Raw genomic sequence first — 144,179 nt, 5'->3', positions numbered from 1 at the left:
TTTTGGCACCTTCTTGACACCCTGGAAGTTAGGGGCGAATGTTGACGGGCAGAGGTCAGTCCCTTCCCACATTTATTCTTCCAGTACTGCCACTGGGATCGTAAGCACCCAGCTCCCCATACTACATCTGCTTTTGCTCGAAGCACTTGAGAGTGGTTTGCTTTCCTGACCGGACGCTGTCTGAATGAGAAGTCATGGTAAACAAGACAGTGTGACAATGATTAACCCAGAAACAACCAGACCAATACAACAGAAAGCCAAGTTAGACCTGCATATGTATGGAAACTTGCTGTTTACAGAAGTGAAACTGCAGAGCAGTGGGGAAAACATGAACCATTCAATAATATTGCTGGGACCCACTGCATAAGAAATACCCACTTCAAAAGAAAAAATAGGGCCACCTGGCTGGCTCAGTTGGTAGAGCGTGTGACTCTTGACCTTGGGGTTGCGATTTTGAGCCCTTTGTGGCATGTGGTGATTACTTAAAATCTTTTTTTTTAATTTTATTTATTTGAGAGAGAGCGAACAAGCTGGGGAGGAGCAGAGAAAGAGAGGGAGAAGGAGAGGGAGAGAACCCCAAGCAAGGCCCAGCGCTGTCAGCACAGAGCCCAAGGCAAGGCTCGAACTCACAAACCATGAGATTGTGACTAAGCCACCCAAATGCCCTGAGATTACTTTTCTTCTCTTAAAAAAAAAAAAGAAAAAAACCCACTGGATCCCTAGTTCTTACCACACATAAAAAAAAAAAAAAATGCCAGGTGAATTAAAGTCGTAAATGTGAAAAATAACTTCTGTAAGCTTTATAGGCTATTCTTGGGATTTCAAGGTAAGAAGAGATTTCACAAAAGACACACACGATAAAACATAAACCATAAAGGAAACTAACTTCTGTGCTTCAAAAAGTCATCTTAAGCGTGCTCTCTCTCCTCTCTTCCCTCCCCAAACATTCAGAACAAAAGACTGAGGTGGTTCTGAGGAAGGTAGGCATCCCCACGGGAGGGATAAGAGTCTGAGCAGGGTGAGGAGGGCATCATGAGGGGTGGGAAGGTGGTACAGGGTGTCAGAGAACAGGCTGGGTGAGAAGGATGTCCACATGGAGGGTGGTGAGGATGGCCCTCCGTGGGGGACTGGGGCCTGAGTGGGTGAGGGAGCATCCATCCAAGGAAGAATAGAGGCAGCAGCGGCAGTGAGACATGTGATATATGGCAGGACTGATCGAATACACAAATACATTCAGGATAAGAGGAGTCTGGTTTCTTACTGTCAGAGGAGTTCCAAACACAGAAAACTAGAATGAACGCTTTACGGTGTTGGGTTGAAATTGGAGCCATTGATGTAAACTCAGGGTTTACATCTCTGACCAATGTACCCATCAATGGATGAATCAATCAATTGAAAGACATATAGATACAGGCCCTGGTTCTGACCCAGAGGCCCTGGCAGCAGCCACAACCTCATAGGAATGAAAACACCTAACATTCAGGTCATGGCTTCTAAATACTGTCCTCTAACAAAAGAAATTAGAGCTCCTCAGAAAACGGATGATTTCAGGCTGATTTTCAGAATGTGTGGGACATGTCAAAAGTGTGCAGATAACTTCTAGAGCATCCACTGGCCAAATCAAGTACAATTTGAGTATCAAAATAAATAATGATAGTAACAAATCATAATCCATAAATGGGAAACTGAGTCCATAGAAAAAGTACAAGAAATGAACACATTGAAAGTTAATGAGGAATAAGATAGTCTCTATCAGTAGAAATATTTGGGGTTTTTTGTCTGCTTTTCTGTGTTTCCTTACTTTTTTAAGATCTTCCATGTGACTCTTTACCACACTCATTCTATCCTCAACCTTCTGGATGGAACACAAAGTATACTTAGAATTGCTCTTTCAATGTCCTTGTTTCTTCATTCTATTATCTGTGCCATTTCTTGTAAGTTTTAAAGGAGTTTTCTCCTCATTAAGGGTCATGTTTTTCTACTTTGCATCCCTGATGATTACTGGTTAAATGCCGGACAGTGTAATTTTTACATTGTAGGGACCTGAGGTTTGGGGAGAAGGGTTGTTCTGTAAATACTTTTGCGCTTTGCTCTGGAAGATCGTTAAGGTACTTGGAAGCAGTTTGATCTTTTGGGGGCTTGCTTTCCATCTTTGTTAGGTTAGGACCAGAACAGCCTATAGTCCAAGGCTAATTCAGCTCCACCACTGAGGTGATCATCTGAGAACTCTATCCAATGCCATGTATCATGAGGTTTCTCCACTCTGGCTGTTGGAAACATAAACTATTCCTATTCCTGTCCTCATGAGTTCTACAAATTGTTCTGTCTGTTCACTATGGTGGTTCTCTTCCCAGCCGTGGGTAGTGTGCTCACAAACTTGCTGCGGGCTTTTTGCCTTCTCCAGAACTCTGTTTTGCTCTCCCTTCTTTACGACTCTGTTCTATGAATTCTAGCCACATTGACTTCCCCAAATCTTTAACCTCAACTCACAGACACCACTGAGCTTGTTTGAATGCCCTTCCCTGTGATGAGGTCTGGAAACTCACTCTAGGCAGTGAGTTGGGGTATTCATGGGGCTCGCTTTATTTGAAGATTCAGTGCCTAACACTGCCTGGCACCCAATGTCTCAAAACTACTGTTTCCATATTCTGCTAGATTTCTGTTACTGCTTCAGACTGCAGGGTAAGTCTGGATCCTGTTATTCTATCACGGCTGGCAAGTGGATGTGAAGAATGGGATATTTACATTGTTTCAAAATATCTCACCACAAAATTTACCAATTACAAAGAGAAAAAGAGTAACTCTACACAGAAAAACCTGGCAGACATCATTTTAATAAAGGGACCAAAACAAACATCATCAGAAATGGGACAAATTGGAATCATGTGCCATTTTATAACAATGGTCCTTAACTGGATGCACTGAGAAGATCAGAGCTTTACTTTTGTGATATTCTTGCCAAACCTGAATCTAATCACCAGGGAACATCAGACAAACTTAAATTGAAAGACATTCTACAGTACTACTGACCTGTGAACTGTGTAAACATTTTGGAAAGTAATTTGATATCGAGTATGAAAGATGTTTATAGCCTATGACTCAGCAGTTTAACTCCCAAGTACATGTTCTATAGAAACTGACATGTACGCAAGAAGAGACCTACTGGAATGTGCATTTGTTATATTATTATAACAAAATGTTAAAATCAACTTAAATAGCCACCAAGAAGAGAATGATGAAATGCATAGCAATGGAAAAGAATGAACGAGAGCTGCACATACAACATGGGTAAAGCCCGTCAACAGTGATGAGTAAAAATAATCTGTGACAGTCATGCATGGGAATTATAACAGCAGATTTACAGGGAGGGTATGGAGGAGAAAATACACTGGAATATGCCAACAGTTTCAATTCTACTTATGATGTTTATTTCCTAGGATAGAGGGTGCATACACACATGGCTTTTCATGATGTTACTCTCTTTACCTTTAAGAGCGAAACTTTTTTTATCGAAAATTGTTGCTAATCTAAGTGGAAACATTTCTGTCCAAAGAGGTTAAAATCAGAGCCTTGCTCCATTTATCATGTCTTTCTGAAAAATGTACTCCCCAGGAAGTTTGATGCAGGCATATCCGATAACTTTCATTCTATTGACAAATAAACTCCAAAGCATCTGGCTAGTTTTTTTTTGTTTTGTTTTGTTTTTTTCTAGGAGAGAGAGAGAGGCAGCATGAGCAGGGGAGGGTCAGAGAGAGAGGGAGTCACAGACTGAAACAGCCTCCAGGCTCTGAGCTGGCAGTCAGCACAGAGCCCGACACGGGGCTCGAACCCACGAACCACGAGATCATGACCTAAGCAAAAGTCGGACGCTTAACCAACTAAGCCACTCAGGCGCCCCTCTGGCTAGTTTTGACAGTGTGGCAAGGTTATCAGTTTAATTTGGAACCCATCCAAGTAACTGTCTAGATTTGAATAACTGATAAAACTTTACTATATTGAAAGACTGGGTGGGATGGCCATTATCAAACAGCATTTACGAGGAAGAGGATAGGTTATTTGGCATGTGACTATAGACAGTTATACATATTCAACTTCATCAATAAACACGACTCACCAACCAAAATTTGCATTTTAAATCAGGTGCTGTAGATACACACCAGATGAGTGTACAGTACAGGAGAACATTCTGGTCTAAAGTGTCCTGTCAGAGGTAATAGGGTTGCTTCTTTCCTAGTCTTTGGGCAAAAACAACTGAGTGAAAAGTGAAAGATTCCTTTGGGCTGATTCCTTTGGGCTTTGGGAAAGATTCCTATGTAGGCTTAAGAATGGTTACTTTCATTGTAATCTTAAAACAAGACAGTAAAAGCGGGTATAGGTATAGGTTCTAAAAATGACAGTGATTTCACAACTGAGTTGATACCAGATTGCTTTCAGGGATCATCCCAATCTCCAACCCACTATCCCCCATTCCTGCCCAGATCCGAACACACAGAGGACTTCTCTGGGACTGTTCAAACTTTCAGAATTCACAGAAGGATTTTGCCATATTGCTGCAGAAGGACATGTTTTGGATACATCTTCCTGGCCACAAAACAGCATCTGGCATTTAGCATATTCTTTTTGGAAAAATAAGTCATAAACAATGGCTTTTTTTTCTTTGAAAATCTGTAATCAAAGGATTCTTTTGAAAGAAAACCCATATGCAGTAAGATTTACATAATGCTTGCCATAAATCATGAAGAACCTGTTTTTATAAGCATATCAATTCAGATATTTTTGTTAAATAGCACATGCAGAGACACATATACATATACATTCTTCAGCTTCCAAAAGGCTTTGAGAAGCTGTAGGTGAAAATACAGAATAAAATCCATTGACACAAAAGTTAAGCATTAAGTAATGGCAGGGCACCTGGGTGGCTCAGTTGGTTGAGTGTCCAACTTCAGCCCAGGTCATGGTCTCACAGTTTGTGGGTTTGAGCCCTGTGTCAGGCTCTGTACTGATAGCTGAGCCTAGAGCTTGCTTTGGATTCTGTCTCCCTCTCTTTCTCCCCTCCCCTACTCATGCTCTCTGTCTCTCAAAAATAAGCATTAAAAAAAACTCAAGTAGGGGCGCTTGGGTGGCTTAGCCGGTTAAGCGTCCAACTTTCGCTTAGGTCATGATCTCGCAGTTCGTGGGTTCGAGCCCCGCATCAGGCTCTGTGCTGACTGCCAGCTCAGAGCCTGGAGCCTGTTTCAGTCTGTGACTCCCTCTCTCTCTGACCCTCCCCTGCTCACGCTGTCTCTCTCTCTCTCTCCTAGAAATAAATAAAACATTAAAAAATTTTTTTAAAATTCAAATAATGGGGAGGTCAAAAGAAGAAAATGAGGTACAAAGAGGCCTTTTATTAGATCATGGTCTGTGATCATTCACATAAAGTTTCCACCAGAGGGTTTCTCTAAGTAGGGATGGTTTAGAGCAACAGGGACAGCAAGGTGCTCTTCACACTGAGAAACTCGGAGTTGACAGTCTCCATGCTCAGAGACTTGGCTGTGGCTCATACCCTGTTCCTTCTGGAGGCTTCCACCAGCAGCCCCAACAACAAGGAGTGACCAAGTGACTCCTCAAAGGCCAAAGCCCTTAACATTGTTCTTACCTTTACTTCATTTTTTTTTTTTAATGACCAAGGTAGCTTTGGGATGACTTCTAGAAAACGTATTGGGGAGTCCCTGAACCCTTCAGACCACAGACAAATTACCAAGTCACTGGAAGTGTCACCCCAGCCAAGAAGCACTGGACATTTGTCATGAGCTTGAGGATCAAAAGGTTACTGAACACTTCCCGCTTATTACTTCCTGGAGTCTCTGTTCTGGCTTTTTCCTCTCTCCCTTGCTGTGCTCTGAACTCCAGGCAGAGGATTTTATGTTTATTGTAGAATGAACCGATAAAGGGAAATGGTGGAGAGGACTTTCTGTTAACAGGACTCATAAACTTTAATGGTTTATTACCCTGAAAGACATCCAATTACCGCAGCTCTAATATCTTGCTAATCTTGTATTAAGTTTTTTTAAAGGACAAAATGCCAATGAATAGTATCTCTACTTTCCACTTTCTGAAAATTAAGCTGAGCCTTAAAATGATATTATGAAAGTAAAGTTTTTAACTCAGATTAGATTAGAATATGGTTAACACACAAAACATTTCCCTACTATTATTTTCCAGATGAGTTTAGAATTCCTCTTTCAACACACCATATCATAGAATAATTTGCCAAAAAGAACATTCAGCGTAACTTAAGGAAACATCAGGACATTCTAAATTTCTTTTTTCTTTTTCTGTTTTTCTGTTTATTTATTTTTTGAAACAGAGTGAGAGAGAGCAAGCTGAGGAGGGGGAGAGAGAAAAGGAGAGAGAATTCCCAAGCAGGCTCCATGATGTCAGCACAGAGCCTGACGTGGGGCTCAAACCCACAAATGGTGAGATCATGACCTGAGCTGAAACCAAGAGTCAATCACTTACCCAGCTGAGCCACCCACGCACCCCCATTTTAAATTTCTTAATTTGAGAAGCACACTGGATTCACTGGCCCTCAGTTGATATAAAACAGAAGTGTTACTATACTTAAATTGAGAATTTTTTCTTCAGTTGATCATGAAAAAGAAATAACACTGTCCTTCGAAAAAATGATCTATTCCTTTTTGTTAATTACATGATGTTTACAAATGTACATGTAGAAAGATAAACTATAACCAAATCAACATGTTACGGTAAGTCTGATTCTAATTCTGTAAAAATGCCTAAAAATTGACAACGGTGGAGCATTTTTCCGTAAACCTGCTCTAGCACAAAGTAGAGGTTCCAGAGGTCGGATTGATCATAACTAAATGAACTCATTCGGCATTTCCCCCAATATTCCCTAAGGGTAAAGAATGAGAATCTAAATTTGCAATTATTTCTAGGTTATGTTTTTAAAACTACCAGAAGCCCACAGAATAACACCTAACAGAAAACTCTCCTTCTAATGAAGGTATGATCTTCCAACACTACAACTTCTGAATTACAAACGTCCAGACCCCTTAAAGAAGAAAAACAAGAATAAACATTTTAGGGTGGGATAAGTTTCACTAAGCTTCTTGTGTCATCAAACTGGATGTCACAAAACTGGGTTTCATTTTCCACTAAAGATGAACTTTGAGTGGAGGGAAATCTATTTTTATATATGCTCTTCCTAAGATTAACTGTAAAAAGATACATTTTCTATTTGAAAATAACACATAAAATTACAGAAAAGAAAGGGAAAATCACCCACATCCCACTACTATTTAGATAAAACTACTTTTAACATTTGCTGAATGTCCTTCCAAGCATTTTTTTAATGTTTATTCATTATTTGAGAGAGAAAGAGAGACAGAGCGCGAGTGGGGGAGGTGCAGAGAGAGAGGAGACACAGAATCTGAAACAGGCTCCAGACTCTGAGCTGTCAGCACAGAGCCCAACGCAGGGCTCGAACTCACGGACTATGAGATCACAACCTGAACCGAAGTTGGAGTCTTAACCGACTAAGCCACCCAGGTGCCCCATCCTTCCAAGCATTTTTAATTGTGATAAAATGTACATAGCATAAAACTTATCATCTTAATCATTTTAAGTTTACGACTCTGAGGCATTAAGACCAGGCACAGTGTTATACAACTGTAACCACTACATATTTCCAGAATTTTTTCTTCATCCTAAAGAGAAGCTCTGTGCAAAATAAGTCAGGCAGAGAAGGACAAATACCATATGTTTGCGCATATAGGAGGATTAGGAGGAACTTAACAGAGGACCGTGGGGGAGAAGAAGGGGGAAAATAATGGGGGAGGGGGAGGGAGGCAAACCATGTGAGACTCTTGAATGCTGAGAACAAACTGAGGACTGATGGGGGGTGGTGATGGGCATGGAGGGGGGCACTTGTGGGGTGAGCACTGGGTGTTATATGGAAACCAACTTGACAATAAATTATTTGTAAAAAAAATTAAATAAATTAATTAATTAAAATTAAATAAATAAATAAAGAGAAGCTCTGTATCCATTTGGTGTGGGTTATGTTCCTCAGAAAGAGATGTTGAGGTGCTAACCGCAGTCTCCCAGAACGTGACCCTATTTGGAAGCCGGGTCTTTACAGAGGCACTAAGATGAGGTCATCAGAGTGAGCCTCGTCCAGTATGACTGGGGTCCTTAAAAGGGGAATCTGGAAAAACACAGAAGTGCTCAGAGGAACAATGACATGAAAAGACACAGAGAAAATGCCATGTGAAATGGAGGATGGGGTGATGCATCTACAAGTCAGGAAACACCAAAGAATGCCAACAAATTATCAGAAGCCAGAAAGAGGCAAGCAGGACTCACCTGCCAGTTTTAGAGTGGGCATGGATTTGCTGACACCTTGATCTGGGACTTCTAACCTCCAAAATGGCAACAATAAATGTCTGGGTTCTTTTTTTTTTTAATTGTGTTTTTTTAACATTTATTTATTTTTGAGACAGAGAGAGACAGAATGTGAATGGGGGAGGGGCAGAGAGAGAGGAAGACACAGAATCTGAAACAGGCTCCAGGCTCTGACTATCAGTACAGAGCCCGACATGGGGCTCAAACCCACAAAACTGTGAGATCATGACCTGAGCCGAAGTAGGATGCTTAATCGACTGAGCCTCTCAGGCGCCCCATAAATGTCTGTTTTTTCAAACCAGTGCCAGTTTGTGGTAGTGTCTTACGGCAGCTCTTGGAAATAAATACATCATTAAGCAAGAACTCTCTTTCTCTACTCCCCCAAGCCCTAATAACCTTTATTCTTTCTGTCACTATGATTTGCCACTAGGTACTTCATGTAAGTGGAATTTGTCCTTTTGTGCCTGGCTCTTTCACTCAGTATAACATTTTCAACGTTCACCTATGTTGTAGAAGGCATCAGCATTTCATTCCTTCTTATGGATGAATAACATTCCACCGCACGTGTGGACTGCATTTTGTTTATCTGTTCACCTGCTGACAGACACTTGGGCTATTTCTACCTTTTAGCTACTGTGAATAGTGCTGCTGTGAGCACCAGTGTGCAGCTCTCTGTGTGAGCCCCTTCTTTCAGTTCTTTTGGGTTTATGCCCAGGAATGAATTGTGCTCTGGAAATCACTGCCTCACTAAAAGTCAGAAAGACTTTCTCCTACATTTTCTCCTAGAAGCTTTATAATTTTAGCTCTCACGTTTAGGCCTATGAATGACTCATTTAGGATTAATTGTGGTGAACGGTGCTAAGTAAGGGACTAAGGCCTCCCCCTTCCCCTGCCCCTCCTTCTTGCAGCTGAACAGCCAACCGCTCCACCACCGTATGTTGCAAAGACTAGCTTTTCCCCAGTGAACCGCCCTGTCAACTTTGTTTAATAAGCCACATGCTCCTGGCCAACATGGAGTAACAGGGGCCACATTGACCACCCAGCCTGAAACCAGGGAACAGGCAAAATATGTGAAACCATAATTTTCCAGACACTACACGTTAGGCAACAGAGATCCGTGACCCTGAGAGACGGGAAACAAATGAAAAGAGCTCTCCAGCTGTCCTAGCTTACTGCCTTGGTAGTTTCCAGAACATGATACCAGTAGTGGAAACCTAGTGGAATTTGGTGGACTCCTCGCAGGTGCAGAACAGAATACCAGAGAGAAGAGAGCTGTACAGACAGACCTCTGGGGATCTGGGGGCACCTGACCTCGAGTACTCAGCTGAGTAATGGTGAGGACACGCTTGTGAAGAAGGTGCCCGAGGCCTGGGAGAGCACCGTCTGACAGGATTAGATGTAACAGTGTCCACACAGGATTAAGAAATGTGCCTGCTCCCTCCAGCCAGCCAGATTCATGATTCAGGAAGCACTGAGGGTCTTGCCTCGGTAGTGGGCAGTAATTAGCCCAAAGCTGACCACTGCTCTGGTCGTGTGTGACAAGCCTCTAAAGCAATACCCAAAAGGTGGAGCACCTGGGTGGCTCAGTCAGTTAAGGATCCAACTTTGGCTCAGGTTATGATCTCACGGTTCGTGAGTTCAAGCCCCACATCAGGCTCTGCGCTATCAGCTCGAAGCCTGAAGCTTGCTTCAGATTCTGTATCTCCCTCTTTCTCTGTTCCTTGTCCACTCATACTCTGTCTCTCAAAAATAAACATTGGGGGGGGGGAAGGATCAAATGGTTTCCAAGTACTTTAACTACTTTAAGTGTGTCCCACAACAAAGCTCAAAATACGTCACCAATACAAAAATATTCAGTGCCCAAAAAGGTAAAATTCATTATGTCTGGCATTCAAAGAAAAATGACCAGGCATGAGAAGAAACATGAAATTATGACTAATAATGAAATGAAAATCATCCTGTCTTTTTTCCATTCCACCTTTCATAAAGTATGATATTATCTGTGAGTTTTTAAGATGTCTTTATAATATTGAAGAAATTCCCTCCCACTTCTAATTTTTTGAGTTTTTAATCAAACATGAGTGTTAGATTTTGTTAAATGATTTTTCTGTATCGAAGATGATCCTTTTTTCCCTACTTCTATTAACATGGTGAGACTTTTTTAACAGCCTTGAGATATAATTCATATACCATGCAATTCATCCACATAAAGTATACATTCAATAGTTGTTAGTATGTTTACAGAGTTGTGCAATCATTACCACAATTTTAGGACATTTTTATTACCTCCAGGAAAGCTCCAGGAGTATTCCCTCCCCATTTTCCACAAGCCACCAATATATTTTATGTTTCTATGGGTTTGCCTGTTCTGGACCTTTCATATAAATGGAAACATAACAATATGCAGTCTTTTGTGACTGGATTCTTTCATTTAGCATAATTTTTTCAAGGCTCATCCATGTTATTTCCATGTATCAGTACTTCATTTCTTTTTATTGCTGAGTAATATTCCACTGTGTAGTTATACCACATTTTATTTAACCATTCATTGGTTGGCAGACATTTGAGTTATTTCTACTATTTGACTATTATGAATCATGATGGCATGAGCACTTATGAAGTGTTTTTATGTGACCATATGTTTTCATTTCTTTTGGAAATTATACCTGGGAGTGAAACTGCTGGATCACATAGTGTCATATGGGTACCGTTTCAAAGTAATGTCAGGATGGGGCACCTGGGTGACTTAGTCGGTTAAGCTTCCGACTTTTGCTTAGGTCATGATCTCACGGTTCGTGGGTTCGAGCCCCGTGTCAGGCTCTGTGCTGACTGCCAGCTCAGAGCCTGGAGGCTGTTTCAGTCTGTGACTCCCTCTCTCTCTGACCCTCCCCTGCTCACGCTGTCTCTCTCTCTCTCCTAGAAATAAATAAAACATTAAAAAAAAAAGTAATGTCAGGCTGTTTCTGAGAGCAGATATACCATGTTACATTCCCACTGACAGTGTATGAGGTTTCCGATTCCTCCCAATACTCACCACCACTTGTTAATTATCTGTCATTTTCGTTGGAGCCATCCTAGTGGGAGTGAAGGCACTGTGCTTTTTAATTTTTTATATTAATGTTTATTTATTTTTGAGAGAGAGAAAGAGACATAGCATGAGATAGGGAGGGACAGACGGAGAGGGAGACACAGAACCCAAAGCAGGCTCCAGGCTCTAAGCTCTCAGCACAGAGCCCAATGAGGGGCTCAAAGTGAAGAACCACGAGATCATGACCTGAGCTGAAGTCAGACACTCAACTGACTGAGCTACCCAGGTGCCCCCTGAATTAAGTTCTTAATTTAATTTTTGGTTTGTTCATTGAAAGTGAATAGCAATACAGCTGATTTTTGTATACTGATCTTGAATCATGACATCTTGTTGAACTTGGTTATTTTTTCAGTGTATTCCTCAGGATTTTTAATGTACACCATGATATCTGCTGAGATCTTACTTCTTCCTAATAAAGATGGCTTTTATTTTTATTGTTTAATTGTCCTGGCTAGAACTTCTAACACAACGTTGAACAGACGTGGGGAGAGTAGATGTTCTTGCCTTGTTCACGGTCTTAGGGAGAAATCATTCAGTCTCTCACATTAAGTAAGTATGATGCTAGCTGTGGGTTTTTCTTAGATGCCCTTTACCACCTTGAGGAAGTTCCCTTCTATTCCTAGTATGCTGAGTGATTTTTATCAAGGACTGTAGAACTTTTCAAATGTCTTTTCTGCATCTACTGAAGTGATGTTATTTAGCCTTTATTCTATTAATATGGGATAGAACATTAATTGATTTTGCGATATTAAACCAACCTTGCATTCCTGCAATAAATCTCACTTGGTATTGGTGTACAATACTTTTATACATCATTGGATTTGGTCTGCTAGCGTGTTGTTGAGGATTTTTGCATCTATATTTGAGATACTGGTCTGTAGTTTTCTTTCCCTGTGATGTCTGTGTTATCAGAGTAATAATGGCTGTACAGAATAAGTTGTGAAGTGTTCCCTTCTATTTTTTTATAAGTTTGTGAAGAATTGATATTCTTTTTTTAAGTGGTAGAATACATCAGCAAAACAATCTGGGCTGAGGCTCTTCTTTGTTGGATGATATTTAAATACTAATTCAATTTCTTAACTTGATACATGTATATTCAGAACACCTATTTCTCTTTTCGTCATTTTTTGTCATTTGTGTCTAAGACCTTGTCTATTTCATTTTAATTGTCTACTTTCTGACTTCTAAGTTGCTCAACGGCCATTATGAACTTTAAGAAGTTCTTCTTACAGTTCTCTGTAGGGTTTATAGTCATGTCACCTCATTCAGTCCTCATTTTGGTAATTTGTGTCTTCTTTTTCCTTTGTTAGTGAAGCAAAAGACAATATTTAAAAATATTTTCAGAGAACTAATTTTTGGTTTCATTGACTTCCTTTTGTTTTTATGTTTCCTTTTGTCAACTTCTGTTCTGAATTTTAGTATTTCCTTCCTTCTGGTTACTGGAGATTGATTTGGTCTTCTGCTTCTAACTGCAGGCAGAAGTTTAGACTACTAATTTTGGATCTTCCTAATGTGTTTGAAGCTATAACCCTCTAAGTGCCGCCTCTGCTGCATCTCATAAGTGTTCACATTGTGTACTCCTCTTAATTTGGTTCAACATATTTTATATTCATTGAGATTTTCTGACTCATAGATTTAAGTGTATCTTTAATATCCAAGTATTCAAGGATTTCCCAAATTTCTTTCTATTGTTAATTTCTAGTTTAATTATGTGTGGTTGAAGAATATAAATTGATTCCTAACTTAATTCTCTTGCACTGCAGTACATGACTTAAGTAACTTCAATCCTTTAAGCTTGTAAACAATGCTCCATATGCACTTGGAAAGCATATATATTCTGACACTGCTGGGTGGAGAGTTCTGTGTGCTTCCATTAGAGAAAATTGGGATAATACTATTCAAGTTTTCCCTATCCCTACTGACTTCTGTCTAGGTTTTACATTAATTACTAAGAGTATTGAAATCTGCAACTATAACTGTTGAATTTGTCTCTTCTTCCTTTGAATTTTGTGTTTTTGCTTCATATATTTCAGTACTCTGTTACTCAGATGCATTAATGATTTTTCAAATACGAATTTTTGGCCCTTCCATCAATATGAAACATCACTCTCCTTTGTTTCTAGGAATATTTTTAATTCTTTGTTGCTTAATGTTAATATAGCTCCTCCAGCTCTTTTGTAGGTACTGCCCACATGGTGCACATCTCTCTATCCTTGTATATTCAACCCAATTGTGTCTTTGAATTTAAAGTCTTTTGTATATAGCACATATTTTGGATCTTGCACTTTGGTACACTTTGTCTTTGGTTGGAATACTTAATTTGTTCATATTTAATATAATTATTGATATGGCTAGCTTTACACGTGACAATTTGTTATTTGTTTTCAATGACTCAACATTATTATTAATAGATGCACAGACTCAACAGTATAAATAACCATAATTTACCAATTCCCTATTTTAATTTGGGTTTTCAATTTTTCATTTAAAAATTTTTTTTAGTATTTATTTTTGAGAGAGAGATAGAGCACAAGTGGGGTAGGAACAGAGAGACTGGGAGACAGAATCTAAAGCAGGCTCCGGGCTCTGAGCTGTCAGCACCAAGCCCAATATGGGACTTGAACTCGCAAACCAAGACAGCATGACCTGAGCCAAAGTTGGACACTTAACCAACTGAGCCATCCAGGAGTCCCCAAAGTTTCACTTTTATAAATGATACTAAAATATTAAAGAACCTAGATGTATTTTCCCTTGAAACAAATTTAAATGGAATTACTAGGTCAAAGGTTTTGCACAATTTACATAGGGACATATATTAGCAAACTGCTTTCCAGAGAAGCTGAATTCATTAATACTCTTATAAACAACCATCAAGGGTGCTTGGTTCCTCAACTTTTTGACCAAGTTTTCTCTGTTTTAAATTGTAATCTTTGGGACAATCTGACAGTATTTTATTAACTTCTTTACTAATGTACCTGATGTTTCCCTTTAAAATTTCAGTTTTATGATAGGCTTATAAAGGTCTACCCTATTCCAAAATTGTAAACATAAAAGCCCCATTAAAAAAAAAAGAATTCCAGTTAATAATACACATGCTCTAATGTTTAAAAAGAGGAAGAAGGGGCACCTGGGTGGCTCAGTCAGTTAAGCGTCTGACTTCGGCTCAGGTCATGATCTCACGGTTTGTGAGTTCAAGCTCCGTATCAGCCTCTGTGCTGACAGCTAGCCCACAGCCTGAAGCCTGTTTCAGATTCTGTGTCTCCCTCTCTCTCTGACCCTCCCCTGCTCATGCTGTCTAAATAAATAAATAAATAAATAAATAAATAAATAAAGGAAGAACATGGATACCTGGTTTACTTTGAAATGAATTGAAAAGTTTAGATTGAAGGAGGACTACATGAATAGATACGTGACACAGCAAAAACACTAAAATGTTAATGGTAGAATCTAGGTGCCAAGCGTGTGAATGTTTGCTGTAAAATTCCTCCAACTTTTCTGCACGTTTGAAGATTTTCACAATAAAACAGTCGGAAAGAGCCTACACATGCTCCAGGTATGTTAGTGGTTTCTTCTTCTTTTTTTTAAGTTCAATGTTTTTCCCAAATACCTACACTGTTTACATACTGTAGCTTTATAGTAGATTCTAATACCTTACAGGGAAGTCTTTTGCAGATCTCTTCAAAGTTTTCCAAGCTCTTCTCTTGATAAACTTTAAAATAAACCTATTAAACTAAAGATATCTTGTTTTGTTCTTAAAATAAACTCTTAAACTTCCAAATGATACTGCTATGATATTTGTTGGAATTGTATTACATACAAATATTTTAGGAAAGTTTTAGGATACTGTTTTCTAACCTGTTTATTCAAACATTTCTCATTGCTTTTATTAAAATTTTGTGATTTTCTTCAAGCAGATATTTGTATATTTTTGTGTTAAATTTATTTTTCATAGGTAATTATAGTTCTGTTGCTATTGTAAATGGGGTCCTTTTTTTGTATGATACTGTCCAAACTATTAGTTCTGGTATATAGAATAACTGGTAAGTTTTTAAAAATGTTCCTCTATCTGGCTATGTTCCTGCTTTTTGAGTTGATTCTTATGGGTGTTCAAAATACTCATAAAATATTTGTGTTTTAATGATGCAACTTGATCTAAACAAGTGGTAAGATAAGGGATTAAGGGACACAACAGGAGGTGAAAAGTTTTATCATAATATCAAGCTAATACTTAAGAGCATTTATGACAAGAAAACTTACTTCACTAGGACACATGGGAAACTAGTCAGAGAAGTAAATAGTTACACACAAAAAGGGACACACTGCTAAAAGCATCTTAGTGAATGTAATTGTGATGCTTTTATAGACACTGTGAGATGCTATTACATTAGTGATAACTGTATTGTAGCTATTGTTATTGTACTATTTAATGCTATCGTGAGTATTTTAATCACCCAAATGTAATGCCAAAAATTCTAGTATTTGAAGTCTGAACTACGCTATGTGCTTGCTTAGGGAGAAAATGTTAGGTTCTCTTGTTACTAATTTATACATTTAAGATAATTTTAATTTAAAAATAAGTTTCTGATAGCACTGAACACTATTTTTGGAGGATTTTGTCATTTAACTAGATAGGATAACTCAAAAGTTCATTTGGAAATAAAAAAGATAGAAATATCTCAGGAAAACTCTGATGAAGGAGGAGGAAAGAAGAAGGAAGAGAAGAATGAAATGAAAGAATGAAGGAACGGGGCACTAGCCTTACCAAACGGTAAAAGCCTCAACTTAAGAAGTGTGGTTCTGGCATGTAATAGGCAAACAAATGAAACAAAACTGAAAGAATGGAATTGGAATCTAATACATGTAAAGCTAACATGTGGAGGTAGTATTGCAAGTCACTAGGGGGAAATAGGCTATTCAATTAACGGTGTTAGGATAACTAAAAAACTAACAATAGAATTGAATCTATATCTCACACTATATACCAAGACACCATATGAAATCAAAAAGTTAAATGTAAAAACTGGAAAATCACTTTGATAAGGACACTAGACAAAATATGGCAAAGTTCTGTAATAACTTTAGACTGGGAAAGGCCTTCTTTTTTTTTTTATTTTATTTTTATTTCTAGGAGGGAGAGAGAGAGAGACAGACAGCGTGAGCAGAGGAGGGTCAGAGAGAGAGGGAGTCACAGACTGAAATAGGCTCCAGGCTCTGAGCTGGCAGTCGGCACAGAGCCCGACGCGGGGCTCGAACCCACGAACCGCGAGATCATGACCTAAGCGAAAGTCGGACGTTTAACCGACTAAGCCACCCAGGCGCCCCAAGGCCTTCTTAACTAGACTCAAAATTCATAGACTATGAAAGAAAAGATATTTAACTTCACAAAAATAAAATTATTTACAGGAAAAAGGATCTCCAAAGGCAAACTCAAAACAAAGTAGACAGTGGGAAAAATATTTATAACTCACAGTGCAAAGGGCTAATCTCTAATATATGAGACCAGCAACTTAATAGAAAACTAACCAAAGGATAAAACTAAAGTAAGATGATTTTGGTAAAAATCCAGAAACTTGATAACACATTTTGTTGGCAAGGCTGTGGGGAAATAGTTTCACAATAGTGGTAAGAGTGTAAATTGGTACCATATACACTAGTGGCAATTTGCTAATAACTACTCTTCAAAATTAAACATGCACCTTTCATTTTGCCTAGCAATTCTATTTCCCAGAATTCTCCCTACTGATATACTGCATATGTGTGAGATGGTTTTGCCTTGCAGCATTATTTGTAATAGCAAAAGAAAGTTAAAAATCTTAATGTCCACCAGAAGGGGATCAGTTACATAATAAATTATATACTCAATGGATATACTCTGAGGCTGTTACTAGAACTTCTAGGTCAATGGATAAAATATGTAATTTCCAAATTCCTCTATGAAAGGGTCGTGCCCTTATGTGCTACTACCAGTTAATTGTGAGAGTGCCTGCTTCTCCACAGCATCTCCAACAGTCTTAGAAAATGTTTAGATTTTTGCTAAGCTAGTAAGAAAAAGAAATGATATCATAATGTGGTTTTGATTGTTTTAGAATTCAGGGCTTTTTGAGGTATAATTTACATACAGGAACATTCGCCTTTTTTGGTGAGCAATTGAATGGGTTTTGATAATCATGTTCATGTAACCACCACCACAACCAAACTATAGAACATTTTCGTCACCCCAAACATTTCCCTGTGTCCCATCCCACCACCTCTGGTCCCTGACAATCACGGGTCTGATGTCTGTCCCTAAAGGTTTGCCTTTTCTAGGACATCATATAAATGGAATCACAGTACATAGCCTTCATGTGGGTATCTCTCACTCAGCATAATATTGACATCTATAGTTTGCTCCTCTTTATTGCTGAGTAGTTTTCTATTGTATCACAGACTGGTTTTAATTTGAACTTTAGTTATGAGTGGGGTTGAGCATCTTTAAATATGTTCAAATGCCACTTGACTCTCTTCCCTGTGAAGTGAATGTTCCAAGTTTCTGCCCAGTCTTCTATTGGATCTCTGACCTCATTTTTTTGAGAGCTCCCTGTAGATAAGTAAGATTAGCTCCTGTAACATAGGTTGCAAATCCCATTTCCCAATTTGCTATTGACTTTACTTACAGCATTTTTGGTATGCAAATGCTCTTTAATTTTTATAGAGTCACAATGATCAATCTTTTCTTTGATAGAATGAGCCAGAGTTAGAAAGGCTTTGGGCACTACCAGGTTATAAAGGAAATTCATCCATTTTTTCTTCCAGCTCTTGTATGGTTTCATTTTTTACATTATATATCTGATTGATTTGAACTTCTTTGGGTATACAGTGTGAGGTTTAGATCCAATATTTTCCCCCCATTGCTATCCAATGATCTTTTCTCCAATGATTTGAGGTGGCAATATCAACATACCAAAATCTCCATGTTTATGGGTCTATTTTTGGACTTTCTTTTCTGTCCCATTGATATATAATGTTACCGCATCTCTCTTTTCAAATTGTAAAGGCTTTATGGCATGCTTCAGTATTTGGTAGGGCTGTCCACACTCCACTCATTCATTACCTTTCTTTTTCAAGGATTTCCTATCTTTCCTTATTTATTTTTCCATAAGACTTTTATATATAATCTGTTTCCTTGAAAAAAAAAAACTTGTTGGTATTTTTACTAGGATTGTACTTATTTTTAAAAATTTTTTAATGTTTATTCATTTTGAGAGAGAGAGAATGCACGTGGGAGGGGCAGAGAGAGAGGGAGGCACAGAGTCCAAAGCAGGCTCTAGGCTCTGAGCGGTCAGTGCAGAGCCTGATACGGGGCTCAAACTCATGAACTGTGAGACCATGACTCGAGCTGAAGACAGATGCTAACAAACTGAGCCATCTAGGCACCCCAGTGCTTATTTTTTTAATATGGAGAGAAACTGACATCTTTGTGATACTAAAACATCCTTTTTAAGAACACAGAATATCTTCTTATTTGTTCAAGTCTATATTTGCATATTTCAGGAAATGTTATAAAGTTATCTTCATATAACTTTGAAACATTTCACTAACTTCAATCCTAACTACTTTATTGTTTTTGAAAATGAGAATTACTCTTCCACTGGTCTAGATAGTCATTGTTTGTATATGAGAAATTATAGATTTTTATGTGTTTATTTGAAGAAAACACACTCTGAAGTATATAACTTATAGTAATTTGATTTTGAACTAGATTAAAAATTGTTGAATTCAAAAGCATCTGACCCTTGAATTCAGCAAATTTAGAGTTTTGACCTCATTCTTTGTAGAAGAGCATTCACATCACAAAAATCATACATAATAACTGCACATTCTTTTAATAATCCTAAGCAGCAGCTATGGACAAAAAAAAAAAACCTAAAAGAAAACTAGATATCTTTTAAGATAGTCTTTTGAGATTAAAATTAATGCAAATAGAGAAGAATGCTTACATTATCTATGTGCAGAAAGGGCTTTAGAAATAAACATGTTAATATGGTCACTTTTCTTTTCTTAAATAGTTTATTGTCAAGTTGGTTTCCATATAACACCTAGTGATCATCCCAGCAAGTGCCCTCCCCCATGCCCATCACCCCCCTTCCCTCTCCCCCAGCCCGATCAGCCCTCAGTTTGTTCTCAGCATTCAAGAGTCTCTCATGGTTTGCCTCCCTCCCTCTCCCCAACTATTTTTCCCCTTCTCCTCCCCCAAGGTCCTCTGTTAAGTTCCTCCTAATCCACCTATATGTGCAATTATATGGTATCTGTCCATCTTTGCCTGACTTATTTCGCTTGGCATAACACCCTCAAGTTCCATCCATGTTGCTACACATGGCCAGTTTCGTTCTTTCTCATTGCCATGTAGTATTCCATTGTATAGATAAACCACATCTTCTTGATCCATTCATCAGTTGACGGACACTTAGGCTCCTTCCATGTTTTGGCTATTGTTGACAGTGCTGCTATGAACATTGGGGGTACATGTGCCCCTATGCATCAGCACTCCTGTATCCCTTGGGTAAATTCCTAGCAGTGCTATTGCTGGGTCATAGGGGAGTTCTATTGTTAATTTTTTGAGGAACTTCCACACTGTTTTGAGTGGGGCTGCGCCAGTTTATATTCCCACCAACAGTATAGGAGGGTGCCCATTTCTCCACATCCTGCCCAGCATCTATAGTCTCCTGATTTGTTCATTTTAGCCACTCTGACCAGTGGGAGGTGGTATCTCAGTGTGGCTTTGATTTGTATTTCCCTAATGATGAGTGATGCTGAGCATCATGTGTTTGTTGGCCATCTGGATGTCCTCTTTGTCCATTTGAACATGTCTGATATGTCTTCTGCCCATATCTTCGCTGGATTGTTTGTTTTTCAGGTGTGGACTTCAGGTGTAGATTTTGGATACTAGCCCTTTATCTGATATGTCATTTGCAGCAATCTTTTCCCATTCTGTTAATTGCCTATTAGTTTTATTGATTGTTTCCTTTGCCATGCAGAAGCCTTTTATCTTGATGAGGTGCCAATAGTTCATTTTTGCTCTTGATTCTCTTGCCTTTGGGGATGAGTCAAGTAAGAACTTGCTGCCGTTGAGGTCAAGGAGGTTGTTTCCTGCCTTCATCTCTAGGGTCTTGATGGTTTCCTGTCTCACATTCAGGTCCTTTATCCATTTTGAGTTTATTTTTGTGTATGGTGTGAGAAAATGATCTAGTTTCATTCTCTACATGTTGCTGCCCAGTTCTCCTAGCACCATCTGTTAAAGAGGCTGTCTGTTTTCCACTGGATACTCTTTCCTGCTTTGTCAAAGATTAATTGGCCATACATTTGTGGGTCCAATTCTGGGTTCTCAATTCTATTCCATTGGTCTATGTGTCTGTTTTTGTGCCAATACCATACTGTCTTGATGGTTACAGCTTTGTAGTCGAGGCTAAAGTCTGGGATGGTGATGCCTCCCGTTTTGGTTTTCTTCTTCAATATTACTTTGGCTGTTCAGGGACTTTTGTGGTTCCATACAAATTTTAGGATAGTTTGTTGTAGTTTTGAGAAGAATGCTGGTGCAATTTTGATTGGGATTGCATTGAATGTGTAGATTGCTTTGGGTAGTAATGACATTTTAACAATATTTATTCTTCTGATCCATGAGCATGCAATGTTTTTCCATTTCCTGGTGTCTTCTTCAATTTCCTTCATAAGTTTTTTATAGTTTTCAGCATACAGATCTCTTACATCTTTGATTAGGTTTATTCCTAGGTATTTTATGTTTTTTTCTGCAATTGTGAATGGGATCACTTTCTTAATTTCTCTTTCTGTTGCTTCATTATTGTTGTATAAAAATGAAATCGATTTCTGTATGCTGATTTTGTACCCTGCAACTTTGCTGAATTCATGGATCAGTTCTAGTAGGCTTCTGTTGGAGGCTGTCGGGTTTTCTGTGTAGAATATCATGTCGTCTGCAAAAAGTGAAAGTTTGACTTCTTTGTCAATTCTGATGCCTTTTATTTTCTTTCGTTGTGATTGCTGATGCTAGAACTTCTAGCACTATGTTAAAAAACAGTGGTGACAGCGGACATCCCTGTAGTGTTCCTGAATTCAGGGGGAAAGCTCTCAGTTTTTCCCCATTGAGGATGATGTTAGCTGAGGGCTTCTCATAAATGGCTTTTATGATGTGTAAGTAAGTTCCTTCTATCCTGACTTTCTTGAGGGTCTTTATTAAGAAGAGATGCTGTATTTTGTCAAAAGCTTTTTCTACATCAACAGGATTATATGGTTTTGAACTTTTCTTTTGTTAATGTGATATATCACATTGATTGATTTGCGAATATTGAACCAGTCTTGTAACCCAGGAATGAATCCTACTTGATCAATGTGGATAATTCTTTTTATGTGCTGTTGCATTCGATTTGCCAGTATCTTGTTGAAGATTTTTGTATCTGTATTCATCAAGGATATTGGCCTGTAGTTCTCTTTTTTTGCTGGGTCTCTGTCTGGCTTGGGAATCAACGTGATACTGGTTTCGTAGAATGAGTCCGGAAATTTTCCTTCCATTTCTATTTTTTGGAACAGCTTGAGAAGAATGGGTATTAACTCTGATTTAAATGTCTGGGAGAATTCCCCAGGGAAGCCATCTGGCCAAGGGCTCTTATTTGTTGGGAGATTTTTGATAACTGATTCAATTTCACTAGTTATGGGTGTTCAGATTTTCTATCTCTTCCTGTGTGAATTTTGGTAGTGACTGTGTGTTTAGGAATTTGTCCATTTCTAAGTTGTCCAGTTTGTTGGCATATAATTTTTCATAGTATTCCCTGATAATTGCTTGTATTTCTGAGGGATTGGTTGTAATAAGTGTATTTTCATGATTTTGTCTATTTTGGTGCTCTCTCTTTTCTTTTGAGAGGCCCAGCTAGAGGTTTGTCAATTTTGTTTATTTTTCAAAAAGCCAACTTTTGGTTTCATTGATCTGTTCAACTGTTTTTTTTTATTCTATATTGTTTATTTCCGCCCTGGTTTTTATTATTTCTCTTTTCCTACTGGGTTTGGGGCGCTCTTGTTGCTCTCCTTCTAGTTCCTTTATATGCGCTATTACATTTTGTACTTGCACATTTTCTCATTTCTTGAAATAGGCCTGGAGTGCAATGTACTTTCCTCTTAGGACTGCCTTTGCCACATCCCATAGTGTTTGAATTGTATTTTTATTAGTTTCCATATATTTTTAAATTTCTTCTCTAACTGCCTGATTGGCCCATTCATTATTTAGTAGGATATTCTTTAACCTCCATGTTTTTGGAGGTTTTCCAGACTTTTTCCTGTGGTTAATTTCAAGTTACATAGCATTGTGATCTGAAAGTGTGCATGGTATAATCTCAATTCTTTTATATTTATTGAGGGCTGCTTTATGTCCTAGTATGTGATCTATCTTGGAGAATGTGCCATGCGCACTTGAGAAGAAAGTGAATTCCATAGCCTCAGGATGTAGAGTTCTAAATGTTACTGTCAAATCCACCTGGTCCAATGTGTCATTCAAGCCCACTGTTTCTTTAGTGATTTTCTGTCTAGTTGATCTATCCATTGCTGTAAGTGGAGTATTAAAGTCTCCTGCTATTAGCACATTCTTGTCCATAAGATTTTTTCTGTTTGTGATTGTTTTATGTATTTGGGTGTTTCTGTATTTGGTGCGTAGACATTTATAATTGTTAGCTCTTCCTGATGGATAGACCCTGTAATTATTATACAATGCCCTTCTTAATCCCTTATTACTGCCTTTACTGTAAAGTTCAGTTTGTCTGATATAAAATATAGCTACTCCAGCTTTCTTTTGACTTCCAGTAGCATGATTATTTATTTCTCCATCCCCTTACTTTCAACCTGAAATTGTCCTCAGGTCTAAAATGAGTTTCTTATAGACAGCAAATAGATAGATTTTGGTTTTTTTAAATCCATTCTGCTACCTTATATCTTTTGATTGGGGCATTTAGTCCATTTACATTCAGAGTTATTATTGAAAAATATGGGTTTAGAGTCATTGTGTTCTTTGTAGGATTCATGCTTGTGGAGGTGTCTCTGGTACCTTGTGTTCCTTGCAACATTTCCCTCATAGAGTCCCCCTCAGGATTTCTTGTAGGGCTGAATTAGTGGTGACGAATTCTTTCAATTTTTATTTATTTGGGAAGACTTTTATCTCTCCTTCTATTCTGAATGACAGGCTAGCTGAATAGAGGATTCTTGGCTGCATATTTTTTCTATTCATTACATTGAAGATTTCCTGCCATTCCTTTCTGACCTGCCAAGTTTCAGTAGATAGGTCTGTCACCACTCTGATAGGTTTCCCTTGTATGTTAGGGCCCTTTCATCCCTAGCTGCTTTCAGAATTCTCTCTTTGTCCTTATATTTTGCCAGTTTCACTATGATATGTCGTGCAAAAGATTGTTTCAAGTTATGTCTGAGGGGAGTTCTCTGTGCCTCTTGGATTTCAATGTCCGTTTCCTTCCCCAGATTGGGGAAGTTCTCAGCTATAACTTGTTCAAGGACTCCTTCAGCGCCTTTCCCTCTCTCTTCCTCTTCTGGAATTTCTATGATATGGATATTGTTCCGTTTGATTGTTATCACTCAGTTCTAGAACTCTCCTTTCGTGTTCCTGGATCAGTTTATCTCTCTTTTTCTCGGCTTCCTCTTTTTCTAGAATTGTGTCTTCTAATTCACCTATTCTCTCTGCCTCTTCAATCCGTGCACTGGACGCCTCCATTTTATTATGTACCTCATTTATCGCATTTTCAAAATTCATCACAACTATTTTTAAGCTCCATAGTCTTTTTAGCAATAGTTTCTCTGATGTATCCCATGCCTTTTTCAAGCCCAGCGATTAATTTTATGACTATTGTTCTAAATTCTTGGTCAGTTATGTTGCTTATATCTGTTTTGAGCAGTTCTTAAGCTGTCATTTCTTCCTGGAATTTCTTTAGAGGAGAGTTCTTCCGTTTCATCATTTTGGCTCACTTTCTGTCCCTTGTTAGTTTTAAAAGCTTGTTATGCGCTCTACACCTGCAGGCACTACTATATTAAAGAAGGCTCTTTGACTGTCCAGGACCTGTCCATTCATTAAGGGTTCTTTGGATGGTGTCTCTTGGTCTTTCTTGTTGAGACTTTGGTTATTTTACTTCCCTACTCATAGTGGTATTTGGGACTCTCCACCATGTATACTTTGGCTTGTTTTTTGAGGTAGCCCTGGAAACGAAAACAGAGAAACACACAGGGCACAAAGGCACACAAACACACAGACAAATCCAACAAACACACAAACCAAAAGGGAAAAAGAAAAAGAAAAAAAAAGAAGGAAAAAAATAGGAGGAGAAATAATAAAAATAAAATATAAAAAATAAAAAAGAAGAAAAGGAAAAAACCCAAAAGACAAAGGACAATCTAAAAGCATAAAACCAGAATTCCCAGCTACAAATAAAAAGCAGGGTGTATGCAGTGCTGATGGAAGAGCATATACAAAGAGAGAAATGATAGGGCGGGGAGGAAGAAAATAGGACAATGACCAGGCAGAGAGACTAAGAGCTTAATTCGGGGAGAGAAAGAGGAGAATATGGTAAGAGGCAAGGAGAAAGAAACGAAGATAATGTTACTCAGAGAAACTATATAGTCTGATTACTCTAGAAAGAGAGAGATAAAAAGGTAGTGGTGGAGGTGTAGAGTGTCCATTTAGAGAATGGATTAAATGTGACTCTTTAAGCAAACCAATGACCAGAGTGCCCGGTCCAGCAGAGGGGAGGGATACGAATGAGACAAGGGAAGATATATCTGAATAGAAAGAATTGATCTAGAATTAATCACATCAGTGCATCCATGTTGGTCTTGCCCTGGGCTCCAGTAAAAGAAAAGCAGCTCTTTAGCGGGGATGGGCGTGGTTTGGTGTAGGCAGTTCTTAGCCTTCACTGCGTCCCAAGGGCCACTCCCTGAGGTTCTGCCCTGTTGGTTGTGGGGAGAAAAATGGCAGCGCCCCAGTCCCTTCTCAAACCAAGTGTTGCAAATCACTCTTTTGGGTTCCATTTCCCTGTGCTGTGGGTGTAGCCAGGTGGGCCGTGTTCTATGTCCCAAGCCACGCCTTGTTTCAAGATCTTAGTCCACATGCTTTATTGATACCACCAGAAATATAAACCCTCAGGCCAACTCCTTCCAAACAGTTTTATGCCAGCCGCTTCCCCTTTGGATGGAGCTGGAGGGCAGAGGAGCAGTTTCTCCTGGGGACGCTGGGATGGGGGCATCAGCTCAAAGTCATCACCACAGCTGGAAACCAGATCACTCTCTGTCCTGAGCGAGGTTTTTCTCTTCTCCAGGGACAGGGACAGTTTCATGAGCAGTTTCAGCTGCTCTTTTTTTTTTTTTTTTTCTCTCTTCTGGCCCATTTTTATCTTCCCCAGTTTGCAGTCACGCACCGATAAGGTTGTTTTCTCAGCCCACTCTGTCTTCTTTTCCTCCCAAACTCCTGTGATTCTGTAAGGGTTCCTATGGCTACAGGCTTTCTCCGTTTGAGAGATGGGGGCGAGTGAAAAAGTATGGAACTCCCTACTTCTCTGCCATCTTGCCTTCCTCTATGGTCACTTTTTAAACACATGAAATGGACTTCAATTAGTGGAGAGAAAAAAGCACTTTGTGTTTCTCTTATATGACAGAGATACTAATAAAAGCATTTGAATTAAGATCTATTGTAAGCTGATATAAGGTGTTTAAAGGTTCTACTAACATTTAATCTAAAAACATTTTCATCAAGAACACTAGATTTACCATCAACCAGCCACAGAAATGAAGACTTACTTCCAATGGAAAAATTACAACATGTGAAGTAGTAAAGACATGTCGTAAGAAGTTCACTATTGATGCACATCACAACAATAATTTTACTATGTATCTGTTTTTATAAAGTAGAACATGTTTTCATTGGCTATGATTTTTATATTATTCTGAACAGTAAAAAATTGTATGTTTTTTCCTTTCTTTTTCTCCTGCCATGTTTTGTTTTTCACTTTATTTTTTATTTTTAAAAAATTTTTTAAATGTTTTATTTATTTCTGAGAGAGAGACAGCATGAGCAGGGGAGGGTCAGAGAGAGAGTGAGACACAGAATCTGAAGCAGGCTCTACGCTCTGAGCTGGCCGTCAGCACAGAGCCCGATGGCAGGGCTTGAACCCACGAACCGTGAGATCATGACCTGAGCCGAAGTCCGATGCTTAACGCACTGCGCCACCCAGGCGCCCCAAATTTTTATTTTTTTAATGTTTATTTTTGAGAGAGGAGGGAGAGAGAGAGAGAGAGAGAACAAGTGGGGAAGGGAAAGAGTGTGTGAGGAAGACACAAAATCCAAAGCAGGTTCCAGGCTCTGAGCTGTCAGCACAAAGCCCAACGTGGGGCTTAAACTCGTGAGCCACAAGATCATGACCTGATATGAAGTCAGACACTCAACTGACTGAGCCACCCAGGCCCTCCTTATTTTTCACTATATAGGTATGCTATCGAGGTGCTCTAGTATTGCAATGCAGGCTCAATGATTATTTACTTATTGCTTCCCAACCAGTTTAATAACAACTTTTTTAAAAATTGGACACTTGCTAATTTTAATTTTTGAAATTTGACACTTAAAATACTATGTATTCTGGACTCTCTCTCCTGCTACCACTTAACCTTATGAGGAGTGAATCATAAGAAAAATTAAAGAAACCACAAAACTTTATTATAAATGGCAGGGAAAGGAGAACTCAGAAGTCACTGTACTCTTCCAGTTTAGCAGAATATTCCCTCCAGCACTCAGTCTTATCTCTAATAGATAATATGTGAGAAAATTCTACACAAGTGAAAACAAAATGCAATTACATTTTATTGCAAGAAATTTGGAAAACGTATTTTTAACAAAGTTAGCTATTCAAAAGTGTTACCTTAGGCTGTCCCTTAATAGCTCCTTTTCACAAGTGTGAAATTTAATGAAGGCAACTGTACTTACAAGCAAGACCAAAATGGTATCTTAATTACTAGCTGCATTTTCTTAGGCAACGAGAGATTAAATGGAAAGAGAAATTAGTTTTACAAATGGCATCATACATCTTTATGTTTTACCCCCCTCCATCAAGTCACAGATGGTTATGTATCTGAAACTTCCTCATATTGTGGGCAATTTTCTTTTCCTTGAGCACACTCAAATCCTTCACTGCTCTAAATTATACAGTATTTTGAACCATGTACAAGACTAAAGCAGTCTCTCATAATGATTTAACATTTACTGACCACATGGAATGCACTTTTCCCTTACTCGACTCTACATGAATATGAAACTTAAGACTTGTTGAAACTGCTGGCTCTAGAAGGCTTCAGTGTACTCATGACCTGTGGGTCAGAGAAATAACTTGATCTAACGTTAATAAAGGGTTCCTGGTCCAGTTACTACTGCCAAATCTAGCAGCCAAAGCTCAGGATAAAGTCATGGCTATCACAGAATTGTCTTAAAATAGGGCCCAAAAGGCCTATGTGAATCTGCTCTCCTCAAATGTCTATAAAACTAAGGCATTAAAAAGAGTCCAAGGATTTTTGCTTCTAATCATGGCCAAGTAACACCTACAGAAATAATGATTCCACATATAACAATTATAAACTCTGAACAAATATATTTTTAAAAATTACTTAAAAGCACTGGAAAGCAATCAAAAGAAGAAAGATTCTTCAGTGGAGCATTGAGCAATGGGGTGAATTTTCCATTTTCTACTTTGGGCAGGCCCAATCCATGCCATGTGGAGAGGCAAAAATTCAGATTTAAAAACCTCCATAGACTTCCTTGTCTAATGGGAAAAAGTTCAGGGAAAATACTGCAACTAGTGAGAAAGAAAATGCTTCAAGAGAACAAGAGAGGAATATCCTCAAATTGTGTCATAAACACTGCCCAAATATCTGGCTAACCACCAAAGCACCCACATGACGGGCAGACTCCAAGTAGCTCAAATAATGGTAGAAAAGCCAAACAAAATTTTCAGCTGCTACCCACTGTAGAGGAGATTACAGTTCAGCCAACCTAATGGACTGATTTTAAATAAAGGGGGAAAAAAAGATAGTCTTAGGAGGAATATAACAGAATCCAAAGTCTTTATAACATATCATTCACAATGTCTAGGATAAAATCCAAATATACTTCACATAACTAGAAAGGAAAATAGAAACCATACTTAGAGGCATTCAATGAAGGCTGACCCTGAGAGGAGCCCCACATGCTGAAATTTTCAAAAAGGAATTTAAAGTAGCTATATTACAATTATGTTCAAGGACACAAGGAGAATGTACTTGCAAGGAATAAATGAAAAAGTCACTGGAGAAATGGAAACTATGTAGAAGGACTATTGAAATGACAATATCTAACAGAGAAAAAATTCCCTGGATGGGTTAACATCTGTTTGAAGATAATAGAAGGATATATGGACTTGAAGAGACATCAATAGAAATTAGGCAATATTTATAGAGAAAAAAATTATTGTTAATGTTTATTTTTGAGAGACAGAGAGTGAGCAGGGAAGGGGGTAAAGAGAAACAGAGACATAAATCTGAAGCAGGCTCCAGGCTCTGAACTGTCAGCAAAGAGCCTGACACGGGGCTCAAATTCATGAGCTGTAAGATAATGACTTGAACCAAAGTCAGATGCTTAATGGACTGAGCCACCCAGGTGCCCTGAGAAAAAATATATTAAAAAAAATTTAACAGAATCTCAGAGACTTGGGACAAAATGGAAAGGTAAAATTGGACTCCTAGAAAAGAGAAAAAAAAATTTAAACAAATGAATAATGGCCAAAAACTCACTCAACAGGATAAAAGATATTAACTTATGAGAAATTCAGAAACCTCCAAGAAAGATAAATACTCTAGGCACAAATGAAAACCAAAACTGAATAGAAGAATCTTGAAAGCAGCCAGAGGAAAACACATTATACATAAGGGAATAATGAATGATTCAAAGTGCTGATTTCTTATCAGAAACAATAAAGGTGGGGAGAGGATCAAGATGGAAAGTTAGGAGAATCCTGAGCTCACCTCCTTCCACAGACACAGCAAGACTACAACTATACAGAGAGCAACTCTCTCTGAGGTCAGCCTAAAGACTGGCAGAACAGCTCTCTCACAGCTAGAGATATAAAGTAAGTGACACATTGAAAGAGGTAGGAAGGGCAGAGACCTGGTTTGCTCAGAACCAGCAACCCACAGCGGGAGGGATATCCCAGGTACAGAAGTCTTCCCTGAAGAGTGCCTTCACACTGCAAGCACTGGGCACCCCTGTCCTCAGGACCTGTACTCAGGAGACAAGCCCCCATAAACTTCTGGCTTTGAAAACCAGTGGGTCTTAACTGTGGGAGAGCTGGAGGGCTCTGGAAAACTGAGACTCTGCTCTGAAAGTGTCTCTCACAAATTCACTAGCTCCTAGACCTAGCACAGAGGCAGCAGTTTGAAAAGCACCTGAGCCATATGTGAAGATCTAGCAAGTGTAGGGCATGTGCAGGTGGGACAGGGATCTGTAGCAACCTTCTCTGGGAACAGAAGTGCTGGTGATAACCATTTATATTACCCTCCTTCTACCTAGCTGGTCTAGCAAGGGTAGGTGCTATTTCTAACACTTTCCATCTACCTTGCTAGAATTGCTCTCCTGCCCTGGTGTTCCCCTGTGGACCCATCCACCCAACCCACGCACCCTAGCAAGTGCCCCTACAATGCAGTTCCCACCCTGCTGCACACAGTAAGGAGCCTTGGCTGAGACTGCTTCACCCCAAAGTGGCTCTCGCCCCACAGCACACCTGCAATAACTGGTGGGCCTTGCAGTCAGCCACACCAGGGGCTAGCCCTGCACACCAGTACACCCACAGTAGCCACCCCCCACTGTGTGCTTGCAGTAGCTGCTGCTGGACATTGCAGCCAGCAGGAGGGTGCACACAGTCCACACAAGGGCCACTACTGGAGCGCCTGGTTCTGGTGACCAAAGGGAATTGTCCTTTTGGGCTCCACAGGAAACCTTCTATATAGGGCCACTCTTTCAAGACCTGGAGATGTAACTGATCTACCTAACAGATATAATAACAGTAATGGATCAGCCACTTATAGGGCTAGCATGGAAATTAAAAACTGTAGTAAAAACAACAATAATAATTAATGTATATGCAAATAAGAAAGATATAAAATATGATATCAAAAACATAAATGGGAGATTAAAATGTAGCACTTTTAGAATGTGTTTGAACTTAAGTGACCATCAAGAAAAAGACTGCTAATACAGGAGGGTATTATAGATGAACCTTATGGTAACCACAAACCAAAACCCAATAATAACTGCACCTGTGTGCATGCGCGCGCGCGCGCGCACACACACACACACACACACACACACAGGAATCCAAACATTACACTAAATAAAGTCACCAAATCATAAGGAAAGAGCAAGGGAAGAAAGGAACAGAGAAGAGCTACTAAAACAACCAGAAAACAAAATATCAATAAGTACTTACCTATCAAAAATTACTTAAAAAAAATTTTTTTAAAGAGAGAGAAAGCACGTGAGCAGGGAAGGGGAAGAGATAGAGGGGAGAAGAGAGGATCTGAAACCGGCTCTGTGCTGACAGCAGAGAGCCTGATGTGGGGCTGGAACTCATGAATGATGAGATCACGACCTGGCCTGAAGTCCGACACTTAACTCACTGAGCCACCCAGGAACCCCCCAAAATTACTTTAAATGTAAATGGACTAAATGCTCCAATCAAAAGATACACGGTAAGCAAATAGATAAGAAACCAAGACTCATCCATATGCTGCCTAAAGGAGACTCACTTCAGACTTAAAGACATACATACAATGAAAGCGAAGAGATGGAAAAAGATATTCCATGAAAATGGAAATAAAAAAAGAAAGCTGCAGTAGCAACATTTATATCAGACTAAATAGACTTTAATACAAAGACCGCAAAAAAAGAAAAAGGGCATTACATAACAATGAAAAGATAAATCCTACAAGAAGATATAATAACCATATCTATGCACCCAAAGTAGGAACACCTAAATATATAAAACAAGTATAAACACTTAAAAAAGAAACTGACAATAATGCAATAATAGTGTGGGACTTCAATAACCCATTTACATCAATGGATGGATCATCCAAACAGAAAATCAAGACAGAAACAATGGCCTTAAACAACATAATAGACCAGATAGACTTTAATGATATACACATAATACTCCACTCCCAAACAACAGAATGCATATTCTGTTCAAGTGCACGTGGAACATTCTCCAGGATAGATCACATGTTAGACTACAAAAAAGTCTCAACAAATTTAAGAAGACTGACTTTATATCAATCATCTTTTCTAACCACAAGAGTGTGAAACCAGAAATTGCAAGAAAAAAATAAAAAACACAAATATCTGGAGGCTAAACAACATGCTACTAAACAACCAATGGGTCAATAAAGAAATCCAAGAGGAAATCCAAAAATACCTGGAGACAAATAAAAATGGAAACACTTTCCAAAACTAGAAGATGTAGCAAAAGCAGTTCTAAGAGGGAATTTTAAAGCTATACAGGTCTAACTCAAGAAACGAGAAAAATATCAAACAATCCAACTTCACCAAAAGGGACCAAAAAAAAAAAAAGAAGAAGAAACAAAGCCCAAAGTTAACAGGAGGAAGGAAACAATAAAGATCAGAGTGGAAATACATGAAATGGAGATTGAAAAAAAAAAACCCAGAAAATCAATCAAACTAAGAATTGGTTCTTTGAAAAGATAAACTAATTTGATAAATCTCTGGCCACAGACACACACACACACACACACATACACATCCCAAAAAGAGAGAACCCAAATAAAATAAAAAATGAAAGAAAACTTACATGTGACACCACAAAAATACAAAGGATTATAAGAGATTACTATGAATAATTATATGCCACAAACTGGATAGCTTGGAAATAAAGGATAAATTCCTAGAAACAGGTAATCTTCTAAGACTGAATCAAGAAGAAATAGAAAACCCTAACAGACCGATTATTAGCAATGAAATTGAATCCATATTTTAAAAATTCCCAACAAAGAGAAGTTCAGGATAAGACAGCTTCAGGTAAATTCTACCAAGCATTTAAAGAAGAGTGGGGGTGCTCAGGTGGCTGGCTCATCTGGTTAAGTGTCCACTTCAGCTCAGGTCATGACCCCACAGTTTGTGAGTTTAAGCCCCACCTAAGGCTCTGTGTTGACAGCTCAGAGCCTGGATCCTGCTTTGGATTTGTGATTTGTGTCTCCCTCTCTCTCTCTCTCTCTCTCCCCTGCTCATACTCTGTCTCTCGCTCTCTCTCAAAAATAAATAAATAACAACAAAATATTCTAAAATATAATAATAAAATAGAGTTAATACCTAGTGTTCTCAAAATATTCCAAAAAGTTGAAGAGGAAGGAACATTTCCAAATTCATTCTACAACACCAGTATTACCCTAATAGTAAAACTGGGCAAAGAAAATACAAAAAAAAAATTACAGTACAATATCCTGTACAAATATATATAACTGGACAGCCAAAGTACAAAAGAATGAAACTGGACCACTGTCATATATCAAATACAAAAATTAACTCAAAATGGATCGGAGATTTAAACACAACATTTGAAACCATAAAATTCCTAGGAAAATACATGGCAAGCTCCTTGACTTTGGTTCTGGCAATGATTTTTTTGTATTTGACACCAAAAGCAAAGGCAACAAAAGCAAAAATCAAGTGGGACTAAATCAAGTTAAAAACCTTCTGCAGAGCAAAGGAAACCAACAGTGAAATAAAAAGGCAACCTACCGAATAGGAGAATTTGTAAATCATATATCTGATAAAGGGTTAATACCAAAAATAAAGAATTCATGGGCATCTGGGTGGCTCAGTCGGTTAAGCATCTGACTCTGGATTTTGACTCAGGTCATGATCTCATGGTTTGTGAGTTCTAGCTGAACATTTGGCTCTGCACTGACAACACAGAGCTGGTGTGGGATTCTCTCTCTCTCCCTCCCCAGCTTATGTTCTCCCTCTCTCAAAATAAATAAACATAAAAAAAAGAAAATAATCTATCTCCATTAACCTTTAAGAAAACAAAAACAAAATAAAGGACTCATGCAACTCATGCAAAAAACCAAACAACTTTACTTAAAAATGGGCAGAGGATCTGAATAGACATTTTTCTAAAAACAACATAGAGATGGTTACACAGTATATGAAAACATACTCAACATCACTCATCACCAAGGAAATGCAAATCAAAACCACAATGAGATAATCTCACACATTAGAATGGCTATTACTAAAAAGACAAGAAATAACAAGTATTAGCAAAGATGTGGAGAAAAGGGAACACTTGTACAGTTAGTAGCAAAGTAACTTGGTTCAGTCACTATGGATGACAGTAAGGCAGTTCCTCAAAAAATTAAAAATAGAACTATCACATGATCCAGTAACTCCACTTCCGGGTATTTACCATAGAAAATGAAAACACTGACTCATTACCATACATACGTACCCCCATGTTTACTGCCAGCATTGTTTTACAACAGTCAAGATTACAATGGAAGTAACCTAAGTATCTATCGATAGACAAAAAAAAAAAAAAAATATATATATATATATATATATATATATATATATATATATATAGTTGCCATTTGCAACAACATGAGTGGACCCTCAGGGCACTATGTTGAGTGAAGGAAGAGAAAGACAAACACCATTAAGATCTCCTTATATGTGGAATCTTAAAATAACAACAACAACAGACAAACAAAAAACCTAGTTCATAGATACAAAGAACAGACTGGTGGTGGCCAGAGGCAGGGGAAAGAAGAGGGGGAGTGAAACTGGCAAAGGGGATCAAAAAGTACAAACTTCCAGAGGCACCAGTGTGGCTCAGATGGTTAAGCGTCCAACTCTTGATTTCAGTTCATGGGATCAAGCCTTGCATTGGGCTCTACACGGACAGTGAGAGGCTGCTTGGGATTCTGTCTCCCTCCCTCTCTCTCTACCCCTCCCCTGCTAACATATGCTCTTTCTCTCAGAATTAAAAAAAAAAAAGTACAAACTTCCAGTTATAAAATAAATAAGTCGTGGAGATATACAGCATGGTGACTGCAGCTAATAATACTGTATGGCATATTTGAAAGGTGCTAAGACCGTAGATCTTAAAAGTTCTCAACACAAGAAAAAAAAAGTCCTATAACTATATATATGGTGACGGATGTTAACTAGAATTACTGTGGTGATCATTTTGCAATCTATACAAATGTCAATTATTATGTTGTATACCTCAAATTACTATGTTATATGTTGCTATATCTCAATAAAAAAATGGGTAAGAGATTTGAAAAGATGCTTCACAAATGAAGATATATGAATGGCCAACAAGAGCATTAGTCATCAGAGAAATTCAAATTAAAGCCACAGGGAGATAACATTATCCATCCACCAGAGTAACTAAGATTAAAAGGATTGAGAACACCGATGCTGATGAGTTTATGAAAAAACCAGAACTTTCATATATTTCTGGTAGGAGCATAAAATGACACAACCACTTTTGAGATAATTTGACAGTTTCTTACTAGAAGCAATTTTCCATCTACGTATATATACAATAGAATCAGTACAAACGTCACTAAAGAATAGTGTCACTATGTGTAATAGCCAAAAATTAGAAACAGCTCAAATGACTATTAACAGTTAAATGGCTACATGGTATATATTCCTATAATGGAATACTTTACAGAAATGAGAATGACCAGTTGTAGAAGAATCTCACACAGTGCTAAGCCAGACAGACACAAAAGAAAGCTGCTTTTATTATTCCACCTATGTAAAAGTTCAAAATAAGGAAAACCTAATCTATCCTGAAATATAAGAGAGTGATTACCTCTGGATGGTAAATCCTGGGAAGGACAAGAGGGACTTCTGGGGCTCTGGTTTTATCTGGCTGTGTTTATGTGAATGGTTGTTAATTATTAAAAATTCATCAAGAAATATATTTATGATTTTTGGTATTTCTTTGGATGCAGGTTATATTTTAATAAAACTTCCCTTAAAAAACTAGAGGGGAAAGGGGCACCTGGGTGGCTCAGTTGGTTGAGCATTGGACTTCAGCTCAGGTCAGGATCTCATGGCTTTGAGTTTGAGCCCCACATCAGGCTCCATGCTGACAGCATGTAGCCTGCTTCAGATCCTCTGTCCTCTCTCTCAGCCACTTCCCCGCTTGGGCTCTCTTGCAAATGAACATTTAAAATTAAAAAAAAAAATACCAGAGAGGAAAGATGAACCACCTACAAAGGATCAGGAATTAGATGACTAACCTCTTTTACCTCAATAACAAGAGCTAGAAGGCCACAGTATCTTAAACAAGCAAAATAAACAAACAAACAAAAAACAAAAACAAAAAAAACCCCAACCCCCCCCGAAATCTCAACCTAGAATTCTATATCAAAGTATTATTTAAGAATGAAGATAAACTATTTCCATATTTTAAATACTATCATTTTCAAATCAAAAGTATATAATTTATCACCAAGAGATCCTTTTTAAGGTAAATTTTAGAAGATGACTTTCAGGAAAAGTCAAATTATCCAAAATTGGGGCATCTGGGTGGTTCAGTCAACAGTCAAGTGTCTGACTTCAGCTCAAGCCATGATCTTGTGATTTGTGGGTTCGAGACCTACATTGGGCTCTGTGCTAACAGCTTGGAGCCTGGAGCCTGCTTCAGATTCTGTGTCTTCCTCTCTCTCTGCCCCTTGCCCACTCATCCCGTTTCTGTCTCTCAAAAATAAATAAAGTTAGGAGCACCTGAGTGGCTCAATCAGTTGAGCAACTGACTTCAGCTCGGGTCATGATCTCACAGTTTGTGAGTTCGAGCCCTGTGTCAGGCTCTCAGCTGACAGCTCAGAGCCTGGAGCCTGCTTCAGATTCTCTCTCCCTCTCCCTCTCTCTGCCCCTCCCTGACTCATGCTATCTCTCAATAATAAATACATGTTAAATTTTTTTTTTAAATAATAAATGTTAAAATTTTTTTTAAATTATCCAAGATGGAAGGGCTGGATGCAAAAGGAAATGATGAGCACATATACTGATAAATATGTAGGCAAATCCAAATAAATGTTGACTGTATAAAATGGGTACAAAAATGTTTGATTTGTATGAGAAAAATAGGATGGGACCAATATAAAGTCCAGTATAATTGTTCAAACTCCAAGCTATTCTAAGGTCCTTGTATTATTCATGAGAAGAGTAAAAATACTGCTTAACTTTAAACATTCATGTTATAAAAGCTAGGATAAAAATTGAAATAGACAAAAACATATAAATTCCAAAAAAGTTGATTGAACAAAACTGAATACAAAAAGGGGGAGAAAAACTCCTTCAATCCAAAAGATGACAAGGAGGAATACAAAGAGATAAACCTAAAGTTATAGAAATAAATAAAGAGTGAAATGGAAAAATCTACCATTTGAAAGAGTATTAGAATGTATTAAAAAATCACAGAATGAAGGCTAGCCCCATAATTTGGCTATAATCTGTCAACAAGAGCTACACAGAAGGTAAGGGTGAAAAGTCAGGAAATGGAAAACAATAACACTTGTAGAAAAAAATATATGATATCTTGGATTTGCTTTAAAATATCACCACAAAGAAGTGAACTGGGGAGGGAAGGTAGATAAAACAAGCATGCCAAATTGATAATTGTTGAAGGCAGGTGATGGACACATGAGAATTCATTACGCTCTTCCAACTTGGATATTCTAAATTGCTTTTGTAGTAATAAACAAGTGTAAAATGACACAGAAAAAGATATTCCAGAAGAATACTAACCCAAAGTAACTTGGGATAGCTATATATATATCAGATGAAAGGTAAAAGCATCGCTAGAAGATAATAAGAATATCAATTCACCTAAAAGATGTAAAAGTTCTATTTTTTATGCACCTAATTATATAGCCTCAGAAATATATGGAAAAAAATTGAAAGAACTACAAGAAAAGAAAAATACATCAATCACTATATTGGGGAAATTTTAACACATCTGTTTCAGCAATTGTAACACACACACACACACACACACACACACACCATGAGTTAGAAAATTTGAACAACACAATGAATAAATTTAGCCTAATAGTCCAAAAACTGGAGAAGGCTGATTTTTCAAGAATAGTCACACATTTGCTGTGCCTGGGTGGCTCAGTCAGTTAAGCGTCCAACTTTGGCTCAGGTCATGATCTCACAGTTCGTGGGTTCGAGCCTCGTGTCGGTTTCTCTACTGGCAGCTAGCTCAGAGCTTGGAGCCTGCTTCGGATTCTGTGTCTCCCTCTCTCTCTGACCCTCCCCTGCTCACGCTATCTCTCTCTCTCTCAGAAATAAATTTTAAAAAAACATTAAAAAATTAAAACAAAGTCACACATTTTACAAAAATGTCACACATAAAAAGATCTTGGGAAAAGTTTGATATACATCAGAGTTAGCATATATATCAGAGGAAAGCTGTAAATTATGGTAAAATTGTTATCCATGTGGGGAAAGAAAATATTGGATCCTTATACCTCATACCATACACAAAGTAGGTAGGGTCACCTGGGTGGCTGAGATGGTTAAGTGTCTATTCTTGGTTTTGGCTCAGGTCATGATCTCTTGGTTTGTGGGTTTGAGCCCCACATGGGGCTCTGTGCTGCCAGTGCAAAGCCCGCTTGGGGTTCTCTCTCCCTCTCTCTACACCTGTCCTGCTCGCTTGCTCATTCTCTCTCTCTCAAAATAAATAAACATTAAAAAATAAGTCCAGGTTGATTAATGACCCAAATATAAAATGTGAAACTTTAAAACTTTTAGAATATCTTTATCATCTCTGGATAGAAGAGTGTAGTATTTTTGAATCTACAATAATTCAGGATGGTGACTCTTTGGGTAGAAGGCAAAAAATAAGAGAGGGAGATACAATCATACAGGTATACATGAAGGCTTCAACTTTACTGGCAATGATGGATTCAGTAGCTGGTAGGCACACAGATACTCATTATATTAGTCTTTTATCTTCTTCACATCAGAAGCATTTTACAAAGAATTATTTTTTAAAAAATTTTAATGTTTATTTATTTTTGAGAGAGAGAGACGGAGACAGAGCATGAGTGGGGGAGGGGCAGAGAGAGGAGACACAGGATCTGACGCAGGGTTCAAGCGAGATCATGACCTGAGCTGAAGTCGGATGCTTAACTGACTGAGCCACCCAGGTGGCCCTACAATGAATTCTTAAATGTAAAACAAACACCTGTGTACACCAAGGAATACATACTAAACAGTTCAACCATGAAATTAGGGTGAAATGGATTAGATAGAATCCATGTAAATAGAAAAGAAAATAATGTGAAAAACTTAACAAAGGAAATCCTAGTTAGAAGGTAGAGGAAGTGGGAGTAATTAAGAACATCTCTTCAGATATGGAGACCAAGAGAATAAGTGGAAATCCAGTCTTTGAATAGTCTCCACTTTTATATAATTTAAAAAAATCTTTCACTTTATCTTATTCAACATTTCAAATTATGTATTATTACTATATTACAGATAGGAGTCAGATATTATAAATAATGCAGCCAGAGTTTTCTTGGCTCCAAAGCCAGTATTCCCTTCCATTATAACACACTGGCCTCAACAGAAATGGACCAGAGGGGAAGCTAGCACACATGCACATATATGCATGCTCATCAAGTAGTCTTTAAAAGATGTTTGCATAGAACAAAAATTGTATGGTCTTTGAATACAGTAGTGTTAGTTGCCTCACTGGGATCTACTTATAGAACAAGCCTCAACCGAACATTCACAGGATTTTGGAGGTTATTCAACCTAGCATAGTTCTACAGAAAAAAATAAAACTTCTCAAGCTACACTTTTAGGTATCATGTGCCCCTCTTTCTAAAGTACTACCTGAATCTCATAATACTACTAGTTATCTTAAGCCACATTCTGCCATAAAATATGAAATAGGGAAAATTTGACATCCATTTCAATAGTTATGAATATTTCCTTCAATAGAATATTGAGTGACCTGAATCCTTTTTCATGGATATCTGTTTATGTCAATAAGTACCATCAGCTACATGAGGGCCTTAATAAATGTTTTCTGGATGAAAGAATAAAACAGAGCCTGGGTGGTTCAGTCAGTTGAGTATCTGACTCCTGATTTTGGCTCAGTCATGATTCCAAGGTTGTGGGACGGAACCCCATGTTGGGCTACATGCTGAGTGTGGAGACTGCTGGATTCTCTGTCTCTCTTTCTCTCTCCCTCTGCCCCTCTCCCCTGCGTGCATGTTTGTTTTCTCTCTCTAAAATAAAAAATAAATTAAAAAAAAACAGAAAATGAATGAATGCACATAAAACATCGTAACTTGGCTTCCCACCTCATTCTAGCTCACCAAGTTTCCCAGATAATTCTCAGTGGTACCACTCTTCTACACTGGGAAATCCTAAAGCAGGTATGCCCCAAAGGCCTGCTAAAGCTTTTAAAATTCTATGGTTTCTTTTTAAGTCAGTATATCTCAAAATACATACTTAAATAATTTAGTGACAAAAATTCTGAATCCTTTAAATCATAAAAGTAATAAAACTGAAAACTAATAGAATTTGGTAGAAGAGAACTGTAAGCAGGATGGGAATGGAGAAATAGATGATAGTAAGTTCTTTAGTAGGAACCAGGATTTTCAGTGTTGAAGAGATAAAGATATAAAAGAGATTAAGTAAAAACTCTATAGTCCTGGATTTGAATTAGTATGAATTAGTATAAAATCATAAGGTGCTTTATCTTCAAAAAGATATTTTCATATTTATATAATTTATAATTTGTATAATTTACATATAATTTATATAATACCTATTCCTAACAAAATATGTTAAATCATACTTAAGATGATGTATAAATCTTGTTTATGTAATCACATTAACAAAAGTTCATGTTCTATTTATTTGATTTATACATTTATATGTTATCTATGTATTTAAATGTACAAAATCTTTTAGCTCTACCTGGCAAAAAGTCCAAAAAACAATTACCAGCCCATTAGCCATGACTTACCTAGCACAAGATTATGCTCTGGAAATACTATTTGCCATTGAAAGAAACCAAAGTTTCTTGAAAAAATGGGAGATTCCCGTCTGGGGCAGCCAAAAATGTACGAGATAGGTCTTTCATGCCAGATCCTTCCATACCAGATACAGAGGAAATTATCAAACACTACCAGGAACACTCAAAAGGATTCAGAGACAACTTGAAGAGGCTCAACTGGCTAAATACAGGACAGTGTGGGCAACAATAAAAATAGTATAGAAAGCAGTACTTCAAATTTGTTTAAATTTACACTAAAAAATAGTAATTGGTCACTTTTAGAGGATAGAAAACAAATTCTCACTTTGAAAACTGGTTTAAAAAAATGGACAAAAATAAAAGTTTTTTTTTCCTGCCTTTCCTACATAAATTGTACCACTAGATGGCCAGTTTCTTTTTATAGAAGCATTCCAGCCAACACATCAAGAAATGATTGAATAAAAAAAAAAAATCACCATTTTACAATCTGCAATAAATCTATGTATTTAGCAATAATGGTAATGGCTGCTACCATGGTCAAAAGAGAAAATGTACATGTTCTTCTGATGGAAGAACACATGACCACCTAGGAGGTAAGTTTGTCAAAAATATTGCAACTGAACCTGGTCATCTCTCAGTTTGTTGAGAGCAGCAAAATCCAGAGTGTGGAAAATTCTACAGATCAAACAACACCATTTCCTGAACAAACTGCATGGGGGGAAACAGGATAGGATTACATGCAGATTAAAAGAAGCAATTATTAAAGAACAGAATTTGAGGAATGCATATTAAGGTAAGCAAAACTATAAACAAAGGCAACGAAGGGATTCCTATAAAAGTCAAGAAGGGAAAAAGGAGTTGTAGCTGGAACAGGTACATGGAGAAATTATGAAGAGACTGGCAAAGTTCTATTTCTTGGTCTAGTAGAAATAACAAGTGTTGCTCTCCTTACAATTAATTTGTAATTAATCTGTTTTATGTAAAATTTTTGTATCTGTACTATATTTTACAATTAAAAGTGTTTTTTTAAATGTTTAAAAATATATTGGAATAATTTGGGGGAAATGGGTACTCTCATACATTCCTGGAAGGAGCATAAATTGGTACTTAATGAAGATGTTTTGGCAAAGTCTGTAAAAATTACAAATGTACATACCTTTGACTTAATTCCACTTTTAGGTATTTCCCTTATAGTTACTATTATACACATGTATGATATTAAATGCTCTTTATTGCAGGACTCTTGTAAAGGGAAACTACTGGTTACAACCTAGTGGCTACCAATGAGACCAGGTAAGAAATTATAGTGCACTATACAATGGAATTATCACATACTCATAAAAAATGAAGCAACCAAGGTCATCTACACACCCAATGCAATCTCTATAAAAATGCCAATGCAGAAATGGAAAAACCTATCCTAAATTTCATACAGAGGGATCCCAAATAGTCAAAACTTACTACAGTCCAGAAATTGCATATATGGTCAAACGATTTTTTACAAGGGTAAATGACCATTCAAATGGAAAAAGGACAGTCTTTACAACAAATGTTGCTGGGAAAGCTGGATGTCCACATGGAAAAGAATGAAGCCGGACCTTACCTAACATCATATACAGTAATTAACTCAAAATGGATCAAATATCTAAATAGAAGAGCTAAAACTTAAAACCTCTTAGAAGAAAACACAGGGCAAAAGCCTCATTGCCTTGTATTTAGCAATGATCTGCTAAATCTTAGATCTGATATCAAAGACACAGGCAATTAAAAAATACAGATAAACTGGACATCATGAAAATTAAAAAAATTTGTGCATGCACAGACAACATCAACAAAGTAAAAACACAGCCCACAGATTGGGAGAAAATATCTGTAAGTTTTCTATCTGATACGGAATTAATATCCAGAGTATATACAGTACTCCTAAAACCTAACAGTAACGACAAAAGACCCAATTTGAAATAAAGGACTCAACTAGACACTTCTCAAGAGACTCAAATGGCCAATAAGTACATAGAAAGATATTCAATATTACTGATCACTAGAGTAGTGTGAACCAAAATTACAATGAGACAGCACCTCATACCCATTATGATGGCTACTGTCAAAAAACCTGAGGGGCGCCTGGGTGGCTTGTCGGTTGAGCCTCCGACTTAGGCTCAGGTCATGATCTCACGGTTCGTGGGTTCGAGCCCTGCGTCGGGCTCTGTGCTGACTGCCAGCTCAGAGCCTGGAGCCTGTTTCGGATTCTGTCTCCCTCTCTCTGTGGCCTTCCCCGGCTCTCTCTCTCTCTCTCTCTCTCAGAAATAAATAAAGCATTTAAAAAAAAAAAAGAAAGAAAAAAAACCCCTGAAAATAACAAGAGCTGGAGAGGATGTGAAGAAATGGGAATCTTAATGCCCTATTGTTGGAAACACAGACTAGCACAGCAGCTATGAAAACCCAGACAGTGATTCCTCAAAAAATTAAAAACAGAATTACCATATGATCCAGCAATTTCACTTCTGGGTATATACCCCCAAAGAATTGAAAACAGGGTCTCTAAGAGATATTTGTAAACACCTGTTCATACTAGCATTATTCACAATAGCCCAGAAGGCGAAAGCAACTCAAGTGTCCAACAATACAAGGATGAATAACCAAAATATGGCCTATACATACATACATGGAATGTTACTCAGCCTTAGAAAGGAAATTCTGAAACATGCTACAATATGAACCCTGAAGACATCACACTAAGTGAAATAGTCCAGTCACAAAAGGACAAACACTGAATGATTCCATTTATATATTTACAGTAGTCAAAATCAGACAGACAGAAAGTAGAATGATGGTTGCCAGGGGCTAGGAAGAGGGGAGAATGGAGTTATTGTTTAATGGGAATAGAATTTCAGTTTTACAGGGTGAAAAAAGCTATGGAGTTGGTTGCATAACATTATGAATGTCTTTAATATTACTGAACTGTACCCTTAAAAGTGGCTAATTTGGTAAATTTTGTTATGTGTATTTTACAATACAAAACTGAATAAGGAAAAACTTGAAACGGATCACAGACCTACATGTAAAAGGTAAGACTTTAAAACTTCTAGAACATGGTAACACAAAATCTTTGGGACTTTGGAATAGGATAAACAAAGATTTCTTCAGCAGGACACAGAAAGCATGAATAATGAAATTAAAAACTTGATTGGGGTACCTGGGTGACTCAGTTGTTAAGTGCCTGATTAAGGCTCAGGTCACGATCTCATGGTTTCTGAGTTCAAGCCCTGTGTCAGACTTTCTGCTGTCAGTGCCGAGTCTGCTTTGGAACCTCTGTCCCCACTCTCTCCGCCCCTCTCTCCCCCAAAATAAACACTTAAAAAAAATGCTTTAAAGGAAAAACAAAAACAACAAAACCCTGATAACCTAGACTTCCTCACGATTTTAAATTTTTTTTAAATACAGTTTATTGTTAAGTTGGTTTCCATATAACACCCAGCGCTCATCCCAACAAGTACCCTCCTCCATGCCCATCACCCTCTTCCCCTCTCCTCCACCCTCCCATCAGTCCTCAGTTTGTTCTCAGTATTTAAGAGTCTCTGATGGTTTGCCTCCCTTCCTCTCATTTTTTCCCGTTCTCCTCCCATGTAGTCCTCTGTTAAGTTTCTCTTGTTCCACATATGAGTGAAAACATATGGTATCTGTCTTTCTTTGACTGACTTATTTCACTTAGCATAATACTCTCGAGTTCCATCCACAATGCGACAGATGGTCAGATTTCATTTTTTCTCATTGCCATGTAGTACTCCATTGTACATATAAACCACATCTTCTTGATCCATTTGTCAGTTGATGGACATTTAGGCTCTTAACATGATTTGATTATTGTTGAAAGTGCTGCTATGAACATTGGGGTACATGTGCCCCTATGCATCAGCACTTCTGTATCCCTTGGGTAAATTCCTACTAGTGCTATTGCTGGGTCATGGGGGAGTTCTACTAATTTTCTGAGGAACCTCCACACTGTTTTGAGTGGGGCTGCACCAGTTTACATCCCCACCAAGAGTGTGAGAGGGTGCCTGTTTCTCCACATCCTCCCCAGCATGTATAATCTCTTGATTTGTTCATTTTAGCCACTCTAACTGGTGTGAGGTGGTATCTCAGTGTGGTTTTGATCTGTATTTCCCTGATGATGAGTGACACCGAGCATCATTTCATGTGTCTGTTGGCCATCTGGATGTCCTCTTTGGAGAAGTGTCTGTTCATGTCTTCTGATTCCCTTGCCTTTGGAGATGTGTCGAGTAACAAATTGCTGCAGCTGAGGTCAAGGAGGTTGCTTCCTGCTTTTTCCTCTAGGGTTTTGATACTTTCCAGACTCACGTTCAGGTCCTTTATCCATTTTGAGTTTATTTTTGTGTATGGTGTAAGCAAGTGGCCTAGTTTCATTCTTCTGCATGTTGCTGTCCAGTTCTCCCAGCACCATCTGTTAAAGAGGCTGTTTTCCATTGGATACTCTTTCCTGCTTTGTCAAAGATTAATTGGCCATACATTTGTGGGTCTAATTCTGGGTTCTCTATTCTATTCCATTGGTCTATGTGTCTGTTTTTGTGCCAATACCATGCTGTCTTGATGATAACAGCTTTATAGTAGAGGCTAAAGTCTGGGATGGTGATGCCTCCCGTTTTGGTTTTCTTCTTCAATATTACTTTGGCTATTTGGGGTCTTTGGTGGTTCCATACAAATTTTAGGATAGTTTGTTCTAGATTTGAGAAGAATGCCGGTGTAATTTTGATTGAGATTGCATTGAACACATAGATTACTTTGGGTAGTAATGACATTTTAACAAAATTCATTCTTCCAATCCATGAGCACGGAATGTTTTTCCATTTCTTTATGTCTTCTTCAATTTCCTTCATAAGTTTTCTATAGTTTTCAGCATACAGATCTTTTACATCTTTGGTTAGGTTTATTCCTAGGTATTTTATGGGTTTTGGTACAATTGTGAATGAGATCAGTTTCTTGATTTCTTTTTCTGTTGCTTCATTATTGGTGCATAAAAATGCAACCGATTTCTGTACGCTGACTTTGTACTCTGCGACTTTGCTGAATTCAGGAATCAGTTCTAGCTGACTCCTGGTGGAGTCTGTCAGGTTTTCCACGTAGAGTATCATGTCATCTGCAAAAAGGGAAAGTTCGATTTCATCTTTGTCAATTCTGATGCCTTTTACAAACTTTTGTTGTCTGATTGCTGATGCTAGGACTTCCAACACTATGTTAAACAACAGTGGTGAGTGGACATCCCTGTCGTGTTCCTGATTTCAGGAGGAAAGCTCAGTTTTTCCTCATTGAGGATGATATTAGCTGTGGGCTTTTCATAAATGGCTTTTATGATGTTTAAGTAGGTTCCTTCTGCTGTTTGAAATATACCAACAAGAAAATGAAAAAGCAAGCTGCTGACTGGGAGAAAATATTTGTAACATCTACATCTGAGAAAGGACTTCTATCTAGAATATATTAAGAACTATTATGATTCAATAATAAAAAGAAAAACCGACGTAAAAATTGGCAGGGGTACCTGGGTGGCTCAGCCGGTTGAGTGTCCGACTCTTGGTTTTGGCTTAGGTCATGATCTAGTGGTTTTGTGAGTTCAAGCCCTGCCTCAGGCTCTGAGCTGACTACTTGGAGCCTGCTTGGGATTCTCAAGCTCCCTGTCTCTGCCCCTCCCCCACTCGTGCTATATCTCTCAAATAAACTTTAAAAAAGAGGGCGAAAGATCTGAATAGATATTTCACAACAGAAGCTACACAAATGACCAATAAGCATAGAAAAGAGTGCTCAATGTCATTAGTCTTCAGGAGGATGCAAATTAAACTACAATGATACCACAATGTATCCCTAGAATGGCTAAAATGTGTTGGTGGGGATGTGGAGGAACTAGACTCATACATTGCTTATGGGAATGTAAAATAGTGCAACCACTTTGCAAATCAATTTGGCAGTTTCTCCTAGAATTAACATATATTTCCCTTATGATCCAAGAAAAAATTTCCCAAGAGAAATGAAAGCATGTCTACAGAAAGACTTTCGCACAAATATTCATAGACTTTCACACAAATATTCATAGCAACTTTATTTATGATGGCCAGACACTGGGAAGAACTCAAAAGTCCAACAAGTAAATGGATAAACAAAATCGGATATATCTATACGGAGTATCACTCAGCTATGCAAAGGAGTGAACTACACACAGTGACGAATCTTAAAAACACTATGCTAAGTGAAATAAGCCAGATTCAAAAAAGTACCCACTACGTGATTCAATGATAGAATAGGTTTTAAAAAATTCTTATAGCCACTGAAAACAGTTCCATGCGTGCCTGGGGCTGCGATTGTGGGATGACAGGAGAGGCAAGAGGAAACCTTTCATAGAGATGCAAATATCTTGTGCCTTGATTGCCTTAAGGATTATTAAAGTATCTATTTGACTTAACTCTTAAAACTGTGTACTTAAACTGGATGCATATTATTGTATGTAAATTATAGCTTAGTACAGTTGGTTAACATTTTCTGCACACTAGAAGACATAAACAAGGTTTCTCCTTTATAAGATAGGGATGATAATAGTACCTATTTTATATATGTGCTATGATGAGTAAAATGGGTTAGGGTTAGGCCAGAGCTTGGTATATAATAAAAACTCAAAAAAAATGTTGGTGAGACAAAATTTTATTTAAGATAAATAAGTGCACAACAGAGTCACTATAAGCCAGTAGTTTTCAAGTCAGGCAATTTTACCCCCTCATCCCTCCGCCTCAGGATACTGGGCAATGTCTGGAGAAATATTTGATTGCCATGACTGGAGAGGTGCTACCTCTAGTGGTAGCATCTAGTGGATAGAGGCCAGGGACACTGCTAAACATCCTACAAGGCACAAAACAGTCTCCACAGCAAAATATAATCTGACCCAAAATGTCAATGCTGCAGAGGCTGAGAAACCCTGCTGTAAACAAAGTGATAGAACAAACCCCAGGTAGAAAAAAATATAAAGTGCACCTAATCAACACAGATTCAAATGCACATATATATATAAATATATATATACACACATCCTCTATAAATCAAAAAGAAAATGTATACATACATATGTATATATACACACATATATATACATAATCCTCTATAAACAAAAAAAAAAAAAGGAAAACAAGCAAATATGAACATGGGCAGTAAACACAGAGATCCTCACCCTGCAGGGAAATGTCAAGTGAACAGGTGAGAGAGCATTCTAAAACCAGTAAAGTGGCAAAAATGAAAAATTCTGACAATACCAAATGTCAATAATGATATAGATATCTGTAGTATACACTGCAGGTGAAAGGGTTATACCCATATAGGAATGTGGAGTGAGTTATAGCCATATATGAATAGGTATAAGAACATATAAATATATATGCATTCTTATTCATGCATTAGGATGAATAGTGATTAAGGATAATAGCTACCTCTAGGGATGAAGTGAGATGGATGGGAGGAACTCACAAGCTATTCTTCACAACAAATCTATGTTGTAGATATTCCTTCTACATGTCTCCAACAATTAAATAATATGCTCAAAGGTACAAAGCCAGCAAGTGGCAGAGCCTGGATTCAGGCCAAGGGTTTTCTACTGCAAAACGCAATCCTGTCCCCAACAGTGGCAAAATATTATGACCGATGCCCTAAGCTGTGACAAAATTAAAGCATTCTTGGAAATATTTCTAGTTTTCATAGAAATAGTCTCAATCAAAATAAGTCTAGAATGGGAAGAAGGGAAAATGGGGTAGACCCAATGCAGAGTAGGCAAGGCAAATGTAAGCTATAGACTTCTCCCCCAGAAAAAATGGACATGAAATTATCTGTATATTTAATATCAGTGGTTCACAAAATCCCTGAGCACTCACTAAAAAGCCTTTGGTTAAGAACATCTGCTTTGCACTGGGTGTTATGTGGAAACTAATTTGACAATAAACTATTTGTAAAAAAAAAAAAAATGTAAAACAATCAAAAAAAAAAAGAACATCTGCTTTAGGAAGAAGAAAAAGAAGGGGGAAATTCAATTATAATATTTGAACGACCATTCAAATTTGTTTGACCAGAGTTGTATTTTATTACCTACTGCAGAAGTATTCCAAACATTGCTCATGGTCAGAAATCTTTTGATTTGCCTCAATAAAATCTAACATTATTCTTACTATAATGAGCTCTTTGCTCCAGCACAATACAAACAATGAGACTGGTGATTACAGGAGGCTTGTACAAATGAATTTAACTAATTCTATCTTGTGTGTAAAGGTTACCTTTGTGGAGGGCTGAAATTAGAACAAAGAACAAGAGATATTAGGCTTAAATAAGAAGTTGGATTTTTTTCCCTATGTCCCATTACTTATAAACTATAGCCTATGTTACGTCCATATTTGCAAAATGCACAAGGTCTAACATCTTTAGTTTTAAAATAAGAATATGCCACACAATCTATTAGTTTGTATTTGTAATGTCCTTTTTATTTGTAATTTATTTTCTTTGTATGTCCTCCTTTTCCACTTTGGGGTAATAGTTCATGTCTTTGCTGCTCTCCAGTCCTCTTCAATATTCCCTCATTCTGCCACGTTTATCTCTTAAGCAGATGTAAAGCACAATATCTTGATTTCATGTATTCTGCTAACCTAGCTACTTTTGAATTAATGTATTTCTTTCCCTCAATAAATACACCTAAACTGGTTACTTTCTTAATTTATCTTTGTGGTAACTGAATGTTTTAATATGAATCTGAAATATCCATAGGATATACTGGTTCAAAATTATACTCCATCCAGCAGTCTTGTTATTTTACAAACACGTGAGTGCTAACTATGAGCAGCAAATGTGCCAAGCAGACAATGGAATTAGCAGACTCTTGCTGGAAGACTTCAAAAGTTAAGCAACATCCTAATAATTTTCCTTAATGATTGATAAAGCAGGTCAACCACAAACTCATCCACAATTTTTTTTCAAATGTTTTGTTGATTTTTGAGAGATAGTACACGCACAAGTGGAGCAGAGAGGGAGGGACAGAGGGAGAAGGACAGAGAATCCCAGGCAGACCCCACACCCACAGCAGTGAGCGGAGGCGGGGCTGGAACCCACCAGTTGCGAGATCAAGACTTGAGCTGAAACTAAGAGCTGGATGCTTAACTGACTGAGCCACCCAGGTGCTCCTTATCCTCAAATATTTGAAAGCTGTGTTTCAGCTTGCGTAACGTTTGGGGAGAAATTACTACATAAAGTGACTACTCGTAAGTTTGGCAATTAATGTTATCTCCTTGGACATTAAAGAATATTTTCTAACTCTAATATATATTTCTTTTTGTGGTTTTTTTTTTTGCTTAACTCTAATACATACATGTGTATATGTATGTACACAAATATACTATTCAAATTTGTACTTTATTATCAGCTCTAAGTGTCTTCTACACTTTGACCGTAACTTTCTTCTTTCCATAATTGAGAAAAATTATTTGTTATAGAGATTGTCCGCATGCCCCAACCTCTTATTCATTTTTTTCAGTGCACTGGAAAGACCAGACTAGAAGTTTTTTTTTTTTTTAATTTTTTTTTTTTAAATTTATTTCTAGGAGAGAGAGAGAGAGACAGCGTGAGCAGGGGAGGGTCAGAGAGAGAGGGAGACAGACTCAGAAACAGGCTCCAGGCTCTGAGCTGGCAGTCAGCACAGAGCCCGACGCGGGGCTCGAACCCACAAACCACGAGATAATGACCTAAGCGAAAGTCGGACGCTTAACCGACTAAGCCACCCAGGCGCCCCCAGACTAGAAGTTTTTAAACCCTGGATTTGAAACCTAGTTCTGTAACAAGCTGGCCACATGATTTTTGCACAACTGACTTAACTTGGCTCTCTGTACATTTTCTTTCCTTTCTAAACAAAGCATGCTAACTGCTGACCTCAAAACGTTGCCCTAAGGATGAAAGGAGATAAAGCATTTCCACTATGGGGCATGCTACTTGGCATAGAAACTGGGCCCAATCTATGGACGATGGACGCTACTCCCCACTTCTAAACTCCCTGGAAAGGACAGGTTTCCCTGAATCTCCGCCATCACAGTAACTAGCAAAGTGCTTCACACATCACAGAAAGGATCCCCACATACTGCTTTAGGAGGAAATCTCTAGCTTTTTGCTAAGTATTTCACTTCTATTACTTTTGAGGCAGCCCTAACTCCAGATTCAGGTACTATACTACCTGACATCCACCATACAGATAATAATATTAAGTTCATGTTATGCTTTTGATAACCTTTCAACAGCTTCCCAGCTTCTTAGAATACAATTAAAACTCTTCACTACGGTGTGTCCGACTTCGGCTCAGGTCATGATCTCACAGTTCGTGGGTTCAATCCTCGCATTGGGCAGCTGTGCTGACAGCTCAGAGCCTGGAGCCTGCTTCAGATTCTGTGTCTCCCTCTCTCTCTCTCTGCCCCTCCCCTGCTCGCTCTGTCTCTCAAAATAAAGACATATTTTTTTTTTTTTTTAAAATATTAAAAGGGGCGCCTGGGTGGCTCAGACGGTTAAGTGTCCGACTTCAGCTCAGGTCATGATCTCACAGTCCGTGGGTTCGATCCCCATGTCGGGCTCTGTGCTGACAGTTCAGAGTCTGGAGCCTGCTTCGGGTTCTGTGTCTCCCTCTCTCTCTGCCGCTCCCCTGCTCGCTCTCTCAAAATAAAATAAAGACATAATTTCTTTAAATATTAAAGAAAAAAAACCCAAAACTCTTTACTAGGTCTAGCGACTTACGTAGTCCCAACCTATTTCCCCCCCTCATGTAACATGTTCTGGTCGTCGCTACCCTCCACCAACCCCTCAAATACTCCAACCTTGTTCCAGCCCGGGGACTGGCTCCTCCACCATTTTCACAGGCTAGGCTACTTATAACATTAGGCTCAACCACAGCCTCCCCAGAGCCCTTCCCTTGATGACTCTGCCTCCTCCATGACCCTATTTTAAATAGTTTAAAGCCAAATCCGCTCTCACGAGTTTCCAGGGGAGATCAGGGGCCGTGTCGACTTTGAGTCCCTATGTATTCCCAGTGCCTAGAACTGTGCCTGGCACAGAGTAAGCGAGTGAGCCCCGGAGCCACCACCCCTCCTAGGCTTTCGGGGAGGGGTCGCGTGGGCGTTCGCTGGGGCAGCACGACCGTCCTCCCAAGCCCAGGTCCCTTTCCTAGGTCTTAAGGGCGAGCACCTCTTTCCCCCCCCGGGGGCCCTCGTTACGACTCGTGGGCGTTCCTCTCGTCGGGTCCCTGGATTCTGGGGAGTTTCGGGCACTGGGGCGCTGTTGCGGCCACAGCGGCTGGCCCTGGCTGCACTCACGAGGCTGCTGGAACATGCACGTGAGGAGTGAGCCTGGTGAGCCAGGGTGTCCCGCGGAATCCGACGGGGCCAGCAACGGGAACAGAACGCCGCGGCGTCAGCCTCGCCCCCCCGTCAGCAAGACTTTCATGGAGACCTCGGAACGCGATGCCGGTCAAGGACAGGGCATTCTTTCAAAAGCCGTGGGAGAAAGCTTGGCGCTGGTCACCAGAAAAGGACTTCCAGGGAACTGACTGGAAAACTCACCGTACATCGTAGGTTGCACATACGCCCCGAGGGAACTACACTGGAGGGAGGAGCGACACCTGAGGGACGAGCGAGCGCGCGCCCAGTTTGCGCAGCCGCGGTAGAAGCCGCACGCCCTCCAGCCAGCTGCGCAGCCGCAGTGGAGGCTCTGTGAGCCTAAGGTGGGGCGCGGGACTGGGGCGGAGCTAGCTCCTCGCGCGCGCTGACGCGACGAGTCGCGGCGGAAGGGTGTGGTCGCGCAGGCGCCGCAGTGGGTCGGGTGGGGGCAAGGAGGCGGGGCCGCGCAGGCGCCGTGAGGGGCGGTAGCGGCGGCGGCGGCGGCGGCGGTGGTAGCGGCGGCAGCTGTGAGGGGGTTCCGGGAAGATGGTGCTGATTAAGGAATTGTGAGTGGGTCTGTGGGTGCGTGCGGGGCTACGCGAAGGCGATGGTGGGAGGCCCATTGATTGAGGAGTGGGGGAAGCGGAGCATTCCTAGAAAAAAGAGAGCCTCGGGGCTGGCTGGCCGCTCCCTGCGCGCGCCCCCTCTCCCCGGCCCGCGCCCCCGGCCCACTGAAGGCCTCTCCGCTGCGCGCCCCCAGACCAGCTCCTCTGACGTTGCCGTGATGACACCGCCGCCCTCTCCCGTGGGGCGGAGGCGCCTGGGTCCCCGGCCGGAGCGCGTGGCTCGGGAAGGCGAGGCCGGGAGTTTCCGCTGGGACCCGCCTTCTTCATAGCCCCACCAACCCCAGTCTCAGCCTGGGCCCACCCGCAGATCCGCCAGTGGGCCCGAGCCAGACCCCGAGGGTGGGGAGGTGCGGTGGGTCTGATAGTGACTTGTCGTCTGGGGTGGAGCCTACCTGTAACCCGCGGAAGACAGGTATGCCAGGTGAAGACAGCCCTGGTGTCGGGTCTTGAGGTGGGAAGTAGGCGCCCTGAAGTTCAAGCAGGAGCCAGGAGTTCGGGGAAAAAGCGCGCTCCCAGGGCAGCTCCGTAGACTTACCAGGAGAGCCGTCTTTCTGCCCTAAGTCTCAGTTTTCATGCCTTTAAGATGGAGTGACACTCTGGGTTCCACTTACCTCAAGGGGTTGAGACGAGGAGTTCTTAACACGTGGTCTGTCAAATGCAATGGTTTTCGGTGCATCAGGACCGGCGAAGTGGTTTTACTGAAAAATTATGTCCTTTCCCACCGGCTCGGACTGTGACTATCACAGGAAATCTGGTTAGCCTTGATTGTTGAGTTGTCACAGCTGGTTCGTATCGTCAGCATCCTGTGGGCAACTCGGGATTTCGAGTGCGGCCTGTACCTTGTTTCAAGTGCTCTTCTCATTTTAAATTCTTAATCATAAGTTTTGGCTTAATTTAGCCGTCTCCAGACACTTTATTTTTAATGTTCTCAAACTTCTTTTAAAAAGTCACTCATTTCTCATTAGCACCCCCCCCCACCCCATCTGACTGTGTATAAAAACCAAAGCCCTTACAGTAGCCCACGTTAAGTCTTAATGCTGCTTCTGCTCTGATCACACTACCTTACCCTGCCCGTCCTGAGCTCACAATCTTCCTTACTGGTCTTTCACTGGTTCAGGGAAAACGCTCAGTTCGGGGCCTTTCTGCTTGCTGTTCTCTCTGCCTGAACCTTCCCTTATCTCATTAACCATCCTGCCTCCTTCAGGTCTTTGCTTAAGTATCACCTTCTTAGGAATCCCTCTCTGAAAACCTAATTGCACCCCAACCATTGGTATTTGCCTTTCTCGTGTAATTGTTGCCAGTAGCAATTATCACTGCCTAACGTGCAACGTTTTTAAAATGTTTTACTACATGTGTTCCTTTACTATATGTAAGCTCCATGAATTTGTTCATTTTGCTCACCATATCCCCAGCTCTTAGTCCTTGCAACATAGTGAGGGCTCAATAAGTACTTGTTAAATTAATGAAAAGTTACAACTCTAGGTGGTGACAGGGATCCTGAGAAAAGAAACATTTTCAGTTAAAGTTTATAGTATTGGATTTTGAATTTATATAAAGCTTTTCTTCCAAGTCATTTATACAGTGTATCATGAAAATTTTCTTTATTACTCTGACATCTTTGTAATGTAGGTAGGTGTAGATCCTAAGACAAATGGAGGGAACAAGACAGAAGGAAATTGACTTGGCCCAAGTCACATAGTAAGCGACTTGCCGAACTGATCTTAGATCACCGATCTCGTCATTTTTATTAGAGTTATTTCCTCCCTCCTAAAATATGAATTAAGTGTTCGCTAGATCCGTGTGACAGTTATGTGAGGAGTAGCAAGCTAATTCGTGGAAAGCAGTTCCCATTGGGAATCTGCAGAACACAATTTTTGTGAATCATTACCGTCATTGTAAATGTTTAAATGCACCGAGGTAATGAATGCTGTAATGTGCCCAACTGTAATTTTTTTTTCCCGAGGAGTTATAAGTGACATTTCTTGATGTTCACTCATGTATGACCCCCTAGATTTTTTTTTTCCTCTTAGACTTTTTGAAAGCAGAGACTGTTTTAAGTATCCCTCGTATGCAGCTTAGCATCTAGACCAGCATACTGTAAGTGCTCAGTGCTGTCAGATGAAAAAAAAAAAATGATTCTTCCTGCTTGTAAGTCAGCTTTCTAAAATTGTTTTTGGTCAGGAGCAATGAATAGGTCATTCCTATGTGAAGGTGTTGGTAAACTGTAAAATCCTTTGGCAAATGTTTGTTGTCTTAAAAAATGTCATCTATTTTTGACATGGATTAAAAGTTTAAAAATGACTGCTCAGGGTGGGGAGTTCCCTTCAAATTGTTACTCCAGCAATGGGTGAACTTGCCTTTTGCATAGGCCTAGTTTTAAAGATCTAGTTGCTAGTTTTATTTGGAATATTATTTTCCTGACAGTTTTCAGAGAATTTTGAAAATTTTCAAATTGCTCTAAAGTTTGAATACTACTTTGAGAAGAAGAGAAAATCAGAGCCTATTTCTTTTACTTTTCATTAAGCAAATCTTAAAGAATTTGACTCATCATTCATCCAGAATATCTTGATTAGTCATCTTCTGTTTTGTGAAATAAGTCCCTTAAAGTGTTGTATAAAAGTAGGGATCTTCCCTACCAGTGAGTAGTTGTGAAAATTACTCAGCAGTGATTCTTAGGTTTTGTGAAAGTTCAGGGAAGTCTTAACTCTTTCCTCTCTGTTCATTTCCTCTGCAGCCCATCTTCTTGGTTCAGGCCTTTGTACACCCTTGCCTAGCTTCCCCAAAGTTGCCTTTCCACCCCCACATCCTGCTTCTTAATGGTTTTTAATTGCCTACAGGTGGCTTCTTCAGATTAACTGTAGTCCTGTCACCACTTCTTATGAACAACCTTCTTGGATTCCTTGTTGCCTAATAAGTGTTAATAGATTTCTTACCGTTGTATTCCAGGCCCTGAAAATATGCTCCCAGCGTGTATCTTCATATTTTTCTTTAGCTTCTGAAATACACTCCCTGTCGGTATCTTATTCCCCCTCCGACCCCCACACCTGCTTGGCCGCAGTTTATTTTGCGTGATTGAGATAGCAAGTTAGTGTGTACTCTAAGGAGACAGTTAACAGGATTAGGTATGGAAGGATTTTTTTGTATGACAAGTTTATTCTTGATGAGAATAGGAATTAGTAGTCTTGGTGACTTGTCTTTAGATGACCATTATCAGAAAGACAAAGAATGCTGAGTGATCCCCGACAGTGAAGGAGAGTAGCAGGAGGCATGTTTTATATTACTGGAGGTCAAGATGATGTGAGCACTCCAGCGTAGCTGTTTCAGGAGGCTGGGGAGGGGGGTGGGTGGACAGGGCAGCTGAAGGAAGAACAGTTGTGAATTTTCTGTAAAATGAAAATCTAGGTGACCGTTGTGAATTTTTTTCTCTCCTTATCATAGAGAATTAAAACGAATTTTTAAATGGCATGACTGTGTCATTTAACGGTTAGTAGGGGAAAGTCTGAAAAGGACCAGGCCCCCCAAAAAAGTCACTATTTTGGACACCGGCTATTATCACGGGACAGTTGATACTTAGGGATTTTCAGAGTTTATGCTGGAAGTAGGTGAAGGTACTTCCCTGTAAAAATCTGATGATAAAATGCAATATTCTGGTACAAAATAATTCACCACGATATTCTTTTTTGGAATATATTTTCAGGAGCATTATGCCTCCATTTAGGTCCTTTTGTATGTCCAGTAACAGACTTTTGGACAGGATCAAACATCTGTTCAACCCTGGAAGGGTTATAATTATAAAGTTCAAAGTATTTTCCTTGGTACAATTTTTTTTCCTTAAGTCTAAAGGACTTTTTAAACTTGTTTTTGTCTTAATAAAACAGGAGTAATTGGGTAGTGGGGATCGATTATTGGAGGCGTTCGTTCAAGAGATTCAGGACCTATATCCTATGAGAACTATCGTGAAAACAAAGTTTGTAGTGTGGAGATGGAGAATGAAACTGTACCAAAAATTTCCTGAGGGCAACCTGACCAGACAGTCCAAAAGTAATCTATTTGGCACCCTGCAATTTTCAGCGATGAGCTTTCTCTTGTTCATTTTCTCCTCACTGGAATCTCTGCAGCTGCATTTGGGGTCCTGCTACAGTGAGGACACGAAACAGAATCATCACTGACACCCAGAAATAGTAGTTTATTTCCCCAGTTTAAAAATTCTTATTTACAACTGTAAGCATTGCGAAGACCCTCTTAAGTGACATTCTTGTATCATGCTGTCATTGGATTCAAAATTCTTCTAAACCTAGAGATCTGTGTTGTAAAGCTCAGTGTATTCCATACGTGATAAATTTTTTTTTTTCTTTTGTCCTTTTAGCCGTGTGGTTTTGCCATGTTCTGTTCAGGAGGTAAGTCTCACTTAATTTCTGTTTGTTTTCTTGATACAGTGTGTTTTGATACGTTAATCTAAAATCATAGTTTTATCGTGTTCGCTTACCTTTACATTCATACAAATGAATTATGGTATGCACAGATGATTAATTGTAAGTGCATTCTGCTACACTGCCTTGTTTCAGAAGTGTTTAAAGAATGTTGTTTAATCTCCTGTCCAGTTGAGGAATTCTGGCTACAGTATCCCAGAGAAAGGAGGTTCCCACCTCAGTGTGAGCATTGTAAGGCTAAGAAACTTGCTGCTCATAGGAACAGTATGTTTTACTGGTGGTTATTTCAGACATTTGCCTTTATGCCCAAATCTGCTTTCCTATAAGGTTTGTTGCTTACAGTCCCTTCCACTTGTGCGGTGGGAACTAAGCCTATTCTGACTGGCATATGGTAGCCCATTGGGTTTTCTGTTGGCCGTTCTGGCTCCTCCCCTCAAGTTCTTTTGTTCCTTCTCCTCTACGTGAGGTCATGGGGTTAACCATTCCCAGCGTGCTCATTTGGCCTGGTCTAATGTGACCTGTAGACTTCCTCGCCAGCTGCTCTCACTACATGCGGCGTAGTTGTTGCTCTCCACTGAAGCCACTGTTCCAAACACAGCCTGACCGGCACGTAGCTGTGAGAGCTTATCATCTCCCTTGATCTGCACGTGGTACAGAAACACACCTCCTCTCCAGAACTGCACATCCTGCAGCTGTAACTCTCTGTGGCATAGCTGGCAATGAGGATGAAAGCAAAGAAACAGATCTGTGTAGCAAACCCCACAAAGCCCGCCGGGTCCTTCTAGAACTTGTATACGGTTTGCACTTGCTCAGTTTTCTGGTTTTGCTAGAACTGACAGTAGATTAGAAGCAGTGACTTGGAAGTGGGACAAAACAAACCGATAACCTAAGAAGTGACAGCTGACAGAAGACAGAAAGGAACAAAATGCAGGAACTAAAATTGAGTAGCTGCCGGCATAGTTCAAAGCAGCCTTGAACACTGCTGTATACATCTCAGGGGTGCCTGAGCTCTCCCTGTATAAAACACTCAAGCCAGGCACCTCTGTGCTTTACTTGTGCAATTGATTGTTTGAACTTGAATGTGGAAATTGACATTTGTTTTGGTTAAAATTTTTCTTTTGGTTTCAGTTGGTCAGATCAACTTGTTGAAATCTTTCTGAGTCTTCGTGTCGTCACCCAAAATAATCTCAGCTTTTCCCTCTATTCAGATTTACTAAACAGGTCTTTTGCCTGTCTTTAAGTTATTCTTAAAAATGAGAATGAAAATCTAGTAGCATGCCACAAAATATCAGCTCATTAATAACATTTTTTTGGATACTGTTTAGTTGTTTCTGTGTGAAGTTTTGTTACTCTGTTTCTGCCTGAGATTAAATTTATCTTTTGATTAGAGACATTTTAATCCTTCTTTAAAAATACCAGTGTTGAAAAGTATGTTTTGAAGGACTTAATTAAGGGTTGTAGCTTACTGGACCAATCCTGGTGTGGTTATCACAAAAACCAGAGAAGAAATGCCTCCTCCACAGTCTAAAACCCCTACAGATATTATTTTGGTTGCTCTTAAGAAACGTGTTTGGTTCTAGCTTCCTAAACCCAAATTGAGTGATTGAGTTAGTGTGTATTTAAATCAACCCTCAAGACAGTGTCATATACCTGTGGGTTTTTAGATATAGGTGTTTACTGAGCTTACCAGTACCCCTATTTTTTGTCTCAAATAAAATGTTTATTTTGAATGATTTTATTTTTAGAAATAGCTTTTCTTTGAAAATATGCTTTAAAAAAGAAAAGAAAAGCATTTCTTTAGGCCTTCCTCGCCGGGAGGAAGAAATCTAGCCAAATTTGAAGAGATTGGAGATAGGGCCATGGTTGAGTCACTAGAACAAATTAGAACATGAGAACTTTGCTTTTTATTATTTGTTGGAACTTTTAGCAGCTCCAAATTGGCACAGAACTCTACTGCCCACTCACAGGTATCGGTTCAGGTCATTGAGAATTCTGGTTCACTTTCAAATGAAATAGGGGTGCCTGGGTGGCTTAGTTGGTTAAGTGTCCGACTTCAGCTCAGGTCATGATCTCACAGGTCATGATCTCACAACTCATGAGGTCAAGCCTCGCGTTGGGCTCTGTGGTGATGGCTCAGAGCCTGGAGCTGATTGGGATTCTGTTTCCCTCCCTCTCGGTTCCTCCTCTACTCGCACTGTTTCTCTCTCTCACAAATAAACATTAAAATTTTTTTTTAATGTAATAGAAACTACTGTCAGCAGTTTCTTTTTATAGTAATTCTTGTATATTTATAACACTTTAAAAAGTGTTTCTGTTTATTGGAGAACTTTACAGTAAACAATTTTGATCCTGAGTACCCACCATCACTTCTGTTTCAGTGGACAGGGGCCAAATTGGTCATGTCAGGTGAAGTCGTGGGAAAAAAGACCCAGAGGTCTACTAGAATTTGGACTGTAACGGTTCTTCGCGTTTTCAGCCTTTATTATTATACTTTATATATTTCCTCTTCATTATTAAGAATGGTATTTTGGTTGCTTAGCTTTCTTCATTGGCAGAGTAACAATTAGATTTTTGTCATGTCTTTTTCAGAATTTTGTGAAATTAAATGAGATGAAATGGATGTGAAAGTACTTTGGAAAATACAAATGTATATTTTACAAAAAGATGGGCCAAGCCTCAAGATGTTTTCTTAATAAGTGATCAGTACATATTAAAGCACCCCAGAATATTTGTAACTAGCAGTTTTCTCAAATACTGGGAGTCTTGTAAAATATTACAGTTTCTTAAAGCTGTGTGCTCATCTAGTGTTTGTCTTCCTACTCATGCTAATTTCTAATTTGAGTACTGTTGTCACATGGAGCAAATGTGCTGACTGCTTTGGATATGCTTTTCGGTGTCATATATGGTAAGATTTTAGGATAGGAAGTTTCCGCAGTTACTACTAGCTTACTGAAATTCTGTGCTCTGAAATTCCAGTATCAGGTTGGACAGCTTTACTCTGTTGCAGAAGCTAGTAAGAATGAAACTGGTGGTGGAGAAGGAATTGAAGTCTTAAAAAATGAACCTTATGAGAAGGATGGAGAAAAGGGACAGTATACACACAAAATCTATCACCTAAAGAGGTAAGCTGACTGTTCACATTTGATGCGTAGTCATTCTATTGAAAATGATGCCTTATGAGAAAGAGTGAAATCTGGCCATTTGTAGCAACATGGATGGAACTTGAGTCAGACAGAGAAGGACAGATACCATATAGGTGGTATCTGCACATATAGGTATCAATTTGCACATATAGGTGGATTAGGAGGAACTTAACGGAGGACCATGGGGGTAGAAGAAGGGAAAAAATAGTTGGGGAGAGGGAGGGAGGCAAACCATGAGAGACTCTTGAATACTGAGAATAAACTGAGGACTGATGGGGGAGGGGGTGATGGGCATGGAGGAGGGCACTTGTGGGGGGTGAGCACTGGGTGTTAGATGGAAACCAACTTGACAATAAACTATTTATAAATAAGTAAATAAATCTATGTTCTGTGATTAAAAAAAAAAAGGAAAAGAAAATGATGCCTTAACTCCAGTTCATTATTGAACATGTAACCCCTTAACTTCCTGGCAGGTATGCTGAGGTACTTTTTAAAATTTCACTGTGATAGTACCTTGCATTTTAGTTTTTTGAGAGAACCTCTATCTTTTATTGGTTATTTTCAAATTATAAAAATAATAACTGCTTATTAAAAAATTCAGGCAACATGGGCACCTGGGTGGCTCAGTCGGTTAAGCGTCCGACTTCAGCCCAGGTCATGATCCCGTGGTTCGTAGGTTCGAGCCCCACATTGGGCTCTGGGCTGACAGCCTGTTTCTGATTCTGTATCTCCCTCTCTTCTGACCCTCCCCTGTTCATGCTGTTTCTCTCTCTCAGAAATAAATAAAACATTTAAAAAAAAATCCAGCAACAGAGAAGGTTATAAAATAAAAACTTAGTCCCCACCTCTTGCCATCACATGTCCATAACCTCAGGGAGAAATACTAGAAACAGTTTCTCCTTCCAAATCATTTTCTACACATATGCAAATAAGCTTTTAAAAAAGAAATGTACTGAGAGCTCGATCAGTTGTTAATTTTTGTTTTCTGTGATCGATGGGATTGTACTGTAAGTATGGCTCCGCAGTTGCCTTTATCTTTCGTGCAGTGACATATTGTGAACATCCTTAATGTCCATGGCATTCTTTTTAAGGCTGAGTGAGATTTCCTAACGTGAACCAAGCATAATTGACTTAACCCATTCTCTAAATAAGTTGATATAGGTGCTTTAGGCAGTTTCCTTTCTGCATGTTACATGCTGGATTTCAGTGCATGTGGTTGTGCATGCCTTCATGCCTTTGGTTACTGTTTCTCCGGGAGAGCTGTATAAAAGTGGGATTGCCGCAGGGACGGGCTCATTTACAAGTTTGGTATTACTGCCAGATTGCCTACCAAGAATTTGATAATGTTCATTTTCCGTATTTTTCTCTGTTTAGTTTTTTGCCAGTTACATACACAAGAATAGTCTCTTGTTTAAATTTGCATTTCTTTATTAGCGAAGTTGAATGTTTATATTAGTGGACCATTTGAATTTCTTATGTGACTTGACTGTTCAAATCTTTTGTTCATAGTTTTTATATCTTTGGTTGATAGAAGTTCTTTTCTGCAGTTCTCCTCAGTTTGGCCATCTGATCTCTATCTTTGGCATAAATATTTTAAAACCAAAAATACACACCAATATTTGTCCAAGGGAGGACAAAAGATCAGTAATGGATTTTTTAAGAGTCCCATTTTTTCAGTAGGCCCCCCCAATTTATTAAAGGTAGGAGAGGGGCGCCTGGGTGGCTTAGTCGGTTAAGCGTCCGACCTTCGCTTAGTTCATGATCTCGCGGTTCGCGGGTTCGAGCCCCGCGTCAGGCTCTGTGCTGACTGCCAGCTCAGAGCCTGGAGCCTATTTCAGAGTCTGTATCTCCCTCTCTCTCTGACCCTCCCCTGCTCACGCTGTCTCTCTCTCTCTCTTCTAGAAATAAATAAAAATAAAAAATAAAGGTAGGAGAGAGCTTTGATCTTTTCTTGCCTTTATTCTTTTCATACTGGAATGAATAACAGCCATGTTTTTGTAGAGCTCCTCAAAGTTGTAGGTGAGCTATACGATTGGTATTTTTCCTACCATTTCAGTTTAAGACTACTGCTTGATTTATCTTGACACATGAATATAAATAAGGTTATGACTTTATAGGATCTTAAATGTTATTTATTTATTTTCTCCTAGGACACAACATTTCTGATGCAGCTTTGAATGAAGGCAATAATTTTGATCAATCACTTGTCCATAGAGACATGGTTCCTGTTCATTTGTTAGCACCCTAAGTATACCTAAAACAGTGTGTCAGTTGAGGGAAAAAAAGTGGCATTCTAGATGTTATGATCTACATAATATTTATTAAATTTGCGTATATAGACTTAGTCTTATTTTTCTAGTATTTTACACTTCTTCATTAATTGAATTTTACCAACATTTAAAACTTTTTTTATTGTAAACATTTAACTCTCTGGGGATTCTAAAATTAACCGGAGTGTTTGATACATAAAATTTTCTGTTGCTGTATGATGTCCATGTATGAATAATCTTGAAACAGATTCAAAATCTCCTTCATTTGAAAACTGAGAGTGGGAATTTGGGGGAATGTTTGATATATCATTACATGGAAAAGATTAGTTGCTAAATTTAGATGTAAATATAAATATGGAATACAGATATTTTTAAAAAACTAATCAGAAAATGGCCTAGAAAGAGATTCATTAAAATGTTAGGAATGTTTTTCTCTTGGTGGTGGGATTGTGGGTGATTTCAAAAATTTTTTTTTACTCTTCTGTATTTTTGTTTAATTAGGAAAAAAATGATAAATATTTTGAAATATCTGGTTCAGATGACATTCCAGCCATAAATAATAAATCTTTTGAAGTGAGCCATATAAATATGGTTAGTGCAAGAGTTGTTAGTGTTCTGAAGAGCTTATTTGGGGGTGAAGTTCAGAATTCCTCCCAGGCTTTTAATAGATTAAGTAGAGGGAAACTGTGGCTCTCTAGAGGCCAGCCTCCCAGTAAGCTTATGGCTTCTTCATTCCTAGAAGGAGCTAGAACCGTTCCACAGTGCCCTTTGGTTTTACCCTGTCGTGTATTCCTTTACTTCTCATGGCAGTCCTGAAAAATAAGCAGTATACATGTTGTACCTAAGAGGACACTAAAGTGTGTGTTTACCCAAAGTCACATACCTACTAGGTGTCAGAGTGGTGACTGAGGCCTGGACTCTCTGGGTTCTAATCCCATGCTCTTTTGGTCACAGGTAGGCAGTCCCAAGTCCTGGAACAACAAGTACTCATGACTTCGTGAGCACAGATGTCCCGTGAGAAGGGAGGGAAGGGATCTGATTGGATGGTAAGGGCTGTCTGATGCCCATAGAAGACTGATTTTTTTTTTAAATGTTTTATTTATTTCTGAGAGAGAGAAAGAAAGAGAGAGAGAGAGACAGTGTGAGCAGGGGAGGGGCAGAGAGGGAGACACACAGAATCTGAAACAGGCTCCAGGCTCTGAGCTGGCTGTCAGCACAGAGCCCAACATGGGGCTCGAACCCGTGAACCATGAGATCATGACCTGAGCCGAAGTCGGACGCTCAGCCAGCTGAGCCACCCAAGCGCCCCTGATTTTGTCACACAAAGATAGCAGCTGTGGACAGAAGCATGGGGAGGCCTGAGACAGGAAAGGAAAAAGGAAAGAGGGTGGCACTAATGGGTCTCAGGCAGTGTGGCAGGTAACTGCCTCTCTGGCAGTAATGAAGAACAACTGAAAACCTGTCCGGGAAGAAAGACAAAACTAGGACCCACTGTTGCTGTGGTCCAGGGGAGGGAACGGTCCAGGTCCACACTGAGAGTCATCAGTGTCGCGCTGATGGCACAGTAGCCACAGGATCATTATATTATGGAAGGGCAAAGAATCATTTAGCAGTAAGTGCTGAGGCCATCACTGTGCTGTAGGAAAGATGGCAGTCACGACACAGAGCTGGCGGCACAGCCTGTCAGACCTGAGTTTCCTGCGCGGGCATCCTGCAAGTTCAACATGCGGGGGACCTACCCGCAGTTCCTAGAGAGTTTTAGGAAGTTGAGTTTGTGTCCAGTAACCCCGGTTCCCCTTTTTGGCCTTTGCTCCATCGGGTAACCTCTAGTGCTGTGTGTGCTATCACTGTATAGCATCAATAGGATTGCAAACCTGGCTGGCTAAATTTGTTGCCCAAGGCCACCGACACCTTATTTACGTTTGAGATACTTGATCCTGAGCTCTGCTTTACCCGGTGGAATCAGCGTCTCTGTATTCCCTGGCCAGTATGCTTTCCCATTTCAGCAAGACATTTCTTGGTAAGATATGTATGCTTCATCTGAACCAGCAGGTTGAGAAACAATCTTGGCAAGGTATTAAAAAACCCATAATTTAGTGGCCAATGCAGGGGACTTCTCTTTCCTTGAATCTCAAATACATTAATCTTCTTACAGGGTAATGAGATTTTTTCCATTTTCTTTGATAACTTACAGTAAATAGTTGCCCATGGTAATTCTAAGCAGAAGCCCTAGTCCTTACTGTATTCTACCTGTGTGCTAGTCACCATAAGTGTTCTAGGTGGGAGCTCATTGATTTCCCATAGCAACATTTTCTAGTGAGGAAACAAAGGTCCAGAAAGGGTTAAGTAAGGAACTGGCCCCTATGTCACTATTGTTGGTAGCAGAGACAGACCGTGAACCTAGGCAGACATTGTGATTCCAGAACTTGCCCTCTTAACCACTTTGCTCTACCGCTGAGCCCTGTGGGAGGGTTACGATATTTTCCATTTTCTGAAGTGAACGCCAAAGGAGTTGACAGAGAAATTCTTCCAAGACCATGGGTTTCACCATATCCCATGTTCTCATAAGTCTTTAAAGTGTCAAGTCTTCTTCCAGAATAAAGTTAAACTTAACAAAGTGTACTCCTCCTGTCTCTCCATTGTTGTAAGTGTCCAGAGTGCAGACAGGTCTAGGTAGGCCCGTCTCTTCATTGTCCTTCAGAAGTGCCGTGTTCATCCTGTTAGCTCTTTTTTTTTTTAATTTTTTTTTTGAGAGATAGAGACAGCGTGAGCAGGGGAGGGTCAGAGAGAGAGGGAGACACAGAATCTGAAACAGGCTCCAGGATCTGAGCTAGCCGTCAGCACAGAGCCCGACGCGGGGCCTGAACCCACGAACCATGAGATCATGACCTGAGCTGAAGTCGGACGCTTAACCGACTGAGCCACCCAGGCGCCCCGTTAGTTCTTTTCTTCTTGCGATATGGGGTTGTCCATCATCTGTTCAGTTTCCCACACACTGTCAGCCCTGTCCTCTGCAGACATCCCTTGACTACTTTTATTCCCTAAACTCCATTACTTTTTGTCACATCTACTCATTTTGACACCTGACCGTGTATTTCATGTGTACATATTTGTCCTGTATCCTATTTAGCATAAAAGTTTTGAGTATGTTTCCTTATGATGTTTAATATACACCTAACAGTGGATGGTGGGGAGAGAGAAAAGACTTTATTGGACAAAGAATTTTGAAGCAAGGCAAGGAAATGTGTTGCCACTTTTGAGATGGCTATTTCAGAGAAAACCTTGCAGCTCTCCTGAGACTTCGTAGGAAGGAGCACACTGACCAGTCCTTTTGTTGTTTGTTTTCTCTCCTTTCTTGGGGAAGATCAGCTTTACTCTCTTATTCTTCACAAGCATTATGTCTTCATCATCTCCAGTCAGTCCTGAATGATGCAGAATTCATAAGGTTGTGCCAACCCCTGAGTGGGCTTGTTCCCCAAAGATTGGAACGACAGAGGTTTAATTGAAAATCATTTTAAAATTCCATGTGATTCCAGTAAAGAGCTCATTTTTATAAGCAAAAGTCATTTGCCAGGAACTAAAGTTATGTTTATGTTTAAAAATGAGAAGTTTAAAATCACCTGAGAATACAAAGGTCGATTATATACGGTGATTCACATCAGAGAGCATCTTTGAATAAGTATGAGATTAATAAATATCAGCCAAATATAGTAATGCATTCTTGAATCCAGAATTAGACAGCAACACAAAATTTTTTCTTTGTGTATAATTCTAAGTTTTAAATTTTGCACAGTTCACACTTATTTTAAAAATTTTTTAATGTTTGAGAATGAGAGAGAGAGACACTGCACAAGTGGGGGAGGTGGAGAGAAAGAGGGAGACACAGAATCTGAAGCAGGCTCCAGGCTCTGAGCTGTCAGCACAGAGCCTGACACGGGACTTGAACCAATGACCCTTGAGATTATGACTTGAGCCAAAATTGGACGCTTAACTGACTGAGTCACCCAGGTGCCCCTGCGCAGTTCACACTTCTTAGTCAAGAGTGATCCTATTCCAGAACATCAGACATAACTTCTGTTGTGTATTGTTTCCTCATTGTGGTATGTTACATTTTTTATTGCTATTCTCTTTTGTAATGTGAAAAACACTTCCTTTCCTCTCTCTCTTTGATATTTCTTCAAACCCTTAAAGTCTTGTTCTATCTCCTGAAAGTTAGCCAATTTGTGTCCGGTGATTTTAGTCCTTTCCCACAAATGAGGATTTTAAGTCATTTTGTAAATTTTCCCCCTTATATCTACCCATTTTTCCCATCTCCATCCCCACCACGTTAATGAAAGTTATCATTGTCTCTTTTCTCTTGAACTTTTCCAATTGCTTCCAGACTGATCTCTTGCTACCCGTTCTTTTGACTCTTAAAAATAATGCTGTTGCGAACACTTGTGTACAAGTTTCTGTGTAGACGTATGTTTTTATTTCTTTTTTCTTTTTTTTATGTCTTTATTTTGAGAGACAGTGAGAGCGTGGGGGGGGTGGGGCAGAGAGAGAGGGAGACACAGAATGTGAAGCAGGTTCCAGGCTCTCAACTGTCAGCACAGAGCCCGACACGGGGCTTGAACCCACAAGACTGTGAGATCATGACCTGAGCCGAAGTTGGACATTTAACCGACTGAGCCACCCAGGCGTCCCTGTTTTTATTTCTTTTGGGTGTGTATACACATGCATGCACACACTCCTACAGTTGAAGTCGTTGGGTCATATGTTCACTCCTCACTTTTTAAAAAACTGCCACTGCCAGACTGTTTCCAGAGCTACTGCACCGTTTTACGTTCCCACCAATAGTGAATGAAGGCTCCCATGTCTCCATATCCTTGATGATACTTGCTATTTTCAGGTTTTGTTTTGTTTTGGTAGTAGTCATCTTAATGAGTGTGAGGTGGTATTTCAAGGTCTTGATTTGCATATCTCTGCTGATGAATGATGTTGAGCCTCTTTTCCTGTGCTTACTGGGATTTGTAGATTTTCTTTGCAGAATACCTGTTCAAATCTTGTACCTGCTTTTTAATAGTCTATTTTGTTGTAAGTTTTTTTATATATTGTAGAAACTGGCCCCATCAGATACATGATGTGTAGTTTTCCCCCCCATTCTGTGTGTTTTCTTCCCATTTTCTTGATAGCATAAAAAGTTGATAATTTTGAGAAAGCTCAACTTACTTATTTTTTCTTTCGTTGTTATTTGCTTTGTGCGTCATATTTAAGAAACCATTGTCCAGTCCGAGGCCCCAGAGATTTCGCATCTGTGTTTACTTATAAGAATTTTATAGCTTTAGCTCTTAACGTGTAGATCTTTAATCTATTTTGAGTTAATTTTTGCCTCCATCCACTGTTGCCCACTCCAGTTAATTTTCATTTGCTAATGTTGACTCTATTCGAGGACAAAGTTTTAAGTTCTTAAAATTTAAATCTGGTTTTGTCATTCTTCTTAAAGCCTTCAGTAGCTTCTCATCATACAAAGAATAAAACCCCATCCCTTTAGCCTATAAAATGGGCCTCGATGTGATCTGTCTGCCCTCTGCTCAGCTCACCATTATCGTTTCGTGTCTATCCCTCTTTTCTCCTGTACACAGTCTAGCCCTGCTGAAGGCCTCAGAATGACGCAAGCAGGCCTTAGTATTTTAGGACTCTGGGACCTATCTCTTCATGTGCAGGCCCTCCTCACCCCCCAGATCTCTGTTGTCACTTCCTCAGGGAGGCCTTATTGAACACCCTCACCCCAGTGCTTGCTTGTACTGTTCCTTAACCTTACCGCACTTCAGGAGAGGTAATTCACTGGTGATGTACTGCTCTGTTTACTGATGCTTTCCCTGGAAAGCTCAGAGTAGGAATTGTTTGCATACTGTTTGCATACTATCACATAGCCCCCAACACAATGGACACTACATACTCGGTGAATGATTGAGGTGCCCAAAGTATTTTAAGGTATGTTACGTTTGATTATAAAATGAAAGATTATATTATTTATGACAAATTAACCTGGTCTTCAGATTCTTTCATGGTTTTTTGTTTTCAACATTTTGATGTTTATCCACAATAGAATGTAGGATGGAAAAATAGCACCGAACAGTTTTTCTCATTTTGTTTACAAGTAGATACAAAACTTTGATGGGAAAAGTGCAATTTGAAATGATTTGCTAAGGTATACCTGTCTCAGGAACAAGATTTTTTTTTTTTTAAAAGTATGCTCCTAGATCAGGAGAAGTTCAGTGTACATTATGGTCGTTTGTTACATAACTTTTAAACCATGGAAGCCCTTTGTTTTCCTGTACCACCAGGATAGAATTGTCTTGCCACTTACAGTTTTATAGCCGTTGTTACATTGACGTCAGATCTTAGTATTATCTCCTGTCAACACAGTTGATGAAACATTTTGGTTGAATTTTACCCTGAAGTTAGATATTCTTCACGTGCATTCAGAATTGGGGTGGGGAAAGAGGTATGTATGGCAAAGAACCTTTTGTGCTCTTGGACGTTATTTTTTGCCCACCTTTTTTTTTTAATGTTTATTTTAGAGAACGTGTGTATGCCCGTGCGAGAGGGGCAGAGAGAGAGAGGGAGACAGAATCTAAAGGAGGCTCTGTGCTGTCAGCACAAAGCCTGATGTGGGGCTCAAACCCATGAGCCTTGAGATCATGACCTGAGCTGAAGTCAGATGCTCAACTGACTGAGCCACCCAGGTGCCCCTATGCTTGACTCTTAAACAAACAGCCGAATCTAGATGTGTTTATCTTGAGTTAAGCACTGTCATGAATGATGGTTTATCAGGAGAGAACATTTCGTGATAGTCTGATAGTCGGGAAAACAAAAGGAGGAATGTCCTTGTTAATTTGTTTTTGAAGGCCTACCTGCATTTTGTTAATTCAGTTCCTATTTTTCCCTTTTGTGAGACTCTGAGCTTCCAAAGCAGAAATTACTTGCTAGGTAAGTTGATAACTGAGGTAGAAAGCCAACTTGTATGCTGCCCATCATATATAAATGTCACGCTTGAACCACCTTCTTAGGAATGTTTTAAAGTTGCCACTAATGAAAATTTTTCTCCTTTAAAGCAGAATTTAAATTTAATTTTATTTACTCTGTTTATGCATTTTCTGCATTTAGTCCGTAATTTGGATTCACTGAGGAAAGATGGTTTTTGGTGTTAAATGTAAAAAGTGAATTTGAAACAACTGTCTCAAAGGTTTGGTCATTCTTCACTAAGTCAGAATAAAATCTATTGTTGGAATTCATATAGTGGGAAAGTATCCTGGGAATAAGATAATAGGCATTTGGGAGGAAAATGAAGAAAAGTTAAAACCTTCTTGTAGATTTGGTTCTGACTGGCCTTTAGTGACTACCGATTTTCTTCTGTTTGGGTCAGCAAGTTTTAGAACTTTTGATGAGTGTTTAAGGTTTTTAGACTTTTGGGCACTATAGGAATAAGTAGGATAGTTAAAATATATTTCTGACCCCGAATAGCCAAAGTAATACTGAAAAATAAAACCAAAACGGGAGGTATCACCATCCCAGACTTCAGCCTCTACTACAAAGCTGTCATCATCAAGACAGTATGGTATTGGCACAAAAACAGACACATAGACCAATGGAACAGAATTGAGAACTCAGAAGTGGACCCAAAAGTATACAGCCAACTGATCTTTGACAAAGCAGGAAAGAATATCCAATGGAAAAAAGACAGCCTTTTTAACAGATGGTGTTGGGAGAACTGGACAGCAACATGCAGAAGAATGAAACTAGATCATTTTCTCACACCATGCACAAAAATCAACTCAAAATGGATAAAGGACCTGAACGTGAGACAGGAAACTATCAACACCCTAGAGGAGAAAGCAGGAAACAACCTCCTTGACCTCCACCGCAGCAACTTCTTACTTGACACATCCCCAAAAGCAAGGGAATCAAGAGCAAAAATAAACTGTTGGGACCTCATCAAGATTAAAAGCTTCTGCACAGCCAAGGAAACAACCCAGAAAATTAATAGGCAACCAACGGAATGGGAAAAGATAGTTGCAAATGACATATCAGATAAAGGGTTAATATCCAGAATCTATAAGGAACTCACCAAACTACACGCCCGAAAAACAAACAACCCAGTGAAGAAATGGGCAGAAGACATGAACAGACACTTCTCCAAAGAGGACATCCAGATGGCCAACAGACACATGAAACGATGCTCAGCATCCCTCCTCATCAGGGAAATACAAATCAAAACCACACTGAGATACCACCTCACGCCAGTCAGAGTGGCTAAAATGAGCAAATCAGAGAACTCTAGATGCTGGCGAGGATGTGGAGAAACGGGCACCCTCCTACACTGTTGGTGGGAATGTAAACTGGTACAGCCCCTCTGGAAAACAGTGTGGAGGTTCCTCAGGAAACTAACAATAGAACTCCCTTATGACCCAGCAATAGCACTGCTAGGAATTTACCCAAGGGATACAGAAATGCTGAGGCATAGGAGCACATGTACCCCAATGTTCATAGCAGCACTCTCCACAATAGCTAAAACATGGAAAGAGCCTAAGTGTCCATCAACAGATGAATGGATCAAGAAGATGTGGTTTATCTATACCATGGAATACTACATGGCAATGAGAAACAATGAAATCTGGCCATGTGTAGCAACATGGATGGACCTTGAGGGTGTTATGCTGAGCGAAATAAGTCAGGCAGAGAAGGACAAATACCATATGTTTGCACGTATAGGAGGATTAGGAGGAACTTGACGGAGGACCAAGGGGGAGAAGAAGGGCGGAAATGGTGGGGGAAAGGGAGAGAGGCAAACCATGAGAGACTCTTGAATGCTGACAAAAACTGAGGACTGATGGATGTGGGGGGGAGGGGGGGATGGGCATGGAGGAGGGCACTTTGGGGATGAGCACTGAGTGTTATGTGGAAACTAATTTGACAATAAACTATTTGTAAAAAAAAAATATATATATATATATATATATTTCTGAGCAAGTTGACCAAATGAATCAGTGACAGATCTTTTTGTCATATTCTCTGATGGATTGGTAATCTTGTGGCTGTGTTTAGAAAATCACCCATAGGTGTTACATTACACTCTGAATGGACCTCTCCCACCTTTGAAGGGATTGTGGTTCCAGTTCTTCAGCAATGAAAGGAATAATTTGAACTTCAGATATTCTTTGACTTTTAAGGTGAAAGTATTTTCAGTTTCTTGGCTTTATTTTTAGGAAGTTATGCCCCTTTGCATGAATCTTCCCAAGATTTGAAAGAATGAGTGCTCAAAGAATTAGTTCCTCTTTATTGCTATCTTTTCAGGATGTAAAGGCACAGGTAAATCTCTTTATGCCTCCGGAATCTTGCTTATAATGTATGTAATAGTGCGTCAGCTTTTCTTTTCTTGTGGTTCGGTTTGCCACAGGAGGGGAAGCTCCAGGTCATACACATGCTCTTGTGTACTGAACTATCCACCCCACGTCTTCTGTCACTGCATGGCTCTTAGGCTGGTGGGATTCCTTTCGGTTACCTTGCTTAGTTTCCAAAATTCAACTGAGGGGTGTCTCTGGTCAAATGCTCGTTCTTACCATGGGCGCAGAAGTCCTCTCTGGGGTCCACGTTTCCTTAGTTTGTTCTTAGTTTAGGAAATTAAGTTGTTTTTGAAAGTTCTCAGTTCTTCTAGATACAGAAGAAAGTATATAGGGCTTCAAGTTGGAGGATATAGTTTTGACATGTAATTATTTAGACACTTAAATGCTGATTATATGACGTAATAAATTATAATATATAATTAATTATATATAATATATGTATTATAAATAAATTAATGTGTACCTCGCAGTGCTATTGGATATAAATTTAAAAAGGCATGTGAAAGTACTCAGCTTCGGGTCAACTGATAATTAAAAAACCAACTGTTAGTTGGGTTCTCACTGTACTATGCAGTGTGCTAAACGTACTACAGGTGTTATCTGATTGAATCCTCCCGATGGCCCTGCAAAGTAGGTAATAGGGATTCTGCTCAATTCATGAGGGAGTTCAGAGAGCCATGTAACATGCCCAGTGTGCCACACAGTTTCTAAGTGAATTTAAATCCAGTCTGTATAAGAAGCCTATTCCCATAAAACTCCCTTCTTTACAGTGGGTTTGAGCCATTAAGAGTGGTCATTTCAGGCACCTGGTGGCTCAGTCGGTTAACATCCAACTCTTGATTTCAGCTCAGGTCATGATCTCGCGGTTTGTGAGTTCAAGCCCTACGTCAGGCTCTGCGCTGATAGTTTAGAGAGTGCTTGGGATTCTTTCTCTCCCTCTCCCCCTCCCCTGCTTCTGCTCACTCTCTAACTGATTCTGTGTCTCTCTCAAAATAAAATAAAAAGTGTTCATTTCATGTACTTTTCTTTGAGGGCTGAAAAGACTGGTTTTCTCATTTATGTTTTTTATTTGTAATGTGTCCCTCTATGTCTTTTGCCCACTTATGTATTGGGATCTTTGCTGATTATCCTATGAATTGGCACAAATTCCTTATGTATTACGTACTTCACCCTTTTCCAGCTATACTTGAGGCACAAATAACATTCATCTTCCAAACATGTAAAATTTTATATTTGATATGCTTTCAATGTTTTTTATTTTTTTTTTATTTTTGAGAGAGGGAGGGTATGAGCAGGGGAAGGGCAGAGAGAGGGGAGACAGAGGATTGGAAGCAGACTGCACTGACAGCAGTAAGCCCAGTGCAGGGCTCAAGCTCATGAACTGTGAGATCATGACCTGAACTGAAGTCAGACGCTCACCTGACTGAGCCATCCAGGCGCCCCTGTGCTTGGTATGTTTCACTATCAAATTTCTACATAGGTCCTTCACATTGTCATTTTTCTTTAGGTTTATTCTGTACAATGTACTTGAAAGCTTTTATTCAGAGACAGTCCAGTATTCTAGGGGCTGTTACATGTTCCACGGTGAGTGTGGTCTATCTAACCATACAGGAGAACTTCTGTGCTATATTATGTACAGGTTGAATAGCCTCAGTTAACTTTCAGAGTGCAAATTAGGGAGTAGAGCAGAAGCCCAACACAAACTTGTTTCTTTTTTTCCCTCTTAGATCCTGCATACAGTTAAATGTTCCTAATCGTTTTGTTGGTTTTACACTAATATTCCACTTGGTTACTTTGGGATTGAAAATAAAACTGTTGATAACTGTCTTGAACGTGAATTATGAAACTTAGAAGATAATCACCGTTGATGACAGTACTCTTTGAACTAGCCCAGTAGATGCCGACAAAGAAGTGATGGTAATACTGGAAATACATTCATTATTTCTCTCCTCACAGCAAAGTTCCTGCATTCGTGAGGATGATCGCTCCGGAGGGCTCTTTGGTGTTTCACGAGAAAGCCTGGAACGCATACCCCTACTGTCGAACAAGTAAGCCTGGTTCCTGGCGGAGTAAGCCTGGTCCCTGGCGGCCGTCCCACCCTCTGCCTACTGCTGAGGGGGAGAGGGACTCCTGGTGCCGAGGCCTCTGGGAAGGGTGATGCCTGAGAAAGCCCCCTGCAGGGCTCTTGAGGAGTCACAGCAGGTGCTGTGGCAGAGGAGAGTGTGCATTGGGTTCCCCTCCTGAGACCTTTGTGAGGGCCATTGGTTCATTCCCAGACCACAGCCCCCTGGAGATCCTTGCTGACAGCACTGGCTCCAGGAGTGAGACCTTAAGGGTCATCCGTAGTAAAAAACGTCTTTTGGTGTAGTTTCAATAGTATTTTAGTCATATTGCCACATAATAGGGGAGGAATATGGCAGACTTTTGAAACGGTTTCCTGTTGTTTGCTAAATTAGCCTTAAAGTGATGTATTGCTTTTGTGACCTTATTTTAAAATTAGATTAACTCCGTCATGTACAGTATCCTGTGGCGTCACTTGTGTAGAAACTTTTGCAGACACAAACTACTAATTGTTCTGTATTTTCAGGTAGTTTAATCTGCGTGATATTAAATAATATGACAGATTGTTTTGACTTTGATTAATATTCTGGAATTTTTCCCCTTTTATTGCCTACCTGCCCATTATGCCTCAGTTGTAACGGTGAGTAAAACTATTTTTGTGTTACATACTCTGCATCTTTAAATTTTGCTTTACATAGTTTATTTTCAGTCATTCCTTTTTAAATTAAAACTGCCCACCGCTGCATGGCCCCTCCTCTGTGCTCTTTCCAGCAGCCCACACTCCAATGCAAAGTCCCAGCGTTAGTGTGTTTTTCCAGCCTTGTCTCAAACTCTCCCCGTTGACTTTATTTTGCTTCTGCTACTTCCTTTGAATACTGTATTTGCTCACCAGACCTCTCAGCTTTTTTAATGTTGTTAGCCCTGTATGCTGCATGACAAGTAGGGTCGTTTAAATTATTTAAAAGCATGCAGCATTTGGTTTGCCTGACGAGTCTGTAAAAATAGGTAGTGATTCTTTGTCACTTGAGGATCAGTCTTAAAAAGTCAAAGCACGGATGCTTACGCTGGGGAAGGCTGCCGCAAACAAAAGCCCCAAAGAACTGGTGAAAGACCACTGTCATTTTGCTGTTGTGTTTTCTGCAGAATGAATATATGAAAGATGATTTCTTCATTAAAATTGAAACATGGCACAAACCAGACTTGGGAACATTAGAAAATGTAAGTTTCAACTCTGGGCCTTCAGCGCAGATGCCCCTGGAAATGGGAATACTGTCCGTTTTGTCGTCACCAGAATGATCTACCTTAGACCTGCCTGTATGCCCCAGGGCGCGTCCGACCCTCAGTGGGGCAGGCGAGCAGCCAGCAGCAGGCGGGCTTTCCCGGGCAGCTGCCGCGCCTGGTGCCAGGGTGGGCCATGCTGAGGAGGCCGCTTCTCTCTGGGACAGAGAGAGCAGAGATAACATTCACAGGGCTTCCCCAAGCGGAGTTCAGCCATTAGTTTCAGATTTTTTTCATCTTTTCATCTCCATGTTTGCCAGAGTTCCTCTACCAGGCAAAATTGACTGCTTTAGTTTTTACCTCTGCTCCACTTGCCTGGGTTGATGTCAGAGAAATGGTCAAAAGGCGAGAGGGAAGAGCAATTTGAATACTTTACAGAAATATTGACAAGCTTCTGGTTTTTACAAGTTGGTGCACATTGATCACTAAAATAAATTTCCAGCAAACCATTTATTTAGGACTCAGTGTAATCATTAACTTTTGACAAGGTTTGTCAGAGAACTTGGGGAGGTATCCGTATAGATTGATGCCCTTGGCCCAGTGGCTGTCCAAAGTGTGGTCCCTGGACCAGCAGTGGCATCTAGGAGCTTGTTAGGAAGGCAGATTCTTGGCCTCCATCCCATACCTACTGAATTAAATCCCCATGGCGGGGGTGGGGGGGTCAGCATCTTCTCTGTTGGGGTACACACTCCAGTTTGAGAGCTGCTGTCCAGCCTTATGATACCCTATTAGAGGAGAGAAAGTTCGTGTTGTGGTAGATTCTGCCTTTATGTGATTGGTGCCAGTTAATAGAACTTTTAAATTTTAACTGGTAGTATTTGACTTGAGTTCTTCCTGATGATCATTTGACATTTCATGTTGTTTTTTTCATAGTAATTCTAAAATTTCGAATCTAAATGAGATGATCTGGTATGCTGTAGTCGGTGTATAAGTTCATGTCCCTTTTCCAGCTTTCAAATGAGCGGATCTGTGACACTTTTTAAACAGTTCTTGATTAATTCATAGAGTTTTAGAAATAAATGATTAATTAACGTGAGGACTGGAGGAATTGATATCCTACTGAAACTGGAAAGCTTTGGGATAATCAAATTCAGGATAGGTTTTAAAGCACACAGGGCAGCTTCTTGCAGTCTAATTATTATGTTTGTCTAGGACTTAAAGCTTGCAAGAACATTGTTGTATATTATTGGGTTAAACATAGGTTAGGTACATTTGGTTATATAGCTCATCTCTAAGGACTACTGGAAAATAATAGTGACAGATTTCTGTTAATTGGCAGCATCCTCACACCTCCCCCTTCCCCACGCTTGTTTTTTAGGGCTACAGGGGGTAACAAGATTTCTAGATCCCTTAAGACTTCAGACAACTAATTTAGTGTATGTGTGTATATATATATATATACACACATATATATATACACACACACACATACACAACTGTAATAGTTTTGCACAGTAAGAATATCTACAGTTTGTTGTGTTTCAATTATCTTTGTCATTTTTAGGTACACGGTTTAGATCCGAACACATGGAAAACTGTTGAAATTGTCCACATAGATATTGCAGATCGAAGTCAAGTTGAACCAGCAGTAAGTACTGCATAGTCCTCCATGACATTTTAACCTGCTGCCTCTTAAATCCAAAAGCTTTGTGGCCTGTAATGAGTCTGGAGTTCAGGTGTGGGTCTATACAGCAAAAAGATCCAGAGAGCAGGAGAGAAGATTTTATTTGTCTTTTGTGTGGATTTCACCTTTACACAAATGATCCCAATGAGAAATGCCGGTATACCTGAGATATATAGAGGTTTGTTTTCATTGAGGGGAAAAGGGACTAACAACATTATTTTATAAAAGATTCTCCCTTGAGCTTCTATAAATAATGTGGGTCCCTTATACTTTTAAAGTGTGCTTAAGAAAGCTTAACAGTTGTATAGCTTCCTAATCTTGATTTTTACTAGATGTAAATATTTGTACTTGAGGTTTTTGACTTAATAAAAACACTTTCCCCGCCCCCCAAAAGTGAAGACCTGCAGTCTCCCAAAGTAAGACCCTTGTATTACTTTGCTGCGGCTTCTGAATGTTAACTCTGTTTGTATCTGAGAGTGTGCTGGGTGCTGCTTGGTTTGGCAGGGCCCATGGTTGTGGGCTTTTTTATATGTTGAGACAACCTGTGACCCTTTTCCTGCTAGTCCAGAGAGCAGACGCTTTGAAACAAGAGTGGCCGGCGTCCCTTTCTGTCATGGTAAAGCCCAGTGTATTCAGTTAGATTTTGTTTCATGGACTTTCCATTTCGTTTACAGTGCTTATTATCTGAACTTGAGCAGTGTTGTAAGTTGAAAAGAAATAACCTAAACAAGTGCCTGGGTAGCTCAGTCGGTTAAGTGTCTGACTCTTGATTTTGGCTCAGGTTATGATTTCACTGTTTGTGGCATTGAGCCTCGTGTCAGGCTCTGTGCTGGCCATGTGGAGCCTGCTTGGGATTCCCTCCCTCTCCCTCTGTCCTTCCCTGCTCATGCTCTATCAAAAACAAAAACCCCAAACACTAAATAGTTTTGCTGCTGAAACTTAAAGGTAACCTTTCTAAAACAGAGGTGCCCCACCCACCTTTTCTCTGCAGTCACTGGGGTGGAACCCTGCTAGCAGTGACCTTCTGCCAGGCTGGGTCCTGTTCTTTTAGGGTATCCTCCTTAATAGAAGTGTAAACACTAATGAGTGACTATTGTCATAGAACTTCTTAAATTTTAGTTGTGCTATAGTTTGAAGTTACTTCAGTTTTTTGGGAGAATTCCACCTTTGAAATTGTATAGGATTTTTCTTAAATCCTCAGAAGTGAATGTATTTTCTGTTTTAAAATCAATATTCAAATATCTGTTTTGCCTTTTTTCCCCTGTCTTTTCTAGCCATGATTCACTGCATGTGAAAGAATGGTGGTAGGAGGAGAGTTCTTGGGAGTGAGCCGTGAGTGAGTCGGTTAGTGGGTCAGGCTGGGCCGGCCTACTGCCTGCACCGGCAGGTCACCAGGTTATGCTGAGCGGCCCTATGGGTACCCCAGGGAAGGCCTTCAGGTCGTATGTTGGTGTTCGGGAAAGTTGTGCTGGCCAGACAAAATTATCCGACCTAGTGGCTCGTGGGATTGCATTCTAGGTTGTTCTCCAGCAGAATACAGGACATTTTGAGGTTTGCTGGGGTCGTAAGAGCAGTTCTTTGTTCTTGTTCTCAGACTAAAATGGGCGCTCAGTGTTTGCAGGCATGAATGCAAGTGCAAAGAGCAGTTCAGGCTGATTGTGCAAGAGCCCTGGAGGCCCTTGGTCTTCTGCCTTCCCCCCCCAGCCTAGCCTTCAGCGAGGAGCAAAGGCCCTGCTGGCCCCGAGGATGCAGGACACCAGCACTTGAGGCCTTGCTAAGGCCGAGCGGGTGCTTCCTCGTGTGGACTATTGTTTGGGGTGTGTCCCTAGGGAAAGAGCTGGGTTGCGCCCAAATAGGAAAGGGCTGTACTGAGAGTCCATGGAGCTGTGGCTACATAGCATACATTCTGAAACTCGATTGGCTTCAGATTTTGAGGTTCTGCCACCTGCTGGCTATTTAGTCTTGGATAGGTTGCTTACTCTCTGCCTGATTATCTCACAGCATTAAAGGTGAGCACTTAGAGCACCGCCTGGTCTGGTAAATGTTCGCCATTATTGGCCACAGTTGTGCAGGAGTTCTGAGCCCTGTGTTCACACCAAGCATTGTTGGGGAGTAAATAAGTATGTATGTGTGGTTTTATTACTCAGTGTTGATAGCTCCTGTTTTCCAAGTTACATTTGAGAGATTAGTGAGATAGAAATTTATTTCAGAGCTTACTGAATTCATAGTACTTTATTGTGATGAAGTACACATAACATTTACCATTTTAACCATATTAAATGTACCATTCAGTGGCATTTTGTAAAAGTATATTCATACCACTGCCACCATCCAGTTCCAAGCACATCTTCATCACTGCCCAAGGATGCCCTGTACCCATGGCAGTCAGGCCCTTCTCTGCCCTCTCCCCAGCCTTCGGCTACCACTGATCTGTTCTCTGTTTTCGGGGATTACCTCTGCTGGATAATTCTACGACGTGGACTCCAGAACAGTACGTGACCGTCTGTGTCTGGCTTGTTACCTGAGCGTGTTTTCATCCTCTCTGTGGGATGTGCCCTTACTTCATTTCTGTCTGTGGTTGGTAACAGCCCAGTCTGTTGATGTGCTCACCTGTGCATGGACATTTGGGTTGTTTCCATCCTGTGGCTGTTGTGACTAGTGCTGCTGTGGACGTTGTGTCACAGTAGTTGTTTGTGTGTTTTGTCAGTTGTGAATACTAAAAATAGAGAGCTGATACCATGTAGGGATGCTCAGACCTTTTGGCGTCCCAAAAAGAACCCTGACCTATGCATTTACTGCTGTCAAAGGGGAGAGAGAACTCTGTGTGCTGGGAGGTGAGGCTTCCCTGGGCAGTTTCTAAACCCAGAGGTGTGTTGTGTGAAGGCTGGTGGGCGGGGTGAGTTGTGGGGCCAGCACCCATCCCAGCAAGGAGGTGGGGAAGAGATGTTGTGGGCGGGGGCTCTGGGCCTCCCCTTCTCTTCCTCTCATCCTCTTCTTTCCACACTTGGGGCACATTCACCTTCCCTTCAGCTTCCACCCCATCTGTTTGGCCTTGAATAGTTAATGTTTGTCCTAGGATTAGCGTCTAGTGCAAACACCTGGACCACCCGGCCATCCTTCCTTCAGTTTGATTTTCTGTTTTGATTGGTTTATTTGATTCTGCTCTTTTATGTTCCTTGAAAATTCTGGTCCATGGTGTTGGGAAACATACACATTTGCAATTCTCAGGTGACAGCGTTGTCCTAGCAGTGCATGGGTATTGAGCGCCTGCTCACTGTGCTGCCGGACGAGCCCTGCAGCGTGTCCAGGGCGGGCACAGGGCCTCCGGAGGCTTGCAGTCCGGGCGAGGCCAGCCCAGCACAGTGCAACGCTGAACAAACGGCAGAGGCTTGTGTGTGGTCCATAGTGCTGCAGGGTTTCAGAAAAAAGAACAAATGATGTGTGAGGGTGAAAATCTGGGAAGACGGAAAGGAAGAGTCGTAACATGAGGAAGAGTAGGATTAGATGGTGAAACAGTCCACCCCCACCCTGGTGTTACATTTTTCCTTCTTACTCTCCTCACTCTGACAAATTGTAAGTTTATTTGTTTTTCTCTTCTCCCTAAGTAGAGATTGCACCTCAGTGGGAAGAATCTTTTCACTCTGAACTGTGTCTCCCCAGCTCCTTGAAGTGCCTGAGCTATATAGTAGGTACTTAGTGGAGGAAGGCATTGCAGGCAAGTGGAGGTGCAGGTGCGTTACCGACATGGAGGGGAAAGTTGGGATTGTTTTTAGAATTGAAGGGGACCTGAGCTACCTCGGCCTCATTGCTTTCAAACTGTGCTTTGTATATTCCTAAAACTTCATTGGAGCTGACCAGTTTCTCGGGCTGTCCGGACGGAGCGACTAGAACGTGTGGCTGAGGAGTTCCCACTGTCCCCCTCTGCCAGCACAGTCTTGCCTGTCTGACATTAGTCTTCACCATGATACTACTTTGAACACACAGTTCCGCAGCTACGCAGAGTGTGATTTCAGGCCTAACCACCCTGTTTGACAAGTGAGGAAACTGAAGCCCAGATAAACAAGTCTTTCTCCAGATCACTTAGCCAGTGCCAGAAATGGGAATTCTAACTCTCAATCCAGCGTTCTTTCTGCCGACCTTCCAGTCCTTTGTTTCAGAGCTAAGGCACTGCTTTGTCACTCATCAGGCTTCTGTCTTCCTTTCCCCCTGTTTTCTCTGGCCTCCTTCTGGGCCTCCTTCCTCTCCATCCAGGCCCGTGTGTCCTAGGGGTCAGATCATTTCTTCCAGGGAGATTTCATCCACATTGGAATCCTCTCCCCTTCTGCTCTTACCCATTTCACTGATGCATCTTGGTCTCCATGTTCACAAGCCCGTCACTTCCCAGAGCGTGGGCTTCATCACTGTTCACTGAGTGAGCCTGATGAGCTTGAGGAGGAGGATGAAATTAACCTTCGTGAGTCAACATCTTACAAGACCAACTCAGTGTCAACTTGATGACACCTGGGTTGGCAAGGAGCGTGAAGAAACAGGCACTCACATTGCCTGTAGGTGTGTAAATCAGCACAACCTGTTTTGCAGAATTACAAACGAACATGCCTTTGACCTAGCAGAATTCCATTTCTAGGAATTGATCCTACTCAGTGTAAAGTGACGAATATATAAACTTAAGACTGAAAATAGTCTGAAGTCTAAATGTTTCTCCATCAACAGGGACTAAAAACCTTATGGGTCACCTGTATTATGGAGTTCAGTTCGATCACTAAGAGGGAGTGAGCTCTAATTTGTACTGATCAGGAATCCTTCACAAGGTAATGTGGCGGAAGAAGGATAAAAAAGAGAATGTATAGGATGCTTCCATTGGAAATAGTGTAAAATGGAGAAAAAGGGATCGGCATGCATGTACTTGCTTGTGTATGAGACAGTCGAGAAGAAAGTGAAAGACGGTGGTGATCCCTTCATGAGCGGCGGTGTGGGAGCTGGGCGGCCGGGGACAGGCTGGGAGAGTCAGGGTCTGTCAGAAGTGTGTGCATTGAACCGTCCTCTGGCCCGGTGTGTTGGTTCGCCACAGCTGCATGACAGGCATCACAGATGTAGTAGCCAGGGAAGGCAGCCTCATCAGAGGAGTGCCGCTCTGCCGGACACACGTGGTGTGTCGTGAGAGTCAGGGGCAGAGCTTGTACAGGAGTGTGACTCGTTGTGGGGGTCCTCTTGGCACATGTCTGCCATGCCATTGGTCAGTTGTTAGTACCTAAACCTTGCTCTCCAAGGATTCAGGTGACACTAAAACTGAGCGTACAGTGACTATGACTGAACCGGCACTGCGGATTTTTCTCTGGATACCTTGTGAAGGTGTGTGGTCTCTCAGCTCAGGCTGTGGCACCTTAACCCCTGCAGGTTTTGGCCTCAGTTTGACTGAATCCATCGTTTTCACCTGGTTGTTAATGAACTCTGGCTTTTCTTGAATGAGCTACTTTTTATAAAAGCTTCTTGAATGGCTGAATTTCTTTCCTGCTTATTACATGCTTTAAAAGAAATAAAAGCTAATTAGTAATTTTGGCAGAGCCAGATCTTCCCAGTCAGGAGTAATGTGAAATAGTTGGGAGTTCAAGAAACCCAAGAATTTGGGGGACACCTGGGTGGCTCCATCGATTAAGCATTCGACTCTGGATTTCCACTCGGGTCATGATCTCAGTTTGTGGGCTTGAACTCCATGTTGGGCTCTGTGCTGCTAGCATGGAGCCTACTTAGAATTCTCTCTCTCCTCTCTGCCCCTCCCCATGCATGCATGCTTGTGCATTTGCTCTCAAAAGTAAATAAAAGGAACTTTATGTAAAAAACCAAACAAAACCCAAGAATTTGCAAGGGACTCTTGACTCTTAACTCCACCTGGTGGGGGGTTTCTGTTACTGCAGGTGGATTTAAGACAAATACAGCCCTGAACAGTTTAATTCACAGTGACTGGTGATTACTTTAAGGATCAACTCTCTGCTGGGTTGCTGATGTCAGACAGCTCATATATCACTCTCCTGGTAGACTTTGCTGTTTTTTGGTCATGCTTATGAACTGTACCTCACTGTGCATAGGAGGGATATGATTAGACCCACAGAGTAACTAAATATTTCAGTGGATGCTTTGACATATTTACATAATTGAAGGGTGACATTGGCACAATAACTCTAGGAACAAGAATTTGTTGTAAAAATCTGTCAGTGTGACCCAAGGTCACAGAGTCATTTGCTGCAGAAATTATGTGTATATAATAAAATGTGTGTATAAAATATGTGTATATATACACACACACATATATGTAAAAATAGATGGTTTATTCATTTTTTTGTTGATGATTACTTATGGAAAGTGTGTATAGGACTGTTGCTATAGCCATCATTGTCTGTAATTTCCTAGAAGATACATGATTGCCTAATGAAACAAGCTAAGGATTTTGGGATTTCAGCATAAATGTCCCACACCACCCCCCGTCCCCCATTTCCTTTGACCATTATACAAAACTGGTTTCTGTTTTGGGGGAAAGAGGTATTGGGCTTTGAAGTGAAGTATTAAGGTGTTACATCCTTTATGAAGGAAACCTCCTTCTGCTTGGCAAGCCATTCCAGCAGAACACATCTCTAAGCCCCGTCCCCTCCTCCATCCCCACACCATCCCATCCCCTCTTCATTTCGGATCTGAGGTACCGTATCAGCTCTTTTCTTTCCAGCAAGATATTCGGTGCATGATATCAGTGAGCTTTTAATAAAGGTTTGGTGAATCAAAAAGAACTTGCAGATTTTTTCCCTTCGTGTTCAGAAAGGAAGGGGGAGAAGGCAGTTTTGAGGAATTGAAGTTTTTATCATTCACGTACTAAATGAACAAAATGCTGCTTTAGTTTTGTTACTAACCGTAGGTGATGAAGTAGGTGATATGCCTTCAGTTCTAAAAGTTCATTTCTGAATGAGCAAGTATCTTTCTGTCAGACTGAAAAATGTTTTAGTTAGATCAAATTGTAATGAATCAAGGTTTTCTCTAGCATACGGAAGATACCAGAGTGTAATTTTTTGAAATTTCTACAGTTGCTGTTGATACATAACCACAATAAAAAAGTTGAGAATTCTTTAAACGTCCTGATGAAACGCACATGCGTATCTTCAACGCTTTTCCAAAATATATACAAATGAATCAGTTGACATCTGCTTCTGCTTTTTTTTTTTTAAGGTATAAATGTGAATCTGGCCCCTTTTAATCATCTCCAGCACTTTGTCTAAGTAGCTTTTCATGATTTGTATACAAAAGTCACTTCCCAGGAGAGGAAGACCCTTTAAAGTGTAAGCCGAAGTGTACACACGATTAACATCAGAGAGACCTTCGTTTTTGGAAGTAATTTGAAAGAAAATGAGCACGGTTTAAAAAACAGAAAGAAATTGGAACCACATTTTTAGGTATTTATGTGTAACCAGAAAGGACTGTATCAGCCTTCCTCTGTAGTATATGCTTTCTCTGTCGTATATGCTGTGACTTTGTTATTTCCAAGAATTTATTTAAGTAGAAGTAGTGTTTAAATCAGAATTTTAAGGCTCACAGGTCTAAAAAATGACATAGTTGAACATCTGTTTTTTCAGTGTAAGTAATAGCAAATACTGGTTGTAGGAAAGCATGTTAGGAAGACATCGTATAAAAGTACAGATCTATTCCATGTTAAAATGCAGCACATTTAAGAGGGAGTGAATTTTTTCCCTCCTATTTCATCATGTTGCAGTGTATTGTTTGTAGTGGAAGGTTTTTCCCAAATGAAGCATTTCAAAACCAAGACTTGCCCAGTTCTGTAACTGTAGTGGTGTTCAGCACATCAGGTTGTCTCTGGTTCACAGAAGGGATGCGCAGGGTGTGCTCTGACTGATGGGGTCTGTCTGGGGGACTTCTCTGGAGAGCTTGAAGGAGCCCCTTTGAGTGTGAGTGACCCAGGAAGACTGTGCTCCTAACCTAAAGCTCAGATTCCATGCATGCCTCTTATTTCTCTTGTTCTTTCTACCTGCCTCTTACTGTCTTGTTCCTCCTTACTCGCAGTCCCCTCATTCTTACCTGCCCACGAGTCATATTTACCCCAAGTCTCCACCTTTTCTCCCAGTCCCTCTCATTTGCAGATGCCCCTCTGGGGAGCGGTGGGGAGGGAGTGACTTGCAGTGTGGGTGCCAGTGCCCCAGCAGCTCTGCAGCCCTCAGGCCTGCCCTGCAGAGCTGGACTTTCTGAGCTCTGGTCCTTGGGTCCCCACACACTGCCAAACTCTGGACCGCCCTCTGGGCCAACTGTTTGCAGCAGAACCTTCCCCTGAGCAGCTTTTCCAGCACAGGCTCCGGAGCACCATGTGGCTCCACTCCCTAGTCACAGTGCTTTCCCCACACCCCGGGGGACACTGGCACTCCCTGGTGAGGGGTGGGCTGCTGATAAAGCTCACCCTTCCTCCCTCCTCTCTCGGTCCAGCCCTTTGTTCCAGCCCTTTGGGCCTCACCCCCCTGTTTGTTTTCCTTTGGAGAAGACCCCCCCCCCCCCGCCGCCGACCTCCCCCCGTGGCTAGGGGCAGTCGGTACTTGTGGGAATCCCAGCTATGGGCCGGGTCTGCCCACAGGTCCAGTTCTCTGAACATTGCTTGGAAGTGAAGAGGTTCTTTTCAGGGCTCCGGAGGCCTTCTGGGGAGTGCTGTGACTACCTCCCAAGCCTGCCGCTCAGAGCCTTAGCTAGGACTCTGGCCAAAACGCTTAAGGCCCTTTCCTTTCAAGCTTGGTCTGTCTAGAGCCGCCTGTTAGAAATGCAGATTTTTTAGCCCCCTGTAACCCTCTGGGCTCCATCTAGCTCTCCAGACGATTTCTGCACATGCTTACACTTGGACCTGCTCGAGTACACTATACAGGGTGAGGGCTGCACAGTGGGTTCTCTCCGAGGATCATGGTCTAAAACATTCCCCCCACCCGTTATTTTTACTTAAGGAGTTTGTTCCCAGGGGGGACGTGCTGTAACTTCCCTGAGCCACATGAGCCCTGGAAAGAGAAATCAGGACTCAAAAGTGGGGCTGCTAACTTATTTTTGTCTTTCTAGAGCATCTTCTCACCATATGATGTTCCTTCCTTTGCAGTATGTTAATTAAGAGCATGCTTAATTTATTTAAAACAAATAATCAACCACTTGCTCTTCTTTCCATCTCCCCTGTTCCCCAAAACATCAGTTTCATTAGTGACATTGGTCACCTCCTCGCGTAGCTGCTAAATTCTGGGATATTTTGAAATTTGCAAATGTGCAATAGAATAATAAAAGGATTGGAGCCCCTAAGTTGGTGCGGGCGCTTACAGAGAGCACCATACGTTTTCTCTTATGTTCATTTAGCAAACATCTTTTGGAACTCTGTTTGCTCTGTGTTGGTATGGTAAATATTTTTCCAGATAAAAGAGTAATTGTATCTGTCTGAAGGGTGTGCAAGAGCCTTAATCAGCAAACACAATGAAGTTTCTCCACGACTTGGAGTTGGTTGCTTACGCGGTGTGGTGGGCTGAGTAAGTGTGCCTCTACCAAACCCCCCGCCCCCCACTGATACAGACCTACAGACTGGTGCTGGGTTCTAGGCTGCAGCCAAAGTCTAAGTTCAAACACGGACTAGAGCCTCGAGGTTTGGAGTTTGGTATTTAAAAGAAGAGTTCTAGCCCGCCTTAGTTGGACACTAAAAGGTGATAAGGGAATTGTTGGGGTCTTCTAAACTCCTTTGAGCCGGTTGTAGAAATTCTGTGGTAATCCTTTTAAGGATTGTGACGTTCAAAGAAAATGAGTTAAAGTTTGTGCTTGTTGCTTGTTCTTTCTGGCATTGGCCATTTGTTCCTTGTGTAGGATCCATTTATTTGGTATGTTTTGGTAGGCAGAACAACGTCCCTTTTGAGTTGAGAGTAGAAATGGGCTAATAAACCGCACCTGATTTTCTGAAGTCATATTTGCTTTTGAAAAAGGAATATTTAAGACTTGCTTTTCCATGCATTTAGCTGTTTATACTTTGAATGCACCGTTCCCTTGTTTGAGTGTTAAAACAGTCTGACACTTTTTTTTAAGTTTATTTATTTAGAGAGTCGTGAGGAGGGCAGAGAGAGGGACAGACAGAATCCCAAGCAGGCTCCACGCTGCCAATGCAGAGCCCACCTTGGGGCTCAATCCCACAAACCGTAAAACTGTGACCTGAGCTGAGATCGAGTCAGATGCTTTGCCAACTGAGCCACCCAGGTGCCCTGAACAATGGCCCTTTTTAATTGTTTTAAACCATGAGTGTATATTGTGTTTAGTTACTGCTTTTTTTTTTTTTTTTTTTAAAGATAGTTTTCCCTGAAAGTCAGCCTTGGAAAGCTGATGGAACTTGGTTTAATTTATTTGGGCATGTACATTTTGGTCACACCTCAAGCAGTACTTGCTGCTTGTTCCCTAGGAAGAGACTCGGGCATACCTTCCTGCGACCAGGCAGTGCCCAGATGTTACACACTTGAGTGTGCGGTCTTGGCAACATCTGCTTTACTGTACTGCCTTTAGAAGAAATGTGATTAATTTCAAGGAAATGCAAGCATCATAAAGTATGCTTTCTAAATCTTAATAAGATTAAATTTTTTCCTTTGGAAACATGAATTCTAGCTAGAAAAAGTTACATATTAAATAGCTCTGACTTTGGGAAATTGTTAATATTTGTCAACTTTTGATTCACACAAGTGACATTTTTGGGGTCAACCTAATAGACTTTCCAAATTAATCTTTGATGGGTAATAAACCTTAGCAGTCAGCACCAACCCTTGCTCCATTTCATCATCTCTCACGGCTTTCAAAAAGTTCTGCATTCTAGATGTTGCTTTTGTTCCAACTATAGCCGCTTGCTTCCTAAGAAGGGCTTTCTGCTTTTCAGAGCTGTGCAGTGGCTACCTAATTCTTCAGCCCTGAAAAGGGCTTTTGTTTATTAGAAGTCTGTGGCTGAGAGCAGTGAGTCCAAGGAGAGCCTGTGGCTGCCAAATGCGGCTTCAGTCATTCTCTTTGGCGTGAGCAGACACTCCATCCGGTGGAGCACCTCTTCCTTTCGCCATTACAATGAACCTAGACTAAGCATCTGTAGTTCCTCTCTGGTGTATGTGCGAGAGCTCCAGAAGCTCCTTATTAAAGTGTGTGCAGGGTGTGGAGGGGGGACAGGTGACCCAGCTCCTAACTGTACTTGTAGCCCCCTTGAACTCGGGGGAAAGAATAAAACAACTCAAGTACAGGTTTTAAGGTAGCGGTGATGTTGCGTTTGCCTGAGAAACTTCCACTTGTCAAATGCTTGTCTTGTCTCACCTTTCCATGCTGGGAAGCAAGCCACCTTTATGTAGTAAGTTATAGAGGTTTACCCCCCATCCTTAAAGGAGATACAAGTAAAGGTAGGCATGGTTTTTTATTAAAAAGAAATGTAAAAATGTTTCCCACTTTATTCTGCTTCCTTATATGGTCAACTTTTGGAACTCTTAGAAGATTTACATCCAGCCATGGATTTGGAGAATGTCGTAGTGTATTTGAAGGCATAGTTGGATGGCAGTGCCCCCTTGTGGGAAAATAACATATTGCTGAGCTCATGCTTGGTTGTCTTAGCAAGGACTTTTAAATTTCTCTTACAAATCTCCACGTACAAGTATATTTTGCACAAAACGCTTTTTCACTAGAACCTGCTAACTTAATGTTTACTTCTGATCTCTTCCATATTTAAAAAATAAAATAGTAGAGAAGGCGGTGGAGGTGCTGGGGTGTGAAGTATAATTGCTCCAGTTTCTGGATAGAGGGAAGAAACGCCTTTTTGAGAAGCTGAAAAAAGTTGCATAAACAGCTTCACATCGAGCTTTTTAAAGTGTATTCCTTATAAAAGCCCCTATCTGCTTTTTAAAAAAGCAGTATAACTCTTTAAAAAATTTTAAGTTTATTTTTGAGAGAGAGAGAGGCACACAACATGAGTGAGGGAGAGGCAGTGAGAGAGGGAGACACAGGATCTGAAGCAGGCTCCAGGCTCTGAGCTGTCAGCACAGAACCCGACGTGAGGCTCGAACTCACAAGCCATGAGATCATGACCTGAGCCGAAGTCGGACGTGCAGCCAACTGAGCCACCCAGGGCCCCCAGCAGTATAATTTTCGTAGGGAAGGTTCTCCAGGCAGAGAGGGACCAAAGAGTCCCTCCAGTGCTTGAGTCTCCTCAGAAGATAACGTGTAAATCACATCACATGTTTGCAGTTAAAAGTGTAGTGGTTGGCCAGGGTGTTGACAGAGCAGCATCGAGTCTTGGCTCTTCTGCTCCATGAGGGCACGAGGTCTCGCTTCCCCACCCCCAGAAGTCTATCACCTGTGTTCCAGCGCTGGGAGCTTAGCTGGGAGAGCGTGTGTGCCTGGCATCTAATAAGTCCTCCAAAGACAGTAGCAAGAATGGTGCTGTTTATTGGATTCTGCTCTTGCTGTTAAAAAAAAAAAAAAAAGGTTTTTTTTTCCTGCAATTGTTTCCTACTTAATGTTTGTTAAATTGGTGCTAATGGGTTAACTGGGGTCCTGGAGCTTAGGAACAGCTGTGTCTGGGGTCAGCTCATGAACCAGCACGGACATGTTGCTGGAAAGGGCTCACCTGAATATTCATTAGGGTTTCCCTCCCTTGTTTTAGTTTAAGGAATTTGATAGAATAGGTTTTATGATCTGTCATTTAAGGAGATAAATACATTTTTGTTAGGTAAGACTTTTCCTGAACATATTACTTATATTTCAGGCATTTGCAATTTAATCATTCAATATGTAATGTTTAACATTGATATCAAGAGTTTAAAATATCTTCATTTTAGAATGTTGTAACAAGTATACAAACATAGTAAATTGGTTGTAGTAACAATGTGTATTTGTGCATGAAATGCAGGCTTACCCAAACCAGTAGCCCACCTATCTGAGGGCAGGGCTGAGGAGTGGCCCACCAGCCCTGGGCTATCCAGGAACTCCTTATCCCACCCACCAAGGGCTTACTCCTTTCCCCCTCACCTGCCGGCATCTCATCCAGAACACAACTGTTTGGTTCCCCGCAGGTTTGTAGGAGATGGAGTCTGTCATTTCAGACTTTTTTTTCTTTTTTAACTTTTATTTATTTTTTTCTAAGTGGTGTGGGGCTCAAATTTAACGACTGCTAGATCAAGCGTTGCATGCTCTAACAACTGAGCCGGCCAGGCGGCCCAGTCCAAGCTTTTGGTTGTAACTTCCTTTCAGAGCTGAAATTGATTTCTTTCTATTTCTCTATTAATTTGTAACCTTCCAAAGTCTTTGGAGGTCTGCCTTCCTAAGCACAACAGTGTTGGCGATCTCTGGAAGAATGGCTCTGCCCTGGCCCGGCCCGACCCTGACCATTCTAAGCTGTGGCCACCTTTCAGCACAGAGCTCTGTGGGCAGCCTATGCCTGCTTCCCATGCTCAGCCCCGCCGCTGCTCCCAACCCCAGATCTCTGGGCAGGGTCTCTGTGAAATTAAAACAGTCACAAAAAAAGTGTTCTCTTCAGCCCGTAGGTTTCACTGAATTTCTCTGTTCTGAGTGCAGTTGTTTAAAAATTCGCCTTGTAGGATTCATTGGTGGGAAGCCGGTAAGGATTAATGAGAAGGCTGAATTAGAGAATATTTTTAATGCAGTTTTGTTCCTCTGAGGTACATTCAGTAACAGAAACTAGGCCAACAAGTTATTGACAATTAGTGGTCCTTTGGGAATCTGCTTTAATGAATAGATAAGAATGATTTGTAATTAGCATAATAATTATATGCAAATGAATGCTTCTGAATTGCTCTAAAACACTTCTGAACTGTTTAAACAGCCCTCCTGAGATCTTGTTACTTTATTAATTTGTGTAGCAAATCTTTTTTTCATAGATCACGCAAAGATAAACTTCAGTCCAGCCCCTGTCCGAATTATTATAAATTCCAAGGTGGTAGGACCTGAATTAATGAGATTTACTTATACTATATTAATGGTGCTCTGTGGGAACCTGAAAGGGTGAGGAGTCCTTGGGGAGATGTAATTAAAAATAGGAAAGAAAGCTGCTTATTTGAAAATAACTGTTGAAATGAGTTTCTTAAACAAGTTCGTAAATGTTCCTTGTCTTTACACTTCTGTTACTTGCTATTGCAAAATTTAAAGCAAACATTTTTTTTTTTTTTTTTTTTTTAACGGGCTTCCCCTCTGGAGCCTGGCTTGAATTTTGTCAGCTCCAATTAGTTATGCGCTGGGGTCAGTGGTGATAGGATCCAGGAACGCCTTGTTTTCCAAGTACCACAATATGTACTGAAAAATGAAGCGCTGTGTTAATAGATGATGTTTGTTATTTATCTTCATATTTAATTTGGTTTTCTCCCCCTCATCCTGGTCTTTACTTTTAGGATGTGATTAGTGGAAATCAGCTTTGCTAGGTTAAGCAGCGATACTCATGCATTCGCAACTTCGTGATTATCTTTGAGCTATTTGAATAGACATCTAATTAATCATCTTGTGCTAAAGGAAAGCATTTTCCGGCAGGCTGCAGGATCCTAATATCTCTCTCAAGTTTTTATTTTTGCCCCATAGAATTGTTGCTTTGTGCTGCGGGTGGGGGCGGAGTTGGTGCGGGGGTGGGGGTGGTGCCCTTTCCTGAGCAGGTGTGGAGGCTGCCAGTGCTATGACTTAGGCACTCTCATTTAGCCTACCTTTAGCCGCACCTGTGGTGACCCATGCGTGGTTCTGGAAGCCGTTTCTGGTGTCTGGAGCTCATCTCGACTTTTCCACAAGCTGTCAAGAAGCTCCTACCGGTCCCTCACCTCCTACTCGCTTCCCCATTCATAATCATTGTTTAAATGATTATATATATGTTATAACATATATATATATATATGTTATAACTCATAATCATGAGTTAAATCTGGGCTCAAGGACACTTGGGTTAGCTCAGCACTGATTTTGTACTTGCATTTTGGGGGACAGCCACTATGCTGAAAGATTCATAAAACTAATATTCTTTGTCTTCACCAGAATGAAGCTGGTTTCTGTTGAGAGTTTCTGTTGTGAGCTGTAGAGAGTAACAGATGTACACCCAAGAGGTAGCACGACGTTTGTATTCCAGTGACAGAAAACAGCTATTTGTAAGAATTTAATGAATGTATTCTGTGGCTCCAGCATGGAGACTCAGTAAGCCATTTATTTACCATATTATATTTTATTTGTTCTCCAAAGGGTGTCTTGACTTTCACTTGCCTCCTTTTTTACTTAAGTGAGAGTTTTCAATTAAATAGAGTTGTATTAACACTAATCCGAATCTACCTTATGCTGATACCGTTGTGTTTTCCTGTTGTTGAGGCGCTGGTATTGGTGGAGTGAGCAGTGTCTAGGGACGTTACACCTAACTTGATAATGATGGTTTTACCGAGCCCTTATCCTGGCCAGGCCTCTGGGCATCACACAGACGATTAAAATTTGATCATAAAAATTTTTAAACACAGTGCACCTTAGCAATAAGATATTTCTACTTTTAAACGTGATTTTAAAACTCATTTTAAAAATACATTTCCCTGGCCTGGTGAATTTGCTTTCTTTTTTTCCCAAGGATTACAGAAAGTGCATAGCAAATTCAGCCTTCAGAATACCCAGGAGCTGAAGACTCAAGTAGGCTACAGCTGTCTTCACCCACAGTATTCTAAAGGAACTAATGAGATGAGAAGTCTGCAGCTGGTGGCAAGCACAATAAACCATGAGCCAAGGGCTTCTCTTCATCAGAGCCTCCCCTTTCCCCATGGGACCCCAAAGGAGACAGAATACTAACAAAGCCAGCAGGCTGTCTCATTCCACACTATTGCTCATTTGCAGCTATAATTGGTAGCTGAGGTTGCATTCTGTATGCTGGAACTGTCATACATGAAGGAATATATTTGTTCATTGTGATACGGATATAAATCGGCCAGTTTTCAAATACAGAAAGACCAAACCAGATACCTAACAATAAAATTGTAGCAAAGAAGATATTGTTCAAAAAAATTAAATGTTTTGTTATAAAGGTACGAAACTGAGGTTGTTACAGCTACACCTGCTTCCTGCTTTTTAATACCTTGCCACTTAATTCAACTGATTAAACATTTACGTATTCAAACTAGCGTTAAAAAAAAACAAAAATTCCTAGGTTTTGACAAGATGCATTATCCTCATCTGTCAGGGTTAAGGTGCTATTGTTAATAATTGGGTCTTGTTACACTTTCAGTGTAATATCTTTAATGTTTGCTGGTTTTTAGTCAAGAGAAAAAAGCTGGGAAGACTTACCTTGGAGAGAGAGATGTGTTTGTGTGTATAATATTTTATATGCACATACTCCTGCCTTAGAGGCAGATCCACTTTGATACCTCTGCCGCTGCTGCTGCTGCTGCTGCTGCTGCTGCTGCTGTTGCTACTGGGTGTTTTTGAAATGTGTTTTGCTTATCTGGCAGTTGTGGACACACTCCTGCTGCCTCCTGTGTGGTGCACCAGAATGAGCCAAGCACAGAGACCAGGAAGGCTTGAGTGGAAGTCTTAGGGTGGGAGCACTGTACCACTTACTCCTTGGGACGAGGCGGCGTAGATGTTCTTCCTGGTGGGGTTTTCCTCTGTAATTCTGTGAATCCTTAGTCCAGAAAGGTATTGTCGTGAAGGTATCATGGTGTATGTACCTGGTACTAAGAAGGCCCGAAAGTAGACTTTCTGCAACAGTGTATTAGGTTCAGAGTGGAGAAGTTTTGAAGTGTTACTCTGTGTTCTTCAGTTAATATGTCAGATAGGCATTGAAAGGCCCTGCGGTGGGCATCCTGGTACGGAGCTGGATAAGGGCCTGAAGGAGTGTCGTCAGTGAAGCCTACCTGACCCTCACTGGTGCGTGCCGTAGCTGTAGGGTGGCCCTGCGGGCCCCGGCTCATCAGTTCTTAGGCTCCCTGCCCTCTTCTCCTCACCTTTTAGTACACTGAGAGCTAGGGTTCGTCTTCCCGTTCCGGCATGCCTTATTGGCTGAGTGCTTTCCTTCTTAATGCCACATAAAAACAGTGGAGCATCTCTTAGATTTAGAAAATGTGCTTACTCTTCGGCCCATGCCAGGCTCCATAGTAGCTCACATTTCGCATTAAGAAAAAAATTGGGACTGCAAGCCCACAGTGAGTCACATCTGAGATGGTATAAGTCTATGAAAGTGCCCCCCCCCCACCCCCAAGTGAGTTGAAATATTAAACAGTGGCCAGGCCTCTGGACATTATGCAGATAGTTAAAAATTTAGTCACAAAAAATTTTAACATATGCCTTTGCAATTAAGGTTTTCCTACCTTTAAACCCGATGTTAAAACTGATTTTTAAAATGCCTTTCCTTGGCTTGTGTCCATTGATTTCAATTCTGATTCTGAGTCTCTCCATTCTCTATTGGCAGTTAGCTCCTACTCTCTGGGGCTTCTGTCCTCCTCTCTTTGTCTGACTCTTCCTTTCTCTCAGCTCCACTGCGACTTTCTAGAGCTGGTAGGTGCCGGTTCTCCTCGTGCCCTCAGCCCCCTGGCTCCCCTCTTAGCATCCTGCACGCTACCCTCTATGTGCTGGCTACTGAATAGATTCGAGTGAGGGACATGGTGTCAGAAGCGATTATTTGATAGGATGTGAAATATTTTCAATTTTGGGGAAAAGTGAGCTTGTTCCTAGATTTTACTTCCAAGCCGCTGACCTAGGGAAACAGTTTATGGCGTTGCATGATTGTTTACATTAGCAGGATGGCTGATTTCGCACTGTGAACCTCCGTGTATAGACCACCTCTACAATCGATTCCTGTCTCAGCAGTGAGGTGGTTAATTTGGAGGGTGCAGCTCTAAATTGGAATTTAAGAATTCACATTAGTTGACAAATTGACCTTTCTGTGATGTGCCCAGACATGTGAGGTAACTCCAGTTTTCTGACCCCCTGGAGGCGGCTTGTCCTGGTCTGTCGTACCTGAGTGCTGCCTGACCCAATGCCTGATACCACATTGCATACCTTAAAGCAGCATGACTCAGGGTAGCCAGCTAAATTTGCTTGTGAAATAAGTTTAGCATCCTGTTGGGGCCTTTTTGAAAATTTTGTTTTCTATGTGAATCTCATGTTTTTCCTCCTTCACACAATTTATGTATAATTTTCTCTTTAGGAATTACTGACATGTCATGTGCCTTTACTGAGTAAATGTTGAAACTCGGACGGCTGCCTCTCAACATGTTTTCTTTGATTTGTGAAAGTTTGTATTAGAATATGTTCGCTGCTTGCCTTTCTTTCTAGAACAGAGATGTTTCACATACAACTTGTCTGAGTGTTTTCCCTATACTACATGTTCCTTCCGTGAAGGCTGGGAAGGACCCCGGGCTCAGAAATTCTGCAAGAGAAGGCGTGGGTTCTCCTTTTGTAGTATTTTCAGCTCGCCACCTGACCCCTGCTCAGTGTTACCATTAACACTCATTTCTTGTTTTAAATCTGGACTTTAGCTCTCTAAGGTAGTTTTTTCTTACTGTAGATTGTGTTTCTATGTGTGTGTAGAGCAGGCAGGTTTAAAAAGATTTACTTCTTTCATTTCCTCCATTCCATAAGGAAGAGGATGTTAGGGAAATAGAATTTACAGGCACTAGAACTTTGCATACAACCAAAGTCTTAAGGCCATTCCCCTGGGACTGACATAACTGAGTTAGTCCCATGATGAAGTCATAAACCCGTTGCTCGCCTCCTGTGACAATGGGGGGCTGTCATGAGCGCAGTCCCTCTTCCATGGAGCACAGTCCCTCTTCCATGGAGCACAGTCCCTCTTCCATGGGCGCAGTCCCTCTTCCATGGGCGCCGTCCCTCTTCCATGGAGCACAGTCCCTCTTCCATGAGCACAGTCCCTCTTCCATGAGCGCAGTCCCTCTTCCATGGGCGCAGTCCCTCTTCCATGGAGCACAGTCCTTCTTCCATTTAGTGCAGTCCTTCCGTTGAGCACAGTCCTTCCATGAGCAAGTTAAGGGATTTGCACCCTGTGGGCCTCTGGACAAGGGCGTGGACTGGCTGGCCTTGTCATTGAACCGGCATAGACCCAGCCGTGGAAGAGAGCAGGCGTGCCACAGGATTGATAGTTCCGATCTGCGTTCCCAGCCACAGTGGTAGCTCTCGGTCATCACCTATGGGGATAGTCAAGATTGGGATGGTGGGTACGTTTTATTTCTTGAATGTTGGCTATATGTGTATCGACATGTTGAAACTGTTAAAAAATGTGGGAAGGTTTGTTGAGCTATTTGTTAACCAGTGGCTAGCTCTCAAGGCTTTTAATACTATATATTGTGTAGTCGTCTTGCTTTAAGGTTAGAGTATAAAACAGAACCAAGCCAAAACCTTACTATCATAATGACGCATTTCCCTACTTATATGCAAGAGCACAGTAACAAGCCTGATCAGTTTCTGTTCTGTGTTTTAGTAGCTGCGAAGAGCTGTTTTGGCAATGTTAAAGAATTTTCTCTGGGTTTCTTCTCTGCCTCTGACTTTGTTTTGCTTTGCAGGACTACAAAGCTGATGAAGACCCAGCGTTATTCCAGTCAGTCAAGACCAAGAGAGGCCCTCTGGGGCCCGACTGGAAGGTACTGGATGCTGACCTTTCTGACAGGCAGAGCCTTGGCAACAGACCACTTGACAGGTCCCGGGTCTGGAAGAGCTGGTGACGTTTACGTGAAAAATAGAAATGGCACAAAAATAGTTTTATTTGTGATAAGGACTTAGCGCCAGTTGCAGTTGGCCAGCAAGTCTGTGCTGCATTAGCAAACAGAACATAGCCAGACTGTCACTTTCAGCACAATGCTATTCTGATAACTCTTAAAAGAGACAAGTGATTCAGTCTTTGGGGATGTAATGTTCTCTTTTGAGACTTGAAGGAGTACAAAAAATCCATGTTAAATGAAGGTTTATAGTTTAAATTTAGTCTTCGTGAAAACCGAACAAGCTCCCTTCACCTGAGCTCATGTTCCTGGCCTTCTAATAGTTACGTTTTGGAAACCGGAACACCAGAGAACAGTTTTGATGGCAGGTGTCACTTTCTGATAAAGAACATGCCCTTTCTTTATTCACGGGGAGTAAGAAAAGCAATGTCAAGGTGATCATTTAAATTGCCATAGAAATAGAATGCATTTTAAAGACATCCACTGAGGTAAATGAGAGACCCTTTAAAGAGGGCTTAATGTGGTGACGGCAAGTGATTACAGGTAATTTGACAGGAGCAGGGGAACCTTAAAACCTAAAGATGCTCAGAGCACATTTCCACCAACACATTTTATTCGGAACCTATCTGTTTATGCTGAGACCAGTCAATAGTCATCGATAAAAGATAAATTCAGTGGATTTAAAGAATTCCCCCCCATCCTTCTGCACGTTTCTAGCTGTGGACTTTAGAACTTATGCTGAGTCAGGAAAGAGGCCTTTCCCCTTAGAGATGTAACCTGGCCTTCCAAAAGAGAGTGCCATGTTGGGGTGGCAGGTGGCTGGCCACCTCTAAGGCAGCCGTGTCTTCTACAAGGCCGTCTTGCTCCAGTAAGTACTGACTCTAGCTACTGGTGCTTTTATGGGGAGTAGAGCGACCCGAGGTGGAGACTCAGAGGTGAATTCAACATAACATTTTCTTGAAATTGTCATCCTTTCAAGTGCACACTGGAAGAGGCGACGCTCTATGAGATGATGGGCCGTCATGCTTGGGCTCCGGTCTCTTCTGTCGGAGCTCCTCCCCTGTTTCAGAACCTGGAGTATGATTTTTACTCCTTTTTTATTTATGAGTTTTACCTTTTTAATTGCCATTGCTTTGTCTTTTATTATTAGTGATTAATTAAAATTCTATTAATAGGATTACTTTTTGGAAATAATGTGAATTTTACATTTTTTTCAGGTTGCATTTTAGCAGTCTTTTCCCTGTGTGTGTGTACATATGTGTATGAAAGAGAGAGAAAAACCAATAACTTATTAGGTCTCTGGGAGAATGCTCACTGATAGTAATCCCTTTCTACCTATCTATCTCTTGGTTATTAACCTTAGCCAAATAATGGTGGGTGTAGCTACTCTTAAAAATTGAGTTATAGCTTAACTAAATTACCATGATCCCAGAAATAACTAGTAGTCCATGTCATCCCCCCCCACCCCCGTCTGCAGTTTTTCTTCCATGGTTACATTTATCTGTGGTCACCTGCGTTCTGGAAGCAGGTGATCTTCTCATGTCAGAAGGTCAGTAACCTGATGCTGCATCACAATGCCTGCATCATCACCTCCTTTCTTCTCTTTGAGTGGTCATTTTATCATCTCACATCTCACAAGAAGGAGGGTGAGTTCAGTACAATAAGATATTTTGAGAGAAAGATCACATTCATGTAACTTTTATTACAGGTTTTGTTATAATTGTTCTAATCCGTGATTAGTTGTTGATCTCACTGTGCCTAATTTATAGATTAAACTTTATCAAAGGTGTGTATGTAGGAAAAAACAGTATATAGAGGGTGCAGTACTGTCCATGGTATCAGGCATCCATTGGGGGCTTGGAACATACTCCCTGTGGATAAGGGCGGACCACTGCAATCATGCCATGCCCACGTATTCCTATGAAGGAAAGAAAAAGTAGAAAGGATGACAGTAGCTGGTAATACAACACAGAAAAATGGGAACCTGTGGGTTGACTTGCTCTTAGCATCTCTTGTAGTTGTGTGCAGCAGGCCCTGTTTGTCAGTAATCACACTCATCATGACACTGATGGTAGCAGTAGGTGATAGTTGGGGATTTCTGTACGTCTGAAATAGGACAGAAGGGAAGGAGTACATGGTAATTAGGGTAAAAAGGAAAATGGAGTCCTGTCCTGGACCCAGTAGCCCAGAGGGTGTGTCAGAATGGTCCTGTGCAGGAGCGGCCCCCACGTCCACAGTGGCCCCGAAGGCCTTCCGTGTGCTGTGCCGCCCTCTCCCTTCAGTCGTCTTTCCCGTTGTGCCTCAGGAGAAACTCCTCTTCATAAGTACAAATTCAAAAGTGTATTCAGCACCAGGTGCTGTGCTCTGTGATCTCTTTGAAACTTTTCCTTACTTATCCCACACTGGCGTGTTCCTTCTGAACTAGTAACAGTGTTTACTGCCTGTCTGCGCCAGACTGGAGAATGGAAAAGAAACTTGTCCTTGGTGCCAGGCACTATGCAAGGTTGTGTTTAATCTTCACGACCTTCCTGTGGGGTACGTATAACTGCTTCATTATATAGATGAGAAACTTGGCCAGAGGAACACAGGTGATAGTTGTAGGAGAAACAGCAGGATGTCTCCAGTTTCTGTAGCCCCTGATTCAATGCGAGTCACAGAGATGTGCAGTGGTGGGGACGGACCACTTTCTGACTCCCACGTCACCTGTATGCATTTTTTTATGCCCTGGTGCATCAAGCCACTTGTGTGGCTCTCTGTATTCATGGCATTTGCTAGAATTTGACAATTCCTCTTAATAGCAGTTGTACGTCTCCAGTGGTCAAGGAATCTGTAGGTGACAGTGGCACTAAGGGAAATCCATTCCCTTACCCTGGGTGGTGCAGGCTATGACTTCATTAACTTAATCGTAGCTCGGGGCTTGGGTTTCCACATCTCTAAAACAGGGACATTGTCACTGCCTTAGAAGGTCGTTGCCAGGACTCATGAAGTTAACGAGTGTTGCGATCCCAATATGGGGGAAGCTTCTGTCTTTGGAAATGAAAAGCCACATCATCTCTTGGGGTTGGTGAGATGTGTACATAAGCTGCCCTGTTAATGACACAGTTACCCCTCGTCTCTGTGTGGTGTTCAGGGTTCTCTCGTCCTAGGAGCTGGGGCTGTCAAAGCCGTCTGGACTCACCTGTCCATACTCCTGCGGTTAATGTGTGTGCACTAGGGGTGCTTGATGCGGGTCAGCCATAGAGCAGAGGCTGTGCTAACGCTAGAGAGCCCCTGCCAGGATGTGGTCCTAGGGGTGCCAGGGGAGGGTTCATTGTCCTTCTGAAGAGATAAATTTTTTTTTTTTTTTTTTTTTTTTACAAATAGTTTGTCAAATTAGTTTCCATATAACACTCAGTGCTCATCCCCACAAGTGTCCTCCTCCATGCCCATCCCCCTCCCCCCCACATCCATCAGTCCTCAGTTTTTGTCAGCATTCAAGAGTCTCTCATGGTTTGCTTCTCTCCCTTTCCCCCAGCATTTCCCCCCTTCTTCTCCCCCATGGTCCTCAGTTAAGTTCCTCCTAATCCTCCTATACTTGCAAACATATGATATTTGTCCTTGAAGAGAGAAATTTTTTAATCTGAGCACATGAATTATATTTTGTTATTTAGGGTTCAACACTTAAGTGATTTTGTTCATACCGATAGGGGAGTGATTTCTAACCTGTAAAGATTCTTGCTTCAAGGTAGATTTGTGCATTTCTTATGGATGTAAATGTTTATTTCTTCACAGCGCTGCATGCATGTGTGTGTGCACATGTGTTGGTTTCTTTTATGTTCTGAGGGCCTTGTGTGTCCTGTGACACCGGTGTGGCTGCCTGTTCTAATGGTTTATCACACACCGTATACATGGGGATGCCTTTAGCTTTCAGGTTTACCTCTTCCGATCTGAAGAGTTGTCATTTTAACAAATTGCAACACCGTCTTTGAAGATTATGGTGTCATTTTCATCCTCTGGCAAGGCCGAATTTCTTTCTTCATTTAATCCAGACACTATGTGTCTCCACAGAAGTAAGATAGTTAAGAAATTAGGCATATAAAGGTTAAACTTCTGTGTCTCCACAGAAGTAAGATAGTTAAGAAATTAGGCATATAAAGGTCTTATGTAGGAGGCTTTGCCAGAGTATCTGGCCCTTAGAGTGCTTGACGGGTCTTGGAAGACTCATCCAGTGTCTGAACATTGGGGTATAAGGTGATCAGGTCAAATAAAGAAGTTGATCTAGAAATTGGGTTTTTTTTTTTAATATTTTTATTTATTTCTAGGAGAGAGAGAGAGAGAGACAGCGTGAGCAGGGGAGGGTCAGAGAGAGAGGGAGACACAGACTCCGAAACAGGCTCCAGGCTCCGAGCTGGCTGTCAGCACAGAGCCTGACGCGGGGCTCAAACCCACGAACCGCGAGATCATGACCTAAGTGAAAGTCGGACACTTAACCGACTAAGCCACCCAGGCGCCCCTAGAAATTGGGATTTTTATGTTATCTTTGTGTGCATATACATGCTTTTTCTAACCATAAAGACACATCCTATTTATGTGTGAACTCCAGTCTGGAGCAAAAGCTCTGGCAGCTGGAGCTTTCACAACAGTATGTCATGCTGCTTACCCGCTTAGTCCTGCTCTAGTCTCATTTGAGAATTACCTGAGAAGCCGATCCGGGTCCTTCCAGCTAGCAGAGGGCAGCTGCGGCTGTGGATTGTAGGGATGCTGACTCGTTCCCGCCACACTACCAAGACCCCTTTCTCCTCCTGCCTCGCGCCTGCAGAAGGAAGGTGAGAGCCTTGCTTGTCAGTGGCCTGAAGTAAAGATACCACAAGGCTCTGTTGGCCAGGGATAGGAAGAAGGGAAGTGGGGATGAGGGAGAACTCAGCCCAGCTACGGAGATCGCTTTGAGATACAGGTTTGTGAGAAGGTGTCCAGAGTCCTCAAGAGGCTAATGAGCACTGATAGCCTCTTGGGGAGAGAGACCCAGGGTCCTTTCCTGTCTTCTAGACATGGCTCTGAGTCCCGGGAAAGATGTGAAGGTGTTAGAACATGCTCCCTCCCTATAATCTCACTTTCCCATAGTGGGTGACATAAAGAGGCTTAAGAATTAGTGTCTGGTTCGACTAGTGTCTAATAAAGCAGACCTTAAAACATGGCTGGGTTTTTTGTTTTTGTTTTTCTTGAGCACCTGGTTTGGAAACTAGGTGTTTAATTCAGTATAAAAATAAGTAGCACTTTGTATGTATGAATTATGCAATTCCTGCAGAGGACACCAAAATATCTGTTACATGCCTTCAAGAAGTGAAGTGCCCCGGGAGTGGTACTTGATTAGTTGTGACCTCACCGTGAGTGCTGAATGCCTCAGTTCTCAGGCAGCGCCCGCGGACTCAAGCCTGGAGATAGAGCGGGGGGTGGGGGGGGTCCTCACTTGGGTTCGAGAGGTGACTTGGTAGGATGGGCCCCTTGCAGAGTTCTTACTGACACTGTCAGGGACGGTGTTTTCTTCACGAGCATTATCTGAAGGGTGAGCCTGTGGTTACACTTGTACATAGTGTCACTCCTCGAGTAATTGGACACGAGCACATGTCATAGTTCTGATTAGGAAGATGGGTGTGAGCTGCACAAACACTAAGTCTGGAGACATGGAAACTGACTGATTATCCTGTCACAGGCAGTAAGCTTTCCTGTCTTAATTCTGTTTTGCCTTGTTCATTAAATTAGTCTAACCTGTGATCAGTTTAATCTTTTGGATTTTTTTCTGCATTTGCTTACTCTATTTAACGTTTCCCATTTGCCTAGTCAGATAGGAATCTTCCACCTCTGGACCCTGCTGAAGTCTGTTGATGACCTTCTCATGGTACTTGGTGTGTGTCATGTCAGAGTAGTGGTCCATGTGCTCACTGCGTCTTCCTTCCCCACCTCCTCTGCCCCTGTTACACACTGAGCTTTTTTGGCCATAAGCTCTGTGTCCGACCTACTTAAGATGGGGCATTGCCCAGCACTGAGGTTTGCGCCTAGGAGAGGCTTAGTATTTACTGGATACAAGTTAACTGCCTTAAACCAAATAGAAAGCTACCAAATGTTGGACTTGATGTGTGCTTACAGAGAATATACTGTCCACTGTAGGCCTGTCTAAATGGCTACCAAAAAAAAAAAAAATCCAAGTAAAACGGAAGGAATGGTATAGCCGAGTTGGAGGATTGGGTTTTGCTTGAAATTTCAGTGCACATACTTCACATACATTCCGTAATCTTCTGTTGATGTTTACTGATGCGTGCACTGGCAACAGCCCCAGCAGTGCATTTATTTTTAACTTTCTTAGTGAAATCTGGGTTGGAAACTCACATTATGAAATCAACAGCTGAAATTGAGCATTCAGATTGCCTAAAATTGAAAAATTAAAATATGGAGGCGGTGTGAGCCTTCTAGAACCTGCCATGTACTTCCAAAGTATTAAGTTGGTGATCTGTAGCACATACCAGTTCCATCTCCATCCCTGCGCATTTTAACCAGGAAGATACGTGTGTGGACTTGACGTGGAGCGTGGCATTGTGAGAGAACTCCATTTTTAGGAAATGAGTTTCCAGAATGCCTTTGGGCTTGTTTTGTTTTGTTTTTCCTAATTGTCTTTTACATTTATTTATATTTGTTTGTCACAGATACAAGAAACTAGTTCTTGTGGATAACGCAGGCTGATTGCTCACCATTCCGGTTAAACACGCGGCGTTTTGTTTAGTTAGGCTGCGTGGCCCCAGTATACATTACTCTCCCTCAGGCCTCGTCCACATACCTCAGAGTAACCTAATATGCGTTGTTAAATTAAAAACATGATTTGAGTTTGAGGGTTTCATTTATGGTTAGAAACATGAAATGTAAGGAATTCAGTGAACACACAAACTAAATACAATTTTAGAAACATTTTCTCCACTAGCTTGTGCTTGCTGCATCACAGATGAAATTTAAATTACGTAAAGATGAGTCATAATTTGGGGTCCTTCTGTTAGCTTGTGGTTTTCATTTTACAGAACTTCTGACTGTTCTTGTCTTGGTAACCAGCCAGTCTTCACCTTTTATTTTCAGTTCTTTTAAATTTTCGTGCTTTAGGCTGTATAAAACTCATTAGTCTATATAAAACTCATATTTATCAGCAAAATAGTTTTATTTACAATTAGATTAGGAAAGAGTTAATCCTGTTTTGCTTTAGGTTAGGAAATGTTAAGTTTGAGTTGAATCGGAATTATGTGTGGATGATCTGAATTTTGATTTTGGCTTTATTTGCCTTGGGGTTATTTTTCTACCTGATGAAGAGGAAAACATTTGTATTATTCAAGGCTAGCGAGGAAGCTTTGCTCTGCACCAGTGAACATCCTGAGGAATGGACAGACAAGCTGGAACTCCTTTGGGTTCTGTGGATCCGAGGAGCCTAGAACATTCCTCTGAATGTAGAATGCCAAATATTTGCCCCATTGAGATTTATCGCATTTTGAAAGTCACACGTTTTTTCACAAGAATATTTCTGATGACTCTGAAGAGTATATCATATTCTACTCTGCATGTGTACCTCATTTTTACTTCAGAAGTTTAAGATTAGGAAAAATGTAATATGGGCTGGACTAAAGTTACCTATTTAAGATCTTAATTCAGCTTTTAGCTTGATTTTGTTTAGTTTTTATTTATTAAATATCAAAACCAAAAGCAGGAAAACATTTAGATTATTTATAGTCAAAAGAAGAATGAAGATTTGAAATAGTACCCAGATAAATTTAGGACAAAATAATCCCTTGTCCTAAAATAGTCACTTTAGGGCAAAAACTCTTGTATTGTTGAAGCGTATTGGTTTTTTTCCTGATTACAAAACGATGTAACTTCTTAAGTTTCAAAAGTAAAAAATTGTACACAGAAAAACAATTACACTCTCACCATTTAATTATTGCTATTTGTTATATATCCTGATATATGTAGTGTATTTTGTTAATAATTGTTTCTACCATGCATAGAGGTAGCTGTTTATGTTCATATTATGCCTTTTAAAAATCTTTACATTGTTAGGCCTTCTTTGAAAAAATGGTTTTTAATGTCTGTGTATGTCGTAGCCTGTTGTTATGAAGTGCTTCACCATTAAGTCCAGGGTTTTGCTCTTATAAATAGACCTGTAGTGTTACTGATGAATTGGGATACATTTCTGAAAGTGGAATTACATGGTTAAAGGGTAGGTATGTGGTCATACATCGGGTATGTTTTAGTGGCACAGGGTCAGATCCCACTCCAAGGAGGGTGCCGCAGGGTGGTGTCAGCTCTTAACTGCATCTAGGCAGTCTCCCTAATTTCTGTTTCCTTACGTGTGGAGCCTTTTCCTGTTTATTCCTTTATTTTTATTACGTATGGGTGCTTTTCCTAAGTGTTTATTTCTTTGTTTTCACTACATATGGGAACTTTATAAAAAATGTTTGTTTATTTATTTATTTTGAGAAAGAGCAGAGGAGGGGCAGAGAGAGAATCCCAAGCAGGCTCCACACTGTTAGTGCAGAGTCCGACATGGGGATGGATCACCAAACTGTGAGGTCATGACCTGAGCTGAAGTCAAGAGTCAGATGCTTAACCTACTGAGCCACCCAGGCGCCCCTGGAGACTTTTGTTTGTTTGTTTAATCTCCATCCCCAACACACGGGACTAAAACTCAGCACCCTGAGATCAAGAGTCCCATGCTTTTCCAACTGAGCCAGCCAGATGCCCCTAAGAATGGAGATGTTTCAAGCCATTTCTTAATCTAATCACTAGTCATAAGGTCATGCATAGTTCACATTAGGAGGTGAATTGTGTGAATCTTTTTAAGAACTGAATGAGACCTTAAATATCACATATTTTTTTAAATAATTTTTTTGAGAGAGGGAGGGAGGGGCAGAGAAAGAATCGTAAGTAGGCTCTCTGCCCAGTGCGAGCCTGACACGGGGCTCAGTCTCACAACTGTGAGATCATGACCTGAACCAAAATCAGGAGTTGGACGCTTAACTAACCGAGCCACCCAGGTGCCCCAAATATCACATATATATTAATAATATATATATTAAAAATATATAGCTTCTGTGTTCTCCATTTTTTCCTGTGGTTATTTGACATTATGTTTCTATAAATCATCTTCACCTCATACTGTGAGGTGTTGATGCTGTAAAGAATTACACTAAAAAATAAAGGCAGCAGGCTGTTCATTTACTTTTTTGTTTTTTAACTGGTACATATTCTTCTGAATTTTTTTTAATGATCGTTTGTAAAGGTTTTTTTTTTTAGGTTTTTTTTTTTTTTTTTTTTGAGAGAAAGAGAGAGCATGAGTGGGGGAGGGGCAGAGAGAGGGGGAGACAGAATTGGAAGCAGGCTCCAGGCTCTGAGCTGTCAGCACAGAGCCTGATGCGGGGCTCGAACTCACAAACAGCAAGATTATGACCTGAGCTGAAGTTGGACGCTTATTAATCGACTGAGCCACCTAGGCACCCCACTTGTAAGTTATATGGAAAAACAAAAAAGCAGATGAGACTGGAATATGTATTTTAGATTTGAGGAAGATAGTTCAGAGAATGGGTTCATTCTGTCCCATGACTTAAACTAAATTTTATAGATTAGTGTTTGTAAATTACCAGTATTCTCTTAATTGATTTGAGCAGACTGCCAGAGTCACGAGAAAGCATGTGAGAAACAAACTTAGATAATTGTTGGAGTTGTGTGTGTATGCTCTGCTCTTGGAGCCCAAGGGTGGTATAAGCATATTTGTGTTAAATTTAGCTTACCCTTTAATTAGATCCATGCTTTGTCCTGCCATTTTTATAAAATGGGAGGAGAATTCTGAGGAGTCTGGTTCTGCTGGAAACATCCAGGGTTTTCATTTAGCACACTAAGGTGTCCAATGATTTGGAGTTTCAGAACGAAGATATCAGCAGCCCATAATTAATAGGGCCTTGGAATGTTCCTTCTGGAAGGTATCTTAAGGCAAATCAGCGGTGCATCAGAGGTTCTTAGCCGCAGAGGATATTCAGCCCAAGTGCATAGGCAGGAGGATACTTTGCTAAGCCCATTATGGAATCAAATACAAAATTATAGGAAGCCTTAAGCCATTGGATCCCAAGGACGTGTGCCAGCTCTGACCCTGGAGGAACAAAGTTCACTTACCTTTTAGCATCGCCTCAGTGGAAGATGAAAAGTTGAGCCCAGCCTTTCCTTTTACTGACAGAAGCAAGGCCCACAGAGGTGAAGGATCCTACCCACCTAACATAGGAAGTTACTTGCATAATGGGAATTGCAACCCACATCCCCTTACTCCTAGTTTATGCTACTGTTTAGCAGGTATATCTCATAATTTTAAGTACTGTATTCTTCATATACCCAAATTGTGTTTCATTATGAAGGTTTTCAGTGCTACTCGTTGATTGAGAGAGTACCTCAATGCCGGCTCATTGCTTACCGGAAAAAAGTGATTTGTGAAAGACCAGCCTTGTGAAGGTCTCGGTGAGGCTGGGCACTCAGAATCTAATTATGTCTTGTGGAAGGCTGGTGGGCTACTTGCACACACAGGAGCCCGTCTGAAGTGCGTGGGGCCTGCGGGTCAGGGAGGGGAAGCTGCAAGTGTGTTTCAGACCACAGCACCAGAAGGGTGGCCCTTCTGGCAGAGATGATTAGCACCAGAGATAGTGGTTTTATCGTTATTTGTGCACATGCAATTACTCGCCTCTCCACCACCACTTTTGTGTTCTCTTACAATACTTGGCACAGATGGGGTTGTAGTGGCACCCTCTTAATACTTGCTGAATTAAACTTGCTCCTAAAGTGTATGGGATTGTGCACGTTAGTACTCTTTTATGGGGGGGATGTCATGGGAAGATAGAGCTCTGCTGACCAAGTTCTTCTGTTGACATAGAATTCACCTGCTCAAGGACAGTTTGCTGTATGTCATGTTTTTATTTAAATGCATGTGGTGGCACCTGGCTGATTTAACCCCTGTACCAGCTCATTAAAAAGATGAGATGTTATAACAGCAGAGGTTTTCTGAGAGAAGTTGATCAATCACGCAGGACTCTGTAGAACTTAGAGTCCTATTAATAACACCAAGATAGAATTTTTCCATCTGTCTTGTCTTGAGAATTCACTTGAAACTGGAATGTTACCGAGGATTTGGGGGGAAATGTGGTCTGCTATGACTGCATAAATGAAGAATAATTTTGAGGTTTTAGAATATGACCTAGGAATTCGTCATTTTTCGAACTTATGTACATATGGCTGAATGGAACGAATGTTGGCTACACACAGTGGACGTACTGAAGGTGGACGCATGAAAGGGTTGCAACTGACAAGAAGGGACGGTGGCACACGGTGTGACGCGATGCTGGCATAGTGATGTCCTGAATGTGGTGTGAAGCTGAGAGCAGTGGTGAACGACGGGGAAGAACCCTTGAGAAAGGCTGCTTCACCTTTTCCCCCGGCGATTCTTCTTATAAAAAGGGCCCTTATGGTGTTGCACATGACTTTGTACTCTTTTGAGAAACTCTATTTAAAATTGTTTTGCAAATTCAACCCGGTAATTCCTACTCTCTGAAAGAATGAGGAGGAGAGTGAGGTAATCTGTGGTAACCCCTTGACTTCCCCCAGCTATACCACCTGATTGAGTCCCCTCAGGGGTCTGTAGCTTTTGTCTTCCAAGTGCACCAACACCTCCCTGAGAGTTTATGTGCCTGCAGTCTGTGATTCTTCAATAGCTACCTGCTCTCCATACAGCCTGGGAGCTCCAGAGGCAGGACCGTGTCTGCTTACCGAGTCCCAGGCACTCTTCTGGGTCTGCCCAGGACTGTCTCGGTCTCATGAAGCTCCTGGCTCACCCACTCCTTATCCCTTCCCCCCAAACAAACATGCTAGCGCCCTAGACTTAGTAAGGCAGAGCCTGTCCTGGGCTCCCAGGGAAGGGGAGTAGTAGCATAGATTGCAGTCCCCTGCCGCACATTTACAACGCAAGTTTCAAAATTAGGCAAAACACTGAAAGTGTGTAACAGTGAGCACCTCTACCTAGATTTGGCCATCGTTAGCGCTTCACCATCTTTGTTTTCCCTCTCTTCCCTTCCTTCCCTCTCCCCCTGTCTTGACACAAATACATATTTAAAAGTTTTTTTGGCTGAACCTAGGGTGACATAATCTGAGGTTCCAAATTCTAATTGCTTTTTAATGTTTTCTGAAAGTAAATTGTAGACATTATATAGACATTATATATTTCTTTAGTCTCTCTTTATCCAGATAGCCCCTCATCTCTCTCCCTTGTTGCTTTTTAAAAAAAAAATGTCCCCCCCTCCCTTTTTTTTTTTTTTTTTTTAACCGGAACAACTCTTGATTTGATTCCGTGACTATGCCATTTAAACGATGGGCTGTGACCATTTATAGAAATTCAAGTTGGGATGTGTGGGACTACCTTCAAACCTTTGGTAATTATAGACCGTTTTTGCTGCCTGCTGCATCCCTTTTCAGATCCCCCTTGTGAAAATACCTCAGTTAATAAACAGTGCCACTCCACATGCCAGAATCTGAAAGACACAGAAGACGACTAAACTTCCTGATCATTCTTTATTGTGCCTCACCTCCTCCACAGGGAGAGCACAGTAATGGCGTTAGGTGACCGCTTACATGTTAAAGCTTACTATTGATAGGATGTGGATAGACTTTGGTATTAGAAAATCTGAACAGTGTAATTTGAGGCACAACAGTGCACCTATTAAACTGTAGAGCCAAGAAGTAACCTCATCTGTGGAAGGGGGTTTGCCACGGGGGAATACCACTGCTTTTACTAAAATGATTTCGAATTTCCAAGTACCTGAACTAAGCACATGTGAAATTGTACTTTTCTTCACGTATGTCTGTGACGTCGCTACACAACGGTCATTTTTAATAAAAATATAAATATTGAAGTCTCGATTTCTCCTTTTCAATTTTCGTCCTCTAGAAGGAGCTGGCGAACAACCCTGACTGTCCTCAGATGTGTGCCTATAAGCTGGTGACCATCAAATTCAAGTGGTGGGGACTGCAGAGCAAAGTGGAAAACTTCATTCAGAAGGTAAAGTCTGTTCAAAATGCAGAGACTTAAATTTAGGTAGCTGTTAATGGGGTATTTTCTGTTACCATGTCTTTTTCTCGCTTCTTGGGTTACAGTTATTGTCTCCATATAATTCTTCTCTGCCCTTTTCTGCCCAGAAACAGCAGACAGATACCATCAGGGTTTAAGGAGCTTTCTTTGGGGAGGAGCATAGCAGTGGTTTTGTTCAAGGTGCTGTCCTGGTGGTTTGCCCCAGCTGTTTCACAGAGAGCCCTCTCCATGTGCAGCCTGTCCCCAAGGGGACCTGGTGGCCTGGCATTGGCTGGAGGAAGAGGTCAGGCCTTGCCTGCTGAGGGGCTCCTCTGTCCAACCTCATCTGGCTACCCACTCACGCGCTCTCTTGACACGCACTTTCTTACATACTTTGCACTTTCTCCTGGGAGGTCTTCTTAGAGGTCCTTACTGAGAGTAGTTACAGTCTGAAGCTAGAGTGACAGAATCTGAGGACCCAAGTTCCAATGACCTCTTTCATATGTTGTCTTTATTAGAGTGAAAGTAACATGGACACTTTGATCTAGAAGGAGGAGAGAATTGTAGCTTTGTAAAGAAACACCCATGTTGTACACATATAAGAAACATGGGAACTTTCTTTGGTGTTTACATTTCCTGTAGTGTGACTATTTCTTCTATTATTGTTATACCTCTGAATCCACAAATGGTTGTAACCATTCTACCAGGATTTTTCTGCTTTTAAGCTATAACCGCTCTGACATTTTTTAAAAAGGGTCCTAATGTGCTGGACACTGATTACTCTTGGGGCTGCTTGCAGCTGGCCCACGGAAGGCATTCTGTAAGCACTGGCTTCCTTCCTTCCTCTTGGATCAGAGTAATAGATTAACAATCTAGTTCGTCACACATGTAATTGATGAAGTCCCTTCTGTTCATGGAAAAAAAATTTTAAGTTGAAGATTGTCCAAAAGTATTAAAGTACCGTTTTTGTTCAGTGAGCTCTTCTCTCTTCTGGGGAAATTTTAGTAACATTTCAATAACGTAGCAATTAAAATCACTCATTAAACGTATGGTTTTTTTATAGAGAGTAACGTTAAAGTAGAAAAATTGATGGAGAGTATGTAATAATTCTTAATTTAAATATGTTACTCCAAAGAACCCAAGATTCTTTTGTTCCGGTACACATTATATTCAGCCTCACAATATTCCTCTGAATCACAGAGAAGTTACGAACGACCATGTAAAGTTTTAACAGTAGAAGAAATCAGGCTGATCCTTGGTCATGAGATTTAGAAAAAGGTACATATAGACCGCGCCTAGCAGAAGTTTATGTTGGATCAGAGCGTGCACACCACGTTTATTTCCCCGTTCCTGGACGTTGTGCGGCCTCTGCTAGGAGAGATGTCACGTTTCACAGGGAGATTTTTAAATTTTGTTTTACAGAATGATAATGGGATGGAACTAATACTTCCACTAATCGACACAGTGGTCTTTTCCAAGTATATATAGATTGCATGGGTTAATTGGGAAGTAGAAAGTTAGTATGTTACTAACCTTAGATTTTTGCCCTCTTATACTACTTTTCTTCTTTGTTTTAAAAGCAAGAAAAAAGGATATTTACAAACTTCCATCGCCAGCTTTTTTGTTGGATCGACAAGTGGATTGATCTGACAATGGAAGACATTCGGAGGATGGAGGATGAAACTCAGAAAGAACTAGAAACAGTAAGACTTCCCCTCTGTGGAAACTCTCTCATTTTTCCTTTCTAGCTGTGTATGTGCTTATGAGTAAGTGTAGACTTAGAATTAAGAAGAGTGTTGTTACTGGCCATTTTTAAATATATATCCTCGTGAAAATCCACTTGCTTAGACACTAACATCCCCTTGCATGTTCTCATTTTGCTTTACTTGAGCATCTCGCATGAAAGTAGACTAGAGCTTTATGGATTTGGAGTTTGTTACCTGTAAAATGCCCAGTGGTTTCATATTCTCTGTCATGCGTCAGCTCTCCGTGCTGGGACCTAGCTCACAGTCCTTTTAGACACTCACTTTATCAGACCAAGGTGGCTTTGGCTCACTTTGTTGTCATTGTCAGAGAAGGCTAGCCACCGAGTCACACATTCCACACATTCCAGAAGTCCCTCCTACAGGTAGTACTTAATCCTTAGCTCTTTAGCAAGTGTTACGCAGAAATTCGGTGATGCTAAAGCCCACCCCAGCTCCTGCCCAACCCCGGTGAGCAGGGCAGGCCCTGCAGCGCATGAGCGCCCCCTTTCTGCGGGGCATGGATTCTTCCCACTTCCTCTTAGAAGTGCCTGGCTCTGCTTTTGCTCCGGGTCACGCTGCTTTTCAGGTGAAAGTGAGGCCCTCCTCGGGGGACGTGAGCCCAGGGAATGTCCAGGATGGGCCAGTGGTCTCCATGCATCAGCCAGAGTCCCGCCAGTGGTCCCAGTTTTGGAGGCCCTGCAGGTGGGAGCGTTTGACAGATGCTTGGGTATGAGGCAGGGCCTCCAGTGCATCACAGGAGAGTGGCAGCAGATCCGGTTCTTTGGCACAGAAGAAAATCTGTCTGGCACGCAGCATCGTAAAGAATCTGTGTTTAAAATTGCTTACTTTTGGTGATTACGGCAGATCTGCTTCTAATTAGCTTTATACAAACCTTGTGAGAGGACTAGGACATATTTTCTTTATAAGGCAATAAAATGTTTTAACCTTATCTTATACAGAAAGTAAACTTTCAGCCGTCTCCAACTTATGAATGGATTTTGTTCCAAAAGTTTTTAAGTTGATTTTTTGGAGCTTGGAACATGTTTTGCCATGGAGACAGCATTGTAAATTGGAGTTCGGTTTTGAGGCCAGACAATAGAAGCCTCTTTTGACTCTCTATCTCATACTAAGAGTACGACTCTGAGTTCTGGATCTCGGGAGGAGGGTGACAGAATGGCAGGTGTGGACGACTCTCCCTCACCCCCTTAATTTTAGGCTGTCCCCTAAATATTTAAACAGCCACGAGTAAACCATGATTACTTGCCCCTCTCTTTCCCGCTTCTGTCTTCCCTTTTCCAAGAGTCCAGTGCCCTTCTCTGAGAAGCAGAAGTACTTCTTTGGTCCCTCCTCCCTCCGCCTTGGCTGGTGCTCCTTCCGCGTGCTGCAGAGACACCTGCCGGCCCTTCTCCAGCCCCTCTGGGCAGCTAGACTCAGCTGAACCTTACCAAAAAAAGCAGCACGATTATACTCCTTCTTCCTAAGCTCATGGCACAGCCTTGGTGTCTTCAAAAAGGACTTACCAGCGCTCTAAAAATAAAACCTATTTTTCATGGTTTGAGCTCTCAGGATGGAGGTTTTTGCTTTTGGTTTTAATTTTTATGCTGCAAGGACTGTCCGGAACATGAGGAGAAGGGGTCACAGTGGGAGGGTGAGGGATGAAGCCCTCCATAGTTTGAGCTCTGAACCCCAAGACAGAATTTGGCTGGAACCCCTTCCCTCAGGGGAGTGCTCTTACCTCCCTGCCAAATTCAGTGTCAGGACAGCGGGAATCAGAGCAGTCCCAGTGTACACACAGTGAGTGCCGGACCAGGAGGTGTGGATGCCCGCTCCTGCCTCTTGCCATGGGCCTGCAGGCTCAGCTCCTTGTTTCTCCGGGTCAGGCTGTGAGGTAGGCGCATAGTTACACAGAGGACCCGTTTATTAGAAAACCTCATTACTGTGCCTATATGGTTCAGACTGACAGATTCCCACATGACCTTGGTAGAAATCTCTTGCTGGTTCAGGGCTTGGGGGTGGGGTGGGGGTACACGGCAGTTTCTTTGTTAAATATTTCAAAAACGTTTTAAGGCAATTTCAGCATTATATGCTGATCATCATAATGTAAAATCCCATTTACTTTGCTGTGGGTCATCGGCGAATGCCTTATTCCACATCACATCTCTGTTGCTCTGAGCCCCAGCAAGTGGTTTGTGGCATCTTCAGGCTGTGGGCCTGCAGGCCAACATACCTGCCCAGAAAGCACCTGCCTCCTGATGAGGCTTCCGGCTGCTGAGCCCTCTCTAGCACAGAGGGTCCCCTTTCCTTGACTCCTGTCTCCCTGACACCTGATGACAGAGTGTGATACATTATGTAGTTATCTTCTTAATTCACACATATTTTAAGACTTGGATTTCTTTCAAATGGGTTTTGGCCCTGGAGGAAAGGCACCGCATCTGAGAGCTTAGGCATGACAGGAACGCCCCTGCCTGGAATCCTGAAGAGAAGGGTGGGGTTGGCTCAGCTGCTGAAGAAGTACCTGGGGTGGCCCTTCTGCCCGTACGTCACAACTGGCACTTCTGGGGGTCGGGGGACAAGTGCTGAGTTGTAGCAGTGTGGCTATTATATCTGTTCCGTTTCTGTCCACTCTTTTCTGATTCTCTCATTGGGTTTTTAAAAAGTTGTCTGTAGGCTATTGTAATGAATGCCTGCCTTTCTGATGCAGCCTCATGTCCTTTTTTGTTTCTCATACATTGTGCCTGTGCTCACTTGTTCTTCCTTTTGTCCTTCCTCTTTTAAATAAACTTCCCATGAAGAACTCCTGTCAGGGGCTCTGGTCTCAGAAGCAGTGGAGGTGGCCACCCCTCGTGGCTTCCTGTCTGGTCTAGGGACTGTGAAAACAGGACTGAGACCGTCAGGGCGCCTTCTCATGTTATATTGGCGAGCAGTTCGTTTACCCTTGGCTGTCTTTGATAATTTCACATCATCAGTGTGCAGGCTTCCCTTTCCTAAGCTCAAGAATACACGCACATTTTTTGTGTGCTGTTACAAGAAAAGCCTTTTGCAAGATTTTCCTTAGTCCAGTGTTACTAGTGGAGTCTCAGAACTCCATTCTCAGTGTGGATGTGGTTATAAACAGACCGTGGTCATTCGCAGTTTTTCCTACATCTTTCTCTCCCCTTGCTTACTAACCCAATTTAGAGTCTGTGATTTTGGCAGCTCATGATTTTATTTTACGTTTAGATGCGTAAGAAGGGTACCGTCCGAGGCACGTCGGCTGCTGATGTCTAGATGAGTCCCTGTAGGGTCAGAGGCAATATCAAACTGTGTAAGTGAAGACCTGGGTAAAAAGAATGTTTAAAAACCAACACCTTTGTGGTAATGGGTAGTTAACTTGCTGAGCAGAGACTAAGTGTTAAATGTGGTGTAATTTTTAGAATTGAAAGAGATACATGTGTTAGAGATTGACGTGGGACACTTGACTTATTATTCTGTAAGAGTTTCATCTGTGGAACAGGTTGACTTTCGGAGTCTCCATTCTCAGTGTTAGGGCCAGACAGAAACCAGCTGCCAGGCATATTCATTCATCACCTAGTGGTGTCCCAGAAGCCAGCTGAGTTTCCATTGATGGCCACTTAATTGACCTATTTCTCAATAGGATCATATGTGGTTAGTAGGGAAACATGTAAAAGCATTTTAAACCAGAGATCCTTCGTCCCATACCATAAGGGCCAACCTCAGTGATTCATGGTAGTGGAAAGTTTTTCTGAACATCTGGAGATCTTCCTTCATGTTGAATCTTTAGCTACCTTTACAGTTAGCTTTAATGTGTATAAATACACTTTGGTTTTCACTGCAATCTAAAACATTTCTGAGGCCTATTTCCCTAACACGAATCTATATGCCCAGATAAGATGGGGGGGGAAAAAGAGCTTCAAAATCTCCCCGACATACTGGCACCAGTGTGAGTCAACACAAATCGTCAGTTGTTACTATTGAACCATGATGTTTACTGAGGAAAAGAACAAGATAAAACACTCCCCTCACTCACTGTGGTTCTTTGCTGCCCACTCACATGGGCTCCCTGCTCTTGGATTATCAAATTACTGAACACGGGAGAAATGAAGTATTCAGTCGTGAACAGAAGTAGTCCTACAAAGAAGGATGAATGAACTCTGCCAGGGTTCCTCCAGAGCCCTGTCTTTGCAGTGTTTGTTAAAACAAATAAAAATGTAAGTCATGGTTACTTTTGTTAAGTTCTTCTAAGTTCTGTGATTTATTTCCACTTGGAATGTATTTTCCTCTGATGAAACAAAATGTTACACCATTGGTAAGACTGAAGTCCTCAAGAGATTTCAGTTTTAAAACGTAGTAGTTGGGGACCTTTTCTGCCAGAAGTTTTGCCCTGTTGAGGATATTTTGTTTTTCTTGGAGAATGTGTGCGACAAGATGATAACATTTTTTTGTGTGTCTCTGTATTTTTAACACACTGCACCATCTTTTGCTTTTCTTACAGTTACGTAATCAAGGTCAAGTGAGGGGAACAAGTGCAGCCAGTGATGAGTGAAGAAGAATCTGACCAGTGTCTTGCAGTGTGGACGTCTCCCAGACGTGTGCTTGTGACTGTGTCCCCACGTACACAGATTCCAACCACGTGTGTACGTGTGTGTGTGTGTGTGTGTGTCTGTAGCTGTATATAAGGTGCATGTAGAGCTACAGATGAAACTACATGCACTTCTGTATATATGTACATACAGACATACTGAAGGGATTAGTACAACTTCTCCAAAGTACTGTACCTATCTTCAGCAAGAATGCAAAAGAAAATATTTTCAATATATATACCTGGAACAGATTTTAATAATTATCAGAGTAATACCATTAATGGACAAATTGACTGCAATGTAATACTAGCTGGTATGTTTCATAAATGTCGAATTGTGGACCAATATATATATATATATATATATAGCCTTTTATTACTCTTCTGTTCTTTTAAATCTGTCTCTTCTAAATTTTTATTTTAGTCCCATAAGCAACAGACTCCCACAGAAAAATTTATTCAAAATCTTTTGGTATTCCAATGAATCTGGAATGTAAACTCTGAATGTATTTATAACGATTTATTTCTGGATGGTTATTATCTTAAATTCAAATTGGACAATGTCTATTAGTAAGGAGTGTAGTTACCCACCAGTTTTTACTTGTTTGCCCTGAGGGAGAAATCGTTTAAAAAAAAAATTCCAGTTTTTATTGGATTTTTGTATTCTAAATTTCAAGTATTTTTCTACATCAGACCTAGCAAAAATGGAGATGACGGCTTGTGATTTATAATAAACACTATACAATTTTCAGTCTCCTGTTAGGCAAACAAAGAAATTGATGAAGAAATTAATAGCATCATAGGCTGCAGGAAAACTTGGAAGTAGAGCATTTCCACGGAGTCTTGTTTCAGGAATGACTGTTTTCTGAAATTAGAGCTTGGAAACTATGCAAATGATCTAGATTCCTCACAGCTTACGTGGTAGAACACAGATAGTGATGAGGGTTGCTCTTTTCATATTGAAACACACCCTAAGGGAGAAGGCTCCTTTGAGGTAGCAGGGAGGGAGGGCTTGGGGGGCAGCACCGGCCTGTCTGCACACCTTCCTAGGCTGAGGCCCTGCTGAGGGGCCAGCGCCCCGGGAACCCGTCATGAGCAAGCGTCACAAACATGCTGGGAAGCTGCCTCAGCCCCCTTGTCGTCATCGTCTTTCTTTAAAAAAGGAACCGTAAGTAGGTAAGATTTTCATCAGCTTTCTCTGTCCGAAGCAGTTTTTCTCCAGTCAGTCCTGGAGGCTTGACTAGAGTGATACTGTTGAAGCCTTCTGGTCACAACCTGTCGTCTTTAACCTCTCGTCCCTCCTGCCACACGCCAGCCCCTGTGGTCATATCAGTTTGTAACCTGATTTCCTGACAGTCCTGCCCACATGCCCTGTGTCCCCACCGAGGCGGTGGCAGTGACTCAGACCAGGACGTTCAGGATCACTGCCGCACCGCGATGGCCTGCTGGCCTTGGCTCCGGACCCTACGTTGCATACGTCCTCTGTGTACTCAGGATCAAGACCAATGTTTACTCTCTGGGCACTGTTGTAAGATAGGTGTTGTCAAAGCATAATCATTGTTGTCTGCAAAGCATTTGGTGCAAGAAGATTATTGCTAATTTTGTGAAATAAAGAGTCTCGCCCTCTCCTTTTAATGGACTTAACTCTCTCTGGCATCTGTAGCCTCATCGGGAGCTGGGCGTACATGGAAATGAGAGCCCAGCGCATGGATTCTAATGTTTTTCTAACAACTGTGGAGATTTGAGGGAATGCGTGGTGAATGTAAAATATCTAGTTTACTTGGCAGTCTCTTGTGTAAATTACAGTAAAACAAAGTAAATGAAATTTAAACAAAAAATAAATTTGATCACAAAATGCCACTTGTGTGCTTGAGTGGTTGTTTCCCTGATACCCCGCTGGTTCAGAACACCGTGGGCCACTTCTCTGCCATTTTCTCAACAGTTCTCTAATTTGCGCCACTACCACTCGGGGAAAAATAAAGATGCGGGTTTTTTAAAAATTTTCACTGTAAACTCTTGTTCTTGAAATGTGCCTTTGCCACGTTGAACTGTTAGGTTTGGTTTCTTAAGTAATTCTCTGCCTTTAGAAGCTAAGCAGTAAACCAAAGAAAGGTTATTTCTTATTAGTCTCAGAGGTTCTTTAAAAATTACATTTCGAGGGGATAAAGACGGAAAACCCATAGTATTTCTAAAAGCACTCACTAAGGATTTTGCCATCCCGAGTCTGAAGGTTTCAAGATGGTGGCTTTCTGCTTTCGGGGCAGAGGGCCTCACAGCCTCTCCCAGGACTTCGCTCTGGCCGCTCCCATATTTGGACACCTCGCAGCAATTTTCTTGTGGTCCCGTCTCACACTCGGGAGCTGCTCCATGTTAGCAGAGGTGGCCCGCCGTACACGGGGACCCACGTGGAGTGTTGTTTCCAAATGTCCCTTTGTTTTCTCAGGGGATTTTTGTAGTGTTGCTCAGATTTCGTGCCTGCATTCGTGGGGGGCCAGCCTGTCACTGAGGATGCCGAGCAGGAGCCCTCAGCACTCGGGTCTTGCTGAAGGCACTGAGGGGAGTAAAAGCACGCATGCAGCCCAGTGTGCGGACAGGTGCAGGCACAGCTCGGTGCCGGAAAGAGAGAGCGCCCTGGCCTCGTCCTCTTCCTGCAGATGAGGGAGCAAGCATTTGGGTCCAAGGCAGCTGGACAAGGCGCTGGGGACCCAGAGAGCCCAGGGTGCCGTTCGTGGGCCTGTGCTGCCGACGGAGAGCCTGGGGTCCGGCACACCGCCCCCTCCTCTGGCCGCCCGCTGAGTCCCAGGGTGCCCAGCTGCAGAGGGCTGAGGTCAGTTGGGATGTCGCACCCCCGAGCCTACGGTGCGCCCTCTTCGGCGTGATCTCTCCCTTCCTCTGCCATTCGTTTACCACACTGCCTCCTGGTTGACCTTAAATCACTGTGGAGCCAACACCTGGCTTTTCAAAAGCTCCCCTCCCCTGTTGCCAGCGTGCTAAGCTGGATGGCGTCACGGCCCAGCCTCTTGACATCTCATCTCTGAGGAAGGGAGAGACACCTAACTAACAGTTGCTCTGTTCACCTCAGTGGCTGCACTGACGGGGCCAGTGTGGAATTGCCTGTTCTTGACCATTTGGAAGGAGGATGTTGTGCCTGTTCTGAGACCCTGAGATCTGATACCGTGAGAGCCACTGAAAGTTACTGTCTTTAGGACTTGTGATTTTTTTTTCAAGTTGCCCACACTGGCAAGTGTAGATTTGGAGACTTAGCACGGTCAGGAGGGATGGGAGGTGCTAGGGGACAGGTTGACGATCGTCCCGTGGAGCTGGGAGCATCTACTGCTGACAGGGAGTGCTTCCCGGGAACCCCGCCAGTGTCACTCGAGGTTATGTCCTCTGACTTGGACATATGAAGCAACAGCAGGCCTCTTGAAAACCAGTTCTTCAACCAGATTGGATTGGGAAAAGTAGAAATCAGTTACTCCAAAGCTGCCTCTCCCAAGGCCAGGTCATCCGAGGCCACGCTGGGCATTTGAAGCCATGCCCGGCAGCTGGGGGCCCCCGATGCTCTAACGCCCGTCCCTCTCTTCCTTCTGGAAGGCCATGTTGCCAGCCTGTTGTTTAAAAGCAATTCAGAACTGTTTGCCTCCGCAGCTCCCTAAGGATGGCTTGTGCTCCCCAGGGGTGTGGGGTGGGGCGGGTGCGTGAAGGACGTGTACATCCCCCAGGGGCTGACCTTTGAAAGTACCAACTGCCCACCTTTCTCTGGTTAAGCTCAGTGTGCCCCATGTTCCAAGGACAGGTGACAAGAGCTGAGAGGATCCCTGCTCTCTTCCTGGGGGATCTCGCTGAGGAAACCGCTTTGTCCCCAAACAGACCTAGGCCCCTTGCTCCACACAGCCAGCTGTAACCCCGGCGTGGTCTCTGCAGCAGCCCACACCCCTCATTTGGCACGTACAGGCTCCACGCTGCCCAAATAGATTAATCGATGTTGTCATCTCCTGTGTCTGTATGTTTTGCATCCCACGTTAGCTCGGACCTCCTCATGGTCAGGAGCCACAGCCGTCCCCCCGTCACCACTCTTCTCTGTCACCTCCCCTGATGGGAACTTGGACTCTGAAACTGCCCAGTCTGCCCACAGCGGATACCTGCCTGCCCCGTGCAAGGGCCCCTTGGGAGTCCTGCAGCTGGGGCAGAGGAGGGAAGTGCAGCCGCCCCTTCCTTAAGCTCCGGTCTCTGCCCTCGAGAAGCGTGGCCGCTGGCTGCAACAGGACGCAGTGGTTGGGGAAGCTGGTGGCACCGAGGACGGCAAGAGAACAGAGGAGGGAGCTCCAGGCCCATATTTCCTCCTTTTCCAGACCTCTAAACCAGAACTTCGGTCGACTTCCAACTCAAGGAGTCTTAAACCAAGTCCACGTCTGTCCTCCTCCCAGGCGTTTGCTCTTCTGTCCGTTATCTGCATCACTGCGCTGCCCAGGGCTCCTAGGTGGTCACTGAGTCTTCAAAGTGCTCACAAATGCCTGCAAACCCCTGCTCCCCTCCTACGGCCCGGTCCAAGCCGTGCTCTGAGGAGCCTGCTCTGGTCTAGGGCCGGGATCCCTCAGCTTTCTGTAACGGCGACAGGGACCATTTTAGGTGTTCCAGGGTCACACGGTGGATCAGAGCCGCTCACCTCTGCCCTTGCAATGCAAAACCAGCCACAGGCGGTACGTACACAAATCTGTGTCTGTTCTGATGGAACTTTACTTACACGAACAGGCAGCCAGCTGGATTTGGCTGCTGACCCTATAGTTTGCCAAGCTCTGGTCTAGAGCATGGGTGCATACCCCCCATCAGGCTGTGCCAGATGTGACTTTTCTAGAAGACCCCGGGTTGTGCTGCACCCCTGCTTCAACACCTGCATGGCTCCCAGAGGCCCAGGAGACCCGTGCAGCCAAAGCCAATGACCAGCGAGAGGCTCACTGTGCTGTTTGTAAAGTGGAGCCAACGATACTCATCTGCCCCGTGGCCACCGGGTGGTCTGGCATGGGTGGAAGGGACCGAGCCGATGTCAGCTGAGCGCAACATGGATGTTGTCTACAGAAAGAGCTCAGCCTGGGAAGACAGTTGCTGTTGTTTGCCATCAGATTCCCAACCAGCACCAACCGCAAGTTGAAGGGCAGAGCCGGGATGCGCTAACAAAAGCTGTTGGTGTACGGGATGCCGCGAAGACAATGCTGGTTTAGCTGAACTTCTCAACTGGCATATTTCAACTTCACTGCCTGTCGTCTGGTGTCCAGGAAATACCATCTGTGGCCGCTAAACTGCCTGCGGCACTCCTGGAGAAGCTCTTAGAATGCCCTCCGCGTTTGCCATGATTGAAATCTGGCTCTCTCGATACCACCGCCAGCAGGTTACCCTGAGCTTGGCTTCATCACTCCTAACGGGGCTCGGGAAGGCCAGGCCTTTGCCCAGAAAATCAGCCCTGCCTCCCAGAGTCCGTGACACTCGACCTTGGGTCGACTCTGTTTACTCCTCGAATTTCTGAGAAGCTGCAAGGCACCGTGACACGCCTCTGCCTCTCTGATCCCTTATATATTCTGACACCACCTGCTAATCAGTCGATAGCAGAATTGCCTCACACTCCAGACTGAGGGAGCTTCATGAAGTGGAACGGAGGAGTGGCTTACAGTGTTTATTAATGTATGTGCTAAACAAAAGCTTCGCCTCCGGGCATCCCGCCGCACCCTGGCTCCCTGCAGCCTGGAATGCTGATGGCATGTTGTCTCGGCGCTGACTCCATTTTCCCAGGGCCCGGGAAGCCCTGGAACAACTCAGCCTTACCAGGAGGTTCTGTGAGGGTTTCGTGGCCGTCGCTCCACAGTGTCATTCCCAGAGAGGCACCGGCTAGAACGAGAGACTTCTCCCAAGCAAGGCCGGAGGGAGGTTTAGAACCGGGCCCAGAACAGCCATGCACCGACCATGCACAAGCCCCCTCGTTCCTTTCTTTAGATGAGGGGCTGGCAACCCTTCTTTGTAAAGGGCCATAGAGTGAATGTGTTGGGCTTTTTGGGCCACGCAGAGTGTTGGAGCTACTCAACTCTGCCCTTGTAGCTTGGAGGTAGCCTCAGACATAACGTAAACAGGTGAGTGCGGTGGGGTTCCAATAAAACTTTATTTGCACAAGCAGGTGGGGGGCTGGAGGTGGCCCAAGGGCCGTGGTTTGCCAATCCTTCCTTTAGATTCTTCCCCCAAAGAACAGCCAGCACCTTACAGGACGTGTCAGGCATTGTTCTGAGCACAACACCTAAACTTCACAACCACCTTGTGAGGTAGCTGCCGCCGTCACTGCCCCCCCCACCCCCCCACCCCCCTGCTTAACAGATGAGGAAACGGGCCCAGACCAGTGTGGTTTTGCCAGGCCATGTCACCGAAGGCAGTGGGGCCAGGGCTCTAACCCAGGGGCGGAGTCCCCCTAACCGCTGCCCATCTTGCCTCTCTGTCTTTCAGGACCTGCCGAGTTAGGTGCGTGTGGCATTTACCAAAGGTCGAAGCAAGGAGCAGCCGTCATGATAAAAACTATCGAGGACCCTTTGTTTAAACACCACTTAGGAGCACCCTTCCGTGACTGATTCCTCCCAGAGCCAAGAAAACGTTTCTTCCTCGACCGTGTCACGTTCCCCCTCGGCCTTGGGTGTCCGGCAGCTCCCGCGTCGCACCTGATGTCCAGCTGAGGCGACCTCTCTAGGCAGGGCCTCCCAGTGGAACCCCCCCGCCCCCAGCCCCGCTCCCAGCCCTCACCCTTGGGCTCTGTGGCGGCGCTGTGGAGATGGAGGTTTGTGGTCCTCTGTTCCAGGCCTCCTGTGCAAGCACCTCCAAGTGCTTGGGGGAAAGATTCAGCGAGAATTCCGAAGTGCCCGTGGAAACACAAACAACGTCGGCACCGCGGAGGCGAGAGATCAGAGCCGCAGTCAGTCCTCAGCTGCAGGGGACCTCCCGGCCCGGGAACATCTGGAAGGGAGCCACCGGCGTGCTGTGAACGTGCTGGGATTGTGGGTAGCTCTTTCCCGCCCCGACCCCCCGAATTGTCCCCAGTGTTGCACTTTGCAGGAGAATCTCCTTGAAAACCGTTTTTGTGAGGCGCAAGGCCTGGAGAACGCTTCCCCGGACGCGAGTGCCCAGCAGTGCCGTCTATCCCCGGGGCGGGGTCTTCTTGCTGCCGCATCTGGTGGCCCGGGAGCTCACTCCTCTTCCGAGGCGCGTGCCAGAAAGCCGTCGGGGGGTGGGGGAGGATCTCAAGACTCCTCCGGCCCCTTCCCAACCCGACAGGCTCAGATTTTCCACTTGTGCGATTGAGGTCAGCGCCTGCATTCCGGTTGGCGGGCTCCCCGCGCATGGGAGCCCCAGGTTTCCAGTGGGGGCTTCTCCCACTTGCCCTGGAATTCACCCCCACCCCCTCCTCCCCGGTCGGTCCTCTCCGTCCCCAGGCTGTGTGTGTGAGTGTGTGTGTGTGTGTGTGTGTGTGTGTGAGTGAGTGAGGACGGCCTGCCCCAGCCCTGGCTCTGGGCCACCAGGATGCAGTGCCGGCCCCTGTGTTTGCTCAGGCCTTTGTGTGAGTCGGAAAGAGTCGTCTGGCCAGGCGAGGAACAGGGGGATTACTGTTGCCTGCAGAGAACCTCGTTCCCTTCCTTGTCAGCCTCCCCGGAGAATGTGAGCTTGGCAGCCACGACCGCGGCCACTGGGTTTTGCTAACGGTCCGAGCGGCCACGCTGGACAGGGGGTTTTGGCATCCGACGCCTGCGTTCTGAGTCTGCCACATCCGCTTACTGAGCAACAGGCCAGTGAGTGAGTCTTGTCCCCTGCTCCCGCCTCTCTCCCCTGCCCCCCTCACCTCTGCGTCCTGCCCGTGAAGGTTGGGGCACTAACACCACCACGAAATGTGGCCATCAGACAAGACGTGTGTAAGTACTGGTGAAAGTCTCTGCAGCACCAGATTGGCCCATAACTGGTCTCCTACTAGTCAGTGAAGGCGACCAGCCCCCCAGCTCACCCAGGACGGAGGAGTTTCCTGGGAGGTTGGACCGGGACGGTCCTGGGCAGACTAGGGACAGTCGCTCGCCTTATTTTCAGCCCCGAATGTCCACATTCTTTAAGCCAGCTGCACTCATTTAAAAACAAGTACAAAAGCTTCACTAACATTTTATAGGAGACAAGCAACTTCCTTTTGTAGCCTGATGTGCCCCCAAACCAACCACCTTATCCTTTCTCCAGCCTTCCTAGGGCCCAGAAGTTTCCGGCATAGTGGGTGCAGATTGGGTGGAGGTCCGTCTCGGGTCAGGTGCTGGCGGGATGGCCCAGGCAGGGCCACTCATGGGGGCGAGAGCGGGTCCCCCCTCCACCTGCCCCTGCCCTGCTGTGGCCCACACTTGCACCCTGACACCGCCCCTGGGGCGAGTGGGGCGTTCTTATGTTTCCGGAGCCTTGAGGAAACTAGGGCACACACAGGGCAAGACGCTGCCCTCGGCTGAAAAGAGGCCGCGCTTGCTGCAGGAAGGGCTCACTCCGAGAGGAAAACTGATGGCATCATTGCATCTTTGCCCTGAGGACAGAGGCACACCTCCTCCCTGTGCCCAAGAGGCCCTGCGTGTTGGGCTTGGCCACCCCGTCCATCCTGGCCCCTCGCCTCCATGATCCGGGATCTCGTGAGCAAAGCCCACGGTCCTCTGGGCCCGAGTCCCTTCCCCTCCCTTGTCCATCCTCCCACCTCATCCCAGGGTGCAGGCCCTCAAAGACGCCTCCCTGGAGCTCCCGGCCAGGCCAGCGCAGGTCCCAGTGCCGCTCGGGTGGGCTCAGGCCTGCCCACCAAGCAGTCCGAGGCTCCATAGATCTGTTTTCAGTGAATGGAGCAGAGAAGCCCCGAATTTAACTCTTCCCTTCCCGTGCCTTTCGCGCGGAGCAGCTGGACAGTCTCTCCTAACCACTGACCGTCCACCGCTCCCCCTGCCCACAGCACGGCCAAGGCCCCTTCCACCCCGATCCCCTCCCGTCCTTGGCGAGGAAATGTTTCTGTTTTATGACTCACTCTGCCCCTCATTTCTCTCGCGTTATCTTAATGAATTAACTGGGTCCCCATCGTTCCCCCGGCCCCCCGCGGTTTATGTGCCGAACGACGGTATCTGCGATCTTAGTCAACCCCACGCAGTTGTGCTGGCTCCTATTACAGTAATTGGCATAAACTTTATTCTTTTGCAGAGAGATTTTTTGGCCCGCTGAGACTGCATAACCATCTGCCATAAATTGAGACTAGTACGGCTTATTTTGGTGAATGCAAAATTGGATCCCATTCTTTACTCTGTGGCTTGATTCAACTTCCAGATGGTTAATCCACATGAAGTAATAGGAATGCACCGCAACTCTGCTTAGCTGAAGATGGAGACGTAATATTTATTTGCTGATGTGGAGGCCTCCGAACGCTGCCCCGTCGGGGCGTCAATATATAACACAGCGGCGCAGAAATGTCAGCTTGTTTCACAGGCACGACAGCCGTCCTCTGGCTTGCCATGGGGGACCCCCGATGCCTTTTTTTTTTTTTTTGGTCTGCCCTTGACCTAATCTCAAGAGGTTTTGTTCTCTCCTGGGCTGTTTCTTATCAGATGTGTCTGCCCGTGTAGCCGGCTCCGCATCTGCTTTGACTTTACTGCCTGTGACATTTTCATTAATACTTCTCCAAGGCTGAGCCTTTACTTCAAATATCCTGCAGCTCACGGAAGCCGCGGCTCGGCCATGCCCAGCTAGGGGCCGCCGGGAAATTTGGCTCGGCAGGATCGACAAGCTCAGTCGTCTCCGCCCAGTTGGGCTCATCAAGCCATTTTCATCTATGCTTCTCCCCGACGCTAGCCTGCCACGGTGGGGGTGCTCAGAAGGGGGTCGAGGTCAGCAGATTTGAGGTGCTTCGACCCCACTAGCACTGGCCTGGACTACCTGCTCCCGGGCCAGCCAACCTTGCCCATACAAACTCCCCACCTACCCTGCCTCTGGACCTCAGGGCCTCCTGTCAGCTCTCACGACACCCTGTGGACCCCCAGCATTTCAGTCACCTGGGGTTGCGTTTTAAATTGTTTTTAACGTTTATTTATTACTGAGAGACAGAGAGATACAGAGCATAAGCATGGGGGGGTGGGGCAGAGGGATGGGGAGACACAGAGTCTGAAATGGGCTGCAGTCTCTGAGCTGTCAGCACAGAGCCTGATGCGGGGCTCGAACTCACAAACTGCGAGATCATGACCTTAGCCGAAGTTGGACACTCAACGGACTGAGCCACCCAGGCGTGGGTTGCGTTTTAAAAATGCAGACTCCTGGGCCAAGGGAGCCCAACCGTGCGGGTTTGCTCAGAACTGTACTGGTTTAGCCCTGGAGTCCTGCATCCCGGGGAAGCCCCTCGGGTCGGGGCAAATATGGGTGGTTTGTCACCCCCCAGGGGCCCTACCCCGGGCCTGCAGAATGAGAACCTTTCAGGGCTTGGGCCCAGGGTTCGGCATTTGCATCCAGCAGTGACTCTGGTGCACACTCGAACTCAGGGACCAGAGCAGGGAGCCATGAGCGCCCGCAGGGCCCGTGCTTCCTCGCTCGTGCGCCCGGCACAGCGTGGATTGTGGGACATTTTGCATGAATTCAGCACCAAATACCATCACCGCTGACTTAATGTCTAGTGTTTGCCTCCCCGCCAACCGTGAGGCCCTCAGAAGGAGAGCTTCTGCCCCGTTGGCTTGGGCATTCTTGGTTCCCAGCTCTGCGCCTGGCCTGCAGTCGGCACCCAAACAAACTGGAGGAATAATTAGATACAAGCAAATAGCCACGGGAGGGAAAGTGACCCAGACCTGTTTCCCATGTACTTTTCCAACATTCTGGGATGGACTCATTAGACGTGAGATCAAGGACATTCTAGTTAGGCAGGAATTAGATCTGGGTTTTTTTTTGTTTGTTTGTTTAAGGAAACGAAAGCCTTGGAAGTCCCCAGAGGGGACAAATAAGGAATTCGATCTAAGAAAGTCTAAACCGGGATGGACTGGAACTGCGAACATTCGAAGATGGGGTTGTTCTTTCTTCCTTAATCATCCCGGGAATTTCTGTAGGCAGAGCGAACAGGAGGCCGGGTGCCCAGTACCTGACTGTCACAGCTCGACATCCCCGAGTGCCTTCACATGTTTAAAGTCTGCGGCTCCCCAAATAATCACAGCTGTGCATGAAGACAGACTCCAGCGTGAGGTCTTCAGGCTGCAGAGCAGGTGGGGGTGGGGGGGGCCGGAGCACAAGCGGGGCCGAGGGGAAAGGGGTGGGCAGCAGTGTCTGGCCCCTGCAGGCCCTCGGCACCAGCATCCTTCACTTCTCAACGGGCAGAGCCCAGCCAGGCGACCTCGCCGTCCCCTGCACGCCATTCCCCGCGTTCCTGAAAGTTGCCCGGGTGCCGCGGGGAAAGAGACCTCACCACCTCCTCTGCAAGATACGGGCGGAAAGGCTCTGCTCTGCTCTGGATGTGGTGCCAGCAGAGGAGTGCTGCATGGGGTTTTGTCGGTCTGTGTAAATGCTGCCCTGGCCTCGGGGTCCTGCTGCCACAGCCTGCTCACCGCCATCAAGCCGGCAAGAGGGGGCGGGTGCAGAGAGTCGAGGCTGTGACTCTAGGAGCAAGGTGATCACCTTAAGGGATCCAGCTGCCGGTGCGAGCCCCCTGGATTGAGTGGCCGTCAGCGTGCCCGGTCAAGCGCATCGAGGCCCCAGCGACAGGCTGCAGTGGAGGGAAGCTGGGACGGCCAAAGAGGAGACCTGGCTCGACGCCCCCACTCCCTCACCCGCTCAAGTGTGGCTCTTCCTGTCCACTTCAGATTGTGCGGGCCCCACCTTCAAAATAGGTCCAGAATCCAGCCCTGCTGACCGTGTCCATCACGGCGACGCCGACCTGGTCCAGCCACCATCTTTTCTTCCTGGGTGGTTGCTCAAGGCCTTCCCACCTGGCCCTGCCCCTCCCACAGAGGAGCTGGAGCTGCTTTATCAAACAGGGCACATTCCTCCTCTGCTCAGAGCTCTGCCATGTAACTCAGATGAGGCTCAGATCCCCTTTACTGTGACCCCCTCTCCATCCTCACCCCCTCCTGGGCCTCCACTCCCTCACTCCACTCCAGCCATGCTGGTCTGCTGGCTGCTGCTTCAGCACTCCAGGCAACTCGCTTCAGGGCCTTTGCACTGGCTGCTTCTGCTGTCTGGAACACTCTTCCACACTCACAGCTCATGTTCCTTCGTCAAGGGGGCCTTCCCAGGCTTACTCACATAAAACCAGGCCCCGCGCCTACCTGTCATAGTTCTTTATCCTTCACAGCACTTATCGCTGCCTGCACTGTGCATGCCTGTGTGTGTCTGTGTGTGTGTGTGCATGCACACGTGTGTGTGTGTGTACCACTTGTCTCTCGGGCTGGACTAGAGGTTCCATGAGAGTCAGTTTTTCCCTCTCCTCAGTTCCCGGAGCCAGGTGTGGTTAGTACAAGGTGCTCAGGACACATGTGCAAATGCAGACGTTTCTCCCATGTCCGATAGGCTGGGCTCTCAGCAAACCACACGGTAGTTGCAAAGATCGGTATAACGAACAGGGCTGTCCAAACGCGATGATGGCCATTAGCATCTCTCTAGCCCAGAGCAGTGATTCGGGAGCGCTCCGTGTAATTGGGGCACAATTAAGCATATGGCAGTGTTTCCACCGGCCCGTACATCTGACTCTGAGTTTCCTCGACGTGGGCTCTGGTTTCCTTCTCGTTTCCCTGTAACAGCACACCCGGATCCACCATCGGCAGGCCCCTTGGTCTGGACCACAGGGGAATACCGGGAAATGAGATTCATACTAACAGGATTCAATCCTGAGACATTGGGCTATATATCCAGTGGCGAATTCCTGGACTTTGCAGCCAACATAAATAATGAGGAGAGGATTCCCGCTGTGTGACGTGAGGTGCGTCCTGCTAGTCGGGGGCAGGAAGCCGCCCAACCTGGGCTGTTATTGATGGACCAGCCAGGGCCTCCCGACGAAACCCGTGGAGCTGCACGCATCCCCTGCCCCCGCCCAGTGCCAGACAGCTCGCTGGCCTCGTCCCTTCTTCCAGGAGTGCCGGGCACTGTGTAAAGCTTTAGAGACCAATGGCAGCGATGAGAGTTAAGACACACATTTGGCTCCCCGTTCTGCCATGCAGTGAAAGCCCTCTTTCACATGTACAAGTCTACAAGTCCCATCTCTCCGACTGGACTGTGAACTTGGGGGAAGGGAGGTCTGCACTCCAGGCGGCCAGCTCGTCGAAAGTTGGAAGTCAGTGTGCCATCTCATTTTTATAGGACAGATAACGAAGGAAAGAAAAGAAAGTGCTTGGCAAAGCAGGGCTAGAGATAACTTATATGTCCATGCATGGGGAAATGGACGGGTAAAATAGGGGTGGTCCTGCGGCGGAATATTACACAGCAGTTAAAAGGAGGGAGCTGCGTCAACACTTCCCAGCAAGGATGAATCTTGAAAATTAATACTGATGGTGAAAAAACTGCACAGATGATAAGATGATGTCTCTTACATTCATTTAAAAACCACCTACCTAAGGCCTCGTTCTTTGTTCTTGGAAGCATACACATGTACATAAAGGGGTGACAGGTGGTCCGGAAGGGTGCAGCTACATTAAAAACGTGATGGCCCGTGTCTAGTGGCAGGGAGGGGCACGGACAGCGGGGAGGGGATGGTCTGTCCAGACTGATGGTAATGTTAAACACTCCGGGACGCGTGTCCTTGAGGGAATGTGTTTATTCCTGTACACCTGTCAATCAAAAATCAGTCAGTCAGTTGAGCCCCACATTGGGTGTAGAGATTACTTTAAAAAATATTCAAAAGGGGCGCCTGGGCGGCTCAGTCGGTTAAGCGCCCGACTCCTGATATCGGCTCAGGTCGTGATCTTGTGGTCCTGAGATGCAGCCCCACCTCAGGCTCCGCGCTGGCGGCATGGAGCCTGCTTGGGGTTCTCTCTCCCTCTCTCTGCCCCTCCCCCACCTCTCACAATAAACCAATTCACATTTAAAAAAATATGTTCAAAACTAAGTCGGGCTCCCTGGTCCCCCGAGCCTCAATCTGCCTCCTCTCTGGCTCTTCATTAAATACCTGTTCAATTCACAAGACTTCTGCATTCATAAAACCAATCTAGGAGAGTTTTCTTGGCCAAAAAAAAAAAAAAAAAGATTCTTTACGGAATCCTGGGTGTAAAAACCCACCTCCCAGTGCACCGTCCCCTCTCGCTGGGAGAGGCTGCCGACCCTCAGTTTGCCTGGAACACTGCTGCGTCTGCCTGGCCTGGCCCTTCTGGCTGCTGCTTCTGCCGTTCTGTCTGCCACAGGCATCTGATCAGCTGTCGCATCCCGCTCCTGGGAGGCCTCCTCTTCCCTTGCCGTGGCTGAAGCCTCCCCTCGGTTCTCGGTTTTATTCCTTCTCTTTATCCACCCCACGGGTCCTGAAAACAGCTTCCCTGTACCGCTAGCCCTGCTGGGTGGGATCCAAACGTCAACGGAGATCATTCCTCCCCTCAAGGGGGACGCAAACTGAACACTCCCCCTTCCTTAGGTCAACAAACGTAAGGCAAGGGTCAGGGGGAGAGAAACAGGGCTGCCCGAAGGGAGGGGTCCTCTGTTCCAAGCAGGGACTCTCCTAAAGGCCACTGACACCCGGGCACGCACGCAGAGGGGGTGGGCAGACAGAAGGCGGAGGGAAGTGACGACTGACTGGGGCAGTAAGCGTGCTGGAAGGGCCTGGAAGCCCACATTCCATTTCAGGGACGGCAGATCTTTCCTCCCGTCTGCAGCGCTCAAGGACCAGCTATGTGAGTTAGGGGGAAGCAGGGCCCCAGCTGGGAGTCCACACAGGTTGAGACAATTAGGAGGATAATTTGGGCTGAGTCATCTCGGCAGAGAGGCCAGGAGGAGAGTGTTGCGTGGGTGGGGTCCCCAATCAGCATAATTGCTCCAGACTTCTGCTTCGCTTTGACACAGCAGTAAAATAAGTTAATCCACGGCTTGAAAAGGGTTGAGTCTGCTCATGCAACGTGGCATTCACGGCGAGATCTGCCCGAACCTGACACCGGGGTGGCCTGGCGAGGACCCCATCCTGGGCCAGGAAGCAGGGAACATAGTGGGGAAAACAGGCACATGATATCCCTGCCCCGAGCCTCAATGCTCAGATAGGGAAAACAGGAATGAGGCTGTCTTCTGTCAGTTCTAAGAAATCCTCCCCCCGCCCCCCGCGTTTTAATAGCTGTAACACTGGGATGTGGTTTACAATGAATAATGTCCTGGGTTTGGTGAAATACGGTGCTAAAAAGAAAAAAAAAAAGGCATCACGACAGTGCTGACAGGCGTGCTGACTCTGGGCCAGGCACTGTTTCCAGGAACTCTCCAGTTTAATCCTCTCAACAACCCTATGAAATGAACGCTGATTCCATGCCCATTTTATGGATGGAAAAACTAAGGTTTCAAGGTGATTCACACGTCCTGGTTTCCAAGGCCAGTGGGCCAGGGATGTAAAATCTGGTGACGTGGCGTTTTGATGCCCACACGGGCACCTGTAATGTGAAGATAGCGTGTTTGAATTTTCCGCTTGGTGCCTGAGGCATGGTGGTGGGCACCTGAGGGTTTCTACCATTCCAGGCCGCCTCTGTTCAGGGCACGGCCCCCCGCCGGGCGCATGGAGGTCCTCGAAATGCTTGCTTGCTGCCTGTCAGACTAGGATGGGTGAACAAACTGCCTGTGACCGATGCCCTGCCGACATGTCCCGGCCAGCCCCGGAGGTCACCAGTGCACCGCGGCTGCGCCCTATGGCCAGGTGAGCGAGCAGGCCGGCTCGAAGCGCCGTGGAGTTCATACCCCCAGCCCCATCTCAGGAGCAGCCTTCGTCAGAGCAGGATGGGCACTGGGGGATAAAGAGCCAGCTCCCTCGTCTCTCGGGGGGGCACCCCAGGTGTGGCCTCTACAACCTTCCAGAGGGCCCGCCCACAGCGGTACCCACTCCTGAATGCATCCTTCGTTGGCTTTCCTCTTCTCTCACCTCCCCGCCCCCCCACTCCTGCTCCACGCCCCCGTCACCTGCCAAGCAAGGTGCTGCCCCAGATCCCGGCCTCGAGGTCTGCTCTGGGCGGGGGGGGGGGGGACCCAGGTTGAGCGTGTCTAGCTGCCGGCCAGCATGGGGTGGGGGGGGTCAAAGGAATTGAGTGATAATCCAGGAGACCCACAAGGAGGACAAGGTGGACGGGAGGGGCCGGGCCTGGGACAGGCAATGGCGAGATGCCGCCGATTGCACGGAGGGGCCAGTTCTGCAGCCGGGGCCGCCCAGCCCAAGACCTGCCGAGGCTGCAGACACAGCCGTGGCAAAAAGACGAGGAATCCAACGTGCCTCCGCCACCGGCTTCCGTGCGCAGGGGTGGGGCTGACTTCGGGCGAGGCCTGCGTTGGCCCTCACAGACACTTTGAAGTTGCGGCAACTCTGGAACTATGGAGCCCACCTGGGCTGGGGGCCCAGCTCACCTGGGTTTGGATCCCAGCTCTGCAGCGCTCCCGCTCTGTGACCTTGGACAGGTCCCAGGCCCTGTCTGAGCCTCACTCTTCTCATCTGTACGGTGGGGCTGATAAAGGTCTGTGTCACGGAGGGTGCTGAAAAGATGCATCGACATCGTGTGTAGTAAATAAGATGCCTCACACAGACCCGGGCACTGCAGGGGCTGAGTATGCAGGTGGGGTCGAATGCCGGCCTTGGGGACTCTCAGTGTCTGAGTTTCCATTTCCTTTTATCTGAAAAATGGGAGGGAAATACCCCCACCTTGGAAGTATGGTAAAGATGAAAAGAGATCAGGTACAGGAGGTTGAGGGTCAGTGCGCAGCGGCCGCACAGCAAATGTCAGCTGGGACCCCTGGAGTTAGGAGCTAATCAAAATTGCTCACTTATTTATTTAACGTTTGTTTTGAGAGAGAGAGAGGGAGAGAGAGAATCCCAAGGAGGCTTTGTGCTCTCAGCACAGAGCCCTAATCAGGGCTCAAACTCACGAACTGCAAGATCGTGACTGGAGCCAAAATCAAGAGTCAGATGCTTAATAAATTGAGCCACCCAGCCGCCCCTAATCAAATTAATTTTATTTCCTTGACATTCTCTCTGCCCCTATCACACTGACCTTTTGGGTCTTACCACAGGGCCTTTGCACCTGCGGTTTCCACGGCCTACAATACTGGTTTTTCCTTTGTTACCTCCCCGGATCTTTAGCTCTTTGCCCGTGTGGCCCTTCCTCAGGGAAGCCATCCAGGACCCCGCATTCTCATGGCGTCACGTACCCTCCTTGCCATTATTCTGACTGTACAGCCTCATGTGCTTGTTGAATGTTGCCTCTGTCTCTGCCCCTCCGTCTTTTTTGTCCACGACACCTTCCTCAGCCCCGTGCCAACTCTGGCAGTACAGTGCTTGTTCCATCGGTGCATGCCGAGTGAACGTCTGAGGAGGGGCTTATGTCTAGAGAAAGATCCTGAAAGAGTGACTCGAAAGCCAAGAGGCTGGGTCTGGGAGGCATGAGGGCACTGAGTGTGTTTGCTACTGCCATGGAGCTCAAAGCTGGAGGGCAGGTCATGTTTGGGGCTGGGGCGGGGCGGGGCGGGGGCCCTCGTCCAAGGCCCAGCTCTGACTCTTACAAGTCTGCTGACACCGCCCACACACTGTTTCTCGGCGTGGTCCGTGTGAGGCGGAGACACACGTGCCGCGGTGCGCCCTCAGGTAGGGTGCGTAGGATGACCTGAGCGCCAGCCAGGCCAGCCCCGTCTGCAGGCAGAAGGCCCTCCTTCCCTTGGAAGAAGGAAAGGTGTCTTTCCGTAGCTGGCGGGTGACACTGCAGGGCTCCCCGCTGAGCCTCGGGCAGGGGACGCGCCGTTCCCAGGCCATCGCCTCCCTCAAAGCCGTCATTGCTGGGTCAGACCTAATTTCGTTCCAGGGAGCAGATGGCCACCCCGGGCGGCCCTGACACATCGCCCCGTCTGCCCGCCTGGCAGTGCGGCCCGAGTGGGCACCGACCGGGCCTCTGTTCTCCTGCACAGGGAGGCCGCGGCAGCGCGGATGTCCTCCAGGCCGGCCTCGTGTGTCGGGGGCCTCTCCGCCATGCTCTGCCTGGCCTGCACGGGCTGCAGAAGGGGCTGGCCCAGGTCCGGGGGGGTGGCTCGAGGCACCACCCAGGGTCAGCTGCTCAGCCCGCCCGGCAGCCCCACTCGCAGAGCGGCTCCTCCTCCCTGGCCTCGGTTTCCTCACCTCTAAAATGGGCATAACAGTACTTATGGGATGAGGGGATGCAATTGTAAAGAAGCTTTAAAAACGACCTGAGGTGCTGCCGCCCCGACCCCGCAGCTATTTCGCTCCCTCTGCCGGCCCGTCTGCGCCCACTCAGCTTACGTGGCTGCCGGCGTAGTGAGCATCCTGCCTTCCCTAACCTCCTGCTGCGTCAGAATCCCCAGGTTTCAGCGTGCTTCGTGGCTCACAGGCTTTTTAATTTTTTCCTTTGTGTTTATTTATTTTGAGAGAATGAGAGAGAGCCCATGCAGGGGAGGGGCAGAGAGAGGGAGACAGAGAATCCCAAGCAGGCTCCGCCGCGCTGTCGGCGCAGAGCCCGCTGTGGGGCCCAATCTCGTAAATGGTGAGATCATGACCTGAGCTGAAATCAGGAGCCACAGACAATTAACCGACTTGCCCCCCAAGCACGTCTCATGGCTCACGTTTTTCATGGTTGCCGGTTGGTCTGTTGTCATGGTGATTCAGGAGGAACTAAAGTGTGCACACACACACACACATGCACACGCACACACACACACCCTCATACTCGCACACACACACGCCTGCATACTCTCGTACACACATCCGCACACTCTTGCACATGCACACATGTACACGTGCACACACACGCACACACGTATGCACTTGTGCACACACAATCTGCCACCTGTGAGGTGTCAGGTTGTCCCAGACTCCCACCATGACTAGAACAAATACTGTCATGTGGACCGTTGGTCTTCGCTACTTTGGAACTCCCTCCTGGGGAGGAAGCCCAAAGGGGGAGATCCCTGAGTCTTGCTCTGTCTTTTTGCCATTGTGCGGGGGTGGGGGGGTGTTGAGGATGGCACGTCTAGCAGGGCTGTTCAACAAAGAGACAGGCTGTCCCGCGTGGCAGTGAGCCTCCCGTGCCTGAGGTGTGCAAGACCCTTGGGACAGCCACCTGTTGATCTGAGAGCTATTCTCCGGGCCTCACTGTGTGCTAGGACACAGGCAACATGGTCCCTGCCTTCCCAGAGCTCACGGCTCAGGGGCGCGGAGCCAGGGGTCAAGGGCAGCCGTGCGTGTCATCCATGATGTGCCGTGAGGGGGCACCCAGGGCTGTTTGCTCCCCTGCTCATGCCGCAAGGACCCCATTCCGGGCAGCCCCAGCTCCGCATGTCCGCTTGCATCTGAGCCTGGGCCGTGAGCCACTCCGGAGCCCCCTGCTTCCCAGCACCTCAGCTCCGCTCCCCTGCGGCCCTTTCCTGCACGTCTCCCCTGCGGCCCTTTCCTGCACGTCTCCCCGTGAAGCGATTTGTTCTGGGGGCTTCCAGGCCCTGTTCAATCCCGACTCTAGACCAGAGGTGGCTTGAGGCTCCTGTCTCTTAACTAGTGGATGTTGAGATGAGGCTCACAAGAAGGCAGCTTCTAGAAGAGTCCAGGGGTGGCTTCTCCGGGCTGTCCCCGGGGAGTATGCCTAGCTCCCACCCTACGGGGCCGTGTTGTGACCTGTTGGCCTTAGTGGTTATCTGAAGGCAGTCTGGACACCTGACTACCTTTGGGTTGCTGTGTGACCTCCTGCCAGTCACTTTACCTCTCTGTTTTCACTTCGGAGAATTGGGGATGGTAATCCAGTGGAATCCAGTTCCAGTTCCTCATAGGTCATGGTCGAGGCTCCTGGAAAAGAGTCCAGATTTTCCTTTGGGGACCAGACTCCCTCCCATCTCAGACTGAAGATTTCAGGTGGGGCTGGTCCCACTCCCTAACTCCAAGTGTGGGCCTTTACATGGACCTGGCCAATGAGGTGCCACTGTGATTGGTTAAAAAAATGAGTCTATCAGAGCCAGCAAGTGGTAACACTATGACTTTGGCTGAAACTCCTATGTGACAGACACTCTCTCTGGTGGGGCTGCTAAGCTGCAGGCGGCAAGCCTTGAGCTTCTGGGGGCTCTCCTATCATTAGAGAGAGAGTGTGTCTTTCTGGAAAGACACCAGAACAGAGACAAGACATGGAGAGAGACTGGTTTCTAAATTGCGCACCTGGATGCAGCCATGCCTGAAGGTGATATGATTATGTAAGTCAATGCATTCCATTTCTAAGCCAGTTTGAGCACAATTTCTTTACTTTCTTCCTAACTGTTCTCTTGACCCCAAGCACAGCCCCTTCCAGAATAACTCCTGCATAGGAGCTGGAACCATCTTCTCAAAGTACAAATTTGACCTTGTTACTAGTGTTTAAACCCTCCCACAGCTCCCAGTGCCTTCCGGATAAAGTCCAAATTCCTTAGCCTGGTGTTCAAGCCCTTCGGACCTGGGTCTGTCAACAGCAGCCTCCTCTCCTGCTCTGCCCCTCAAGGGCATTATATGCAGAGACAAGTGTGTCTGAATATAATCATCAGTCCCCACAACTTTATGTTCTTCCTCATGCTGTTCCCTCGGCTTGAATGCTTGTTCTAAGGCCATCCCCAGCAGAGCTGGGTCGAGCTTTGCACATTGAAATTACTTAGGAGGGTGTGTTATAAACGTAGAGCCCCCAACCACTGAGTTGGGTTCTCTAGGGATGGGGCCCAGGGATCTCAGATTTCAATCAAAGCTCCTGAGGATCTTCCATTCTCTCACTGTTTGACTTCCCCCTCTGAGTCTCAGCTGTCTGGTCTGTAGAATGGGCATAACCTACCTGAAAAGGTAGCTGAGGGAATGAAGTACAACAATGTTTATATAAGGCCTTAGCGTGACAAGGGCACTTAGAAGATACCCTATGATGGTCATCATTATGACTCCCTCTTGTAGGGTGACCGGCTGGCTGAGGGGTTTCCTTAATGGTGAGCCTTTCAGTTAAAAAAATTGATTTTAATGTTTATTTACTTTTGAGAGAGAGAGAGAGAGACAGAACATGAGTGGGCAAGGGGCTGAGAGAGGGAGACCCAGAATCTGAATCAGGCTCCAGGCTCTGAGCTGTCAGCACAGAGCCGGACGCGGGGCTGGAACTCACGAACTGTGAGATCATGACCTGAGCTGAGTCAGAGGCTTAACATACTGAGCCGCTCAGGTGCCCCGAGACTTTCAGTTTTAAAACTGGGAAGGTCTCAGGCAACCCAGGATGAGCTGGGCACCCCACACCTCTTGCGCCCCGCCACTCCCCTCCCCTTGCTGCATGGAAGATCTTGCTTACCCGCCTTGGCCTAACTGGCCGGTAGGAATCGCTAAATCTGAGGCCCCAGCAGAAGGGATATAAACTTAGTGAACAAAGGCACAAACACTTTTTGAAAATATTAAGAACTGGTGTTTGCCTTCCAGGAGTAATGTGGTCCCACAGAAGGGGTCACATTATGACCCACCCCACCCTGCACCCCCTGGCCTCTTCCCTCAGCCACATGCACGACGGGGCAGAGAAAGCCGCGCTGGCCACACTCTGGCCCGAGTTTTCTGAGTTCTTGATGCTCCAAACTATACATCTACATATTCCTTCGATTAGAGTCTTGAGGATTTTTTTCCCCCTGCATTGAGTTCCTGGATTTATTCTGAGCCAAACGTCTCTTCACCCAAACTCCTCTGCCTCCTTTTAAAACCCAAGGCCACGTCCAAGCTCGCAGGCCCAAACCGCGCTTACATAACCCGCAGTGACACTAAGTGTTTGTGAGGCCAGCGGAGTGGGGCTGGGGCCGCCTGCCCTGGAGCACAGGGGACATTCTGTCCTGCAGAACGATGCTGTTCGGTGTGTGCACGCGCGCGTGTTTTTCCCCTCCCGAAATTCAAAAACAGCTCCTTTTGCTCAATCTGTCAAAAAAGGAGGAGGAGAAGAAGAAAAAAGTCTGCAATAATTTCAGTGTTGGGCCCAGATCAAGAATTGCAAATGTTAAGAGAATATTTTCCAAAGTTGTGAGGCGGGTAGGAGTTGCCAAGTTACGGGAAATCAGAGACTGACCTTGTGTAGTTCCAGGGCCCTGTCTCCTGGCTCGTTCCTCCGCGGTGATGGGGTTCTTCTCCGCTCAACGTCGCTCACAAGGATCTGGGCCTTTCCAGACCGGACCACGCGCCAGGCGCTTCTGTCCCTCGTTTCTTCCTCACAGGTAGGTCCTCACATCCCTTCTTGCTTAGGAGGAAAATCAAGTTTGGAGAAGTTGACGGGACTTGTCCACGGTCAGCAAATTATCGATTATGGGAGAGTGGCGATTTGAAGACAATTCAACCTGACTCCCAAGTCCAGGGTCTCCCCAGCACAAGATGTGGACGTAAGCACCTACTATGTGCAGATAGATGTGGTTTCATCATTCATGTGTGTTTCTTGTCTGGTTTCATTCTTGTGACGCCGTGGGAAGCCAGGTGCTGCTGCGTATACCCACTTCAGAGATGGCCAAACAGGACCAGTGAGGCTAGGATGGACCCCAGACTCACCCATTCAACTCATGTGTCCCGAGTGCCCCCTGCGCTAGGCGGGGGGGCCCTGGCAATACAGAAGTGAATGACACACACTCCCTGACCTTAAAGAATCGAGTTGGAGAGCTGGGCCGTTGACTTTACAAGATGACAGTATTGGGATAAGGGGAGCACAGAGGCCCAGAAGAGCTCAAAGGAGCCCCCTGGACAGTCAGGGAGGGCTTCCTGGAGGCAGTGATCATCTATACTGAGACCCACCAGTCTGGGAGGTCCTTCGTGGCAGAGGCTGTGTTTGTCCTGGTCGCCAGTGGGTTCCCCAGTACGGAGCCTGGGACACTGCCGGCACCCCAAATGTACCCAGTAAATCACTGAGTGAGTGGGAGAGGTCAAGGTAGGAGGAAGCGATCATCAGAGACAGAATACTGGCTCTCCAGGTTGTCCAAGTTCTAAGCCCCAGAACCTGTGCTATGTTCCCTCGCATGGCAAAAGGGACTCTGCCGATGCGATTAAGATTAAGAATCTCGAGATGGGGGATTATCCTGGTTTATCTGCGGAGAGGTAAGGGCGCTGGGATCACACGAGCGCTTCAAAGCAGAGCATCTTTCCTGACTGTTCAGAGGGAGATGTGACCACGGAAGGAGGGCCGGAGAGACACAGCGTTGCTGGCTTTGAAGACGGGGAAGAAGGCCAATGCGCCAAGGAACGGGGCAGCCTCTAGAAGCCGAAGGAGCCCAGAAACCAGAATCTTGCCTCCAGCCTCCAGAAGGAAATGCCTTAATTTTAGTCTAGTGAGACCCTGACCTCCAGAACTGGAAAATAAAAAATGTGTCTCATTTTAAGCCGTGAAGTCTGTAGCAGTTTGTTACAGCGGCAACAGGAAGCTAACACAGTGGAAGAGGGTTGCAGGCAGAAGAGAACAGTACGTGCAAAGGTGGGAACAGATACGCTGAGCCAGCAGGGGCCCTGAGCCTGCTACCCCTCACCCTTACTCACCAAGACACATTGCCAGTGAGGCAGGCGGGCACTTACCCGCACCGGAAGTCTCTCCTCGTTCCGCCCTGTGTGCACCCATAGGGCAGGCTCTCGAAAGCCACCGAAGGCAGAGCCGCCGGCAGGTCACAGGCAGAGAACACCCCTCCTCTCTGGCCTCCCGTCTTTCCAGGGATTTTGTGAGAACACGGTGAAATAGGGCCCTTTGGAAAAAGGAAGAAGGCTTGACCAACCTAAGGGAGGTCACCTGTCTGCATGGAGCTGTTTTGCTCTTGTGGTCATAATACTATCGCTTGAAACAATGTGGTCTCCTGCCTGAGCTTCCCCTGAGCGGGCCGAGAGCAATAGCCCCTGTACATGAAGGAGGACGAAGATGCTCAGAGAGGTTCACCCACCTGCCCGAGGGCACCCAGCGTGTTGGGCAAGAGCTCAGCTCAGATCTGTGTCTTTGATGCTCTTTTCCATTGCCCATGACACCTCTTGCCTGAAAGGGGACCAACATGCAAGTGGTTTTTTTTTAAAGTTTATTTATTTATTGAGAGAGAGAGAGAGCGAGCAAGCACAAGCGGGGGAGGAGCAGAGAGAAGGAGAGACAGAATCCCAAGCAGGTTCTACACCATCAGTGCAGAACCGAATGTGGGGCTTGAACTCACAAACTATGAGATCATGACCTGAGTTGAGATCAAGAGCTGAACCAATTGCACCACCCAGGCACCCCCAAGTGTTTCTTTTTTTTTTTTATTACTGTGGTAAAATACATATAAAATGACCATCTTGGCCATTGAAAATTTTTTTTAACATTCATTTTTGAAAGACAGAGAGAGACAGAGAACGAGCAGGGGGGGGACACAGAGAGAAATGGAGACACAGAATCTGAAGCTGGCAGCCCAGAGCCTGACATGCGGCCCCAGCTCATGAACCGGGAGATCATGACCTAAGCCGAAGTCAGATGTTCAACCGACTGAGCCACCCAGGTGCCCCTCGACCATTTTTAAGGGAATGATTCAGTGGCATTGGGTACATTTACAAAGTTACGCAGCCCTCCCTTCTAACCAGTTCTGGGACATTCTCACATCAAAAGGAAACCCTAAATCTATTATAATCGTCGTTCCCCGCCCCCCTCCCGCTGCTCCTGGCAACCAGTAACCTATACTCCCTGTTTCTATAGATTTGCCTGTGCTGGACATTTCACACGAGCAGATTCACACAACGTGTGGTCCTTTGGGACTGGCTCCTTCACGTACGCATGATAGGTCAAGGTTCATCAATGCGGTAATGTGTGTCTCTACTAGTATCATTCCTTTTTAAGGCTGAGTATTATTCCATCGTACACACTCTGTCCGTCTGTCCATCTGTCGAGGGACATCGTGTTGCTTCCCCTTTGGGGCTGCTACGAGCACTTGTGTACAAGATTTTGCTGGGACACCTTTTTTCAGTGCTCTGGGGCATCCACCTTGGAGTGGACTTGCTGGGCCCCACGGACGACTCTGTCTAACTTGCCGAGGAGGCTGCAAGTTGAACTTGAGCCAGCACAGAATCTGGGGCTCCAGTGAAGGTCAATAAACGTTTGCGGACATCTACGCCTGCTCGTTAACTTCCACGCTGTCCGGGCACTGCCTTTGGGGCTGGGGCAGCAGCCCCAGCAGATGTGTCCTTCAGCCACATGGACCACCTGGGAATGTGATGTGTCCCCGAGGGAGCACTGAGATACATAGCATTGGGGCTTCCGCCAGGAGGTGACCTTGAGGTGATCTGTAACAGGTGAGGCAGAGCCATCGGCTAGTGAGCGGGGATGAGGAGAGAATTTCAGGCAGAGGGGATGGCACCACAAAGACAGGTATGCTGGGTGTCACCAAACTCCCCATCTGTAAAGAGGGAGAGACTGACGCCCCAGAGAAGGAAAGGGACTGGCCCAAAGCTTATTATGGTTAAGGTCTAAATTGTAACCAGCATCCCCACCTGCGATTGACCCTAGCTTGAGAGAGAGAGAGGATGCTGGCCAGTTTTAGGAGAGCAGGGGGCGGGGCGCTGGGTGGCTCAGTCGGTTAAGCGTCTGACTCTTGATTTTGGCTTAGGTCATGATCTAGCCTGATGCTGAGGAGTCCCGGAGTGTCTGTGTGCGGTGGGGCACTCCACGGCCATGAAGAACTGTCACTGTCATCGATAAAAGACTCAAAGTAGGCATGGTTAGGAGCCAGTGGAATTGCTTCAGGGGAGATGAGACCAGTGTGTGTGAACTTGAAGGAACAGGGTGTGTATGGGGCCGGGTGGCTGTCAGATGTCCTCTTGGATGACCAGCGAGGGAAAGCTCAGAGGTGGAGATGCATCCCACGCCTGGGACCATCAACAGCGTGAAGAGGGCGCTGGGAATAGTTTAGAAGATCCAGGAGACCCAGTTCAAGCCTGGTTCTGACACACGGCCCAGTACGTCCCTGCGCCTTGGTTTTCCCATCCACAGAATGGTACCACCAGCTGAACTCTCTCTCAGTGCTGAGCATTGGAAGTAACACACGTAGGCGACTGGCACCTGTTAAGGGCTCCGTGAATCACGGCTGGCACTGTTGTGCTGATGGCTGTTAGGATTATTTCACCTTAGAGACTTTCCAGCCTGAGTCCAAGGCCCAAGTCTGCCCTGAGCTAATCTTGTTCCTAAAAAAAGCAAGGGGCAGATTCCATTTGAACAATCACCCTCGCGTTTGAAATACGTTCCTTACACAATCTCTGAAGCGTTTTGCAGTGTGATCTCCCCTTCACTGCTAATATCTTTAGGGATTTAAAAAATATGTTTGCAACAAAGAGGCCTTTGTCTGCTGGCCTGGGCAGCCTGGCGGGGATATTAGTCGAAATCTGATCGGCGGACACGGGCCACAGACCTGCTGTATTGTGCTCCCGCCGTGGCAGTGGGGACGGCGGCTGGGTTGAACTGAGCCTTTTGTCAGGGCAGGAGGGGCCGGCAGACACGTGCTACAGGAGGGCCTTAACCTTCAGGGCCCAACAGTCCCTTCCCTGACGTGGCCTGGCTTTGGTCATCCATCACAGCGGCCTTGGGGGGAAACGAGAGCTCCATCCGGGCTTTTTCCAGATGAGGAGTAGGTGAAGGACTTGGTCAAGGTCACCGACATGGGAACAGCATGGCTGGGATTTGAACTAGGATCTGAATGCAAGCCCCACGCTCCTCTGGGGGACCAGCCATTGGGTTTTAGGTCCAATCATTAAGCAAAAGTATGTGAAGTACTTATTCCGTGTGGGACCCGTTCCAGGCACTGGGGGTCCCATAATTATTAGACAAAGACACTGGTTCATTCATTCATTCATTCACCGAACTGACATTTATGGAGCTCCTACTGTGTACCAGGAGCTGCAGAACCAGAAGGGGAACCGCCCCGCAGGAAATGCACCTGATCATTCACACACCTCATCATCTCATGCTGTGTTGCATGGACACAGAGCTCAAGGGAGCAGCCACGTTCCTAGCTTTTTCCCTCTCTTTCCCAGTGCCCATTACCACGCCTGGCACACAGTCAGTTGCTTCTACAAGAAGCTATGTTATGAGCACACATGTTTGCTGAAGCCCCGTCCACAACAACCCAAAGGTAGAAATAACCCAAGCTTCCATCCGTGGAGGAACACACAAAATGTGGTCTATCCGTGCGATGGAATATTACTCAGTCATGAAAAGGGACAAGTTGTGGGCACCTGGAGGAACCTCAGAGACCTCGCGCTGAGTGAGACAAGCCTGGCACAGAGGTCCTATGATTGCATTGATAAGAAATATTCAGAAGAGGCAAGTCCGGAGAGACAGAACCTGCAGCCCGGCAGTTTCCAGAGGCCAGGGGAAGAAGGTACAGGGAAAGACTGCTTCATGGGAATGAGATTTCCTTCCAAGGGCCAGAAAAGGTTTGGAGTTGGAAACGGTGCTTGCCCAACATAGAGAACATACTAATCGCTACCGGATTGTCTGCTTTAAAATGGTTAATTTTATATGATATGAATTTCACCGCCATATTTAAAAAAAAAAAAAAAAAAAGAAGCGACTTCCACAGCAGCTCTGTAGGGATAGGGTTTTGACTGCCCCATTTTACAGATGAGGAAGTAGAGGCTCCGGAAAGGTTCAGCGCTTGCTGGGTGCACGGGGGCTGGACGATGGCCTTCTGGAATCCCAGCCGTGTCTTCCACATACCCCTGCAGCGGCCTTGGAAAGGGGTTTTGGATTGCCTTCCCTGAGTGCTAGTGCCGAGCCTCTCTGGGTGGTTTCCCAAATGGCCCGAGGTCAGGGTGGGTGTGGGTTCTGTCGGGAACCTGTCTTAGCAGTGCAGCCCCCAGAGAGGTCTGGGGAGGGGGTGGAGCTCATCAAACCAAGTTTAAGGGTCTGTTGTTACTGAAACGTATTTCCGTGAAGCAGGTGGACAGGGCTCACCCGCTTGCCTTCACTCACTCCTTGAGCTGCCAGGAGACACCCAAGTGTCTGTA

At 43.5% G+C, this 144,179-nt stretch overlaps 1 protein-coding gene and 1 long non-coding RNA gene across 3 annotated transcripts; one reads left to right on the top strand and one right to left on the bottom strand.

The window, feature by feature from the left end:
- The first annotated feature begins 52,570 nt into the window (after window positions 1–52,570).
- PITPNB (phosphatidylinositol transfer protein beta) lies at window positions 52,571–117,892 on the top strand. 2 transcript variants are annotated; one of them, XM_039225214.1, is made up of 12 exons: window positions 52,571–52,648; window positions 57,075–57,105; window positions 60,115–60,260; window positions 73,897–73,988; window positions 74,634–74,641; window positions 75,145–75,219; window positions 76,784–76,867; window positions 96,451–96,528; window positions 109,589–109,699; window positions 111,289–111,411; window positions 114,673–114,757; window positions 115,946–117,892. In XM_039225214.1, exons 1-11 carry the CDS (start codon window positions 52,629–52,631, stop codon window positions 114,718–114,720), a joined length of 816 nt encoding a protein of 271 aa, XP_039081145.1. In that variant the 5' UTR covers window positions 52,571–52,628; the 3' UTR covers window positions 114,721–114,757; window positions 115,946–117,892. The 2 variants fall into 2 exon arrangements, with proteins under 2 accessions (XP_039081145.1, XP_039081135.1); XM_039225204.1 differs by lacking the exon at window positions 114,673–114,757.
- LOC120227072 lies at window positions 53,326–64,806 on the bottom strand. Its single transcript, XR_005527168.1, has 3 exons — window positions 64,744–64,806; window positions 63,435–63,522; window positions 53,326–53,511 (listed from the first exon to the last, which is right to left on the bottom strand). It is a non-coding gene; the product is annotated as an uncharacterized LOC120227072 (long non-coding RNA).
- Window positions 117,893–144,179: the final 26,287 nt, after the last annotated feature.

Source organism: Hyaena hyaena, unplaced genomic scaffold (genome assembly GCF_003009895.1).
Source record: "Hyaena hyaena isolate Hyena2069 unplaced genomic scaffold, ASM300989v1 scaffold_19, whole genome shotgun sequence".
NCBI classification, from domain to species: Eukaryota; Metazoa; Chordata; class Mammalia; order Carnivora; family Hyaenidae; genus Hyaena; species Hyaena hyaena.
The sequence above is the reverse complement of the archived record's forward strand: the minus strand, read 5'-3'. Positions and strand labels throughout refer to the sequence as shown.

Bases quoted from the DNA above. Each gene is read 5' to 3' on its own strand.
- PITPNB (XM_039225204.1), top strand. From the start codon at position 52,629: ATGGTGCTGATTAAGGAATT. The intron at 60,261-73,896 runs GTAAGCTGACTG...CTCTCCTCACAG, and splicing joins AAAATCTATCACCTAAAGAG to CAAAGTTCCTGCATTCGTGA. The intron at 96,529-109,588 runs GTACTGGATGCT...TTCGTCCTCTAG, and splicing joins CTCTGGGGCCCGACTGGAAG to AAGGAGCTGGCGAACAACCC.